At 39.9% G+C, this 144179-nt stretch overlaps 2 protein-coding genes and 1 long non-coding RNA gene across 5 annotated transcripts in view; 1 reads left to right on the plus strand and 2 right to left on the minus strand.

Moving 5' to 3' along the window:
* Positions 1-3612, minus strand: part of LOC107971093 (uncharacterized) — a 6672-nt gene extending 3060 nt beyond the window's left edge. Inside the window, exons 1-2 of the long non-coding RNA XR_001714014.1 lie at positions 3462-3612; positions 3236-3322 (exon numbers count right to left, since the gene is read on the minus strand). This is a non-coding gene — a long non-coding RNA (uncharacterized LOC107971093). The remainder of the gene's footprint in view (positions 1-3235; positions 3323-3461) is intronic.
* Positions 3613-19970: 16358 nt separating this feature from the next.
* LOC129138603 (histidine-rich glycoprotein-like) lies at positions 19971-116511 on the plus strand. Of its 3 annotated transcripts, XM_063804315.1 has the most exons (7): positions 19971-20115; positions 21628-21676; positions 25563-25679; positions 27486-27521; positions 57232-57318; positions 95308-95586; positions 106404-116511. In XM_063804315.1, the coding sequence occupies exons 2-6, from the start codon at positions 21628-21630 to the stop codon at positions 95331-95333; spliced, it is 315 nt and encodes a 104-aa protein (XP_063660385.1). In that variant the 5' UTR covers positions 19971-20115; the 3' UTR covers positions 95334-95586; positions 106404-116511. The 3 variants fall into 2 exon arrangements, with proteins under 3 accessions (XP_063660385.1, XP_063660383.1, XP_063660384.1); XM_063804313.1 differs by lacking the exons at positions 19971-20115; positions 21628-21676; positions 25563-25679; positions 27486-27521 and adding an exon at positions 32170-54394 and having other exon boundaries at positions 106404-107653.
* LOC741280 (cerebellar degeneration related 1) lies at positions 106834-107574 on the minus strand. Its single transcript, XM_009439715.3, has one exon. The coding sequence runs from the start codon at positions 107572-107574 to the stop codon at positions 106846-106848; it is 729 nt and encodes a 242-aa protein (XP_009437990.2). The 3' UTR covers positions 106834-106845.
* Positions 116512-144179: the final 27668 nt, after the last annotated feature.

Here is a 144179-nt window from a genome sequence, read left to right on the forward strand (position 1 = left end):
CATACTGACCTTTTTCAATATGATAGCTGAGAATCAGTGCTTCAGTTTACCTTTAGTTTGTATATGTCTTATGATGCCTGAGATAAGCATCTTTTCATATGATTAAGAGTCAGAGGTTATAGATGAAAATTGGATTTTCTAGGGAACCACTTCTCAATCTGATGAGGTAAAGTATTCTATTTTCTGCCTCCATGACTAGACCTACACTGGTACCCAGAGCCCAGGATCACAGAAACTTTGGAGTCAAAAGTTCTTAGAAGAGGATTAAGAAGAGTTTTTAGATTTTGTCTAGGATCTCAAGAAACAAGTTAGTGTTAGAATAAGGACCACAATCCACAACTTCTGACATGTGGCCAGGATTCAAGCTCTGTGCTCGATGCTTGGGGAGGACAAAGATTTTGAAACAGGCAAGTGATGAAACATTCATACCTGAACTTTAGAAAGATGAATAAACCCACGTGTTTTACAGTGAGCGAGAATGGATTAGGAGCAGTGGCTTGCTCATAGCGGGCATTTAGTAAACATATAAAAGAAAAAGAAAAAGGGTCCAATCTAGGAAGAGAGAAACCTTGCAAGACACAGTTGTGTCCCACTGGCCCAAAGAACTCTGAATCAAGTAGCCTTATAGGGTTCCAGGAGAGAAAGCCAAGACAGAAGAAAAAAATGCCAGAAGTGCTGCTCACAGTACTGCTGCGTATGATTGCACAATTTGCATTGCACAAAGGTACCTGGTGGGTAAGAGCAGGCAGTAAGGCCTGGAATTAAGTCTGTATTGTGTTTGCTATGCCATGAGCCCACAGAGCTACGTAAGCCCACAGAGGGTTCTCATTCCTAATACGTCCCACAAGAGAGAGTGCTTTATACTGATCTGTTAATCCAGAGAGGTGTCTTTTTCCAATCTATCTGTCGAGAGGGAGCACCTCTCTCTAATTTGCATAAATGTGCTCTATGTATGCTAGTGGTGGCCACACAGGTCCCTCTTGGAGTCATGTAGCACAATGCCCATGGCAATGGCTGTGGTTCCCCACCCATCCTCCAGGTCTTCCACCTTCTGTACTGCTCCAGGAATTGTATAAAATGGCTGGATGCAGGGATCCCAGTTAGAAGGCTGTTGAGGGAAATCAGAGAGTAGACAAAGGATAGAGATAGATTTAGGAAGATAAGGAAATAATTTGGTATTATGCAAGGATCCTATAATGTAGTTTTCAAATAGCAAAAATGCTAAATGCTAATAAACATAATGTAATGCATTACAATGTTCAGTAGAATAGTTTTGCTGCACTTGCAAAATTATGAGGGAATATTCATATTGAATGTTTATCATCAGTAATATGGAACATTAGCAATTGATTCAATTTGATTTCTGGTCTGCTCCTGTTATAGTATACATTGGGAAACATCTTCCTGGGTTGAGGACCTGGAGGGAAGCTTGTGTTTTCATCAGAAGGTCAGAAAGCCAGTGTCAGGGAGGGATCAGGAGTGTCACTAAATGATATATTGTGTAGATTTCACCTTCTTTGTAATAAGTTGAATCATTTTTGCATACCACATAACTCCAACAAAGATCTCTTTCCTGACTTTTCCAATTATCAAGTGTTGACTCCTGTCTTTTGAGATAAACAAAATACCAACTAGCATTCAAACAAAAAAGCAGCAAGCACGGTAGTGCCTGCCTATAGTCCCAGCTATTCCTTGTAGTCCCAGTTACTTGGGAGGCTGAGGCAGGACGAGCACTTGAACCCAGGAGTTTGAGTCCAGCCTAAGCAGCAGCAAGAACCTGTCTCTAAAAAAAGAGCAAAACAAAGCAAACAAACAAAAACCTAAAAATGCAAAGCAGAAGACAAATAACTTCGAAGAAACAACAGATGCTGGAGAGGCTGTGGAGAAATAGGAATGCTTTTACACTGTTGGTGGGAGTGTAAATTAGTTCAACTAATGTGGAAGGCAGTGTGGTGATTCCTCAAGGATCTAGAATCAGAAATACCACTTGACCCAGCAACCGCATTACTGGGTATTTACCCAAAGAATTGTAAGTCATTCTACTATACAGACACATGCACACGTATGTTTATTGCAACACTATTTACAATAGCAAAGACTTGGAACCAACCCTAATGCCCATCAATGATAGAATGGATAAAGAAAATGTGGTACATATACACCGTGGAATACTATGTAGCCATAAAAAAGAATGAGTTCAAGGCTGGGAGTGGTGGCTCATACCTGTAATCCCAGCACTTTGGGAGGATGAGGCAGTTGGATCAGGAGGTCAGGAGTTCAAGACCAACCTGGTCAAGATGGTGAAACCCTGTCTCTACTAAAAACGCAAAAAAATTAGCTGGGCATGGTGGTGGGCGCCTGTAATCTCAGCTACTCGGAGGCTGAGGCAGATAATTGCTTGAACCTGGGAGGCAGGGGTTGCAGTTAGCCAAGATCGCACCACTACACTCCAGCCTGGGCAACAGAGCAAGACTCAGTCTCAAAAAAAAAAAAGAAAAGAAAAGAATGAGTCATGTTCTTTGCAGGTACATGGATGAAGCTAGAAGCCATCATTCTCAGCAAACTAACACAGGAACAGAAAACCAAACACTGCATGTTCTCACCCATAAGTGGAAGTTGAACAATGAGAACACATGGGCACAGGGAGGGAAACATCACACACTGGGGCCTGTCAGGAGATGTGGGGAAAGGGGAGGGAGAGCATTAGGACAAATACCTAATGTATGTGGGGCTTAAAACCTAGATGACGGGTTGATAGGTGCAGCAAACCACCATGGCACATGTATACCTATGTAACAAACCTACACATTCTACACATGTATCCCAGAACTTAAAGTAAAATTTAAAACAAAGAAAGCTGTACACTTGCAAATTGTCTATGTCTGAACTAATATTCCCTGCCAATTAAAACACATAAAACACATACGTCAAATTACAATTAAAGTCATACAGCCATGTTCATATAATCTGCTTGTAATCAAGGATTTTTTTGGGTGTTAAGCAAAAACAAGTGAAAGAGAACAAAGCGGGAATCCCTAAAGAGAATGGTCAGTTTATAGACATGAAAGATTACAGTATTTAATACCTGAGCAAATACCCATCCAATTATTGTATTTTATGTACAGTGCTGTTAACCTATAAACAAAGACAGAATCACACAGCATACAAAAGAAGCCCTAACCTATCTTTTGAAATAACTGTAATCTCACTGAATGTGAAGAATGCATTAATTTACCTCAGTAGTTTGAAGAAAATTCATTATCTTGATGTGTTCTGTTTTTATCCTTTTGTCCGGATGGTGGTCCATTGAATTTTATGGGTGCTGCAAAATATTTTTGAGAACTTACTGTCTTGAGAATACTTAACAGTGAAATATAATTACCCCCAGGAACAACTTTTGCTTCCCCAATGCTTAATGTTATTCTTTAAGCCTGTTAGTTGTCCTGTTGACTTTCACTCACCTGAATAAGCCAAGTGTACATGAAGTTGGTATTCCACTAAAAATACAAAAATAAGAAAATAAAAGAACATTGGAATTTTGTTTATTATTTAAATTTTTTTTTTGTCCTATGGACAAAAGGAGAAGTTTAACTCTAGTCCAATTATCTGCCCTTTCTCTCTCCTTCGAATGAAAATGATCTCCTTTCAGGATTATGAAGTGAAACCACCAATATGAAGTCAGCATACGTCATCATAATGATGATAATGATCGTCATCATAATGATGATAATGATTGTCATCATAATGATGATGGCTTGGTCATAGAACCAAGCCAGCTAATGCAGTAACTAAGAGAATGAGGAGGTGGGCCTAGATGGTTGCTTAGGGATTGTAGTTGGCCTGTGGAGTTAGGGGTGAATGATACTAGGTCCCTGTCCTCAGGGAGGTTGTGGTTCAGTAACAGAAGGCAGTCACCTAATTCAGAGTGGCACACATCACCAGAAGGAAATAGAGAAGGCAGTAGAATATAAATAGGAGGGATTCTGTGGTCAAAATGCCTGGATTCTAATCCTGCTCCTTCACTTACTAGTTGTTGATTTCAAGAAAGTTACTTGCACACTGAACCTCGGCTTTCTCATCTGTGAAATGGGGATAATAAATAGTACTTCTCTCATAGGGTTACCGTGATGGTTAAATAAGACAATCAGTGTCCATATACCAGTAACTGTCACTGAACAAATTTCAGTTATTATATATGATTATATATACCAGATAATAAATATATCAAAAATTATATATCTCTATATAAAAATGCCAGATATTATTTATGATAACATCTGTATCAATTTATTCAATAAATCAACAACTGAGTACACCTCAATCCTCTAGGATAATATTCAGAGACTTAGACCCAATCGGCTATCTCCCAGTTTCCTCTGGGAGACAAATTGAATAATCCCAAAATGGGGGCTTTAGGAAGTAATTCGGCTTGAGATAACATAATTAATGCAATATTTGTGATATATTCAATAGCTCATTTCAGATAATAAAATGTTGGCATTCTTCCAGTCTAGTGACTTCCAAACCTGCCTCTACGTCCTAATCCCTGATTTTAAAATTTCTCATGGTGATTTTGAAGCATAGTTTTTGAAGTCTGGCCCCCTTGTGTGACTGATAAGGAAATTCTTGCAGTAATGTTTCAACCTCCCTGTCCAGCTTATCCATTCTGTCTTTAAGAATGTTTCTCTTATTTCTATGAAAGGGTCCTCTTTGGGGTTAATTTTCTGCCGTAAGGTTAATTATGCATCTTTCATTTCTTTACTCCCTCTAGTTGGGCTACAACCTCCTACAAACGCGATTAGCCCTACTCCAGAATCTGGGACTAGTATGGGCTCTAGAGAGAGTACTAGAGGGGCCTTTGTACCCATACTCAATACTGCTAGTCTCATTACAATCCTACTTTTGACCATAAACCCTAGCTATTTTAACTGAGCTCTTACATTGGTTCTTGTGTTATTAACAGAAACCCTTGCCTTGGTTCACTACTCTCCGGACTAGGGTTCTGCTTTATTGTTAAAAGTTCCCTTTCTTTGACTAGAGTCTTTGTTTGCTGCTTTTTTTTTTTTTTTTTTGAGATGGAGTTTTGCTCTTGTTGCCCAGGCTGGAGTGCAATGGCGCAATCTCAGCTCACCGCAACCTCCGCCTCCTGAGTTCAAGCGATTCTCCTGCCTCAGCCTCCTGAGTAGCTGGGATTACAGGCATTCGCCACCACGCCCGGCTAATTTTGCATTTTTTAATAGAGACGGGGTTTCTCCATGTTGGTCAGGCTGGTCTCGAACTCCCGACCTCAGGTGATCTGCCAGCCTCGGCCTCCCAAAGTGCTGGGATTACAGGCGTGAGCCACCACACCCGGCTATTTGCTGCTCTTTAAGTCTCTGTAGTCTGGCTTCCACCCTCTTTTTGCCACTGATACCCTTACTTCTCTTTCTATGATCCTTTCTCCTTATGTTGTATTGGAAGATAATACTGATTAATACCCATGGCTAGTTGAATTGCTGTGAGAACATTAAATAAGCATTATAGTCCAAAGTTGTTTTGATATTTACCCAGCTCTTTTAGGTTGTTGGTGCTATTTGCTGAACCATGACTGAGCCTACTGCAGTCCAGTTGCTTCTTTGAAGTCTAGTCCATTATGTAGCCTCAATAGGGAAGTCATAGACAACAAGTATGACAGAGTACACTCTATATGTATGCTTCATGGCAGCATGCAGCATGTAGAAACAAGGAGACAGCAAATTGGCCTAAGATTGAGGTTGGATGTGGAAGGGATGCATTTTGATGAAAGACATCAATTACACTGCACAAGATGGAGGAGGATATATGTTTGAATGGAAGTATGTCATGTGAAAAGTTCTAGAAATTTGAGTTAAACACAGAGCAGCAATTTAGCAGAGCTACTAAAAATAGTTTAAACAATTCTAGGCTACATTGGTTTCATTTAATCCTTACAACAAGTCATTACAACACAAGCATTAATGGGTATAGTCTCTATTTTATAGATGAAGATATTGGTGGTTAGTGAGGTCCATTAAGTTGTCCAAGATTATACATTCAACCCCATGATAATCTTAATTATTCTCATGGCTTGAATTGTCATTTATAGGCTGATGACTCCCAGTTATATCTGTCATTCAGACCTCTCCTGTGAATCTGTATCTACCCTCCTATACAACATCTCCAATAGAATATAAAATTCAATATTTCCAAAGCAAAACTCCTGTTTTATAGTTTCCTCCCACAAATCTGTTTCTCTTGTACCCCTATCAATTACCTGTTACCACCATCCACCTAGTCACTTATGTCCATAAACTAGCAATCATCCTAGGTTTCTTTTCCCCCTTATTGCAGCAATAATATCCTACTGACTGTACCTCTAAAATGTATTCTGGATTAGAACCTTTGTCACCACCTATTCTTTTACCTAAATCAATCCATCAACATCTTTTGCATGGACTACTGCAAAAAGCCTTTGTACAGCTTTCCCTGCTTCCACACTTGCCAGGTTACAATCCATTCTCAACACAGTAGCCAAAGCTATAATTTAAATATATATACATATATATACACATATATATATATATACATATATATATATATATATATATATATATATATATATATATATATATAGGCCAGGTGCAGTGGCTCACGCCTGTAATCCCAGCACTTTGGGAGTCCGAGGCGGGTGGATCACGAGGTTGGGAGTTCAAGACTAGCCTGGCCAAGATGGTGAAAGCCCGTCTCTACTAAAAATACAAAAATTAGCTGTGGGTGGTGGCGGGCGCCTGTAGCCCCAGCTACTCGGGAGGCTGAGGGAGAGAATTACTTGAACCTGGGAGGCAGAGGTTGCAGTGAGCCGAGAATATGCCACTGCCCTCCGGCCTGGGCAACAGAGCGAGACTCCGCCTCAAATATATTCTTTGCTAAAGAGCTTGCAGTAGCTTTGCATTTTCTGACCAACCCAACTTGGGCCCATCTTCCTGCCTGTCACAACAAAGCCAAACACTGACATTGGAATTTGTAGTGAAAAAAGGGAGGCATTTATTGCAGGGCCCCAAGCAAGGAAAAATAGGCAGCTTATGGTTAAGACCCAAACTCCCTGATGGCTTAAGGGTTTTTAAAGGCAGGGAGGCAGAGATCACAGACAACGTAAAAAATCGATACATGAAAGCTATACATTGGTTTGACCTCAAAAGGTGGGACACCTTAAAGCAGGGGCCCACAGGTTATAGGTGGATTCAAAGATTTTCTGATTTGCAATTGCTTAAGGAGGTAAAGCTTTGTCAAAAATTTGGCCGGGTGCGGTGGCTCACGCCTATAATCCCAGCACTTTGGGAGGCCGAGGTGGGCGGATCACGAGGTCAAGAGATCGAGACCATCCTGGCCAACTTGGTGAAACCCCGTCTCTACTAAAAATACAAAAATTAGCCGGACATGGTGGCAGGTGCCTGTAATCCCAGCTACTCAGGAGGCTGGGGCAGGAGAATTGCTTGAACTCAGGAGGTGGAAGTTGCAGTGAGCCGAGATCGTGCCACTGCATTCCAGCCTGGCGACAGAGTGAGACTCTGTCTCAAAAAAGAAAAAAAAAGCAAGACAAAAAAAAAAAAAATTGGCATCAGCAGAAAGGAATGTTGAGCTCTGGCCTGTGGGTGTGACTTCCTCCAGGCCCCACAGGAAGAAACTCAGAACACAGAATGGACATCAGAGTTCAGTCCTCAGTTCCCTTATCTGAGGTCTACCTGCCAGCAGATGGCATTTTTCCACTGGTAGGGGGTCCAGTTTTCTGAAGAACAACTCAGGGACATATGTTAAGATATTATCTTTAGGCTGGGCATGGTGGCTCATGCCTGTAATCCCAATACTTTGGGAGGCCAAGGCAGGTGGACCACCTGAGGTCGGGAGTTCGAGACCAGCCTGACCAACATAGAGAAACCCCGTCTCTACTAAAAATACAAAATTAGCCAGGTGTGGTGGCGCATGCCTGTAATCCCAGGTACTCGGGAGGCTGAGGCAGGAGAACCACTTGAACCCAGGAGGTGGAGGTTGCGGTGAGCTGAGATCTCACCATTGCACTCTGGCCTGGGCAGCAAGCACAAAATCCCGTCTCAAAAAAAAAAAAAGATATTATTTTTATTTTCTATACTGAATTAAACACATTATGACTCGAACTTCCTTGGCTACTATTGTAGGCTACTATAGGCTACTATAGTCTACTATTACCTTCTGGCTTATCAGGTTGCTCATTTACTTCTCAAGGCTAGCTAGGTGCCTGGAATTTCCCTTGAAGGAACTCAAGATTTTCCTTTATTTCCATTCTTCGGTTGGGAAGGCGCATGGCAGGCCCCTAAGAGGGGTCCCTACTCCATCTCAAATGAAATTAGATATCCAAGTTCATTTCTATTGCTAGTAAAGCCCTACACGACCTGGCCCTTGCTCACCTTTTTTGTCTTATCTCCTATCATTTTCCATCTTTTGGTCCCTGGATATGTCAAGCTCATTCAGTCTCAGGATCTTCGCATTAGTTGTTCCTTCAGCCCAGGGAGTACTTCCACATGTAAGTTTCTTGGTTTACTCTTGTCATTAGGACTCACTTCAAATGTCACTCTCTGAGTGGCCTTTCCTGACTACCTAGGCTGCATATATCACTCTGCTTTATTTTATTTGTAGTGCTCATTGTTATCTTACATTTTTGTTTGTTTGTTTGTTTTTTGAGGCACAATCTCGTTCCGCTGCCCTGGCTGGGGTGCAGTGGCGCGATCTCAGTTCACTGCAACCTCTGCCTTTTGGGTTCAAGCAATTCTCGTGCCTCAGCCACCTGAGTAGCTGGGATTACAGGTGCGTGGCACTGCACCTGACTGATTTTTGTATTTTTAGTAGAGACAAGGTTTCACCATGTTGACCAGGCTGGTCCCGAACTCCTGGCCTCAGGTGATCTGCCCATCTCTGCCTCCCAAGGTGCTGGGATTACAGGTGTGAGCCACTGCACCCAGCTTATTATCTTACATTCTTATTATTTGTTTGATTCCTTGTCAAACTCATAAGCTCTTCCAAGTCATGGACCTTGTCTGTCTTTTTTGCTGTTTTACGTCAGAATCTAATACAGTGCCAGGTTTTCCCCATTACCCCATGCTTTGCTATATAGTGTCTAAAAGTGTTCTTGATCATCGGAAGTAACAATATTAGTCTTTTCTGTGTTTTTCAGCCAAATGCTGGATTATTTTGGTGAATATTTAGCACCATTCTCTGGAGGACACACTAGACAGTCTCCAGAGGAGGATATTAAAAATGGTGAGAACTTTGAAACTTTAACATAGAAGAAACGGATCATGAATTTATATGTTTAATCTGGAGAAGGGCCAGGCACGGTGGCTCACGCCTGTAATCCAAGCACTTTGAGAGGCTGAGGAGGGCAGATCACGAGGTCAAGAGTTCGAGACCAGCCTGGCCAACATGGTGAAACCCGGTCTCTACTAAAAATACAAAAATTAGCTGGGCGTGGTGGCACATGCCTGTAATCCCAGCTACTTGGGAGGCTGAGGCAGGAGAATCCCTTGAACCTGGGAGGCGGAGGTTGCAATGAGTCGAGATCGTGCCATTGCACTCCATCCTGGGCAACAGAGCAAGACTCCATCTAAAAACAAAAACAAAAACAACAACAGCAAAACCTAATCTGGAGAAGGGCAGACTAAAGACAGCCATCTCACTTTCATCACTATTTCTCATTCTTCTCTTGCTCATTTGTGCTCTCTCAATCTTCCCGATTTTTTAGTCATTACTGCTTCCAGTTGTGTTAAGGATAAGTCTGAATTCTGGACCTTCTTTGCTCTTTGAATCCAGATGGAAATTAAAGTTTTGTCCAAATTCTCAGCAGAAAAGTTGAGCTACCTAGGTGACCTGTGATTTTACTCGTGCTGTACTGACATGGGTACAATGCTTTGCTAGAAGATATGTTCTGATAAAGGCAGATGGCTGGAACATTCAATTGACTCACCTTTAATGTAAAGTACTTAAATGCATTATATTCTTAGATTTTGTATGTATTAGGTTGAAAACACCACCATCTTCCCTTTTATCAACTGGTCTAAAATAAATTAGGTTTTTTGTTTTGTTTTGTTTTTCTAAGCAACACTAGGGATGGGCACATCAACAGATCAGGATAAAACCACAGTGGAATGTGGTTCCAATTCTGTTTTGCTGAATGAACTCTTGATTTTGTGAGTCCTTCTCTGGAGACTAGATCCTATTTTTCCAATAGAATAGGTCTTGAATATTTTACTGTGCTGTGAAAGTAGCAAGTCTGCTTTTGAATCTGTCAGTGTGCCTGCCGTGGCTTAGTGGTACTGTTCTCCTTATGCCAAATGGGGACTCAAGAATCAGCTCCAGCCTCCCAGGCATCTCACACAAACTGTACTATTGATGACCTGCCTTGACAGTCTAGAGTCCCAGACTACTATCTTTGAGGATCCTCCCCAAACAGTTCATTTAATTTCAGATATTTTATTTAAAGTGGGTTGCACTTTAATCCAGGAATAATTTAGGTCAAGCCTAGAATAGAGTCATTTCTTTGGTATAAATATTCTTTCCAGAGCTCTCCAAGAAAAATGCTTGGCTGGGCATGGTGGCTCAGGCCTGTAATCCCAACACTTTGGGAGGCTGAGGAGAGTGGATCACTTGAGGTCAGGAGTTTGAGACCAGCCTGGACAAAATGGCGAAACCCCGTCTCTACTAAAAATGCAAAAATTAGCCGTGCATGGTGGCGGGTGCCTGTAATCCCAACTACTCAGGAGGCTGAGGCAGGAGAATCACTTGAACCCAGGAGGTGGAGGTTGCAGTGAGCCGAGATCGCACCACTGCACTCCAGCCTGGGCGACAGAGCAAGACTCCATCTCAAAAAAAAAAAAAAAAGAGGAAAAAATAGAAAGAAAATAAAAATTCTTATATTTTTGTTTTAATTATTTATTTATTTTTGAGATAGAGTCTTGCTCTGTCATCCCGGCTGGAGTGCAGTGGTGCGATCTCGGCTCATTGCAACCTCCACCTCCCGGGTTCATGGGATTCTCCTGCCTCAGCCTCCCAAGTAGCTGGGATTACAGGCGCCCACCACCACACCCAGCTAATTTTTGTATTTTTAGTAGAGACCCAGTTTCACCATGTTGGCCAGGCTGGACTTGACCTCCATCTGCCTTGGCCTCTCAAAGTGCTGGGGTTCCAGGCGTGAGCCACTGCACCTGGCCCCAGAATAGAGTCTAGGAGCAGATCCTTTATACATGGAAATTCAGTATGTGATAAAGATTCCATTTAAAATAAGTGATGAAAGAACTCAGTAAATAGCAATTGGAGAATCAACATTATTTGGAAAACTTAATTAAAATCCTAACAGCATGCTACAGTGAATTCCAGATGAAGTAAAGATCTTAAAAAAAAAAACTTCATAATCGTGGGAAAGAATAAATATTCTGTCTATGTGCCAGGAGAAGTGCAGAACGAAGCGGGGAAAAGCCCCTTATAAAACCACCAGATCTCGTGAGAACTCAGTCACTATCATGAGAACAGCAGCATAGGGGTAATCGCCCCCATGATTCAATTACCTTCCACAGGATCCCTCCCACAACACGTGGGGATTATAGGAACTACAATTCAAGATGAGATTTTGGTTGGGACAGAGCCTAACCATATCATTCCACCCCTGATCCCTCCCAAATCTAATGTTCTTACATTTCAAAACACAATCATGCCTTCTCAACAGCCCCCCAAAGTCTTAACTTATTCCAGCATTAACTCAAAAGTGCAAGTCCAAAGTCTCATCTAAGACAAGACAAGTCCCTTCTGCCTGTGAGCCTGTGAAATGAAAAGAAGGTTAGTTACTTTCTAGATAGAATGGGGGTACAGGAATTGGGTAAATACACCCATGCTAAATGGGAGAAATTGGCCAAAACAAAGAGGCTACAGGCCCCATGCAAGTCTGAAATCCAATAGGGCAGTCATTAAACCTTAAAGTTCCAAAATGATCTCCTTTGACTTCACGTTTCACATCCAGGTCATGCTGATGCAAGAGGTGGGCTCCCACTACCTTGGGGAGCTCCATGCCTCTGGCTTTGCAGGGTACAGCCCTACTTCTGGTACCAATTTACTATGTTAATTCATTTTCACGCTGCTTATAAAGACATATATGAGACTGGGTAATTTATAAAGGAAAGAGGTTTAATTAACTGACACTTCAGCATGGCTGGGGAGGCCTTAGGAAGCTTACAATAAGGGCAGAAGGGGAAGCAAACATGTCCTTCTTTACATGGCAGCAGCAAGGAGATATGCTGAGCAAAAGGGGGAAAAGCCCCATACAAAACCATCAGATCTCATGAGAACTCACTCACTATCATAAGAACAACATGGGGGGTAACTGCCCCCATGATTTAATTACCTTCCACTGGGTCCCTCCCATGACATGTGAGGATTATGAGAACTACAATTCAAGATGCGATTTGGGTGGGGACACAGCCAAACCATATCAGTATGGGAGGGTGCAGAGCAAGCAGAAAGTCCTAGGCTCACCAGAACCAGGGAGGTGATTGAGAAACTGCCTCCTGACAGCCTCTTCCTAGATAGGGAAATGGGCAAGACATGGCTTTGTGACAACTCCTCACAAGACTTCCTATTTTGCTGTGCTTTTGAGAAGATCAAAGGGTATTCCACCAAGAGTTCCATCAGACTGCGGTTGAGCCTCGCTTAGGTGGCCTATGTGGAGATATATAACATTGCCAGAGTTTCCTGACACCCTTTATCAGATTAAGGAAGTTTCTTGCTATACCTAATTTTCTTTTCTTTCTTTCTTTTTTTTTTTTTTTTTTTTTTTTTTTTTTTTTTTTTTTTTTTTTTTTGAGACGGAGTTTTGCTCCTGTTGTTGTTGCCCAGGCTGGAGTACAGTGGCATGATCTTGGCTCACTGCAACCTCTGCCTCCGGGGTTCAAGCAATTCTCCTGCCTCAGCCTCCTGAGTAGCTGAGATTACAGGAGTACACAACCATGCCCAGCTAATTTTTTGTATTTTTAGTAGAGACGGGGTTTCATCATGTTGGCCAGGCTGGTCTCGAACTCCTGACCTCAGGTGATCCACCCGCCTTGGCCTCCTAAAGTGCAGGGATTACAGGCGTTAGCCACCATGCCCAGCCTGCTATACCTAATTTTTTAAGAGTTTTAACATGAATAAATATTGAATTTTATCAAATATCACTTTTTTCTTCTATTGACAGGAACATTTTTTTCTCATTGAAATTGCTGCTCTGTCTGAAATGCTCTCCTTCCTCCTCAACTTTTCTAAAATCCATTCATCTCTCAATATTCAACTTGCATTTTGCCTCTAGCCTGGAAGCCTTCTCAGATGTTTCTTCCCCACTTAGGTACCTCTTATCTGTCTCCTCCACAATCTTCACTATACCTCTATCAGAGTATTTACTACACTGTATTATTTAATTTGTTTTATTTCTCTGTCTTGTCCAGTTAACTTTGAGCTCTTCAAAGCCAGGGGCTGTGTCTTATTCTTTTCTATATCCCTAATACAAGGATTGTCTTATAAGAATCATGCAACTAATGTTTGTACAATATATTTACTGCTCATTCGTTCAACAAATAGTTATTAATCATCCTGTGTTCTAGGATTTGTGGGTGAACATGACAAAAGAGGGGATGAATAAGCCTGTAGGTGGCAGTATTAGTGACAGCCACTGAGTAGAACTGGAGAAGGAAGAGGCTGACATGAAGATGACCGCCCTAAGTCTTTTAATTTCTTCTGTTCAGCACATTCCTGTTGGGAAATGAGGGGTAGAATTTGGACAGGTAGAGCTAGTATGTGGGCGCATGGAGCCAGAATTCCAACCCAAACCTGAGCCCCAAATCCATGTTCTTTACGACTTGATTCCTCTCTTGCCCTTAGGAATGATTGCACAGTTCTGGCTCTGAAATGCCATAAAGCAGACATCTCAATGAAGGTGAAAGACACTCATCCAGATGCATACATAATAAGCAAATCATCAACCACAGGTAATAACACATAACTGCCAATTTACCTTTTGTGAAGGCTGGCACTTTTCTAAGGAATGATTTTTTAGAGATTACTTTCCTTTAGGTTACTTACCAGTTAATTGTGTGCCCCTGAGAATGTTATTTTAGTTTTGAAATGAAAGTTATTTCATTTTATTTTATTATTTTTACTTTTTTGAGATGGAGTCTCGCTCTGTTCCCCAGGCTGGAGTGCAAGGGTGCCATCTCGGCTCACTGCAACCTCCACCTCCCAGGTTCAAGTGATTTTTCTGCCTCAGCCTCCCAAGTAGCTGGGGCTACAGGTGCCCGCCACCATGCACGGCTAATTTTTGTATTTTTAGTAGAGATGAGGTTTCACTATGTTGGCCAGGCTGGTCTCGAACTCCTGACCTCAGGTGATCCACTTGCCTCGGCCTCCCACAGTGCTAGGATTACAGGTGTGAGCCACCGCGCCTGGCTGAAATGAAAGTTATTTTAAATTTGAGATGTCTATTAAAAGAAAACTTTAAAGGAACTGGAATTTGATGAAAGTTACCTCATAAAGTAATTGAAAGTTACCTCATAAAGTACCTCATAAAGTAATTGAAAGGATGAGAGAATGCATATGAAATAACTTAGCATAGTGACTGACACTAGGTAGGAACTGCAGAGATGTTTGCTTTAGTCAATTGTGCGCATTTTATTTGAGGTCCCCCTCCTGTGCGACTACACTCCGTTGCATGTCTTGTTTGATACATTATACCTAAGTATTTCATATATGAAGATGAAAGGAAGCAAGAATTAGTGGAAAGAATATGGTTTTGGAATAAAAACAGATCTCGGTTTGACTGCTGATTCTGTCATTTCTTGTGTGTCCTATGCAGGTCACTTACTTTCGCTTAGCTTCAGTTTCCCAATATGAAAAAATAGGGTGAGTAGGAATTACCTTGCATGGTTGTGATGAAGATTAAATGAGATAATGTCTATAAATTGTGATGTTTGACACATTATAGCATTATTAATATGGCACTGACATAGCAACCTTAGTTGTTATGTGCTTCAATTCTTTTTCAAATAATAAGGGGCTTCCCTTGTGTTCCTCAGTGGGCTGGAATTTAGTGTGTGGAATATATGGTCCGTGGAGAAAGCTAACTGGTAAATATAGAGATCAAATCCTTGATGGATTATCTTCGATTGCCTCAAGAGCTGGCCAACCCAGATGTATTTTTGTCCTTCAAAAAACAGTAGTGAAGGGTGCAGTAGTGTTCAAGAAACATGAATTCTCCTTCAAAAAGCAATAAGATTTCTCTGTATTAATTTAGAACATTTTTACTTTTTTTTTTGAGACAGAGTCTCACTCTGTCACCCAGGCTGGAGTGCAATGGTGCATGGTCTCGGCTCACTGCAATCTCCACCTCCCGGATTCAAGCCATTCTTCCACCTCAGCCTCCCGAGTAGCTGGGACTACAGACGCGTGCCACTACACCCAGCTAATTTTTGTGTTTTTAGTAGAAACAGGGTTTCACTATGTTGGCCAGGCTGGTCTCAAACTCCTGACCTCGTGATTCGCCCGCCTTGGCCTCCCAAAGTGCTGGGATTACAGGCCATTTTTACTTTTCAAAACTGTTCATTGTATAAGTAAAAAATAGTAATTTGCAAGTGGGCACCTAAATTTGGTGTTCAAATGATGTGATTCAGACCAATCTTGCTGAAAACAATTAAAAATGCTAGACTATAGTTAACAGCAATATATAGTTTCAAATAGCTATGGGGATATTGGACATTCCCAACAGAAAGAAATGAAAAATGTGTGAGATGATGCATATGCTAATTACCCTGATCTGATCACTATACGTTATACGTATTTAAGGACTATTATGTATCCCATGAATATGTACAATTATTATTTGTCAATTTAACAAAATTAAAAAGAAAAAAAATATTTGCGATGTGCTTTTTTTTTTTTTTTTTTTTGAGACAGAGTCTTGCTCTGTCACCCAGGCCGGAGTGCAGTGGCACGATCATAGCTCAGTGCAGTCTCGACCTCTCAGGCTCAAGCAGTTCTCTCACCTCAGCCTCCTTAGTAGCTGGGACTAGGTGCCACCTCACCTGGCTAATTTTTAAAATTTTTTTAGAGTCAGAGTTTTGCTATGTGACCCAGGATGGTCTTGAACTCCTGTGTTCCAGTGATCCTCCTACTTCGGGCTCCTAATGTGCTGGAATTACAGGCATGAGTGATTACGCCTGGCCTACCTTTCTGAAAGTATGGAAAAGTTGACTAGATAGCAAGGAGCTACAAGGCAAAATATCTAAGTGAAAGTGAGAACTTGAAAAGAAAAGGAAACACAAACTATCCTTGCACTGAGAATAGTTGTCAAACTCAGCTCCAGTTTTCATGGCCTTACAAAGCTTCAGTTTCAACTGAATTTGAGCTTCAGTTTTCATGGCCTTACAAAGTGATGGGGACAGAAGTCAAGCAAATCTCAACAATGTTTAAAGGACTGAAATAGTGTAAAGTTTTTTTTTCTGATTACAATTCAATTAATCCAGAAACCAATAACAAAAGTGGAAACATTCTATGAATTTGGAAATTAAGAATTACATTTCTAGGCTGGGTGCGGCAGCTCACACCTGTAATCCCAGCACTTTGGGAGGCCGAGGCAGGTGGATCACGAGGTCAGGAGTTCAAGACCAGCCTGGTCAAGATGGTGAAACCCTGTCTCTACTACAAATACAAAAATTAGCCAGTCGCGGTGGCAGGCGCCTGTAATCCCAGCTACTTGGGCGGCTGAGGCAGGAGAATCACTTGAACCCGGGTGGCAGAGGTTGCAGTGAGCCAAGATCGTGCCACTGCACTCCTGCCTGGGCGATAGAGTGAGACTCCATTAAAAAAAAAAAAAAGGAGCCTAAATGGATACAGACAGTTTATTACTAACACAGACGGCATAAACAAGAATATCATGGCGTCAGCTCCCCACATCCTTAGTTCCACAGGATTACAGTGAACCAGAGGCTTCAGATGACAGATGGCATGAGCAGTGGGTTACTCTGTCATGGAAGAACTATTCCTATACTATGTCAAAGTGGTTCTATAGCCTGAAGTTGCACCATAAGAGAAGCAGCAAGATAGAAAATCCCATGCCTCAGCAGAATAAGGAAGGTGGATGAGAACTGTCTTTTGGCAGCCTCCCACAAGATAGGGAGACCGAAAGAAACAGTCCTCACAAGACCACTTATCTTATCATATCCCAGGGAGAATTACAGGCCACTTCGCCAAGATTTAGGTCAGCTTCCAGTTGAGCCTTGCCTATATAGCCTATGGAAAGATGCAAAAGATTATCAGGACATCTCAGCAGTGGCATTCCCCTATAATCAAGAACAAATACTGAAAATTAAGGGAAATACCTTTGAACTCTATTTATACACAATAATACAAAAATGTTTTATTTTATTTATGACAATAACATTATAGTAATATTTAATAGGTCATTTGTCAAATTCGGTATTATTAGAAATCCTTCAGATGCGGTAAATTAGCACTTTACCACTAGATGGCACATGACAAATACAGTTGTCCTGTGTATCTGTGGAGGATTGGTTCCAGAACCTCCCACGGTTACCGAAATGTGCATATGCTCAAGTCTGATATAAAATGGCGTAGTGTCTGCCTATGTCCTACGGATTTCCTCCTGTATAATTTCAATGATCTCTAGATTACGTATTAGAGGTAAGATAATGTAAATGCCATGTAAATGGTTGTTACGTAGGCATAACTTGCTGATATCCCAGGTTCAGTTCAATATCCACACCATTGCAATAAAGCAAATATCACAGTAAAGCAAGTCACACAAATGTTTTGATTTCCCAGTGCATACAAAAGGTATGTTTACACTGTACCGTAGTCTATTAAATGTGCAATACTACTGTGCCTAAAAAAAAGTACATACCGTAACTTAAAAAATACTTTATTGATAAAAATGCTAACAATCATCTGAGCCTTTAGCAAGACATAATCATTTTGCTGGTGGAAGGCGGGTCTTGCCTGATGTTGATTGCTGATGACTGATCAGGGTGGTGGTTACTGGAGGGTGATGTGGCTGTGGCAATATCTTAAAATAAGAACAACGAGGCCAGGTGCAGTGGCTTACATCTAAAATTCCAGCACTTTGGGAGGCCAAGGTGGGCAGATCGTTTGAGTTCAGGTGTTTGAGACCAGCCCGAGCAACGTGGTAAAACCCCATCTCTACAAAAAATACAAAAAGAATTAGCCAGGCATGGTGGCATGCGCCTGTAGTCCCAGCTACTCAGGAGGCTGAGGTTGGTGGATCTCTTGAGCCTAGGAGGTGGATGTTGCAGTGAGTGGAGATCATGCCACTGCACTCCAGGCACGGAGGGAGACCCTTTCTCTGAAAAAAAAAAAAAAAAAAAAAAACACAACAAAAAAAAAACAATGAAGTTTGCCACATTTATTGGCTCCTCCTTTCACAAGAGATTTCTTTGTACAATGTGATGTTATTTGATCGCATTTTACCCACAGCAAAACTTTTTTCATGGCTCATGCCTATAATCCAGCACTTTGGGAGGCCAAGGTAGGCGGATCATGAGGTCAGGAGTTCAAGACCAGCCTGGCCAATATGGTGAAACCCTGTCTCTACTGAAAATACAAAACTTAGCCGGGTGCAGTGGCGAGTGCCTGTAATCCCAGCTACTCAGGATGCTGAGGCAGGAGAATTGCTTGAATCCGGGAGGCGGAGGTTTCAGTGAGCCAAGATTGCGCCACTGCACTCCAGCCTGGGTGACAGAGCAAGATTCCATCTCGAAAAAAACAAACAAACAAACCAAAAAAACTTCTTTCAAAATTTGAGTCAATCCTCTGAAACCATGCTGCTGCTTTATCAACTAAGTTTATGGAATATTTTAAATCCTTTGTAATAATGTCAATAATATTCACAGCATCTTCTCCAGGAGAAGATACTATCTCAAGAAACCACTTTCTTTACTCATCTGTAAGAAGCAACTCCTCATCCATTCAAGATTTATCATGAGATTGCAACAATTCAGTTACATCTTCAGGCTCTACTTCTAATTCTAGTTCTCTTGTTATTTCCACCACGTCTACAGGTAACTCCTCTACTGATGTATTGAGCCTCTCAAAGTTATTCATGAGGATTGGAATCAAGTTCTTCCAAACCCGTGTTAATATGTTGATATTCTCCTCCCATGAATCACATGAATCACAAATGTTCTCTCTTTTTTTTGAGACTGAGTCTTGCTCTATCGCCCAGGCTGGAGTGCAGTGGCACGATCTTGGCTCACTGCAACCTCCGCCTCCCGGGTTCAAGCGATTCTTGTGCTTCAGGCTCCCGAGTAGCTGGGATTACAGGCGTGCACCACCACGCCCAGCTAATTTTTGTATTTTTTAATAGAGATGGGGTTTCACCATGTTGGCGGGGCTGGTCTCAAACTCCTGACCTCAATTGATCTGCCCGCCTCGGCCTCCCAAAGTGTTGGGATTACAGGCGTGAGCCACCGTGCCCAGCCACAAATGTTCTTAATAGCATGAATCACAAATGTTGATAATGGCTTCTAGAATGGTGATTTATTTCCAGAAGGTTTTCAATTGACTTTGCTCAGATCCATCGAAGGATAACTATCTATGGCATCTATAAACTTATGAAATTTATTTCTTAAATTATGAGACTTGAAAGTCAAAGTTACTTCTTGATCCATGGGCTGCAAAATGGATATTGTGGTAGCAGGCATGAACACAACATTCATCTCCTTGGACACCTTCATCAGAGCTCTTGGGTGGATAGGTGCATTGTCATTGAGCAGCAATATTTTGAAAAGAATCTTATTTTTTCTGAGCAGTGTGTTTCAATAGTCGGCTTAAAATATTCAGTAAACCATGCTGTAAATAGACGTGATGTCATCCAGGCTTTGTTTTTCCATTTACAGAGCACAGGCAGAGTGGATGTGGCATAATTCTTCAGAGCCCTAGGGTTATCAGAATGGTAAATGAGCATTGGCTTCAACTTAAAGTCACCAGCTGCATTAATCCCTAACAAGAGATCCAGTCTGTCGTTTCAAGATTTGAAGCCAGGTATTGATTTATTCTCTCTATCTATTAAAGTCCCAGATGACATCTTCTCTTAATAGAAGGTTGTTACATCTACACTGAAAATGTGTTCTTCAGTGTAGCTACTTTCATCAATGATCTTAGCTAGATCTTCTGGATAACTTGCTGCAGCTTCTCCATCAGCACTTGCTGCTTCACCTTGCACTTTTATGCTATAGAGACTGCTTCTTTCCTTAAACTTGTGAACCAACCTTTGCTACCTTCAAATTTTCCTTCTACAGCTTCCTCACCTCTTAGGAGACGAAGGCTAGGGCCTTCACAGAATTGAAGAGAATTAGGGCCTTGCTCTGGATTAGGATTTGGCTTAAAGGAATATTGTGGCTAGTTTGATCTATCCGGACCACTCAAACTTAGTCTATATCAACAATAAGGCTGTTTCGCTTTCTTATCTTTCGTGTATTGACTGGAGTAGCACTTTTAATTTCCTTCAAGAGTGTTTCCTTTGTATTCACTATTTGGCTGTTTGGTGCCAGAGCCCTTGCTCTCAGCCTGTCTCGGCTTTTCACATGCCCTTTTCACTAATCTTATTCATTTTTAGCTTTAGATTTAGAGTGAGAGATGTGGGAGGACTCTTTCACTCGAACATTTAAAGGTCATTGTTGGATTATTAATTGGCCTAATTTCATTATTGTTTTGTCTCAGGGAATAGGAAATCTAGAAGAGAGAGAGAGAGATGGGAAAACAGCAGGGTGGTAGAGCAGTCAGAACACACACAACATTGATCAATTAAGTTCCCCCCTTTATTTGTTTTTTTTGAGATGGAGTCTCACTCTGTTGCCCAGGCTGGAGTGCAGTGGCACGATCTCAGCTCACTACAACCTCTGCCTTCCGGGTTCAGGCAATTCTCCTGCCTCAGCCTTCTGAGTAGCTGAGATTATAGGCACGCACCACCATGCCCAACTATTTTTTTTGGTTTTTTTTGTATTTTAGTAGAGACGGGATTTCACCATGTTGGCCAGTCTGGTCTTGAACTCCTGACCCCGTGATCTGTCCGCCTTGGCCTCCCAAAGTGCTGGGTCCTGACCTCATGATCCGCCCGCCTCAGCCTCCCAAAGTGCTGGGATTACAGGTGTGAGCCACCGCACCTGGCCTAAGTTCCCCTTTTATATGGGCACAGTTTATGGCGCCCCCAAATAATTACAATAGTAACATCGAAGATCACTAATCACAGATCATCATAACAGATATAATGATAATGAAAAAGTTTGAAATATAGCAAGAATTACCAAAATGTGACAGAGACACCAAGTGAGCACATGTTGGAAAAATGGCACCAATAGCCTTGCTAGATGCAGAGTTGCCACAAACATTAAATTTGTAAAAAATGCAAGATTTACAAAGTGCAATAAAGTGATGTGTAACAAAATGAGGTATGTCTATATGGTATTATTTAGGGAATAATGACACAGAAAAAAAGTCTATACATGTCCAGTGCAGATGGATTTTTAAAAAATATTTTCAATTTTGAATTCACAGATGAAGAACTCGTGGATATGGAAGACCAGTTGTGTTCATCCTCCATCTGGTCAGTATGGAAAGTTCTTTCTCTAACTTAGGAATTACAAACCTGATTATCATTAATTTCAAAATGTATATGAATTTTAACTTTAAATATAATTATTGTGCAATAATTCTTTTTCTGAAAGTATTTTCCTCTTTATTTTCTAAATTTACCTTTTAATAATTTTTTTCTTTTTCTTTCTTTTTTCTTTTTCTTTTTTGAGGTGAGGTCTCACTCTGTCGCCCAGGCTGGAGTGCAGTGGCACGATCTCGGCTCACTGCAACCTCTGCCTCTCATGTTCAGGCGATTCTCCCACTTCAGCCTCCTCAATAGCTGGGATTACAGGCACGTGCCTGCCACCATGCCCAGCTAATTTTGTTGTTCTTTTGTTTTTGAGACAGAGTCTCGCTCTGTCGCCCAGTCTGGAGTGCAGTGGCTCGATCTTGGCTCACTGCAACCTCCGCCTCCTGGGTGCAAGCAATTCTCCTGTCTCAGCCTCCCAAGTAGCTGGGACTACAGGCGCACACCACCACACCCAGCTAATTTTTGTATTTTTTAGTAGAGATGAGGTGTCACCATATCAGTCAGGCTGGTCTCGAACTCCTGACCTCAGGTCATGCACCTGCCTCAGCCTCCCAAAGTGCTGGAATTATTGGCGTAAGCCACCGTGCCTGGTCCTAATTTTTGTATTTTTAGTAGAGATGGAGTTTTACCATGTTGGCCAGACTGGTCTTGAACTCCTAACCTCAGGTGATCCGTCTGCCTCTGCCTCCCAAAGTGCTGGGATTACAGACATAAGCCACCGCGCCGGGCCATTAATTTTTTTTTTCATTTAAAATACTTCAAGCCTACAGAAAAGCTCAAAAAATAACACAGTGAACACCTGTGTATACTTGACCTAGATTTACCAATGATTAACCTATTGCTACATTGTATTTGGTAGTTGTATCTTTTTAATCTTCATTAATCTAGGATAGTTTCCCTGCCCTCCCACTTTTTAAAAATAGTTTGATGGTTCAGGCCAGCTGTCTTCTAGATTGTTCCACAATCTGGATTTAATGATTGATTCTTCAGATAAAATATTTTTGGCTAGTACTTAAATAGATGACGTGTGCTTCCCATTTCATCACATCAAAAGGCACATTTCAGTTTGTGCTATTATTGGTGACATGAAGTTTAATCAGTTAAGGCAGGGGTATTCCAAATCACTCCATTGAAAATGCACATTTTTCTCTTTTATATTTAATTAGTAGCCTATGGGCAATACTTAAAAGTCCTGTGAATATTCTCTTCCCCGGTGTTTTGCCTAATGGTTTTGGTATGCATTGACGATTCTTGCCTAAACCTGTTATTATACTGATGGTTTCTTTTCTTTTCTTTTTTTCTTTTTTCTTCGGAGACGGAGTCTCTCTCTGTCACCCAGGCTGGAGTGTAGTGGCGCGATCTCAGCTCACTGCAACCTCTGCCTCCAGAGTTCAAGCAATTCTCCTGCCTCAGCCTCCCGAGTAGCTGGGATTACAGGCACCTGCCACCATGACTAGCTAATTTTTGTATTTTTAGTGGAGACGAAGTTTCACCATGTTGGCCAGGCTGGTCTCGAACTCCTGACCTCAGGAGATCCACCTGTGTCGGCCTCCCAAAGTGCTGGGATTACAGGCAAAGTGCTGGGATTACAGGCATGAGCCACCGTGCCCGGCCTATACTGAAGGTTTCTAAATGGTCAGTTACAAATTCTGTCATTCCTTACAAATATATCTCCTTTTAGAAAAAAGCAGTTTCTGTTCTTTTCTGTTATTCTTTTAGAACAAAGCAGTTACCCTCTCCATTACCACTTTTTCTTTTTTACTATCACTGTGGACTCACGGATTTTTTTATTCTATGTTTTATAGTCAACGACCATTATTATTCCTTTTGATGATCAAATTGTACCAGAGTTAGCCAGTGAGAGCCCTTTCAAGACATCTCCTGTGTCTTTTTGATGTGTTCTCATCATTCTTCAAGTGCTTTTTGGCTTATAATACAAGATACTTCAAGTTCACTTGTATTTTTCCTGCCCCATGTATAGCGTCAGCTATTTTTCCAGTAAACCTTGGTTTCTTTTAGTAGACAACAGTATTTAGAAACTAATACCTGGGCATTAGATGTACTCATTGCTGCTGGTGTGTCATATTAATTGCTACTGGAGTGTCATTGCCTCCTTTCTGTGGACAGACCTAGTAAGATTTGTCTTAGGAAATCATGAGTTCATACTAAAAATTCCGATTCAAATCCGTCACCAAAGGTTTCTTTAGGATTCTCTTCACTTTCTCACATTCATATTTGTATCTCCTTTCTCCTATAGTGAGAACTCTGGTTCCAAAAATAACCCCAAAAAATGCATTTACTCGTTTGTTCTAACCATGCAGAATATACACACATGGTGTGTGTGTGTGTGTGTGTGTGTGTATGTGTGTGTATGTATGTATGTGTCATAGTTTTAGAATTTACTTCTCCAATAACATTACCAATAATACAGATTATATTTAAGTTTTCTGGTCAGAACCAAATGATGACATTTGTTAAAAATACAGATTTCTGGGCTTGTCCCTAGCCTGCCAAAACAGAATACTTGGGAATAGGTCCCTTTAGTCCTCATTTTAAAAAATTAACACTCCAGGTGATTTAGAAGAACTCTGATGTTTGTGATTCAGTGATGTGATGAGGAGCTTGAGCTTTAAGTAAGAAAGGTTGGTATCCTCGTTCTGTTACTTAGTCTTTTCAGGTTCATCACCTGGTACTTAGAAAAGTGCCTGACCTATAATAAATACATAATAAAGGTACTGATCTTTTTTTATTATAAGGTACTGAACTGGATTGCCACATATTTCCTATCTGGCAGAAATTAAATTAGTTTTAAAAGCAGTTTATGTAATGATGTAATGTTGAAAAGTTGTTCTGAAGTGAATACATTTGTGAAAATAGAAGTAAAAATTTTCTAAAAGCTACACTGTAAAAATAAGTGTGCATGATCAGTTGAGATATACGAATATATGTTTGTATATTTTAACATTATATATGTGTTTCTTTACTTCTTCCACCCATCGGGAGTCCAGTAGTTTGGGGCAGATTATGTAACAACTCTAATGATAACGTTACCCAAAACTGATGAAAAAAAGAATAACTTCGACAAAATACTTCTATTTTGCAGCCTGTGCATATTATTACCTTATGAACTTATAAACGGAGGATGGACTATTTTTTATTCACTTTTATAATCCCTGTCCCCACCACCATATTTTGACTGTGGTATTACAGGAATACCTCATTTTGTTGCACGACACGTATTTGTGGAGTGAATGAATCGTTCTTTCTCTCTTTTTTATTGGAGGAAAAATATGTAACAAAAAATTTCCACTTGATTTTAACTGTACAGTTTGGTAGCATTGAGCACATTCATATTAGAACAGGGTTCTACTGACAGCATTGTACCAAGTGAGGGAACCAAAAAATTTTCTGCTTTTCATTGTGGAATGTCATTTGAATCAGAAATCTTCTGGGGACTTTGTTATTTGAATTTCTATCTTTCCTTATTACTTGCCTGGGAGAAAACACATATTGAACAACAAAATGGTAATGTTCATCCTCAGAGACTAGACCTTGTCAATGTTCTCTGATGCCTAGTAGGACCACTGCAGGAAAAAAAAAAAGTTAATGAGACTGTTGCTAGGAGACGGGAGAGCCAAAAGCTCATAGTCTTGTAGGGGTTCCTCTGGAAATCAAGGCAACTTAAGTGTGTTTTGGATTAGAGGTTTAGCTATCAAAATCTGCCCTTTGAAGAGCATGCACATTTTAGCATATAATGTTTAGTATGATTTCATGTTTTTGGAGAATTTTTGAGGATAATCTCAAGGCATTTCATTTCTTTCCATAGGGATAATCCCTTTTTTTTCAGAGTACATCTCATTTCCAAGTGGCTGTTGCGCTGCTGTTTGCCCCCACTCCTTCAGTGCGACAGCCTCAGAGCTGGTAGGGAGACAGCATGCCACTGGTAAGTAGCTGAGAAATATTTTGTAAAATAGATATCCAGACTAAGATTTTTTAAGCAAGCGACATGTTTTGAGGGAATAGAATAATGCAAAATTGTGTAGGAATCTCTGATTCTAATCAGCAGCATTGGGAAATGGATTAATTAAATTCTAAATATTCCCTGGTCATTTTTCTAGTTTAAAGCTTGTTTCTTAAATGATGGAGTTGCTAGGAGGCAATATAGAAACTTTCCCCTTGTGATTCTTGTAAAATATTTCCTAAAATAAGATTTAATGAAGATGTTACTAAATTGGAGAATTGCTTTCAGAATTGTACCTCAGCTTTATGATATTTTGACGTGATGAAATGGGTTATGATTCAAGATGTTCTCAAACCTGGTTTATTTTCTCAGTGCTGGGAGAGCATAAGAAAAATATTACTTTGCAATGCAGAAAAGGATACGATGCCTCATTTTTTTAAATTAAGAAAGTCGTGTGACGGGATGTCTGTACTAGAGAGAAAATGAGGAAGAGGGCAGTTTGTAATAATGTTCAGATTGATTGCTTCATGTGAGATATGAAAGTGTATTCAATGAGAAACATTAAAATTTGACTTTAGGATGAAAAAATCATGAAAAAGTAATAATGAATATTATGATCGTGCTTTCATTGGAAAAAATTAATTTGTATTTTTGGACAGCGATTTATACAGTAAAGACAAGAGTGTTCTCGGTGCTTCTTTTTTTGAAAAGGGATGTGAGATGGATAGCAGAGATTCTTATCAACGAAGCTTTAATGTTTGTTTCTGAAACATTCCTGAAAACAGAGCTTTTGTAGCTCTGTTTCTGCAAGAAAAACGAAAAAAAAAAGTGAAGTGGTGATTTATTCCTTTGAAATTCAAACTGGCCCTTGAACGTGAGGAAAAGAAAAATGATAGATAAATAGATTTCGTTTTTGAGTTAGATGACAAAGCAGCAGCAATCAAAGAGGAAAAATAAGAATGAAAAAGCTTAAAAGAAAGTCCTCAAGATGGGCCATTTTCCCAAGTTGAACATGTCTGCTGGTAGCATGTTTTGCAGAGGGAAAGGGAGAGAACATACTGGAGGCAAAGGGAGGGGGTGTTGAACAGAGCACTGCGGCAAAGAGAGTGACTGACGCATCCAGGGACATGTGACCATTCTCTGGTGTAGCGAAGAAAATTTGCCAGGACTCCATCTTGTATAAGACATTCTATACATACTGACATGCAAATAATGCTATAATCTTTCTGTAGTACATAATGAGCTCGTTTTGCGTGATCCTCCACTGGTGTATATTGGTATTTTGTCTTTGCTTCTACGCCTTCCTCTCTGTGCTTCCAGTGCTTTTATACACTTACTAAAATATTAAAAATGATGTTTTCCCCTTTATTATAAAAATATCATAGTCATTGTAGTAAATTTTGAATAATTTAAAGATGACTATAAAAATTACCCATAATTCCGTAACTTAGAGATAATTACTATTAATCTTATTACTGTCAGTCTCTTTTCTCTGAATATATGCAAATAAATGCATAGAAATATATTATACAAAATGAAGATCACATGTACATACAATTTTTAGCCTGTTTGATCCATTAAATATATATTGGGAGCAATTCCCCATATTTTAAAATATTCCACAAGAATGTGATGTTTTGTGGATGTATAATTTTCTATCATATAGATGTCCCACTAAATGTCCGATTATTGAATGTTTATATGTGCATTATTTTTGCTGTTATAAATAACTGAAGGAATATCTTTCCATATAAATATCTGTGTGCTTTTCTGGTTTTTTCTCCCTAGGAAAAATTCGTAGACATGGAATTCCTGGATCAAATGGTATGAAACAGTTTAAGGTTTCTTCCCCCCAACACCTATCACCTAATTTATTTATTATACGTGGTATAAACATTATTTTCTAGCCATTGTTTTCCTATTAATTTTTACCATTTATGGTGGTGATTTTTTTGATATTTTACAGTTTTACATGTTAGATTTCCATATCTGACCATCTTAAGTGTTGTGATTTTTTTCTTTCCTTTGATTAGTGTATTCACCTGTATTTTTTTCTAGTTATTTAATTGCTTCATTTTTTACAATTAACTCTTTAATCCACCTAGAATTCATTTTGATATATGGTATACAGTAGGATTTAATTTTTTTCCCCCTAATAGGTCACCGATTGTTTCAGCATCACTTATTGAATAATCCAACGCAACAACTGTTCTTCCATTAGATAGGGTGTAGCTTTCCACAGGTCGGCCATTTTCTCTTTACCCAAGATGGTTACATTTTGCAATGGTACTCCTACCTTCCTGCAGCTTCTGACAGCATACTAGAGCACCATGTTTGTGCTTGTGCGTTTCAAAAATCCTAGGCACATGCAGATTAGGGCAGTATTTTAAACAGGACTTTTTTTTTCATTTTAAATATGTTAAGTTTGTCACATTCTTGTTGCAAATTAAAATTAAGGAATCCAAATATATGAAACCACGGTTTCAGGTGTGCTATTCCTCTTAGGCACACCTGATATCCCAATTGTGTGTTTAAAAAAAAAAATACCCCCGGGGTTAAAGTTCCTCCTTCAACCTCTTTTTTTTTTTTTTTTTTTTTTACTCTTCAGATACTCAAAGAGTTAAAGTTGGCTCAACTCAGTTCTTGGAATTTTCTAGAATGATATAAGAGGGAAATACAAGAAATGTATGAGGAGTAGAAGTAAATAATGTTTGCCAGCCTGTTGCTGGCCGTAGTCTCATGTAGGGATTTAAAGGAGCTAGGGTGAGTCCTAACCCATGCCACCACTGCCACTACCTCTTCTAGATACGGACACACCCCAGTGAGCCACCTCTTTTCACCGCAGGTGTAAGGCTCAAGACATAAGGCAAGGAGTTTTTTAGTAGGAGATGGGTTAAATACTGCCCAGAGAAATCTGACAATTAAAATCACTTGCTACCTATTACCAACCCTCTCCCGGGTCCCCAAAGAAGCTTTCTCTCTCTATTGACTTCTGCACCGGGCCTCTTAGCTTTACTGATTCTGGGGGGGGAAAAAAAAAGGGCGGGGGGAGGATGGCGCGTGAGTGGGAGGCTGCATTGCCTGCGGTTATTGCAAGGGGCTCCTTTGGCTCACAGCCTCAGTCCCAGTAGTTTCCTGACTTGCCGCATTAGACTGTGTTTTGTTTATGAGGAGGCTGGTTTCCCTGGCAATGGCAGCTCGCCAGTGCATGCGCATTTGCTCCACTGCAGTAGCAGAATGCGGCTGTGGGGCCAGGGGAGGGGTCCTGAGGGCCGCAGTGGCTGGAGTTATTTGGCAGACATGACGTCAGTTTTTCTGAGCTAAACTGCCATCGTTACTGTATATGGAGCTTTTTTTTTTTTTTTAAATAAAGCTTGGAAGGCTTTTAGCCACTCCTTTTCTTTCCTCCCAAATTAACTGCTCTCTATATGCTCACCAGTGACCACGAAGGCTTTCTAAGGTTTGAGGCCACCGATGCCCTCAGGGCCCCGAGGGGAATCATAATAGTATGAGAACAGGAAACAGACTGCCTGGTTTCAGACCTCGGCTGCTTGCTAGTTGCATGACTGTGGGACGGGTTACTTAAATCTCTTAGTTTCCTCAGATGTAAAATGGGGATGCTAACAGCATGTTTAGAACAGTGTCTGGCACATAGTAACCATTATGTAAGTGTTGTCTATTATTATTTGTAGATACTAAGGGGGACTTGCCTGGAAGCAGACTTGTGTCCGCAGTATACAAACTCACCCTTTAAAGCACACACTGACCAGATAACACAAACACACATTTACCCCCACAGCACCTAGACTCTTCTCACAGTACACACACTTGCCTTCCAGTACACAGACATATCCAAAGGCACATCGACAAGCACCACAGCAAAAAGATGTTCCCCAGAACACATGGACACCCCAATCCCCGTATCATTAGACTCTCCCAGAGGCACATATGTACTGCTTAATGCAGAGACTCACCTAAGGCACACTGATGCACCCCGCATGACACAGACTTGCCCCCCCCATAAGGACTCTACTATGACACACCGACAATCCCAACATCACACACTGTTCCCACATCACACGAACCCATTTTAGGAAACACACAGCATACAGACTTACCCCATAGAACACAGCTTCCCCGACAAGCACACATACTCTCAAGGCCAGTAGACTCACCCCACAGCACACAGACTTTCTCCAGAGTGTACAGCTTCTTCCCACAGCAAGCAGACTCTCCCCAGGGCACACAGACACCCCTGACATCACATACTCTCACCACAGACCATAGACTCGTCCTAGAGCACAGGGACTCTTGCCAATGAAACAGACTTTCCCGAGAATAGACTCATGAGACAGCTTGAAGACCCGCATCATGACACAAAGACTCTCCCACAACAGACAGACTCACCCCATTGTGTACAGACAAGCACCATAGGCCACAGACCATCACCTCAGGACACAGACTTGCCCAGCACTACACAGACACTCCGCAGAGCACGTAGAGTCACCCCGCAAAGCACAGACTAAACCCATACTACAGAGACTCTCCCTATAGCTTTCAGACAAGTTTACCCCACCACAGAGACATGCAACGGTACATCTTACAACATATATCACTCCTTGATGCACACAATTGTGTCACAGCACACAAACTTGTCCTACAGTGCACAAATTCATGTCACAAAAGACACACTCACCACACAATACAAATACTTGCACCAGCCGGACGCGGTGGCTCACGCCTGTTATCCCAGCACTTTGGGAGGCCTAGGCAGGCGGATCACCTGACGTTGGGAGTTCGAGACCAGTCTCACCAACATGGAGAAACCCCGTCTCCACTAAAAATACAAAATTAGCCGGGCATGGTGGTGCATGCCTGTAATCTCAGCTGCTCCGGAGGCTGAGGCAGGAGAATCGCTTGAACCCAAGAGGCGGAGGTTGCAGTGAGCCAAGATTGTGCCACTGCACTCCAGCCTGGGCAACAAGGGTGAAACTTTGCCTCAAAAAAAAAAAAAAAATTAAAAAAAAAAAAACCCAGCAACAAAAACAAACAAAAAAACAATTACTTGCTCCAGAGTTCACTCATTTGCCCTAAAATATCTAGACCTTACCCCAGAGTTACCACACAATGCATGCTGTGTCCCTGCATCACCAAAATACAACTCAAACTCCTCAGACACACTCTGATAAATAGACATACCTGACAATGTACAGCTTGGCATCATAGCAGGAAAAACTGGCTCTACAACAGATTTATTCTACAACAGACACACTCAGGCTGTAGAGACACCTAATCTTTCTTTAAGGTATTCAGACCCACCCTTTTGGGCACAGTCACAGATGTGATCCAGGATACCCTCACCCATCCCACAATACTGATGCAACCCACAGCGTACAAACACATCCCACAGCATAACACTCTAAGCCCACAGTGCTCAGAAATGTCAGGCACACATTTGTCATACAGATTTATTTCACACACAAAAAACACAGCCAGGTGGGTGGCTCATGCCTGTAATCCCAGCACTTTGGGAGTCCGAGGCGGGCGGATCACAAGGTCAGGAGTTCAAGACCAGCCTGTCCAACATGGTGAAACCTTGTCTCTACTAAAAATACAAAAAAATTAGCCGGGCATGGTGGCACATGCTTGTAGTCCCAGCTACTCGGGAGGCTGAGGCAGGAGAATCACTTGAACCCAGGAGGTGGAGGTTGCAGTGAGCCGAGATCATGCCATTGCACTCCACCTTGGGCAACAGAGTGAGACTTCGTCTAAAAAAAAAAGAAAGAAAGAAAGAAAGAAACAAGAAAACAACAACAAAAAACACTTCTTATAGTGCCTATACAATGCAAACATGTATCCCAAAATATATGAAACTATTTGCTATGTCACTCTTAGGTTTACCCCAAAGCACATAGACCGTTTTCACTGCTCAAGCTGCTGCCTACAAAACAGGAGATGCCAAGCCATGCACAGAAATTCACCAAAATGCACAGATTCACCCATCAATATACATACTTGCCTCACAACTCACACAAACACCACCGAGCACAGAGACTCACCCTAAATGTACAGACAAGCCCTTCAGGGCACAGACTTACTCTGTAACATACTAAATCACATCCCCCATACTTAGATGTGCCTTATGATTCACAGTGATGCGTGTAAACACATAGATTGCTTCCACAATGCACAGAATTGCATCATAACACAGACTTACTCTACAGTGCAAAACCGACAGTGCACATAAACATTTCCCAGTTGGGTAGACACACAACACACATATTACTCCTACAATGTAAAGATTTCCATCACGGTGGACAGACGTGCTTTTCCATGCTGTTGAGCTACAACTCTGGCCTACAACAACAGAAATACAGCTTGTGTAATAGTTACCAGCAAGGCCTCTAGACCCATACTAACTGGGTTTGAATCAAGGTCCCGTCCCTTGCTGATTGTATCACCTTGGGTAAGTATATTTCTTTGTTCTTTAGTTTGTGCAACTGTAAAACAAAGATAAGAGTAGTGCCTACTTCAAAGAGTTGTTGTGAGTAATAAATACGTTAAGATTTGTTAAGTGCTTAGTACAGTGCCTGGTACATAGTGACTATTAGAATTGTTAATGTATATTACAACCATCACTATCATTACTACCAAAACAAAAAAGGCCTACCCCAGATATCTAGAATCATCTGACAACAAGAAGACTCACCATATAATATATAGATTAGCCCTAGAACGTCTAGAAACACTCAACAGCACACAGACACCCCGCCATAGTACCCACATACCCTACAGACCAGAACCCTAACCAGATATCACTCACAACACACAGAATTGCATCACTAGTAAATTTGTGCACAGGCTTGCTCTATAACACATCCCACAATACCCAGACTGGAAGCCAGGCTGTGTGTTGTACCCAGCCTCACCTCACAAGGCACAGGCCCACAACATACACACACACACACACACACACACACACACACAGACACACACACATACACACACACATCCTAACCTCACAGATGTGCCCTACATCATACAAACACACCCTATCACACATATTTTTGTTTCACAACATGTGGATACCCCTGCTCTTCACAAACATGTTCCTAAATACATGCTCCTAAAATTGGCAGCATCACATGATAACACAGAGCCCCCATTCCACAACATTTTTTTTTTTGAGACGGTGTCTCACTCTGTTGCCCAGGCTGGAGTGCAGTGGCGCAATCTCGGCTCACTGCAGCCTCCGCCTCCCAGGTTCAAGCAATTCTCCTGCCTCAGCCTCCCGAGTAGCTGGGAATACAGGTGCGTCCATGCCTGGCTAATTTTTTTGTATTTTTAGTAGAGACAGGGTTTCATCATGTTGGCCAGGATGGTCTTGATCTCCTGACCCCGTGATCCACCTGCCTCAGGCTCCCAAAGTGCTGGGATAACAGGCGTGAGCGACCGCCCCTGGCCACAACGCATTTTACACTTACCTCATGCTTGTCCCATAAAGAACAACATGCCCCACATCGCCTAAGTTGCCCATAAATCTGACTTACCGAACACTGCCACACGTATGACCAGGCCCCATACCACACAGATTTGCTCTGTAATACCTAGATAAGTCCTAACATGCAGAGATCACCCCTAAACACAAAACCATCCCAACTGCACAGCGTCATATCACAACAGACACACACACTCATCCCATAACATGCAGACTTGCACGAAAACACCCAGACTCCCACAAAGCAAACCCACGCCCACAATGCTAATACCACACAATGCCCAGACTGGCACAAGACAAAGACTAGCCTCAACTCATCTAGTCTCAACCCACATGATATAAAACTTGCTCTACAATGGTTAAAAGCTTATATTCAGGTCTCAGACTGTCTGAGTTCCAATCCCACATGCATCACTTACTAGTTGTGTGACCTCGGAAAGGTTTCTTGAACTCTCTGTGCCCCAGTTTTCTCAGCTACTTGTTAGGAATAATAATGTAATAGGGGTACTTATCTCTTATAGCTGTTAAGAGAAATAAATGGGCTGGGCGTGGTGGGTCACACCTGTAATTCCAGCACTTTGGGAGGCCGAGACGGGTGGATTAGCTGAGGTCGGGAGTTCGAGACCAGCCTGACCAACATGGAGAAACCCCATCTTTACTAAAAATACAAAATTAGCCGGGTGTGGTGGCACACACCTGTAATCCCAGCTACTTGGGAGGCCGAGGCAGGAGAATCGCTTGAACCTGGGAGGCAGAGGTTGCGGTGAGCCAAGATCATGCCATTGCACTTCAGCCTGGGCAACAAGAGCGAAACTCCGTCTCAAAGAAAAAAAAAAGAGGAATAAATGAGTTAATGCCTATAAAGTGTTTAGAGCAATGCTTGGTAAAGAGTCAGCGTTATTGGTGTTACCTGATCAGGTTGTCATTGTTGTCATTACTCCACACGAAACTGGACCATAAAGGTAAGACTCAATCTAAAACAACTCGAATCAACCCACAACGCATAGAATATCCCTCATAAAGCACAGAATTGCATCACAGTGAATACTCTCACCACTCTTTTCCTATAACACCCATCCCATATTGACTGCACCTATTCTTTTTTTTTTTTTTTTGAGATGGAGTCTCACTCTTGTTGCCCAGGTTGGAGTGCAGTGGCGTGATCTCGGCTTATTGCAACCTCCGCATCCTGGGTTCAAGCAATTCTCCTGCCTCAGCCTCCCGACTAGCTGGGATTACAGGCCCGCCACCACAAGCGGCTAATTTTTGTACTTTTAGTAGAGATGGGGTTTCGCCATGCTGGCCAGGCTGTTCTCGAACTCCTGACCTCAGGTGATCCACCCATCTCTGTCTCCCAAAGTGCTGGGATTACAGGCATGAGCCACCGCGCCCAGCCTGACTGTACCTATTCGGTAACGCCTAGAAGCATCTATCATATAGAGTTTCTGCATAACACCTAGACTTATCACACAACAGCTAGACACGCTACAATGCACAACATACCCAACAAACAGAAACTCATTCATGAAAAGACTCATCTCAGTTTAAGCAAATGCACTCTATCATACACGTACGTGCTCTACAATACACATACTCACCCCAGAACACCACATTGGCTCCACAACACAAGGAACTCACTTCAAAATCTCTAGAAACAATCCACAAGCCATAGACTTCTCCAATATGCAGAACAGCATCACACCACATAAACTTGACTACAATTAACAGACAAGAAACCAGGACATGCGCCATAACACATACATTATCCCCGTGACATAAATACTGGTCCAGCAAAATACTGTCTTGCCTATACAACACTAAGATGTGCTTCATAAAATACAAACTTGTTTGACAACGCAAATTAAAATATTTCAAAATGCACATATATACTCCATAACACACAGACTTGCTCTACAACACACCGACACACCCCATATCACCCAGATGTGACCCAAAACACACAGCAATACCCGATAAACAGTCACTCCTTTTTTTTTTTCTTTGAGATGGAGTCTTACTCTGTTGCCCAGGCTGGAGTGCAGTGGCGTGATCTCAGATCACTGCGACCTCTGCCTCCCAGGTTCTAGCGATTCTTCTGCTGCAGCATCCCCAGTAGCTGGGACTACAGGTGTGCACCACCATGCCCAGCTAATTTTTGTATTTTTAGTAGAGACTAGGTTTCATTTTGGCCAGGCTGGTCTCGAACTCCTGACCTCAGCTGATCCACCTGCCTCGGCCTTCCAAAGTGCTGGAATTATAGGCGTGAGCCACCATGCCTGGCCTCAGTCTCTCCTTTTAACACACAGACTGGCCACACAAAATAGCTTCTTCCTGCCACAACTTCCCTCACAGCAGCACATCCCACAAAGGATGGTCCACATACAGAGAAACACAATGTGCAGATATGTTCTGCAACACACAGCCTTCCTGGACAAGACCTAGACTCGCCCAGAAACACCCAGATCCATTTTACATTTTAAAGACTCACATCCCAGGCCAGGCGTGGTGGCTCACGCCTGTAATCCCCACACTTTGGGAGGCCGAGGTAGGCGGATCACAAGGTTAGGAGTTTGAGACCAGCCTGGCCAACATGGTGAAACCGTGACTCTACTAAAAATACAAAAATTAGCCGGGCATGGTGGCGGGCACCTGTAATCCCAGTACTCAGGAGGTTGAGGCAGGAGAATCGCTTGAACCTGGGAGGCGGAGGTTGCGGTGAGCCAAGACCGCACCATTGCCCTCCAGCCTGGGTGACAGAGCAAGACTCCGTCTCAAAAAAAAAAAAAAAACTCATATCCCAGATTAGTCTGCCAACCCATGGACATGCTCCACAATGCATGGATAGAACCACAATGCATGGACATGCCTTACAACACATGGAACTACACAGGCTCTACCTTTAACACACAAACTGTCTCCATAAAACACTTCCTTGTCTCTTCAAAACTTAGTTTAAAATCAGAAGAAATGCTGAAAAATACACATAGACTCAACAAGGCCTGGACATACCCCACTTCAACTAGCCTTGTCCTGTAACACTGAGACTCATCTGAAACATAGAGATACATTATGCCACACCTAGAATGGCCCCCCAAGAACCCAGACTAGCTCCAGAACACCCAAATAGGAGCCACAGTATATGGACATAACCCTACATATACAAATCCTTCCTACAACGTAATGACTAATGCCACAAAACACTTTCTTGCTCCATAACACCAACACTTACCTCCCTGTGCATAGAATCACTGGACAATACAGACACTTCTTACAATTACAGATATGATTCACAATACTAAGACTTGCTGTAACACATGCCAACTTCTCCAAGCCACACAGAATCACAACATTGTATGTATTATCGGACATGTCCGCATATTTTGGGGACAACTGAACTTATCCCATGACACCCAGGCCTTCCCCAAAATACATGGACATGTCCCATCATACATATAATTTCCAGACAACAAAGACTGGTCCTGAAAAATAGGTTTTTTATTTCATAACACCAACACTTAGCTGAGAGCACACAGAAGTGCTGAGCAAAACATGCATAAAACCCCACGATGCACAGACATGCCCTACAACACCCAAAGTCACTTCATAACACACAATCTCACTGCAACACACCAACCCAGTGACTTACCCTGAGACACTCAGACTAACACATCACATCCAGATCTACCCCCACCTAACCCTAATTGCCCCATGTCACCAGACTTACGTTGCAATAGCCAGACTTGACCTGCAATAGTCTGATTTGTCCCATAACAACTAGACAAGACTATCCACACAATACATACAAAGACCCCCAAAATGTTTGCTTGTCTCCACAACACTGACAGTTTCTTAAGAACACACACAGATGCTGGAAAATACACAACAAAGTCCTGCAGCACTAAGATATGCGCCTGTAATACCTAGATTTGCCACACAACACCCAGAATGGCCCTGCAAAACTCCAGAATGCACCACAACAAGAATACATGCCTTGTGACACCAGAGCATGCCTTACAGCAGTCCCCAACCTGTTTGGCACCAGGGACCACTTTTGTGGAAGACAGTTTTTCCACGGACTGGGGGTGAGGTGGGAGGGGTGGTTTTGGGATGAAACTGTTCTGCCTCAGATCATCAGGCATTAGATTCTCATAAGGAGTGCACAATCCTGATCCCTCTCATGCACGGTTCACAATAGGGTTCACACTCTTGTGAGAATCTAATGCTGTAGCTGATCTGACAGGAGGCAGAGCTCAGGTGGTAATGCTTGCTCACTCACTGCTCGCCTCCTGCTGTGTGGCCTGGTTCCTAGCAGGCCATGGAGTGGTACTGGTCCGTGGCCCAGGGGTTAGGGACCCCTGCCTTACACCACATGGCGTGCTCCATAATACACAAACCATCCTAATAACATAGACTGACTCTATACTTACTTGCCTCAATAACATGAAGACACACCTTAGACCACATAGAAATGTTAGATAACATACAGAAAAAAACACATAAATAACAGACATGCCCTATAACACTTACACTCGCCTCATAGCACTCAGGTTCTCCTGTGACAGCTAGATTTACCCCCAAAATACCTAGACCTACCCCAAAGCACCCAGACATGCCCCACATAACCAGAAACATCACATATCACTCAAACACCTTCCAACAATCAGACTTGCCTGGCAACCCAGACTGTCCTACAATACACAGTAATGGCCCACAGCCAAGAGACTTCTCACAACTTACAGACTGGCCACAAAAAGCATCTTTTTGCTTTCACAACATCAAGACTTTCCACACAGCACATAGAAACAATGGACAAAGTTCAGAAAACCCCAGAGTGTAGTGGTATGCCTCATAACATCCAGAGTCACCCCATAACACAGGACCTAGACTGGCCCGATAAGATAGAATTAATACCCGCAATAAACAAACATGCCCTCTAATATATGAATTCATCACACAACACGCACACTGTCCCCACAAACACCTTTTTGGTGTCAAGAAGAAAAAGACTAGCTTCACTGAACAGAGAAATGCTGGACAGTGCACCTGCAGTTAAAAAAAAAAACAACAACCTCACAGACATAGCATTCATCACCCGAATCTGTTACAAAGTAACAGGCATCATCTTCTGACACACATATCTACCCCCCAGCACCAGAGTAGCTCCATAAAATACCTTCTTGCTTTTACAGTGCGAAGACTCGCCTCATAGCACAAGTCTGACATGCTGGAGAACACTCAGACAAAATCCTTAACATACATAAATATCACCCGGATTCACTCCACAACATGAAATCTAACCCCATGAAACCCATGATAGTCCACAAAACCAGACACGCCTTATATCACCCAGTCTAGCTTCACAACAGCCAGGCATAATGCAAACTCGCCCCCGCAACTCATGAAAATACTCCACACCCAACAAACCTTCCCCCAACACAGAAACTTGCCGGGCAAAACAAATGCAATGGCTCATGCCTGTAATCCCATCACTTTGGGAGGCTGAGGCGGGCGGATCACCTGAGGTGGGGAATTTGAAACCAGCCTGACCAACATGGAAAAGCCCCGTCTCTACTAAAAATACAAAATTAGTCGAGCGTGGTGGCACACGCCTGTAATCCCAGCTACTCGGGAGGCTGAGGCAGGAGAATCGCTTGAACCCGGGAGGCAGAGGTTGCAGTGTTGTGCCATTACACTCCAGCCTGGGCAACAGAGGGAAACTCCATCTCAATGAAAGAAAAGAAAAGAAAAGAAAAGAAAAAAACTTCCTGACACTCTCACACCAAGACTTGCTTCAGAGCACACACAAAAGATATAAAAGGATTGAAAACATACAGAACAACTTTGCAATGTGCAGATATACAGCAGTACTCACCTCAAATTACAGAAAGTCATACAACAAGATCCCTGCTGGTTCCATGATACACACATTCCATACACAGACACAGACACATTCCATACACACACACACATTCCATACACGCGCACACACACATTCCATACACACACATTCCATACACACAGACACACATTCCATACACACAGACACATATTCGATACATTCCATACACACACACATTCCATACACACACACATTCCATACACACACAAACACATTCCATACACACACATTCCATACACACACACATTCCATACATACACATTCCATACACACACACATTCCATACACATACACACACATTCCATACACGCACACACACACATTCCATACACACAAACATTCCATACACACACACACATTCCATACACATACACAGACACACATTCCATACACACACACATTCCATACACAGACACACATTCCATAAACACACACACATTCCATACACACGCACACATTCCATACACACACATTCCATACACACACACATTCCATACACACACATAGACACACATTCCATATACACACACATTCCATGTACACAGACACACATTCCATGCACATACACAGACACACATTCCATACACACACAGACACACATTCCATGCACATACACAGACACATTCCATACACACACAGACACACATTCCATACGCACACAGACATTCCATACACACAGACACATTCCATACACATACACACATTCCACACACACACACATTCGATACACACACAGAGGCATATTCCATACACACACACACACACTTCCCATACACACATTCCATACACACACAGAGACACATTCCATACACACACACACATTCCATACACAAACATTCCGTACGCACACAAATTCCGTACGCACACACATTGCTTACGCACACACAGACACATTCCATACACATACAGAAACACATTCCATACACACACACACATTCCATATACACACACACATTCCATTCACACACACACGTTCCATACACACACACATTCCATACACAGACACACATTCCATAAACACACACACATTCCATACACACACACACATTCCATACACACACATTCCATACACACACACATTCCATACAAACACATAGACACACATTCCATATACACACACATTCCATGTACACAGACACACATTCCATGCACATACACAGACACACATTCCATACACACACAGACACACATTCCATGCACATACACAGACACACATTCCATACACACAGACACACATTCCATACGCACACAGACATTCCATACACACAGACACATTCCATACACATACACACATTCCACACACACATTCGATACACACACAGAGGCATATTCCATACATACACACACACACTTCCCATACACACATTCCATACACACACAGAGACACATTCCATACACACACACACATTCCATACACAAACATTCCGTACGCACACAAATTCCGTACGCACACACATTGCTTACGCACACACAGACACATTCCATACACATACAGAAACACATTCCATACACACACACACATTCCGTACACACACACACATTCCATTCACACACACACGTTCCATACACACACACATTCCATACAGAGACACATTCCATACACACACACCCCCACACATTCCTTAAACACACATACACATTCCATATACATACAGAAACACATTCCACACACACATATTCCATACACACACATTGTATACACACACACAAAAACACATACCATACACAGAGACACATTCCATACACACACATTCCATACACACACACACATTCCGTACACATACACAGACACATTCTATACCACAGACACACATTGCATACACACACTCCATACACACACAGACACATTCCATACACACACACATTCCATACACATAAACACACATTCCATACACGCACACACACACATTCCATACACGTGCACACACACATTCCATACACACAGACACACATTCCATACACACAGACACATATTCGATACACACACACATTCCATGCACACACACACATTCCATACACACACACATTCCACACACAAACACATTCCATACACATACACAGAAACACATTCCATATACACACACACACATTCCATACACATACACAGACACACATTCCATACACACACACATTCCATACACACACACACAGACATATTCCATAATCACACACACATCCCATACACATACACAGATACATTCCATACACACACATTCCATACACACACACAGACATTCCATACACACACAGACACATTCCACACACACACAAATGCCATACACAGACACACAGATTCCATTCACACACACACATTCCATACAAACTCACACATTCCACACACACACATTCCATACACACAGAGACACATTCCATGCACAAACCCACACATTCCATACACACACCCACACATTCCATACACATACAGAAACACATTCCATACACACACACATTCCATACACACACATATTCCATACACATACACTCAAACACATACCATACACGGAGACACATTCCATACACAGACACATTCCATACACATACACACACACATTCCATACACACACACGCAGACACATTACACACACACACACATTCCATACACACAGAGACACATTCCATACACATGCACACACATTCCATACACACACACATTCCATACACACACACATATTCCATACAAACACATTCCATACACACGCACACAGACATATTCCATAATCACACAGACATTCCATACACATACACAGACACATTCCATACACACACACACGGACACATTCCATACACACACATTCCATACACACAGACACATTCCACACACAAACATTCCATACACACACACATTCCATAAACACATACACATTCCATCCACACACATTCCATACACATGCAGACACACATTCCATACACACACACACACATATTCCATACACACACACACACCCCATACCCACACACTGACACACATTCCATACACAGACACCCACATTCCATACACACACACACTCCATGTACAGACACACATTCCATACACACACACACTCCATATGCACACACACATTCCATACACACACACATTCCATACACACACAGATACATTCCATACACATACACACATCCTATACACACACACATTCCATACACACACACATATTCCATACACACACACACATTGCATACACACACACATATTCCATACACACACATTCCACACACACACATATTCCATACACACACACATTGCATACACACACATATTCCACACACACACACACATTCCATACACACACACATTCCATAAACACACGCACATTCCATACACATGCAGACACATATTCCATACACACACACACACATTCCATACCCATACACTGACACACATTCCATACGCAGACACACACATTCCATACACACACACACTGCATACACAGACACACATTCCATACACACACATTCCATATGCACACACACATTCCATACACGCACACATTCCATACACGCACACATTCCATACACACACAGACACATTCCATACATATACACACATTCTATACACACACACACATTCCATACACACACAGAGACATATTCCATACACACATACTGCATACACACACACATATTCCATACACACACACACATTCCATACACACACAGACACACATTCCATACACAGAGACATATTCCATACACACACATTCCATACACACACACAGACATATTCCATAATCACACACAGATTCCATACACACACAGAGATACATTCCATGCACACACACACATTCCATACACACAGGCATTCCATACACACACATTCCATACACAGACACACATTCCATACACAGACACACATTCCATATACACACATATTCCACACACACACACATTCCATACGCATACACACATTCCACACACACACACACTCCATACACACACAGAGGCATATTCCACACATACACACAAACACACATTCCATACACGCACACATTCCATACACACAAACATTCCATATACACACACATTCCTTACACACCACAGACACATTCCATACACACCCACATTCCACACACACACACATTCCATTCACAGACACACACACATTCCATACACACACATTCCATACAAACTCACACATTCCATACACACACATTGCATACACACACACATTCCATACACCCACACATTCCATACACACATCCACACATTCCATTCACATAAACACATTCCATACACACACATATTCCATACACACACATTCTATACACATACACACAAACACATACCATACACGAAGACACATTCCATACACACACACACACATTCCATACACACAAACACATTCCATACACACACACAGACACATTCTATACACACACACATTCCACACACACACACAGACACATTCCATACACATGCACATTCCATACACACACGCACATTCCATACACACAGACACATTCCATACACACACACATTCCACACACACACACAGACACATTCCATACACACACATTCCATACACACACACACATTCCATACAGACACATTCCATACACACACACAGACATATTCCATAATCACACAAACATTCCATACACATACACAGATACATTCCATACACACACACATTCCATACACGCACACAGACATTCCATACACACACACATTCTATACACACACATATTCCATACACACACAGAGACATGGTCCATACACACACACACATTGCATACACACACACATATTCCACACACACACATTCCGTACACACACACATTCCATACACACACACACATTGCATACACACACACATATTCCACACACACACATTCCGTACACACACACATTCCATACACACAGAGACACACATTCCATACACAGAGGCATATTCCATACACACACATTCCATACACACAGACATATTCCATAATCACACACAGATTCCATACACACACAGAGATACATTCCATGCACACACACACACATTCCATACACATGGGCATTCCATACACGCACATTCCATACACAGACACACGTTCCATACACACACACATTCCATACACACACACAGACACATTCCATACTCATACACACATTCCACACACACACACACTCCATACACACACAGAGACATATTCCATACATACACACACACATTCCGTACTCACACACATTCCATACACACACACACGCACATTCCTTAAACACACAGACACATTCCATATACATACAGAGACACATTCCACAGACACACATTCCATACACACGCACACATTCCATACACACACACACATTCCATACACATACACAGGTACATTCCATATACACACACATTCCATACACACACAGACATTCCATACACACACAGAGACACATTCCATACACACACACACATTCCATACACACACAGAGACACATTCCATACACACACACACATTCCGTACACACACACACATTCCATACACACACAGAGACACATTCCATACACACACAGACACATTCTGTACACACATTCCATACATATACACATTCCATACACACACAGAGACACATTCCATACACACACGCAGACACATTCCACAGACACACGCATTCCATACACACACAGAATCATTCCATACACACACATAGACACATTCCATACACACACAGACACATTCAATACACACACACATTCCATACACACAGATACACATTCGATACACACACATTCTATACACACACGGAGACGTATTCCATACATACACACACACACATCCCATAAACACACACACATCCCATACACACACACACATTCCATACACACACATTCCATACACACAGAGACACATTCCATACACACACGTTCGATACACAAACATTCCATACACACACATTCCATACACACACATTGCTTACACACACGTTTGATACACAAACATTCCATACACACACACATTGCTTACACACACACATTGCTTACACACACAGACACATTCCATACACATACAGAAACACATTCCATACACACACAGACACATTCCATGCACACACATTCCATACACAGACACACACACATTCCATTCACACACACACATTCCATACACACACATTCCATACACACACACATTCCATAGAGACACATTCCATACACACACACATTCCATACACACACATTCCATACACACACACATTCCATACAGAGACACATTCCATACACACACACACCCACACATTTCTTAAACAAACACACAGACACATTCCGTATACATTCAGAAACACATTCCCTACACACACACATTTGATACACACACACATTCCATACACACACACATTGTATACACATGCACAGAATCACATACCATACACGGAGACAAATTCCATACACAGACACATTCCATACACAAAAACACATTCCATGCACACACACATTACATACACATACACAGACACACTCCATACACACACACACATTCCATACACATACACGGATACATTCCATACACACACACATTCCATACACACAGATATTCCATACACACACACAGACACATTCCATACACACACACACAGACACATTCCATACACACACATTTCATACACACAGACACATTCCATACACACACAAACATTCCATACACACACACAGACACATTCCATACACACACATTCCATACACATACATACACATTCCTTACACACACATTCCATACACACACAGACACATTCCATACACATACACACATTCCCGACACACACACATTCCATACACACACAGACTTATTCCATACATACACACACACACACATTCCATACACACAGACACATATTCCATACACACACATATTCCATACACACACGCATTCCATACACACACACATTCCACACACACACATTCCATACACATACAGAGATACATTCAATACACACACACATTCCATACACACACACATTCCATACACATACAGAGATACATTCCATACACACACATACATTCCATACACACAGACATTCCATACATACATGCAGACACATTCCAAACACAGATTCCATACACACACACACACATTCCGTACACACACACTGACACATTCCATACACACACACATTCCATACACACACAGACACATTCCATACACACACACTGACACATTCCATGCACACACACACATTCCATACACACACAGACTCATTCCGTACACACACAGAGACACATTCTATACACACACGCAGACACATTCCACACACACACATTCCATACGCACACACAGACACATTCCATACACACAGACACATTCCATACACACACACAGGGACACATTCCATATACACACACACATTCCGTATACACACACAGACTCATTCCATACACAAACAGAGACACATTCCATACACACATGCAGACACATTCCACACACACACACATTCCATACACACACACAGAATCATTCCATACACACACATAGACACATTCCATACACACACAGACACATTCCATACACACAGACACACATTCCATACACACAGACACACATTCGATACACACACACATTCCATACACACATACATACACACACACATACACAGACACACATTCCATGCACACACACACACACATTCCATACACACAGACACACATTCCATGCACACACACACATTACATACACACAGACACACATTCCATACACTTACACACACACATTGCATACACATACATCCCAGACCAACACACACACATTCCATACACATACACACACATTCCATACACACACATTCCATACACATGCACAGACACACATTCCATACACACACACATTCCTTACACACAGACACACATTCGATACACACATTCCAAACACACACACACATTCCATACTCACACATATTCCATACACACAGACACACATTCCATACACACATTCCAAACACATATACATTCCATACACACACACATATTCCATACACACACACATTCCATACACACATACATACACACACACATACACAGACACACATTCCATGCACACACACACGCATTCCATACACACGCACACATTCCATACACACCCACACATTCCATACACACACCTTCCATAGCAACAGACACACGCTGCATACACACACATTGCATACACATACACACACATTCCATACACACACATTCCATACACATGCACAGTTACCCATTCCATACACACACACATTCCATACACAGACACACACCATACACACACAGACACACACTCCATACACACACACATTCTGTATGCACACACACACATTCCATACCCACACACACACATTCGATACACACATATATTCCATATACACACACACATTCCATACACAGACACATTCCATACACACACAGACACATTCCATACACATACACAGACACATTCTATACACACAGACACACATTCCATACACACACACATTCAGACACATTCCATACTCACACACACACTTTCCATACACATACACAGACATGCATTCCATACACACACACACATTCCATGCACACACACAGACACATTCCATACACATACACACATTCCACACACATACACACACAGACATTCCATACACACACAGAGGCATATTCCATACATACACACACACATTCCATACACACACACATTCCATACACAGACACACACATTCCATACACACACACTTCACACACACATTCCATACACACACACACTTCCATACACAGAGACACATTCCATACACGCACAGACACACATTCTGTACACACACACACACATATTCTGTGTACACACACTTCCATACACACACAGAGACATGTTCCATGCACACACATTCCATACACACACAGACACATTCAGTACACACACACACAGACACATTCCATACACACACACACATTCCCTACATACACACGCAGACACATTCCATACACACACCCATACTCATTCCATATACACAGAGACACATTCCATACACACACGCAGACACATTCCACACGCACACACATTCCATACACACACACAGACACATTCCACACACACACACATTCCATACACACACACAGACACATTCCATATACACATACACATTCCGTATACACACACAGACTCATTCCATACACACACAGAGACACATTCCATACACACACTCAGACACATTCCATATACACATACACATTCCGTATACACACACAGACTCATTCCATACACACACAGAGACACATTCCATACACACACTCAGACACATTCCACACACACACACATTCCATACACACACACATTCCATACACACACACAGAATCATTCCATACACACACAGACACATTCCATACACAGACACACATTCGATACACACACACATTCCATATACACACACATTCCATACACACACATTGCATACCAACACACACACATTCCATACACATACACAGACACACATTCCATACACACACACACACTCCGTACACATACACATTCCATACACACACACACATTCCATACACATACTCAGACACACATTCCATACACACACACATTCCGTACACACACACAGTCACACATTCCATACACACACACACATTCCATACACACAAACACATTCCATACACACACACATATTCCATAAACACAAACACATTCCATACACACACACAGACTAATTCCATACACAGAGACACATTCCATACACTTACGCACACATTCCACACACACACATTCCATGCACACACATAGACTCATTCCGTACACACACATAGACACATTCCATACACACACAGACACATTCCATATGCATACGCAGGTATGTCCCCAAAGAAATAGATTGTCTCCATCATATGCACATTAAGCCAACGAAATACTTTTGGAGCTCTGTAACACCCAAACTTGACTCACAACACACATAAACACTGAACCACACAAATGAAACCTACACTACCCAGACATACCCATTGTTTGAAGGCTTGCTGCAAAATACCCAGACTTACGCCATGATATACAGACTTGGCCCATTGACCTATACCTACCTTGAATCACAGGGACTGATAGAGCAACACTCAGATGTGGCCCACAACCACAGATATGCCCTACCAAACAACTTTTTGTCTTCATAACATGAAGGCTTACCTCACAGAACACAGAAAGGATGGACAACACAGACAAATCAGACAACGCAGAAACACATCCCATGACACCCAGACTTGCTGCACAGTATTCAGACTCACACTATGACACTCATACTCACTCAATAACACTGATTGTTTCACAACATACGCACATAGCCCAAAACACACAAACATCATCCACAACTAACAGACATGTCCTACAATACAGGGGCATGCCACACAATTCACAAACTTTTTCTACACTGCCAACACTTGTCTCACATAACACACACAAATAAAAAAAACCACAAAGACGTGCTCCATAGCACCCAGACTCGCTTCACTACTTTCAGACTTACCTTATGGCACCCACACGTACCTTATATCATACACATTTACCCTGCAACACTCAGCCTGGCCACAGAATATATTTACATGTCCATGCCCCACAATGCACGCACATGCCTTCCAACACATGGACACACCCAAAATACACAAACGTTTTACACGACATACACTGACCCCAAAGAATGGCATCATAATGCACAATTATAACCAACTCAGATCTACCCCACAGAACAAAGACTCACCTCCCATACTTATCACACAATTCCTAAATTTACACCAAACACTCACACTCATCCCAAAATGCATAAACCCACCCCAGAACACATGCAGCACAACACGTAGATTTGCCCTCACTTAGAATAAATTCACAGCTCACACTTGTCACCCAATGGCCAGACACACCTTACAATGTACAGACAACTCTTTCACAACGTAGACATTGCCTAAGCAATGCACAGAATTCCATAACATCACGAGCTCTTCCTACAATGGCGACTTACCTCACAGCACCCCAGATTGCATCAGAGCAGACACTCCACCCAAAATATACGGCTTCTTCCACACCTCCTGGATACACCTCACAATACAGAAACATGCCTTGTAAGATATAGACTTCTCAGAACCATGAAGTATTGCATAAGAACTTATAAGCATTTCTCAAAACATATACTCCATAATTAATGGATACACCACATCTGCTCACATTCTCAAACACAGACTTGCCTTCCTCCCCATCACCCGCTGCCAGCATAGTCTTGTGCAGCAGGTCTAAGATGTACTGCAGAAAACAGACTTGCCCCACTCTGTATGGAGTTCTACCCAACTTTCAAATTCATTCTACAATGCACGGACCTTCCCTCTTACCTATAGCATTATCCCACAATGCAGAGACTTACCCACAAAGCAAATGATTACCTCAGAATGCACAGAGCCACCAGACCTGCACCCAAACACACAGACATGTACCACAACACCAAGAAACACTCCACAACATGCATATGAGCCCACATTGGTGTCTCCATAACTTCCACACTAACCACTCAACACCTAGACCAACTTACTACATCATACATGCTCCATGACATAAGACTCCCAGCACAGCCCATGGAACCCCGTCACAATGAACAATTATTATTTTTTTTTAAGATGGATTTTCGCTCTTGTTGCCCAGGCTGGAGCGCAGTGGTGTGATCTCGGCTCACTGCAACCTCCGCCTCCTGGGTTCAAGCGATTTTCCTGTCTCAGCCTCCTGAGTAGCTGGGATTACAGGTGCCCGCCACTACGCCTGGCTAATTTTTGGTATTTTTAATAGAGACGGGGTTTCACCATGTTGGCCAGGCTGGTCTGGAACTCCTGACCTCAGGTGATCTGCCCACCTTGGCCTCCCAAAGTGCTGGGATTACAGGCGTGAGCCACCACGCCCGACCGTGAACAATTTTACCTCACAGTGCAAAAATTCACAAAATGCCAAGACTTACCCCACAGCTAATCCAATATTACCGTAACACCTAAAGTTGCCTGAAGAGTCAGTCATGTACCAGAGTACTACACATATTCCTCACAATGCCTACAGTGAACCTACAAGAAACTGACTTGCCCTGTATTGCTCATACTCATACCAGGACATGCCCTATAACCCACAGATAAGTTCCATAATGCAAAAATCTCCCTAACAATACACAGCCTCACTCTACAACAGACAATTACTCCACTATGAGAAGAAGAGATCCCAAATATCCAGCCTTACCCATGAACTCACAGTCTTGCCACACCACATTAAGACATGTCTTACAGGCCGGGCGTGGTGGCTCACGCCTGTAATCCCAGCACCTTGGGAGGCCGAGACGGGCGGATCACCTGACATTGGGAGTTCGAGATCAGCCTGACCAACATGGGGAAACCCCATCTCTACCAAAAATACAAAATTAACTGGGCATGGTGGCGCATGCCTGTAATCCCAGCTACTCGGGAGGCTGAGGCAGGAGACTCACTTAAACCTGGGAGGTGGAGGTTGCACTGAGCTGAGATCACACCATTGCACTCCAGCCTGGGCAACAAGAGTGAAACTCTGTCTTAAAAAAAAAAAAATAGAAAGAAAGAAAAAGACATGTTATCTTATAATGCACAAACTAACTCCACAGTACTTAGATACAACTTACAGCAGACACATGTACCCTATGACAGAAAGGTTTTCCTACAAACACAAAATTGCATTCTGATGCACAGATTTACCCCCAAATGCACAAAATCACTCTGCAATGCAAATGCCCCACAAAAAACCATGTGCCCCCCAACACCCAGAATTACCCCAGGACTCACAGACTTGCACCACAGGATCAAGTCCTACCCCATATTGTACGGATACGCTCCTCACCAGGCATGCCTTTTACAATGCAGCCTCACCCCACGAGGTACCCTTGACTGAAACCCTAGATACGGCCTACAGTGTACTTACCCCCACAACAACGTGGAAAACTCTCTAATGAAAGGTGCGTCCTTCAATGTACAAAATATCTTGCAAATTCATAGACATTCCCCACAGTCTCAGAATTGCCGCATCATTTTCAGACTTTCTTCCAAATGCGGACTTACTCTAAAACACTTAGAATCAAATTAGACATGCAGACTCAACCCATGTGAGATTCTCCCCACAGTGCACTAACGTGCTCCACAACACTCAGACTCTCCTAGAACACACAGAATCTCATCACAACCTCACACCACCCCACAACGCCAATATGTGACCTACAAAACATAAAAATGTACGTGACAATTCACAACAAGCATCACAATGTACAGATTTGCCGCACAACACTGAGACACACACCCTGTCATCCACAGACACATCCTATCACATGAAATCACCCCACAAAACAAGCCATCACACAACACAAAAACCCACAGTTCAAGACATGCTTAATTATAACTTGACATACACCACAACACACAAAATTGCATTATAATGCAGGCTGACCTTATAGCACACAGAGCGGTCCTATAGTATTATACAAACACAACCTTCGCCTGCACCCCAGAATTGCCTCTAACCACCCACATTCTCTTTACAACACCAAGACACACCTCATATCACATCGAGAATCAGCCTGTATCTTATAGTATTGCCCGAAAATGCACAGAATTGGACCGCAAGTTCCAGAAATGCCATACTAGGTGCAGACAGAGCCTCATTCCTGAGGGACTACCACCCTCAGAAAAAAAAACAAACCACAAACACATAGATTTCCTGTAACGCAGAGACACACTATAAAATGCAAAGATTGCCCCATCACATGGAGATTTACTATAGCTGTCCAGAATCAACCCATAAAATATATAGTCTCACTGCATGACTTCAAGACATATCCCACAATATACAGACTGTCATGTATAGACCACAACACCTGGACATGCCCTACAATGTGAGGACATGATCCACACTCTGTAGACTACCCGAGCACTGCATATAATTGAATCCAGAAAATCATAATCATAAAAGTCACAGCACCTAGAATCACTCCCACAAAGCATGCTCACCCCAAACCAGATGCCGATGACCAACTGGGTCCACGCTTTATAGAGATAGCCTATGGTAAAAAGGAATTTGAGAGGTAAAAAGGAATTTGAGGAGAAAAAAGAAAAAATATATAGAGATATACAACAATCCACAGCTTTCCCATGTGCCATTTATATATGCCTCTTCTTTTCTTTTTTCTTTTTTTTTTTTTTTTTTGAGACGGAGTCTCACTCTGTCACCAGGCTGGAGTGCAGTGGCACGATCTCAGCTGACTGCAACCTCCGCCTCCCGGGTTCAAGCGATTCTCCTGCCTCAGCCTCCCCAGTAGCTGAGACTACAGGCGCATGCCACCGTGCCCAACTAATTTTTGTATTTTTAGTAGAGACGGGGTTTTACCATGTTGGCCAAGATGGTCTCCATCTCTTGACCTAGTGATCCCCCCGCCTCGGCCTCCCAGTGCGCTGGGATTACAGGCATGAGACACTGCACCCGGCCTTTATATATGTCTTTTAATGTAGAGAACAGCCTCGCAGTGAAGACATGTATCCCACTTGGCACAGATCGGCACCACAAGAAACTCCCTCACAGGACCTACACTTCCCTATACTTTGAATAACCCACATACTTGATCATCACCCACTTTCCTATCAGAACGACTCATGCCAAAACATAAAGCTCATTATTCCAAAACACACAGAACCAACTCCCAATGCAAAGAGACTTCCCTTGTAACAAAAAGATGTTCTCTGCCACACTGAGACTTACCTCACCTCACCAGACTTGACCCACAACATCTAGCCTTGCACCACTACACAGAGACATGTCATTTCACCGAGAAACTAGCCCCAGAACACTCAGGCTTGCCTCATGGTCGTTATATACTCATACCTTAGACTCATATCATGATGCAGAAGAGGCATATACAGGGAAAATGTAATCCACAATGCACATGCTCAGTCCACAACGCATAGACTTGCCCCATATTTCACAGCTAGCTCCTATAATTCCCAGACTTGTTACACAATACTCGGAAGGCCTTACAACACCTAGAAAAAGCAGCATGATAGGTATGCTCACTCTAGAACATTCAGATTCACTTCATAAGGGACAAACTCAGTCAGTTACATTGAATACCCAACACCATATTGTTTGCTCCACAGAATATGAGGAGAGGGCCTACATGCTCACACAGAGCTTTGACAAGTGACTTCATTTCTTTCTTTCTTTCTTTTTTTTTTTTTGAGACGGAGTCTTGCTCTGCTGCCCAGGCTGGAGTGCAGTGGTGCAATCTCGGCTCACTGTAACCTCCATCTCCCGGGTTCAAGCTCTTCTTCTGCCTCAGCCTCCCAAGTAGTTGGGATTACAGGTGCGTGCCACCAGACCCAGCTAATTTTTTATATTTCTGGTAGAGACGGAGTTTCATCATATTGGCCAGGCTGGTCTCGAACTCCTGACCTGGTGATCCACCTGCCTTGGCCTCCCAAAGTGCTGGGATTACAGGCATTAGCTAGCACGCCCAGCCAACTTCATTTCTTTGAGTCTGTTTACCTATTTGTAAACATGGATGCAATATTTACTTTTAGACTATTCCAAGGATTAAATGAGATAACTTCAGGAAAGAATCAAGGTTCAGAACATAGAATTTAGAGGCAGACTTGCCTGCTTCCAATCCTGGCTCTACCACTCCCTGGGGCTATTACCTGGGCACATTAGGTATTGAAATGCTCTGTGGTAGAGCACAAGGAATATGAGTTTGGTGTCTGTCAGACCTGGTTTTGAATTCTGTCTCTGCCACTTACTGGCCATATGACCTTAGGCAAGGTACTTTAATTCACCAATCTTCAGCTCCTCACTTATAAATTGGGGATGATGGTGTTCCCTGCCTTCGAGGCTGTTGTAAGGATTAAATGATGCCTGGCATCTTAATCTAACAAGCAAGAATGTACAGGCACAGACACCGACTCACACCCAATGCGTGAGTATATGTATATTATGTACACATGGATACATAGACATGCAGAAGCTCACAGAGATGAATATTTGCAAGCAGTAAACATAAGGACAAAACATGTCCACATGGACACAGATGCCATTTTGTGTGCCTGGACTCGTGCAGAGATAAATACAGGTGAATACAGATACAGTCCCACAAACTTACATATGTACACCTAGACATGGCTACTGCCCCCAAACAAGACAGGATTTCACCCACTTAAATGATGACACACTCAAAACCCCCATTACAGGCAAGGCGTGGCAGTTCGTGCCTGTAATCCCAGCACTTTGAGAGGCTGAGGCGGGTGGATCACCCGAGGTCAGGAGTTTGAGACCAGACAGGCCAACATGGTGAAACCCCGTCTCCACTAAAAATTCAAAAATTAGCTGGGCGTGGTGGCAGGCACCTGTAATCCCAGCTACTTGGGAGGCTGAGGCAGGAGAATCGCTTGAACCCAGGAGGCAGAGGTTGCAGTGAGCCGAGATCGAGCCATTGCACTCCAGCCTGGGCGACAAGAGTGAAACTCCACCTCAAAAAACAACAACAAAAAACAAAAACAAAAAAAACCATTACAGGCCCATGCATAAAGAGCTCTATAAATGTACTTGCATATATAGACATTTAAATGCACAGGCAGATGTACACTCAGATGCCATGTATACCCACACAGAAATACCGAAGCAGACTACATCCTAAGCATGTAAGAGACATACACATATATCTATAGATAATACCTACCTAAACACACTTTAGACATGCATATGTACATATAGACATCCACTGCCACACAAATGCACAGATGTACAGACTTGCACCCTCACGTGTCAACATACACACATGTTGGCATGCACATATCCACACTGTTCTACAAATCTATGTTCGTGACATACAAGTCCTAAATGCACATTGAATATATGTATATACACGTATACATGTGCCAGTGTAGGTATATGGATGCATTTATAGACTTAATCATGCCACAAACAGAAACAGAGATTTACACACGCACAGACATTAGAGACACATGCAATTTATACATATGAAAAGCAGAGACACCTAACCATGAAGAAGCACCTTTACAAAGGTGGCTATGACTTTTTTTTTTTCTGAGACAGAGTCTTGCTCTGTCATCCAGGCTGGAGTGCAGTGGCGTGATCTCAGCTCACTGTAACCTCCACCTCCCAGGTTCAAGCAGTTCTCTGCCTCAGCCTCCTAAGTAGCTGGGATTACTGGCACCCACCATCACGCCTGGCTAATTTTTGTATTTTTAGTAGAGACGGGGTTTCACCATCTTAGCTAGGCTGGTCTCAAACTCCTGACCTCAGATGATCCACCCGTCTTGGTCTCCCGAAGTGCTGGGATTACAGGCATGAGCCACTGCGCCCAGCCGAGGCTGTGACTTTTAACGTGCCCTTGTCTTAGTCTCTTCAAGAGAGAATGAAAATTATCAAGCTCCTGCTAAATACACTGTGTAAAAGTAGATGTGGACATTACCAGAAGGATCTCTAAAAGATTTTGAGTTCACATGTGAGTATGCACACACCTCACAAACCCACGTGCACATGCGCTTTCGCGTGCACGGAATCAGAGATATAGCATCACATGGAATCACAGAAATAGAAACATGTGCATAGCCACATATAGAAAGATACATGGACAGACACACACCCCACTGAAATGTCAAACTGTAATATTTAAATGCATGTCTATTGAAGTTAAAAAAAAAAAACCTGCATTTTTATCCCAGCTCCATCACTTACTAGTTCAATGATTTGAGGTCATTTTCTTGTCTTCTCACCTGTAACATGAGAGTAATATTAGCACCTATCTTTTAGAGTTCTTTGAAGATGTAGTGAAATGAAGGGTTTAGCCCAGTGCTTAGAATGTCATAGATGTTGCTGCTATTGCTGTTATCTTTTGGTTTTGGTACAAAGTGCTTAGCTAGATAGGATTTGGTTTTTGTGGTCAAACTGCATGATTATATCATAGAGATGTATTAATCAACTTTTTTTGTAAAGGTATTAATAAAGAATAATTTATTAATGTAATATAGATTACATCCACAAACAAGGTCATTTCTGAAATTCTCAGCGATGATAAGGGATTATTACTGTCTCTGGCAAATGGAAAGACCTGAAACAAATATTTCCTGCTAGTGTGGTTTGTTGTTGTTATTACTGTCGTTAGTATTCTTTTCCTCTTTTCAGGAGGAGATGGAAGATTGAGAGCAGAGTGCAAGAATGGGAAGAGGGCTTCGTGCCCTGTGCACGTTTGCCACCTAGTGACCAAACTGAGTAAGTACCGTATTTGTGGATTGCTCAGAAACGTCCCTAAAACTTCACTCATTGCAAGGTTGTGTAACCACCCTGGTGAATAAGCACGTATGCATCAAGTTATAGCGATTTCTGCTACATATGTAGAAATTTTAAAAAAGTCATAAAATAAAAAGAAATCTTTCTCTCTAACTTTTCCCCCTGCCGTCCCAAATTTCCCCGTGGAATTCATTGAGACAGTGTTCTATAGCAGTGATCTTCGTACTTTCTAATTATTTACCACCTAACATCATTTTGGAAAATGGTCTACTCCATCACACATCTTGAAGTGAACACCTGAAATTTCTTATCATAAATTTAAGTATTTGTAACGTATTTCCAGCATATTATGAATACTCCGACTTTTAAATAAATTGGTTTCATCAAATTTTTGCATGCAATGAAATAAAAATACCATACCCATTTGATATTCATAATTGTTGATTTAAAAAAACATGAACAAGGTCTTCTTTAGCAGTCAGAAATTTTACGTAATGTTTCTATCTCCTTGAACTTGCCATTCCATTCAACTTCCCTCACATAATGTATAATAATGAATACATTTTTAATATTTAAAGGCCCCTTATTGGTCACCTTACCATACATGCCTGCAAATGTATACAAGAATTGAAAAAAAATTTCTGTGACTCTATGCCTCAAAAGATTAAAATTGTTATCATAAATTTATTAGTAGTACAAAATCAGAAGAACTTAAAATATTACACATTTGGTAAGTAATTAGTAAAATGAAAAGTAAAACTGGTTGGAAATACATCTTTTTTTTTTTTTTTTTTTTTTTGAGACAGAGTCTTGCTCTGTCACCGAGACTGGAGTGCAGTGGCGCAATTTCACCTCACTGTAACCGCCACCTTCCAGGTTCAAGCAATTCTCGTGCCTCAGCCTCCTGAGTAGCTGGGATTACAGGCACGTGCCACCACGCCTGGCTAATTTTTTTTGTATTTTTAGTAGAGACAGGGTTTCACCATGTTGGCCAGGCTGGTCTCAAACTCTCGATGTCAGGTGATCCGCTCGCCTCAGCCTCCCAAAGTGCTGGGATTACAGGCATGAGCCACCCTGTCTGGCCAAAAATACATCTCTTAAGTGAATATGATTTTATTTTCCCCAAACTAATTTTTGAATCGGAGAATGACTCTTACTTATTTCTAATGAGCCAGACTTCAGTTCCTGTCCTTCGTTTTTATAGATAAAAGAACTCAGAAAATTTTGTTCCCATAAATAATCATGTAGTGACCTGTCATCAAAAATAATTTTTAATGATTAAAAAAATTTTAACTAAATTTTTGATGTTTAACAGACAACTTGATTAGACCCATCTTTAATTCTGTAAAAGCAAAGAAACCCTCTGATTTACTAAAGGATTTGTTGTTCAGTCACTTTTTTTCAGTTTCTGGGAAGTTTACTAAAATGGCTTTCCCCAAATTTATTACATAACTATTATATCTGTTATATTTTCATTTGAGGCATTATTTAAAATTCATTATACACATAAAAGGTTGTGAAAATCAAAGTACTTAGATCAATATGTCTTTGCCAATACAATAATTTTGATAAAATGGTATTTATTTATTTATTTATTTATTTATTTATTTATTGAGACAGAGTTTCACTCTTGTGGCCCAGGCTGGAGTGCAATGGCGCAATCTCGGCTCACTGCAACCTCTGCCTTCCGGGTTCAAGCGATTCTCCTGCCTCAGCCTCCCAAGTAGCTGGGATTGCATGCATGTGCCACCACGCCCAACTAATTTTTGTATATTTAGCAGAGACGGGGTTTTCCATGTTTGTCAGGCTGGTCTTGATCTCCCAACCTCAGATGATCTGCCTGCCTCGGCCTCCCAAAGTGCTGGGATTACAGGCGTGAGTCACCACGCCCAGCCTTTAATTTATTATATTCTATAAATAAAAGAACTTGAGGCTACAGATTTGAATTAACAATTTTATAGGAAATATTCATAATATATAATTTATTTGGCAAAGGCAGTATTCATATAAAAATAATCAACAAAATCAGATTTACTTTCAGAAAAAGTGTCTGACTTCATTTTTCAAGGAAAAAATATTAATATACGTTTTGAGGTGCATTATTAAAACCATGGATAAATCAATTATGGAGCACCTTGTTAAACAGATAACTAGCAAAGTAAATATCATATTAAAATAAATATGAGGCTTTTATCCACTTCAAAATAAATTAAGAAATTAAATAATAACTTTGTTTCTGATATATAATTTTAAATTAAACAATGTAGTATGTGGTTACCATTATAAGTCATACATGAAACAAGGAATCTGAAGGTAGGCATAATTTCTCATGTAAATATGTATGTATGTGTTTTTAGAACATTGGAGTTGAATTTCTTGGAATAATTGACTAAGAATAGCATATACATTTTTTTTCAAATCCATAAACTTCATTAGACCATAGAATTAAAGTTTTCTTTTTCTTTTCTTTTCTTCTTTTTTTTTTTTGAGACAGAGACTCGTTCTGTTGCCAGCCTGGAGTGCAGTGAGGTGATCTCGGCTCACTGCAACCTCCCCCTCCCAGGTTCAAGCGATTCTCCTGCCTCAGCCTCCCGAGTAGCTGGGATTACAGGCGCCCTCCATCACGCCCAGCTAATTTTTGTATGTTTAGTAGAGACGGTGTTTCACCATGTTGGCCAGGATGGTCTCGATCTCCTGACCTCGTGATCCGCCCACCTCGGCCTCCCAAAGTGCTGGCATTATAGGCGTGAGCCACTGTACTCGGCCTAGTATCAAACTTTTTAACGATATTTTATGAAAGAGTCTAAAAAATACTTGCTAAATATAAAACTAGCATATCATTTTATTTTTGATAATAGGAGGTAGAAAGTATAAAGGTTATTTATAAAATGAAATGAAGATTGATGCTTTTTTCTTTTTCTTTTCTTTTCTTTTTTTTTTTTTTTTTGGAGTCAGAGTCTCACTCTTTTGCCCAGGCTGGAGTGCAGTGGTGCAATCTCGGCTCATTGCACCCTCTGCCTCCCGGATTCAAGTGAGTCTCGTGCCTCAGCCTCCCGAGTAGCTGTGATTATACGTGCGAGCCGCGACCCCTGGTTAATTTTTGTCTTTTTAGTGGAGGCAGGGTTTCACCATGTTGCCCAGGCTGGTCTCGAGCTCCTAGACTCAAGCAATCCATTTGCCTCGGCCTCCCAAAGTGCTGGCATTACAAGCTTTAGCCACCGCAGTCGGCTGAGGATTGATTTTAATTGGAAAAGATATTTTATGATACAGTCTGAGAAAACAGGTTCTAACAAGTTTAATACAATGATCACATAATTTCTGAAATAAATTACATAATTTCTTATTTAATTTTTAACTTTTTAAATAATTTTGATACATTTGTACATACTTATGAGGTACATGTGAAATTTTGTTACATGCCTAGAATTTGTAATGATCAAGTCAAGGTATTTAGGGTAGCTATCACCTGAGTATTTATCATTTCTCTGTGTTAGGTACATTTCAGCTCCTCTCGTCTAGCTATTCTGAAAAACACAATGCATTGTTGTTACCTATAGTCACCTTACTATGCTATCCAACACTAGAACTTATTCCTTCTATTTAACTGTGTGTTCATATCAATTAATAAGCCTCTCTTCATCCCTCCCCTCCTGCCTATACAGCCTTCCCAGTCTCTGGTGTCTATTATTCTACTCTCTACCTCCATGAGATCAACTTTTTTAGCTCCCACATATGAGTGAGAATATGTACTGTTTGTCTTTTTGTGCCTGGTTTATTTTACTTAAGATAATGACTTCCAGTTCCATCCGTGTTGCTGCAAATGATAGGATTTCATTCCTTTTTATGACCCAGTAGTATTCCATGGTTTATATGTACCACGTTTTCTTTATCCATTCATCTGTGGATGGACACTTAGGTTGATTCCATATCTTTGCTATTGTGAATAGTGCTGCAATAAACATGGGAGTGCATGTATCCCTTTGATATATTAATTTCTGTTCCTTTAGGTAAATACCCAGTAGTGGTATTGCCAATTTCTATACATAAGTTTTACCAAAGTCTAAATATTTTTTAGTACTAGAATACAGTCCAATTATGTTGAAAAGAATCAGTGTCAGCAATATATACTGCAACTAGTTAGGAGATGCTCTTTTTTTTCCCAGTTGATGACACACGTTTGTGATTAATGTTGAGAATAGATGGAAAATAATGCTTAATTTGAAGCATGTGGGAAAAAATGGTGTTCTTAGGTAGATTCATTTTAAGAGAGAATACACGTAAGAGTTGAGCACCTGAAAGTGGATTCATTGATACTGTTTCTACTCACATACTTCTTGAAAAGAATTTGTGTAACAGTAGCCTAGTGTGAAGACCACCGTTCTAGTCTGTCTCCTGCAAGATTGTTCCAGAACAATATATTGTTGTAATTGTTGGAATAACCCATTTATTGTAGTTTATGTTCACAACCATGCAATGGAAGTAGTTGTCACTTTTGAATTTCTGCCAGATGCTTCTGTGAGTGATCATGTTTGAGCAAAATGTCCTGGAAGGGATGTTGTTATTTTATTGATAAATACATATTTTGACTAAACTTGTTTTGTCCAGTTTGGGAGCCACAATCACATGTGGCTATTTAACATTTAAAATGTGACTAGTACAAACAGATATGCTGTAAGTATAAAATACATACTGGATTTCAAGGACAGGACACATAAAGTATTTCACTAATATTTTATGTTAATTACATGTTGAAATAATATTTTGATGATATAGAATTAAATAGTACATTTCACTAAAATTAATTTTACCTGATTTTTAGACTTTTAAAAAATGTTGCAACAAGAAAATTTAAAATTACTTGTGAAGCTCACATTGTATATATTATATGACAGTGCTGGTCTAAAGTTTATATTGGAAATCTCTCTAAGTTTCCCTAAAACCACTTCTATGGAAAAAATTGATTTTCCACTAATCTGGTTCAGTATATTGCTATTCTGATGTAACGTGTGCCTTTTACTAGTTTTTGGGTTTCCATATTGGGGGATTTTTAGTAGTAAGCAAGAAAAAGTTTAAAAAGTAATATTCCAGTAAGAATATTGGAAAAAACATCTATTAGTACCTAGACACTTTCCCATATGAACTTTGAAAGGCTTCTTGGTGGTTACATGTGAAGCTTTTCAGACTCTTCATAATTCCAGTGGTGGATAATACATTCTATTGAAGACATAAAGTATTTAATCACATCTGATTTCTTTTTTTTTCTTTTTGAGATGGAGTTTCGCTCTTGTTGCCCAGGCTGGAGTGCAATGGTATGATCTTGCATCACAGCAACTTCCGCCTCCCGGGTTCAAGCGATTCTCCTGCCTCAGTCTCCCTAGTAGCTGGGATTACAGGCATGCACCACCACGCCCGGCTAATTTTTTGGATTTTTAGTAGAGATGGGGTTTCTCCATGTTGGTCAGGCTAGTCTCGAATTCCCGACCTCAGGTGATCTGCCTGCCTTGGCCTCCCAAAGTGCTGGGATCACAGCCGTGAGCCGCCACCCCCATCCACATCTGAAACTTTTTTATGTAATTATTTTTATGTAACATTAAGAGAAAAATACACTTCCAGATAAACTATGATGTAATGCTTTCATATTCATAGAATTTTAATTTTATACTTACTAATGAGCTCTTTTAGACTTATTTAGATATATATTTTTATTATGTATCATGATATAACAACAGCCGTGACCAAATTTGAGCATAAACAGACAATGTCTACCCCTATTCAACCACCTTCTGGCCCACAGTGACTATAAAATTACATTGATTATAAGATCCATTCTTATTTCAGTAATATGAAGTGTGATTAAAAAAATATGCATCCTAGAATTGATTAAATACACCAAGTCATTTATCAAGAGAAAAGGATCATGGAGGGCAGAAAGTCAAACTGGAAGACATTGGCCTAATGAAAACACCTTTTCTATATATTATCGTATTTACAAAACTTAAAATGTGATTCTCTTTAAAATTTTATCAGAGTCCTCTTAAATAACATTTCATTATACATCTCATCATAATTGGTATTTCATGGTTTTCCTGGCATTCTGTTCTTTGTTTCCTGGTTTGGAAGTGGGAGGGCTAGGGAAGAATGGTGACATGTGGGGCCAGGGCTGGGACAGACCAGATCTCTCCAGACTGAAAAGGTCTAGTACCTCCATTGGGAGAACTGCTTAGCACTGTCTTGTGTGAAGCTATGACTTCAATGACTCTGTTTTTCTTCATAAGTAAGCTGACAGATGGAGTTCTCCTCGTCAAGGCTTAGTTTAGTCTTAACATAATCAGTATACCTTTTCTTGACTGAAGGGTCTAAGAAGGGAAGGAATGAAGATTGAGCAGCTTCTCTAGTTTTTGTTTTATATTATATTTGGGAGGTCAGCAGGATGCATCAAAATTTCACAGGAAGTACATTATCTCAAGAATCAATAACATAAAATCGAGATTTGTCAACCAGGAATTATGGCACATCCCTGATTCTAATGATACTCTTGATGATATGAGATTTACAAGAAGTAACAAAGTGAATGTTTTTTTTGCAACGAGAAGAATAAGAGAACCAATGACCTGTTTTCTCTCTTGTCCCTACAGTGAAACCTGACATTAAGACTTAGGTATTTCTTGAGGGTTTAGAAGCAAGGCCAACTTCATGAGCAAAAGGGGCTTTTGCACAGGGCCCCTTGCTTACAAAGGTTCCATACTTGGCTTAATGCTCTGCTGTCACTGTCTTGAAATTCTTAATAATTTTTGAAAAAGGGGCCCCACATTTTCATTTTGCACTAGGCCCCACCAATTATGTAGCTGATTCCATTCAAAAGGAGATACTTGCCAGTGAATAATTAACTGAAGATGCAAAATAAAATTAGAAGCTTTCCTAATGTGCACTGAATTCTTGCTGTCAGCTCATAACATAGGATTCATAAGCTATTATTGCTGCTATTGTGTTGTTAGGAATCACAGTTGTAGAACAGGGGTAGTTAGTACGACTCAACAGTACCTTATATTGACTCCTTATTTTTCCATGATACAACCTGGGGCATCTTCTGTGTTTCTAGTTTCTCATCTATAAAATGTCTGTGACATTACACTTGCCCTGCTTAACCCCAGATAAGGCAATTGTTAGAATCAAATTGAAATTCCAGTGAAAGTACATTGTGACCTGCAACAGTTGAAACAGTAAAGGTTGAAACAGACGTAAAAGATGATTTATTCCTCTCTAGAGCTTGGAGCCTGGGTGGCAAGCACCAGCCAGGGGCTCTAGGGATCTGAATTAGACTCAGTAGTGAGGCTGCTCTGACCCATGAATACAGAGTAAATATTCCAGTGGGTACTAGAGCCAGGAAATCATGCCTTTGAAATTTCAAGAGTCCAACCAGGGCATCCCACTGTTGTCAAAAGGGCTGGGTTGAGGCACCTGGATGCAAATTGCAGAAATGCAAATAGGCTTAGAGGGTTTGGAAGAGAGAAGAGGAAGTGCAGCTTGAAGAGATCCTCTGAGCCACTGGGGCATGGTCACAAGCACTTGTCTTGGACACCAAGATGAAGGAGGGAATGGCCAAGGGTGCCCGCCATCTCAGACTAACAGAAGTTTTCCTGTTAGCCAGAAGAGAACTGTATTCAGAGCTGCCATTACCTGAGTAAGGAAAGGACTCTTTTGTCTCTATTGTATGAGGGAATTCATTTTCTTGGTTGTAAAGGGGAATAGCTCATAATAGAGACCTTGGGGAAGTCAGGAAATACCAGATGGCTCCAAATGCAAGAATGCCTATAGATGATTGCCTTCTGTAGTACATCCTGAGGGTCTTAAACAATTACAGCATCTTGCTATGAAATGCAATGGACAGAAGTGAAAGTAGCAGTTCAGATGAGGCCACAGAAAATGCCAGTTGAAAGATGATTTGCAAATAATCTTGGCAATGCTTTTTCTCACTGATGGGAGATGGCGAACAACAGTTTGCTTTATTTCACACTGTCCCTTCGGCATTGCTGGCAAAATGGGCAGTGTGCTCCTCCCTGTCTCTCAGCTCTCATCAGTCCCAGGTAATCAACTTAATTTAACCTCACTGCATCTTTGTAGGGAACTTCTAATCTATCTTTACAGTAAATAGACTGAATATATTGGTTACATCTTACCTAAAGAAAGCTTTCCCAGGGGCACTTTGTTTTGCAAAAGTTTATTGGAAAATTTTTGTGTAAGTTGGATTATGGTTAAAATTATTGAGTGGAGCTTATTAAAAGGTTTTGTGCTGAATATCTTGAAAAACCACCAATTGCACCTGATATATATATTTTAATATGTAGGGCTCTTAGCTTGATTAGTGTAGGGTACACTCTTGGGATTTCTATGAGAGAGGAAGGTCAAAATCTTCAAGTAAGTGACTGTCCTATTGGCAAAGTGAGGATTATTAATTCACGGTTAATTTGAGCTTTGCTCTTAGATTTGTACATTGAATCCAGGGTACTCAAAAGCGGACAGAAACACTTTTATTTTTCCTGCATCCCCCCAGGTAGATCCAAGTAGACAACTTTTTAACTTTCCTTTTTCTGTACTATATTTTGCCCTACTGAAATGTGGTCTCTTTCGCAAGTACATAAAAAAAATCAAACTACTTAAATCCCCTAAAGAGAGAGTATTCATTCAGGCAGTGATTCTATATCCTGAGATTTGTTCATATTCATGTAGGCAGAAAATTCCGGCACGACAACAAGGTATCCCTCTAAAATACGTATATGGAAAGCAATTAGTGTGACTTTGAGCTGACAAAACACTCGGTGAATAGCAGAAAGAATATTTCTTGGTAAGGCCTTATGGTAGAAGGTGATAGAGAGAGAGAGAGAGAGAAAGGAAGGAAGGAAGGAAAGGAAAGGAAAGGGAAAGGGAAAGGGAAGGGAAAAGGGAAAGGGAAAGGGAAAGGGAAAAGAAAAGAAAGTGGCCAGGCGCGTATTGGCTCACACCTGTAATCCCGGCACTTTGGGAGGCCAAGGAGAGCGGATCATCAGAGATCAGGAGTTCGAGACCAGGCTAGCCAACATGGTGAAACCCCGTCTCTACTAAAAATACAAAAATTAGCTGGGCATAGTGGCGGGCACCTGTAATTCCAGCTATTCGGTAGGCTGAGGCAGGAGAATTGCTTGAACCCAGGAGACAGAGGTTGCAATGAGCCAAGATCACACCATTGCACTCCAGCCTGGGCAACAGAGCAAAACGCTGTCTCAAAAAAAAAAAAAAGAAAAAGAAAAAAGAAATAGAGATTTATATCTGGTAAAATGTCAGGTATTTGTTATTAGGTCATTTTGATTAGACAGGGACACACAGATGATAGACGGAGAAGTAACAGGAAGTTTTGACAAACTTTGACACTTGGAATCAGGGCTTAAGGATGATAGCCACAAGCTTATCAGCTTCTGCAGTAAGAGAGTTTTTTTATGTTTATTCTGCTTTAATTGCACAGTAGTGAGAAAATCCCTTTCTACCCTGAATAGTAATGCATTTCACTTGTCCAACTTTATATTACCCAATATGAGTTGCGTGTGAATTTTTACAAAAAAAAAAGGTAAAGACAGCCTTCCCAATTAATGATACAGTTATAAGACATTAAAATATTTGCACAGAGAAAGCAAGAAAATCTTTATTATGGGGCTTGCACAGAGTCTAGTTAATCTGGCAGTATTCATGTACCATATTGTGAAGATACAAGCACGTGACCCTGCGAGCAGTTACATCAATAGTCATTTTGAAGGATTTTTGCTGTTAGGTACAGGGAAGCCTTCCCCAAAAGAAAGTCGAGAGGCTTTCCCTCCACCTCCTCCTCTTGACCTTGGAGTTGCTAAAATTTTTAGGTGTTGCTACTGACTGTGTAGACCTGGGAATATCAGAAATTGCTGAAATTGTTTCTTGTACGTGCAGAAAGAAGGATAGGAATGTAGTATTTTAGGAGTGAGCATTCATGAAAAGGCTGTTTCCTGGCTAAAATGTTACAGTATATTTGGTTGCATATTTCTGTTGGGAAATGAGGAAGAGGGGTTTATTGCATTGTGTCAGAATGCAAGGGTAAGGTAGGTAGGAGTATTTGCATCATTTTGATTTTTTTGCACCTGAGTTTGTACACTAGGTTCAGGCTGCCACAAGGGCTGCAAACCTGGCAAACCAATAGCAAAGAGCCAACTTCTGATCTGTTATTGGTTCAGATCAGAGACTTCCAGCTGCTTCACAACTTGGCTTGGGGAGGATGAGTCACAATCTAGATCAGTTAGGGAGATAGGAGGTAAAGATGTGGTTGGACATCTGCATTTGTGGTAAAGAGAGCTTGAGCATTACTTCTAAACCTGTGCATTTTGAGAGGCTTTCATCACAAAGGAGCCCACAGAGGGGAGTTGATTGCTGTGCAGAGGTCTTGGTTCAAGCATAAAGCTGCTTGTATGTGAGAAGCTGGTAGTGGGAAACATTCTCTGGAGGGCTTTGTGAGCTAGATGGATGATTGTCATCTGTGCAGGTGCCTATAGGTAAATTAGGTCAAGCCCAGCTCTAGTTTGGATTAGAGTTTTTTTTGGGGGGGGGGGGAGGAGATGGAGTCTTGCTTTGTCGCCCAGGCCGGAGGGTAGTGGTGCGATCTTGGCTCACTGCAACCTCTGCCTCCCGGGTTCAAGCGATTCTTCTGCCTCAGCCTCCCTAGTAGCTGGGACTACAGATGCACACCACCATGCCCAGCTAATTTTTGTATTTTTAGTAGAGACTGGGTTTCACCATATTGGCCAGGCTGGTCTTGAACTCCAGACCTTGTGATCCATTTCCCCCCCCGCCCACCCCGGCCTCCCAAAGTGTTGGGATTACAGGCATGAGTCACCGCATCCAGCTGGACCAGAGCTTTTTTAAGCTACCTGCAGCATTGTCTAAAATCCCTGCTGTGTTCCCAGACCAACCAAGAGAGGCCACACCTGTCAGCGAAGGTAGGTTGAAAGCTAAGCAATGACCTCACTTATGATATAGGAAAAATTTCCAGTGCTTCCCCTAGACCCCAGTTGAGACCGAGGACAAGACAAGGGAAGGTGATGATATAGTCTTAAGAGTTGCAAACAACCCTTAAAGGCCATTTAGTGTAATCCCTATATCTCAGTTTTGAAATTCCCAATAAAATATCTCTCCTACCTTTGCTTGAACATCTCCAGTACTGGGGAGCTTGGTGTTTTCTAAGGTAGCCCATTCAGTCTCTGGCCATATTCATTAGATAACTCTTCCTCACATTGAACTGAAATCTGCCTCCTTTGATAGAGGTTCTGATCTCTTGGGCAAGTCACCTCCTGCTGATATATGACCCTTTTGATACTTGAAGACAGCACCTATGTTTCATTTAACTCTTTGCTTAGCTAAGTTTTTCTCAATCCTCATTTGACAATTTTGAGGCTTCTGTTATCCATGCTTTTTCCTCTCAACAGTCCATAGGCCAGGGTACCAAAGTCTGACATAGCATTCCTGGTGAGTCTGACCATTCATTCCCTAAGCTGAACATCATTTCTCTATTGACCACATGACATGGTCAGATTGCATTGTCGATTCAGCCGTAGTTTCCAGACAGTCTAAACCCAGCTGGAAGATGCCCCAATGCTGCTTCACTAAGAACTACAGGGATAACCAGTGCTTCCAACCAAAAGTATTTCACTACTGAATGTAGGTCCTGGTGACACAGAAAGTAATAAAGTGGAGGGTAGAAAGTTATCTGGTTATATTTTTTGTTGATAACTTTAGTGTCTATTTTTCTTCTATATATTATCCCTAGTTTATCCACTGGTCATTTCATATGCTGCCTGGGACCAGGCCCAAGAAAATATGGAAAAATGAAACTTACATAAGATTGAGGAATTTTATTAGTCATATACACTGCTCACAATAAATCAGGAGTGAACTTGAAACTGCCTTTCTCTCTTCACGCCTCCCTCCCCAGCCACAGTGTTAGGAATGAATGACACTGCCTGCAAATAGAGGAAAAGAGAACTTGGTCACTTAAAAATATAGCATTCTAATTTTTTCTTCCACTAGGTTAGAAAATATTTATTTGATTAACAAACTGTAGTAGTATATATTTATGGGGTACCACGTGATGTTTTGATATATGTTGACATTGTGGAATGATTAACTCAAACTGACAAATCCATTACCTCACATACTTAATCTTTTTCGTGTTGAAAACATTTAAAATCTACTCTTTTAACTACTTAACTTTTTGTGGTGAAACATTTAAAATATACAATGCATAATTATTTATTACAGTCACCATTCTGTGAAATAGATCACTAAAGCTTATTCCTCCTGTCTAACTGAAACTTTGTATCCTTTGATCAACATCTCCCCTTTCCCCGTTCCTCTAGATTTTAACTAAGTTTGTTCACTACATGGGCTAAAAAGTGTGATATATTCTTTATCTAATTAAATAAATAATAATCCCCAGTAGAATGTAAAGAAAATGTGATTTGGCAGATTTATGCTTCATATAGTTGGATGAGAGAGGGATCCAGTGTGAAGTTACATTTTGAGAATATTCACATTCCTGATGGATTTGTACAAGTAGCACACATCACAATGATCACTCACTTACAATCATGTAATCAACACTTCATACAAGGGCTAAACTAAAAATTATAAGATAGGTGACAGCTACTAATGTATTTATGGAGGCAACAGAACAAACTATTTGGTATTAGAAATGTGTTGAGTAAAAAGAGCCGTGTGCTTGCTGGGAGCAACTAATGAAGAGTTTGCTCACATTGTCCCATATTTATGATTAGGTGTTCTATCACCCTCCCACTCCACCCTTGACATTTACTATATTTACTGTTCTAACTCCCTTCCTGAGACTGGAGCTCCTGCAGTATCTACCTTACAAACTGCATTTCGTCACACACACTGACTCACTCCAAAGCCAGTTTCAAATATGGTTCCTTCTTTTGGCCCTAAGATTTGAAAGACAGGGCATGTAAGTTTCTAAAGCACAACTGAATCCATCTTAACAAGGAAAGGTAAATACATTTTCCCTGCAGTTTCAAAATTTTCCACAATAAATGCATAGGAGTTTTCTTAGTAGGAAAAATAATAAATGCAACAAAAACTTTGTTGTATTTGGAAGTGTTCTGAAAAAACATTTAGGTATGGGGTAAGATGGGCTGGAATTTGCATTTTTTTTCAAAGTTTGGAAATCTCTGAACTGATGAATAAAGAATTACATCGGGCTGGGCACGGTGGCTCATGCCTGTAATCCCAGCACTTTGGGAGGCCAAGGCGGGTGGATTTCCTGAGGTCAGGAGCTCGAGACCAGCCTGGCCAACACGGTGAAACCCTGTCTCTACTAAAAATACAAAAATTAGCCGGGCATGGTGGCTGGAGCCTGTAATCCCGGCTACTCGGGAGATTGAGGCAGGAGAATCGCTTGAACCCAGGAGAAGGAGGTTGCAGTGAGCTGAGATCGCGCCATTGCACTCCAGCCTGGGCGGGAAGAGCCAAACTCCATCCAAAAAAAAAAAAAAAAAAAGGAATTACATTGGCCTTCACTGAATTCTGGCCTGGCTTTTCATGCAGAACAGTACAGGCATTGTAAACATGTGAAGCCAGGTGTACTGGCTTTGATTTTTGTTTTCCTCCAGCTGGCAGTGGGCTAGGATGGCTGTGCCCAACTATCTTCACTAAGAGTTGCCTTGTTTTTGAAGATGTGGAATTAGCTATGGAAAGCAAAATTCCTCTGGCTGTGCCTTTGGTGCCTTGACCTATTTGGCCACATCCCATCCCTGCCCTGGACTCTTCTCTCCTCTTTGTCCAACAGTTTTTTTCTGAGACAGAGTTTCACTCTTGTCGCCCAGGCTGAAGTGCAATGGCGTGATCTCGGCTCACTGCAACCTCCGCCTCCTGGGTTCAAGCGATTCTCCTGTCTCAGCCTCCCGAGTAGCTGGGCTTACAGGCGTGCGCCACCATGCCCAGCTAATTTTTGTATTTTTAGTAGAGACGGGGTTTCGCCATGTTGGCCAGGCTGGTCTCGAGCTCCTGACCTCAGGTGATCTGCCCGCCTCAGCCTCTCAAAGTGCTGGGATTACAGGTGTGAGCCACCATGCCTGGCCTATCCAACAGTTTCTAAGGACCAGAGTAGACAGTGGATGACAACATCTTATGCAGTTAAAGGGGCATTTCATGATCCTTTACAGATAAACAAACTGGGATAGAAGAATATAAAATATTAACTTCCACCCCAAAAGAAGCCACCTCATTTTTGTTTTAATGAAAGTTTGTTAAAGTGATGAGGTTACAAATTAATATAAATGTTTGGGAAAATATGCTTCTTGTTTAGAGAAAGTGGGACCATAAACCAGCAAAAGTATTTCACTGAATTTCACTTTAATGGCTGCAGGTGAACACTTGATCTGAGAGTGGTACAGATCTCTTTGTCTTTCTATTCACCCTCTTTCTCTTCCCTCAACCTCATCAGTTAAAGGTCAGCTCTCTGACATAATTGCAATCCATTTTATTCAATGAAACATCTTATTATTGAGTGCCAGATAAGTACCCCATTGCTATCTACCATCAAACAGGAAGTCAGAAAATAAATTCAACATCTAACTCCACTATTAACTAGTTGGGTGATCTTTATCTCATTGCCAGTTTTCTCCTTTTTAAAATGGGAAGAACAACAATATTTGCTGTGGCTTCTTCACACGGTTATTGTGAGGGCAAGTGAGAAAATAGGCATAAACACATATTATAAAATAAAATATGAGATATATATTTTATATATGATATATTTTATATATGATATATATTTTATATATGATATATTTTATATATGATATATTATATATATATGATATATATGATATATATAAAATATATATATAAAATAAAATATGATATATATATATTTTATAAACTAAAATATGATATATTTATATATTGTGAAGTATTATAATTGTTAATTGTAATAATAAGTATAAATAACTTTTTAGATGTGGAAGACAATATTGCATTTAATATTAGTGGCATTTATTGGTCCAGTGAAATTATTACAACTGTAGATTTTAGTGTATACTTCTGATTCTCAGATAAAATTTGCAGACATGTTTTGATGTACTTTATAAAGATAAGAGTAATTCAGCTGAATTAGACTCTAGCTTTTTCTTACAACTGGTCACCTTTCATGAGTGTAAAAACAGGTGGTTTATCCAATTCTGAAATACCTTTTAGGTGACAACCCTATAACATTTCATATGTGAGGCGGTTGTCTAGATGTTACATTCCAGATATCCATAGTTTAAAGAATATAAAACTTTTTAACATTAGGAATTTGCCAAAAACATTCTGTAATCATCCTGAGTAACAGGGATGGGAAAGTTTTTGTGATACGTTTTATTTTCTCTAATCTTGAAGTTAAACTAATTGGTCCAATTTTTAAAATAGTGAATAACAAAGACTGGAGGAGCCAGAATAGAGGAGCAACTTGAGGCTCAGTGAACTGCCCAGATATCAAGGAAGAAGGAGGCACACAGTATGCAGATTCTCCAGGGGAGAAGACTTAGAGTCTCTACAAATTATAAGAAGTAGGGGAGGAGGAAAGACAGTGATGGAAGGAGGAAGAGAAGTAATGTTTGTGGGTAACTACTTGACAAGTATTTTAAGTTTTGCAGTTTTAATTTAGTTTAGTTTAATAGAATTTTTGAGACAGGGTCTTGCTGTGTCTCCCAAGCTGGGGTACAATGGCACAGTCAAGGCTCACTGCAGCCTTGACCTCCTGGACTCAAGTGATTTTCCCACCTTAGCTGCCTGAGTAATTGGGACCACAGGCTCCCATCACCTTGCCTGGCTAATTTTAAACATTTTTTTGAAAAGTTTTTTGTAGAGACGAGGTCTCCCTATGTTGCCCAGGCTGGTCTCAAACTCCTGGGCGCAAGTGATCCTCCTGCTTTCGCCTCCTCAAAGTGTTGGTATTACAGGTGTGAGACACCACGCCTGGCCAAGTTTGGAAGGTTTAAAAACATGTTCTACAAGTCCATCAATGAATGAATAGATAAAGAAAATCTGGTACATATACACAATAGAATACAATTCAGCCATAAAAAAGAAAATCTTGTCGTTGGGGACAACATGGATGAACCTGGAGAACATTATGTTAAATAAAATAAGCCAGACATAGAAGATAAATACTGTTTTGTCTTCATATGTGGAGTGTAAAAAAAGTTGAACTCATGGGAGCAGAGAGTAGAATGATGTTTGCCAGGGGCTGGGGTAAGGAGGAGACGTTTGTCAAAGGATCCAAAATTTCAGTTAGACAGGAGGAATAAGTTCAAGAGATCTATTGTACAACATGGTGAATGTGGTGAATAACAATATATTGTATTCTTGAAAATTGTCAAGAGTAGATTTTAAGTGTTGTCACCACAAAAATAACTATGTGAGGTAATACATATGTTAATTAGTTAACATATGTAATATGTAATACATATTAAATGTATTACATGTTAAAATGTAATATATTTCACACTGTATACATGTTTCAATAACGCATCATATACACAATAAATATATGCCATTTTTGGTCAACTAAAAATAAGTTAATTTTTAAAAACCATGTCTATCGATAGAGGACTGTTTTTTATTTCAATAGCTTTTGGGGTACAGGTGGTTTTTGGTTACATGGTAAGTTATTTGGTGGTGATTTCTGAGAGTTTGGTGCATCCGTCACCTGAGCAGTATACACTGTACCTAATATGTAGTCTTTTATTGCTCACTCTCCACACATCCTTTCCTGGTGAGTCTCCAAAGTCCATTACATCGTTCTTATGCCTTTGCATCCTCATAGCTCAGCTCCCACTTATTAGTGGGAACGTACAATATTTGGTTTTCCATTCCTGAGTTACTTCACTTAGAATAATGGCCTCCAGCTGCATCCAAGTTTCTGCAAAAGACATTATTTCATTGTTTTTATGGCTGAGTAGTATTCCATGGTGCATATATACCACATGTTCTTTATGCATTCATTGGTTGATGAAGACTTAGATTGGTTTCATATTTTTGCAATTGTGAATTGTACTGCTATTAATATAAATGTCTGTGCATGTGTCTCTTTGTATAATTGCTTATTTTGTTTTGGGTAAATGCCCAGTTGTGGGATTGTTGGATCAAATGGAAGTTCTACTTTCAGTTCTTTAAGGAATCTCAATACCGTTTTCCATAGTGGTTATACTAGTTTACATTCCCACCAGCAGTGTAAAAGTTCTCCCTTTTTATCACATCCATGCCAACATCTTTTTTTTTTGTTTTTTAATTATGGCCATTTTTGCAGAAGTAAGGTGGTATTTCATGGTGGTTTTAATTTGCATTTCCCTGATAATTGGTGATGTTGAGCATTTTTTCATATGTTTGTTGGCTGTTTGTATATCCGATAGAGGACTATTTAATCTGGGAAATAATCACCGTGAGACCAAAGCAAGATGCATATGATATAAAATAAGACTTCATAACCTAAACCGATCTGCCAGTGGGAAGAATACATTTTGAAGAGGCTTCAGTGTCTTTCCATGGCTGGATCAACAATCTGCTGAGGTAGAATTTCAGAGGAAACAAGAATAGTTTTGTAGTCAATGCAGGGTATTAAGGGCCTCCTAAAGAGATTAAATGAAAACCTTATTGTAGTCCACTACTACTTTATTAATGTGGCAGGCATATTTTGCTTTTCAAATTTTTCATTTAATCTTGTATTTGTGAATATTACTAAATGTCTTGGGATTAAGGACTTTTAAAGAGCCTTGTTTACAAAGCCCGTTATTCAGTTCCCTGCAGCAACTCAGAAAGGAGTCTATATATCTACCCTACAGGCCTCCTTATTACATAGAAGTTTAAAAAAGGAAAACGAGAGCTGGAAGTTTTAGGAGGAACTTGGCCAAAAGGAAGAGAGATGTTTGCAATCGCTCCTTCACCTTTGCCACAACCATTTTCATATCCCTCTCCCTTGATCCCTTGGTGATGATTATCTTAGGGACAGGACACAGTAGTAGCTCCCCCTAGCTCTGGCTTCTTCCAGTTCTTTAGGCTTTTCTCCCACTCTGTCTGCCACTGCCTTTGCCTGTGGTGCTGCTTTTCCTCAATTGGGCTGTTTAAAACCCATCCCATCTGTTAAAGCTCATCTCAAATGCATCCCTGTCATCCCTTCCACCACGAGCAAGAAACAAATTTTTCAGCAATCTCTGCTATTTCCACGTCTGAATAGTCAGTAGCGACATCACAAAATCCTATCAACTCCAAGGTCTAGAGGAGGAGGCAGAGGGAACAAAGCCCCTAGATGTTTTGTGAGGAAGGGCCTGTCTGTCTCTAACATCAACAATACTTCACTTGTCTATTGGGTCCAACCACCAGGCATAGTCATTTGCTTATATCTTCACAATGTGGTACATGAATATGGCCAGGTTAACTGGGCTCTGTGCAAGCCCCATAGTAAAGATTCCCTGGCTTTCTCTGTGTGAATAGCTTGTAAAAGTATCATTGATTATGAGGCTGTTTTTCACTTTTTTTGTAAAAAACTCATGCCCAAATCATATCAGGTAATGTAAAGTTGGACAAGCAAGAATGCATTACTTTTCTAGGGGAATGGAAATTTTCTCACCACTGTGCAATTAAAGCAGAATAAAGAGAAAACACTCTTGCTTCAGAAACTGGTAAGACCTTAGCTTTCATTCTTAGTCCTGATTTCAAGTATTTGAGTTTGTCAAAACTGCCTGTCACTTGTCCTTCCCTCATCTGTGTGTCCTTTTCTCACATACATCTACTCAAAATGATATAATGACTACATTCAACTGGGAGCCTCCTGAGTTAATTCGGCCCTTTAGCCATCTCATGCTTAGTGGGCTGAAATTGATGGTTGAGGAGGCATCAAATAAGCTATCTACATCAAATAAGCCTGCTACAACCAGAAAAAAATCCCAACAAAGTAAGAATTAGTTATTTTAATTATTTAACATAAAATGTAAAGTTTCTGATATATTTGGCTAGATGATATGATTAAATTGCTGATAACATAATTTTGTTTGTTACATACATAAATAGAAAAGGAAGATCAGTTTCTTTGTTGTTTCCAGGATTAAATACTTTTTCGAAAATTAAGAAAAGGGAAAATTAGGACAGATGCCACCTTGTCAACTACCAGTCTCTTTCAGGATAGTGAAAGCAGACTAAGATTCCAGAGTCTGTACTAATTAGTCTATGCTACTTATTATCAGTATAATTTGGGATAAGCCTTCCACTCTTGGGCCTCAATTACCTTGTTAGTAGATCAAGACATTGGACCAAATATCTATGGGCACTTTCAGCTTTGAGTGTTTGTAACTTCGTGAAACATCTTCGCCTTTATTTTTTTATACAGGGCCATGTTGGAGTGATAACCAATAGGGAAGTAAGAGCCATATACTTTTGGGGGGTATGTCTTTGAGCATAATCTCATGGTGGAAGAGTGCCTTAGCTTCTAGAGCTGTGTTGTCTAGTACCGAGGATGTGCTATATATGTAAAATACGTACCACATTTCCAAGACTTCTTCTGAAAATTTTATAAAATATCCTGTTATTTTTTATCTTTATTATATGTGGAAATGATAACATTTTGGATATGTTTCGTTATATGAAATACGTTATAAAAATAATTTACCTGTTACTTTTCACTTTTTAAAATATGCTATTCCAAATATTGAAAATGATACCCATGGTGCCTATATTTCTTTTCTTTTCTTTCTTTCTTTCTTTTTTTTTTTTTTTTTTTTTTTTTTTGAGGTGGAGTCTTGCTCTGTCGCCCAGGCTGAAGTGCAGTGGCATGATCTCGGCTCACTGCAACCTCTGCCTCCCAGGTTCAAGCAGTTCTCCTGCCTCAGCCTGCCGAGTAGTTGGGATTACAGGTGCCTGCCACCACGCCCGGCTAATTTTTGTATTTTTAGTAGAGATGGGGTTTCACCATGTTGGCCAAGATGGTCTCGATCTCTTGATCTTGTGATCTGCCCACCTTGGCCTCCCAAAGTGCTGGGATTACAAGCGCAGGCCACCGCGTCCGGCTAGCTCCTATATTTCTATTGGACAATCCAGGTCTAGACAGTTATTCCTGTTATATTTGACCTGAGTTCCAGTTCAAAAACCTCCCAAGGTTGAAACCATCCAAACTAGTGGCACTTAGTCTTGGATGCACACTGGAATCACATTGGCATATTATGAAAAATAATGATCCCTTCCTCCCTATGGTTCTAATTAAACTGACTCATAGTGACCTTTCTTATGTGCTCTGAATTTTTTCCATAAGGCCATGGGTGGTGTAATCATAAAAAAAAAGACTTTGTTATATGAATGCCAGAAACTTGTGTACATCCAAATTGGACAGCTACTGGATTAAGGGGGCATGAATCACTGAAGCAGGCTTAGCCCTGACTCTTAACCAGTCTCAAGGGCAAAACTGTTTCTCTCTTCAGTACTCAAAAATCTAGCAAACAGACAGGAAATCGTACCTTGAATTAATTCTGTCTTAGCTGCTGCTTCTTGTTTGAGTTTCTGAAAATCAGCTTATTATACTGCATCTTGTCTCCCAGGGAGATACTTGACATTGCTTGGTCTGTTTTCAGAGGGGAAAATGGAGCTCAAGGAGTGTGGCTATCTCCTAGGTAAAGAAAATTTCTTCCAGCAGATTTTTTTTCTCTACTGGGGGATTTTTTTGGACTCCTAATATATTGAAGGAAGTAAAAGTAGACAACGTGGCTTGATAGAAATTGGACGGACCTCTAACATGGAGCAAGCAGCCATCGATTTCATGTTGATTTCTGATAGCATAGGCTGGTTTTTTTTAGCCTCACCCTCAAATTTTGGGGTTCACCCTCACTGAAGTCTGCCATCCCTATATGCTCATAAGATCTATAGTTACTTGTGGTTGGGTCCTAGATATGGGCCTTAGGTAAGAAGGGAAGCTGCTCCTTTCCTTTCCTAGTTGTCCTCTTGATTCTCAGAGCCGTAGGTACTTGCCCAACTTCTATGGTTGACTAAAATCGGAGTCCCGGTAATGAATTTAGAACAGATTTTCAAAATAACTAAAAACCTAGGCTTTTAAATCAGACTCTATTGAATTGTATCTTCTGATCCTGGTAAGTCACAGAACTTCCTGACACTACAGGTGCTTGAAAAAGAGGTGCTGAGCTACTGTGATCATGAATGTCCATATTTGGTGCCATCTTTAGTGGTGGTAATATCTTGGCAAGGTAGTAGAGAGTTGATAAAAGCTCCAGTAAATAATCCTGTGTGTCCACAGTGCCTTAAAACTCTACCAATCCTCTGCCCAAGGTTTTTGATCAAATACTACTTCCCTGAGTGAAAGATTAAGTTAAAGGTGTATTCGTTGTTTGAGTTGTTTTGGAGTGGCTCTGCCACTTACTAGCTATATGGCCTTGGGTAAGTAACTTAACTTCTCTGAGCTCCACTTGTAAAATAGGAATCATAATATCCACTGCATAGTTTTGTGAAGCTTTCATGAGTTGCTCTACCTATTTTCCACACCTTGCACGGTGATGCCTCCAGAACAGAAGCTAAAGAAATGTTTGTAGAATGAATAGATTAATTTATGAATATTAATCTTGTGAAAGTATATGCTTACAGAATTGCCCTCTGTTTGGGTCAGTCTAAAGGTACCAGAGTTTAATTTGGTAGCTAATTGTCAAAGCCTAATTAGTTTCTCTATCAAATACTTAGACTCAGCATATCTCCATTCCCCTGGCATTTTCATAAAATAGAGGCTAGACATTGATGGGAAGCTGGGAAAAGCACCTTCTACCACAGTACACATTTTGCAGAGATAGAGATATTTTAGGGGGTCAGATTGTCCCTAAATATGAAAGATAAATGAGGGTAAGTTCTAGTCAAATATAAATAAATTTTACTAAATAAGGAGTCATTAAAATGGACAAGTACATATTGGATCAGTATTTAAATATTATTGAGACATGTACATGTAAGTGCTTGAAAAAAAAGTAGAATTCTCTGAACTACTTATATAAACCCCTGCCCAAAATAGAACAGTAAGTAACTAGAACAGCTGTAAGAGGATAGTACTATTAAGTCATCAAAGAGACATTACATGGAGCCATGGATTTAGATTATTTTTTGTGTCAGGTAAAGTTTGAAAAGATAAAATCACTGTTTGTTTTTTAGGACAGATTTTCTGCAAGTCCATTGTCATACTACACTCATAACCTAAATCACATTTGAATGAAACTTTGAAATGAATGAAACTGGAAACCTCTTGTACTTAGGTAGTTGTGGCTACAGTTAATAAAAATGACATGCTTTGCAGTTATGTAAAGTGTAGAAAGACTCAAGATCGAATGCCAATTAATAAAGCCAAGTCACCTGCACAGCTTCATTTTATTATTTTTTAATCTCATAAATTATTTTCTCTTGGCATCTCCATCCTAGAAGCTCTACGGAATAGGGGAAGGGAGCAGGAACTTGCAAGTGTATCGGGACGGAGTGAGAAAGAGAAAAGTAGATGCAACCAGAGTAAGGAGGCTGGATGTACAGCCAGTCCAGAAGGTGCTATGGTGAGCTGGTTCACAGAGTCATTTGGGGCTTTACCCTAGCCCACATGCATAGGCAAACATAAAAACATATGCATTCACAATGTCATTATTTTCAATTTAGTTAACAGCTTTTCAAATCAACATGGTGTTTCATAGCAATTAACTGTAATTACAAATCCAAGAAACATTTTTTTTTTCTGGGTAATTACTTTCCTGATTCTTGTTCCATCATTTTCATTTAATTCTGAAAAAAATTTAACTGCCATTTTGACAAGTGTTTAGTGTTTTTAAACTGATTGTGTATACCCTATTACATAAGTACTTTATGCATACATTTCTACACACTTTTCCCCAATCCAAAAATGTCTATAAATGTTTGCAGCGACTCCCTATCTGGAGGCTGGTTGCACACTTACTCTCATGCCTATGATTGCTTGGAAGGGACTGTCACCACTGCCAAGGAAGAACGTTTTTGGCAATAGAACTGCCAATTAATCAGTGGCAGACGAGAGAAGAATTGGCTCCATATTTTCTGATGGCGACTGGCCACTTGGCAGCCAGCCACCAAGTGAGTTATTGATCCATTGGAACTCAGCCTACTTGGATTGCCATGATGGGGTTTCTGTCAGCAGGTTATTACAACCGTGCGCCTTGAGGAGATGAAAAAAATTTAAAAAGACAAACTTAACAGGTTTAAACTATCTAAAGTGAACTATATGATAGGCATTGGCAAGCTGAATGGCAGAAATGCTGACCACTTGGATTTAGATGTATTGAATGAGTCTCTGAAATTCAATTAACTGGCCCAGATAGCAACTGAAATGCTGTTTGTGGTGAGGAGGGAGAAGATTAAACAGTACTGATACTTGCAATGAGTTCTTAATTAGAAGGGCAGAATAAACGGAGGGACACCAAAGAGATAGGATCAAGCTCCAGTTCAGATGCTTATGAGCTGTGTGACTTCTGTTTGTATAATTCTTTTTGTTTTGATTTTTGAGACAGAGTCTCCCTCTGTCACCCAGGCTGTAGTGCAGAGGCGCAATCTCGGCTCACTGCAACCTCCGCCTCCTGGGTTCAAGCGATTCTCCTGTCTCAGCCTCCCAAGTAGCTGGGATTACAGACAAGCACCAGCACGTCCAGCTAATTTTTGTATTTTTAGTAGAGACAGGGTTTCACCATATGGGCCAGGCTAGTCTTGAACTCCTGACCTCAAGAGATCCACCCATCTCGGCCTCCCAAAGTGCTGGGATTACAGGCGTGAGACACCACATCCAGCCTCTTTGTATATGTTTTTTAGCGGGATAAATTATATCGTGTGTCAAAGCATCTAGGACTGTACTTGACACTGAGTTGGTTCTCTGAAATGTCATTTCTCTTTTTTCCTATAAATCTTAGGGTTGTGTTATTTTATAAAGAACCGAGTTTTGAGGATCATTTCATTCTCAGAAAATTTATTTTTATTTATTCATGATGGCATAGGAATGACTAATTATTAACCTGTAGACCTACGTCTTTTTTATGAACTTTTAAAACCTTTCTACCATTGTGCTATAATATAAGCATTTTAACCTATTATTTATCTTACCAGGTGCTAAGATAATGACCAGGTGCTGTAATTATTTTATTTTAAAATTATCAATTATTTTATTTTCAATGATTTAAAATTGTGATGTGAAAGGAATACTAGAATTGGAATACAATTGCACTGGCCAATAAATGCAGATTTTTCTAGAATATGTTCAGCTATTGTGTAAAAATGATGTATGAAAGCTACATTTTCCTTTTTTTTTTTTTTTTGACAGAGTTTTGCTCTTGTCTCCCAGGCTAGAGTGCAATAGCGTGATCTCAGCTCACTGCAGCCTCCGCCTCCCAGGTTCAAGTGATTCTCCTGCCCCAGCCTCCCGAGTAGCAGGGATTACAGGTGCCCGCCACCATGCCTGGCTAATTTTTGTTTTTATTTTTAGTAGAGACAGGGTTTCGCCGTGTTGGCCAGGCTGGTCTCGAACTCCTGACCTCAGGTGATCCACCCGCCTTGGCCTCCCAAAGTGCTGGGATTACAGGCGTGAGCCACTGTGCCTGGCCGAAAATTATATTTTCCTTATAGGTTTTTATCCCTTTGTTCTATTCTCTCGGAAGACGTTGATATTTGCTCTCCTAATTTCTACCGTGGCAAGGCAAAGAACAATGAATTACCTCTAATGGTGCTACTGACAGTGACAACTGATGGCTGCTTGTCTGTATTGGTGTGAATGATAAGCCTGGTAGCTCACAGCCATTCTATCACACACAACTCACCTCAGCCTAGATGGCTGATTTCTCCATGGCTCAGCTTCTTTCATTTATTTTATTTTATTTTTCTTTTCTTTTCTTTTTTTTTTTTGAGATAGAGTTTTGCTGTTGTTGCCCAGGCTGGAGTGCAATGGCATGATCTCGGCTCACTGCAACCTCCACCTCCCGGGTTCAAGCTATTCTCCTGCCTCAGCCTCCCGAATAGCTGGGATTACAGGCATGTGCCACCATGCCCAGTTAATTTTTTTTTTTTTTTTTTTTTTAAGTAGAGATGGGGTTTCTCCATGTTGGTCAGGCTGGTCTCGAACTCCCGACCTCAGGTGATCTGCCCACCTCGGCCTCCCAGAATGCTGGGATTACAGGCATGAGCCATCACCCCAGGCCTCTTTTCTTTCTTTCTTTCTTTCTTTTTTTTAAGAGATGGACTCTCACTCTGTTGCCCAGGCTGGTGTGCAGTGGCTCAATCATAGCTCACTGCAGCTGCCAACTCCTGGGTGTAAGTCATTCTCCCGCCTCAGCCTCCAGAGAAGCTGGGACTACAGGCACGCAGCACCATGCCTAGCAAATTAAATTTTTTTTTGTTTGTTTACAGGTTGGGTTTCACTATGTTGCCCAGGCTGGTCTCAAACTCCTGGACTCAAGTGATCTTCCTGCCTCCCTCCCAAGTCACTGGGATTGCAGTTGCAAGTCATCATGTTTGGCTTGTGTATTCTTTGGGAACACCTATGAGCCCAGCATTAAGGGGCTACACTCATTGTGACAAATAATTCATTCAGAAAGTATTTATTGAGTCTATTTACTGGACCAGAGACTCTGCTAGGTGACAGGACCATGGAGATAACCCTAAGACATAGCTCCAACCATAGGGTGCTTATAGTCTAACAAGGGAGCTAAGACCTGTCTGTAGATAACTCTAAAACAAAATAACCCAAGTGTCACAAGGAAGAAAAAAATTGCTCTTGGAGTTGAGAGAAGGAAGGAAGTTGGGGAAATTCAGGAAAGGCTTGACTCTTTTTTTCATTCATTCAACATACACAGGAGAATGAGACTATACTAGGCTGGTAATACAAAGACAAAACACTATTTGATCTCAAGGAGTTTATCCTCTAGGGAAGGCAGATACTCAGACTAGTAACAGCATCCTGGGATAAGGTTAAGTGTTATGGACAACTGAGGTAAGAACAAAGTGATGTGGGAGCCTGGGGATTGCTCTCTTTAAGGAAAACAAGGAAGGAGTCATGGTCTAAGCACTCATTGAACTGGGTTTTCTTCAGTGAGCATATAGTCTAGTGAATGTGACTGCCACGCCCATGAATAATTCCAATACCAGGTAGAAAATGCCGAGTGCCCTACAAGAAACTCAGACATAGGGCTATAAAGTAGGTTCAGAGGTGAGTGTGTTTACTTCTAGCTGGGGTCTCAGATAAGGATTTACCAAATAGATCAGATTGGAGGTGAGCTTTAAAAGCTAAGCAGAAGTTCAACAGGGAAAGGAGTGAGGGATGTGGTAAAACAGAAGAAATAGCTTGAATAGGCCGGGCGCGGTGGCTCACGCTTGTAATCCCAGCACTTTGGGAGGCCGAGGCGGGTGGATCACCTGAGGACAGGAGTTCAAGACCAGCCTTACCAACATGGAGGAACCCTGTCTCTACTAAAAATACAATGATTAGCTGGGCATGGTGGCATGCGCCTGTAATCCCAGCTACTTGGAAGGCTGAGGCAGGAGAATCACTTGAACCCGGGAGGCAGAGGTTGCAGTGAGCAACCTATATATAATATATATATATGTATCTGGTCCTCAACAGCTAAAAATGGCCTAGCCAGAATGTTGGCAGCCAAGGCAAGTTGGGCAACCAATACAATGTCATGTCCGAGCTAGAGAGTTTCAAAGAGCTCCTCCATGTATGATATAAATCACATCAGGAGAGCTTGCACACAGTAAGGTTCACCAGTGGTTAAACTTAAGGCTGTTCATAAAGTCTAGCAATAAAACTATTTCTTTCCCATGTACCAGGTGTCTTAGTTTTCACACTCCCACCACAACTTGAAATGTTTAATATGAAAGTGTGACTCTCTGCAAGTAACACTAAAATATTGTCCCAGGAGGCTTGTTCACAAGAAATAGGCACAGCCTGGGAACAATGATCTGCAAAGCTCTGGAACCTGCTTTTGTGTGCATTTACCCTCCTTGTAGTTTTGGACACACTCAAGTACAGCTGCATTTAGCAGCTGGTCCATGATTTGGTCTATTCTCACTGTGTCCCAAACTGCAGACTCTGCAGATGAATGTCAGTGTAAACATGACTCTTTCTGATGGGTTGCCCTAACCTTTGGTTCATTTAATCTGGTACTTGGTCATCACTAAGCACAAAGGCTGCTGTTACAAGACAGAGACATCTTAGTGAGTACTGGAAACACCCACAAATCTTCCCTCTCAAATGAGCTTTAGCACGTGAGCTCTGAGGTCCCTTTGCAGATTCACAAGCAGCTGGAAGTTTCTGAGACACTGAACAATTAAAATGGACCTCTTCTTGAGAACTCTGTGGCTTACACTGTCAAAGCTCTAAGCAAACGTTGTTTTGTAGGTTCAAAAGTTGGAACTCATACTGAATTGGAAAAATTATTTTATGTCTTAATCAGAAAAGGATTTAGGGTAGCTAGTTGCAGGCATTCTGCCAGGAGTCTCACAGCCCTCCAAGGTTTAAGCCTTAAGTATCTTCTTCCCAATTTATGTGTCGTGCATCATAAAATGGGTCTAAGATAACAACATGTTTAGATAAACATTAATTAAACCTTTAGCTAAAAAAATTGTTTGCCTCCTTAGAATATTTGTTGGAGAGGGGATGTTTTGGATGGGTCCTGTTTGTTTGAAAAGACTACCCAAGGGAGTTTCCCAAAATAAATGTCCTTGTGGCAGAGACTCAAAATCATTCATAGAATAGAACTGGAAATGTAGAAATGAGAGAGCCCAAATTCAGAGGTGTTAGGTTCAGCAAACAGAGCATGACGTTTGGTTCGAGCCCACCTGTAGGACCTTGAGTAAGCCAATGTTTACACTCAGTTTCTGCATCTGAAAAAATATGGCAAAGAAGATGTGCTTACATCACAGAATTGTGGTGAGGGAGGATTAACTAAAATACTATACTTTGGGAAATAGTTTGTAAATTTCAAAGTGCCATTAAAATGTAATGAATTACTATTATAATCATCACTGTCTGAGGTCCTACAGCTTATAGCGACCTCGTCAGTTTTTCGAAAAGAAATAGAGAGAGAGAGAGAGAGCACTCTTATCTTTCCCCACTAGATGGCAGGCGAGCCACTTGGTAAAGTACTGATTGCCTTAGGACTCTAGAAACCACAGCAGTATTTTGGTTTGTGAAGCAGCGTAGCAATGGACAAAGGGTGAATTAGAAGTCATGAAAAGCAGAGACAGCCTGTATCCCATCGGTTTGCAGTTTACCAGCATTTTGTGTGTATGAAAACATGGTCTTTTTCTTTTGACTGTGAGAAAAATGATAGCTAAACAAATAATTTATCTAAGAAGGAAAATGTTGAGCCCACTCAATTACAGCTAACAGACTTAACGATTATTTGTAACACCACTTTATAGGTAATGTCTTCATCTATATCAGGGATTGACAAACTGCTTCTGTAACAGTAAATATTTCTGGCTGTGAGGGTTATATGGTTTATGTTGAAACTATTCAGCTTTGCCACTGTAGCAGAAAAGCAGCTTGAGACAATATGAAAATAAGTGGGCATGAATAGGTTACTATAAACTTTTATTTATGGACACCGAATTTTGAAATTCACATAACTTACACTTGTCACAAAATATTCTTCTTTTGATTTTTTTTTTTGAGCACTAAAAAATGTAAACATTATTTTTAGGTGAAAGATCGTACAAAAAATGACCATAGGCGTGATTTGACTGGCAAGCAGTAGTTTGCAGATCCCTGGGCTAATGTTAAAGACTTCTTAGCTATCAGATTGGCAGTCTCCTTAATCTATATATTTATAACTCTCATAACACATATTTCAATGTGGTTAGTATATTTTTTGCATGTATAAATTACTAAAAATCCATGTGATATTTTTGCCTACATCTGTTATTGTCTTGTTTGTTAAAGACTATAGACAAAAAAATTCAAGTAGTAGGCCGGGCGCGGTGGCTCACGCCTGTAATCCCAGCATTTTGGGAGGCCAAGGCGGGCAGATCACCTGAGGTCAGGAGTTCAAAACCAGCCTGGCCAACATGGTGAAACCCCGTCTCTATTAAAACACAAAAATACAAATATTAGCCAGGCATAGTGGCGGGTGCCTGTAATCTCAGCTACTTAGGAGGCTGAGGCAGGAGAATCGCTTGAACCCAGGAGGCAGAGGTTGCAGTGAGCCGAGATTGTGCCACTGCACTCCAGCCTGGGTGACAGAGGGAGACTCTGTCTCAAAAAAAAAAAAAAAAAAAAAAAAAAAAAAAAAAAAAATTGTAGTAGTTGGTGCATTGTTCTTGGGTTTGTCAGAAAGAAAGCACACGGTTAAATGTGAATTTCAGTTAAAAAACTAAAAACAAAAGGGATTCACTGCTTTCTCTGAGATTCAATTTTAACTGGGTGAACTAAATTGCTAAGTCTGATATTTGTTCTTGTACTGACCGATCCTCATTTATTAAGGCCTTAATAAATGAAGTTGAAGATCTGAAGACAAGACTTCTCCAGTAAAATATGTCTTTGGGGAATTGGGAGAAATATGGATCTTCACTGGCTTGGTTGTTTTCCGTGCACTTTAACGCATTAAAACAACTGTATGGCATTAACAGCTGTTTTTCACATCCATTTTCTAGAAGAACAAATTCTGAGCTGCCAGTCTCAGTTGAACAAGCCATTTAAAATGCTTTGTAAGAATCTCAGAATAACCTGTGGACAAGCACTTGCCATTTTATGTTGCGAAGGGCTTCAGAGAAATTTGAGGTCTTATAAAGGAATTGAGTAGGAACAGCAAATAAAATCCTCCCAGGCCGGTGGTCTGTGAAACTGAGCTTCCTTCAGGCCGTTTCACAACAGAAACTCCGTCCTCCTCTGAAAGCTTTTTTATACCCCTTGATGGAGGTGTCAAGCGTGCACAGGCAGCAATTCGTAGGGCCTGCTTTAGAGAGGTTTCTTTTTGTGTGTATCTGGTAGGATTCACTACTGGTATTAAATATTAACCCACATTTAATTTGCTTGGTGACTTTTCACGACAGATATTGAATGTTAAATACTCTCCAAATCGGATGTTTTTTCCAGTTTTAAGATTTGACGCCCTTATGATCGAATCCATCCACGACTTTTACAGTTATTGAATAACCAACAGACCCTTGGAGGGTCTCTTACCGCTCTGGACTTGAGTTGGTTAATTCCGCTGCAGAGACGGAGTGGGGCGGGGGCGGGGGTGGGGGCGGGGGTGGGGGTGGGGGTGAGTGGTGTAACTGAGGAAGAGTCCCTGGCATACTGCAACTAGGTCAGAAGTGACAGCATTCAGCCCTCCCCTCCTTAGGGAGTGGGGTAAGGGGGCGACCCCGCCCAGTGCAGAGGGTGGCGAGTCAGGAGCCGACGAATGCTGGAGAGGCCATCCGCAGGGGCAGGTCTCTCCAGAGAGCAGCCGGGTGACAACGTGGCACGGAACGGCACTGCATCGGAGTAGGCACACTGCAAAGACGAGACGAATCCTCCCCAGAGAGGGGAGGCGGTTAAGGAGAGGAGATTGCGTGGCCCGGAGCAGCCAGACCCGGTAAGCCGACTCCTTCCCGTATTCAGCTTTAACCAAGCTGGTTTCCCTGGCGGCCCCACAAATTCCCTGAGCGGAGCGTCTTCGCTGGCTCACAGCCAGCCAGCCAGAGCCCACCTCTGCGACCTCCTCCTCCTTCCCATCCTGAGGGCTCCTGCCTCGGCTCCCGGCTTCCTCCTCCGGGCTATCTTTTGCCCCTTCGGTAGCTGGAAAATCGCCCTCACTCAATCACCACGGTGGTAAATAGGGCAAAACGAGCAAGGCACTCGCCTCGGGTGCAAAATTTAAGGCGGCACCAAGATACTCAGTAATCAAGATAAAACTGTTCATGCAATCTCTTTAAAATTCAAAGTTATAGCCAAAATTCCGCAAGAAGCTAGATAAGAAATATTAAATAAGGGCAAGCTCAGACCTTGCACTTGAACGACTTAGCCTCACTTGCCTCACCCTAATCCCCGGCGCAGCTAATCAACTCTGAAGTGATTCCCTCCTCTCCGTGGTGCCACGTGGTAGACCTCCGGTTTTCGTTGTGTATACGCCTTCCTGGTTGTGTGGGAAGGGGCAGGGACTGAGCCTCAAGTAGCGCAGCCCAGTGCTTTGTTCACCGAGGCCCTGGGGTCAACGTGGATTTTGGAGTAGCCCAAAGCTGAGAGCTTATGCAGCCGCCCCAAGTTGCAAAGCTTTGCATTGGAACCGCCCGATCCCCACAGAAGCAAAGTTCGAGGGGAAACTGCACTCCCTTAATTAGTATTTAGGAACCCCTTCAATAATTGAATTGAGTATAAAATCTTTAAAGTAACTACAAATAGCAGGGAACGGCTTTTGGAATTATTTTTCTAGAAGAGGGATGCCTCTATGCTTAGAGATTCCTTGTTCCTCTCTAGCTTCCCATGTGTATTTGGTGGTATGGCAGTTCAGTCTGAAGTTGCAATGATACAAGCACCTTTAATGAGGATCACACTCAATAACTTAGGAAGCACCATTTACCTCTCCTAGTAAGTGACTAGACACTGTTAGGTGCTGGCTAAAAGGGGTTTTCGGTTTTCAATTCTTACCATCCCCTAGAGCCATTTAATGCTGATCTTGAATTGTTTGCTGCTATTACGGTTAAGGGAGGCGACAAGGGGGGCAAGTAGCTCCGGAGTAGGGGATGGACTGGTTTTATTTATAAATGCTTTTTTTTGTCTTATGCGGGCCAGTGAAAAATGAGGTAAGAGGAAGATCTGTAAAAGATCTGGAGAAGATCAGGAAACTATTGTTCAAATCCGTGTGTCTTTTCTTAAAATCTTTTGAGGTTTTGGGCTTGACTAGCTCTTCAAAAGGAAGAAAAGGGCACATGTGATCCCTGGCCTGCTAAACAGAGTTTGCTTCCCTTGAGGAGGTATCAAGCCAAATTCTACTTAACCTGGAATGGGGAAAAGGTGGGCAGAACGGTCCTTGTCGGCATCGCCAAACGGGGGTCACGGCAGATCCCCTTAGCTGTTGGATTTCTTATAGGCCTGGTTTAGCTGTTCCACGCTGTAGCCAGCAGAGGGCACTGTTGCTACATAGAATCTTTTTTGACTGTTTTTGGTGGTGAATTTTCAGAGCTATTTAAAAAAACTTCCATCCAGTAAGAAGTATGAACGATTTTCCATGAAATTTTAATGTGAAAAATAGATTATTATTAAAAACTGATGGATGTCTATTTGGTTGTTAACCCATTGAACCATAGAAAGAGAGTGAAGATGTTCCATAACAATCAAAGATTAAAATAGCAAGAACAAAAAATAAATGTGATAATAAATATCAGCATCATATCCCTCAATTGTTTCGAACATAAGTAGTTAGGGCTTTTGCTCATAGGGATGATATTTAAATTTTCAAATGAAGAAAGTTGATTTGTGAATGTATATTACTCATTTGGAAGAATGAAAACTGGGATATGCATGGTCATGTGATCTTACAATGTACAATTCAGTTTTCTACATAGAAGTCTCCAGTAAAATATGCTTCTACGTGCAGTGGGAATTTAAAAATTAACAATGTAAAAGATGTATAATTAATTATCATAAATGAAATAACAAAGAAAGAATGTGTATGATTCTGAGTAGGATTAGAATTGAAATCTGTTCGTTATGTTTAGGTAATATTTGTAGAAATTTAATGGAAGAGTTGTATCGATACTAATTTATTTCTTACAGTTTTGATAGGAATATGTGGAACAAAAAGAAAATTCATATTGTAGAAACTTAGACTCACATTTTGTGTTAGAACCTATGAGCTACTCTGGGTGTTTTATTTTAAGATGGTTTTTGCTCATTGTTATGCTACAGGTATTATCATACATCTTTTCTAAAGGTGGAGGCCTTCTTTTTTATTTAGCCAGAAGTTTCTTGTGTTAGGATGATTTTGAGCAGTTAAGAATTGCAAGAAAAAATCTTAACATCATTAGTTTCAAGTGCATTGTAATGGATGAGTGTCGTCTAGAGCAAGATTGCATAGCTGTACATTTTGGGCTTTCCTGCTTAATAAATGTGTGACCTCAGACAGATTATGTAACTTGTCTGAGCTTCAATTTCCTTATCTATAAAATAATAATAATAATGCCTAACACATAGGGTTGTATTAAATATTAAGTGAGTTAATATATGTAAAGCAACTAGAACAGTGCCTGGCCCAGAAAAATTCACATTATTAGTGTTATTTACCTATTATTTTTTTCCATTTTTGTTAATAATATTTGAACATGATGCATTAATTTCCCCTTAGTTTATTGTTTAGCTCTAGAGCTGCTTAGATTCATTTGCATATAATATTGCTTATTTAATTTTAAAGAAGTGGTTCTATGTACATTTAGTAAATTACACCTCTTAAACATTGGCTATGCAAGAGAATTCTTGAATAATTTCATGAAGCAGTCTTTGTCTCTTACTCAGAGTAGAATATTTTGAAGACATCTTTTCTCTGAAGTTTTTAGACAAGCTATAAACTAGTTTGTATTAGTCAGAGTTCTCCAGTGAGACAAAACCAATGGGATAGCTAGATAGATAGATAGATAGAGGAGAGGGGATTTATTAGAGAAATTTGTTCATGTGGTTATGGAGGATGAGAAGGCCAAGACTGAGGGACTGACAATTGGCAAGGGCTTTCTTGCTGTGTCATCCCATGGCAAAGGAGAGAGAGGCCAAACTTGCCCTTTTGTAAGGAATCCATTCCCATGAAAATGGCATTAATCTATTCATGACGGTGGAGCCTAACCACCTCTTAAAGATCTCACCTCTTAATACTGTTACAGTGGCAATTACATTTCAACATGAGTTTTGGAGGAGACAGACATTCAAACCATAACGCAGTTCCATGACAGAATTTTCACATGCTCCAGAATGTGAATGACAGCTACTCATTTTAAGGGAAAACAGCTTAGTTTAGTGTAAAAAACATGGATATTGGAGTCTGGAGCTTGGACGCTAGCTGTGTGACTTTGGACATGCCACATGTCATCTTTGAGCTTCTGCTTTTTCAAATACAAGGATGTTGTAAGGCCAAAATATGATCAGGTTGTAAAGGGTTTGCCACATACTGAGTGCTCACATCAAAACATATTAGTTCCATTTCCTTGACTTTACTCCCTTTCTCCTTTGATAATGCTTCATTCAAGGGTAGATCGAAGACCTCAGGACCAAGGAGGAAATGAAATGTTAAGAAGATTTGACTGTAACAAAAGGGTTAGTGTTAACACATCCATTCTGTACCTATACAATAGAAGTGCAATAGTAATCTTAGAAGCTGTGAAAGAGCACTGCTGCTTCCTCTCTCTGGGCCTCTGAATTAATCAATGATGTAATATATATAACACATATAATATATATACTATATTATATATTATATATACTATATTATATATTTATTATATATAAATATATATTTATTACATAATAAATATATATACTATATAATATATTTATTATATATAATAAATATATATTTAATTAAATATATAATAATTAAATATATAACATATTTATTATATATAATAAAATATATTATATATATTTGTATATGTATAGATTAGTGTATATATTAGTATATATATTTGTACTAATATACATACACAAATACATATTAGTATAGGACCTAGTTACTGCCTCTAAGGCTTCATGTCTTTCTGACGGTCATATAATGGAATAAATGGGACTTGAGTTGGATGATGAGATTCCATAGATAGAAAGGAAAGAGGGAGCATTCCAACTAGAAGGAATGGTGTGAGGAGAGGTACAAATGTGATTTTGGTCAGGAGCCAATAAGTAAACTAGTCTTTCCAGAGAACCTTTCTTGGGGAAGGTGCCTTGTAGTGCCCACAAATGCAGGAAGCAAGAATTAGGACAAGGTCACCGATGGTCAGTTCAGAAGGCTTATTGAGTAAGCACAACACAGCAGAGGTACTGTTTGGGGAATAAAAAGCTGGTGGCTATGAGGGTGGACTTGGTTATGGCAAAGTTAGTCAGGAAACTATTTTAACAGTCTGGGGCCAGATCATGGAGGGCCTCATAGGCCCCAATTGCTCCTTCATCTACATTTGCTTCAGCTTTTACATCTTTCTAGACCAGTCCTGTTGTTTTACAGCTGTCTTCCATTTCAGTCTTAGATTCTGTCTTCTATTTGCAAGTGGCAATTCTAAAATCCCATTTGATTTCCATAGCATCTAATAAAATTCGGTTTTTTCTCCACCCCCCCCCCACCCCATGAAAGCAAATTTTCCATACATTTTGTATGCCAAAACCTAGTAACAAGGAAGAATAGGTCAGATTAATCCTAAATATCTGCTGTTTTATTCATTGCAAACATAAACCCTTTCGTTAATATCAAGACAGCTAAACAACTCCACCTCATCTAAGAAATCTGGCATCTGAAGCCCTTTAAGATTTGCCTCAACAAATCTTTTACAGTTTTATTTTTACTGCCCACTTCAGCCGTCCTTTGTTTCAGCTTCATCCCTCATCTAATTCCACGTGTACCCAGCAATTTCGTGCCTCCGCCTTTGTCCCTTCCACCTGCTTGCCTTCTCCTCCACACCCTAAAAATTCTACCCATTCTTCAAGGTCCCATTCAAATGCTACTCCTTTTGAGAGCATTGCATGCTGGTCTTACTTTCTGTACTATAAACATTTATGCTATAAAATGAGGACCTATTCTATTCCAGTTACCGTCAAGGCATTCCCAAATGATTAAAACACAGGGAAGCAGATGGCACTATAGTGAAATATCCTAAGTGCTGTAATCAGAGTAGGCATTGGAGGAAGGCTCTGAGAGTTTCCATCATCAATTCAAAGCCAGCAGGAGGGATCAGGGAAAGCTTCCTGGAAGAGGTGGCATCAGAGGCGTTTGAACCAGAGTGACTCCATCTTGAGTAGGGGCTGGGTAAAATAAGGCTGAGACCTACTGGGCTGCATTCCCAGGAGGTTAAGGCATTCTTAATCACAGGATGAGATAGGAGGTCAGCACAAGATACAGGTCACAAAGACCTTGCTGATAAAACAGCATGTGGTAAAGAAGCCGGCCAGAACCCACCAAAACCAATATGGCGATGAAAGTGACCTCTGGTCGTCCTCACTGCTCATTGTATGCTAATTATAATGCCCACCAAGCACCTGGATTTAAAAATTGGTAACTATTTAGCCAGGTGTGGTGGCTCACGCCTATCATCACAGCTACTTCAGAGGCTGAGGCAGTTGCAGTGAGCCAAGATCACGCCACTGCACTCCAGCCTGGGCGACAGAGTGAGACTCCATCTCAAAACAACAACATAAAAATTGTTAACATTTTTCCATAAAATAAGTTACTGATAACATTGTATATCTATTTGCTTCAGTTCCTCCCTCGACAAAACATATATTTATTTATGTTACCACAGTTCCATTACTGCACCCAGTAGAATCAACAGCAGTGGCCAAATGTCATCTAACAGCCTACTCATGCTCTGATTCCCTCAGTTCTTCCAAAACTATGAGTGACTATTTATTTATTAATTATTAGTGAAGCGTTATCAGAAGATCTGAGATCCGAGAACTTGGTACTGTTGTTCAGTTGATATGAGTTGTAGTATGGATTGGTAGACGAACAAAACTTAAGACAACCAAATAGATAGTAATTATTTATTTGAAAACATTTTCCTCTCAAAGCTACACTAACCCAAAGAAACTGAGGGATCAACTAAGATCAGCTTGAGGACTCAACCTGGTTACCCAGGAGTTATGGCACTACCAGAAACTCTCAGGCTCTAGAGAGAAAAAAGAGCACTGGGAGAGAACTCCAGACACTTGTGGATGGATAGTCAGATGTTTATTCCAACACCATTTTTTGAGTAGCCCATCCTTTCCTTAATGTTCTGAAATACTACCAGACAACTGTAAAAATATTAAAAATGAATAAGTGAACATATTTGTATTATCTTATGGGGGAAAGACTTTTCAAAGCAAGGCAGAAACAGTTGACTACATAAATACTTGAAGCAACTTTATGGCAAAAGACAAAAGCAATAAAATTCGAAAGTAAATGACATGCTTGGAAAAAATATTTGCAATATAGAGAGGATTAAAAATAAGTTCTCTAAAATGTTAACAGTACCTATAAATCAGTAAGAAAAAAATATAATGTGGAAAAAGGATAAGAACAAGTATTTAAAGAGGAAAGGTGATGAAAGAAATCAAAACAAAAATTAGATACCTTGTTATTTACCTTCTAATTGATACAAGTCACAAATGTTGATTATGTGTCATGTTGGTAAGTACATGAGAGGAAAGAACTCTCATTTGCTTTTAGCATACAAATTGGTACAACCTTTGTAAGGGCAATTTGGCATATATATACACACACACACACACACACACACACACATATATATATGTGTGTATATATATATATATATATATATATTTTTTTTTTTTTTTTTTTTGAGACGGAATCTTACTCTGTCACCCAGGCTGGAGTGCAGTGGTGTGTGATCTCGGCTCACTGCAACCTCTGCCCCCTGGGTTCAAGTGATTCTCCTGCCTCAGCCTCCCAAGTAGCTGGGATTATAGGCATGTGCCACCATGCCCAGCTAATTTTTTGCATTTTTAGTAGAGACGGGGTTTCACCACATTGGCCAGGCTGGTCTCAAACTCCTGACCTCGTGATCCCCCTGCCTCAGCCACCGAAAGTGCCGGGATTACAGGCGTGAGCCACCATGCCCGGCCCTGGCATATATTTTTATTACTCCAAACTTATAAGCTACTCATTTAGATTGCCTCTGTTCCTGACCTCATTTCCTATTTTTATGTTTGCTTTTACCTAGATGGTGTGCTTCTCACCTCAGCCTGATAGCCTGACCTTGACTCCTGAGTTCCACGATCGCTTCACAACTGCAAGTCACCATCATACAAAATTTGAGTTTCCCTAAGTCCGCGCCTTTGAGAGCTTTGGAACGATATGCAAGTTCAAGTCACCATCCTGTTTCTTGCTACCTCCTGTGAGAAGACCAACATTTGGGTTACTTGTTTCTACTCTTGTTCTTCTGCTTGTTATTGTTGCCTCTGCAGCCATTGATCACACACGTGTTGTCATACAAAAACTGGTTAGCCTTTTTATTTGTCTTGTGAATTTTATCATTTGGTTCTTAAGTATTACAAATTAATATTGTGTACTCTCATTGATATACAACTTTCAGTCATTGTAAATATGCGTGAGTTAGGGGTGAGAATGGCATGCAAGCAAAAGAACAAGGAGAGGGATGATAGAGATGCAAGAAGAGTAAAGAGGGCAAGAAAGTTTATGTTAATAGCGAACACAATGAAAGTTCTTTAAATGCTTGATAATGGTGAAAGCAACACTTCCTAGGGCATATTTTTGGTGTTAATGAACCTACACATCATACAATAAAGAAAATTGAGAAAGCAGTTGGGGCCAGTGAATCGGGGGCACACAAGAATCATTGAGAAAATCATACACAACTCAAAATGCCACAATAGGGAAAATATAAAGAGATTTGCACTTGTGGCTTCTAAAACAGAGAAGGTTGAATAGGTCTCTTTCTGTGTGTAAAATCTGCCAGTGAGCATCACAAAAATGCAAATTTAAATTTCAATCTGGATGGAAAGTTATAAAATTCATTGCAAGTAATGGGTGGTTGGGTAGGTTTAAGAAATGCCAGGTGGGTGGATCACTTGAGGTCTGGAGTTTGCAACTAGCCTGGCCAACATGGTGAAACCTTGTCTCTACTAAAAATACAAAAATTAGCCAGGCATGGTGGCGGGTACCTGTAATCTCAGCTACTCAGGAGGCTGAGGCAGGAGAATCGCTTGAACCTAGGAGGCAGAGGTTGCAGTGAGCTGAGATCGTGCCATCGCACTCCAGCCTGGGTGACGAGAGCAAAGCTCTGTTTCAAAAAAAGAAAAGAAGAGAAAAGAGAAGAGAAGAAAGAAGAGAAGAGAAGCGAAGCGAAGCGAAGAGAAGCGAAGCGAAGAGAAGCGAAGCGAAGCGAAGCTGTGGCCTGTAATGAAAAGAAGTGGAGAAGTGACTGTCAGAGGAAGCAGATTAAGGAGCTGCCGGAGAGTATCCTGAATACCTGAAGAAGACGATTGAGGACAATGGCAATTTGCCTGAGCAGGTTGTCAGTGCTGCTGAAACTCTGGAAGCAAACGCCTACTTGCACATCTATTGCAAAGCATGAGAAAAGGACCAGAGGCTTGAAGCCTGGAAAAGACAAACTCAAAGTTCTGCTTTGTTCCAGTGTGTTCTGATTAAACCCATGTTGCTTTACAGATTCCAAAATTGTTACCTTCTTTAAAGAGAAAGCCAGAAACACTTTTCTGTGTACATGAAGGGAAACCATGAAATATGGATCACTGAGAAACTCTTTTTGAACTGGTCTTTGAAGTGTTTTGTTCTGAGGTTAAATAACATTTAAATGAAAAAAAAATCTTGACTTCACAGTGTTGTGATTCTGGACACTGCTCCTACAGACAAAAATGCAGTCATAAATGCTGCTCCTTGTGTTCAAGTCATCTCCATTACACCCAGTACGACTCCACTCCTTCAACTCTTGCATCTGAGAGTGCTAGTGATGTACTATGCTCTGCATATATTTTGACTACCTGAAGATCTTATCAGAGACACCAGAACTTTACCATGAAAGTGGCTTGGCAACATTTCTCCGTTTGTAATGCTTTAACAGTTGTAGAAGAATCAGTGAGACAAATAAAACAATCAACACTTAATGAAGTCTGGCAGAAATTTTGGAATGAGGTTGTGACTGATTCGGAAGGTTTCCTTCCAGTGGTAGAAGAAATTGAAAATATTGTAACATCTGCAAACCATTTGAATAGTGAAGGCCTTGAAGACATTGAGTTAAGTGACATTACTGAATTGTTAGACTCTCACCTTCAAAAGATAGTTGAGAAATATTTTGGAGATGTGATCACATCAAAAGGCAATAAAAGAAGCCAGCATAGGTTAACATCCAGAACTCTAAGAATGTTCAAGTATCTACTCCACAAATGAAATTGTCACAATGATTCAAAAGAAAGAGATCCTTTGGTGGGCTACATATTGACTTTCAGGTAAGGCTTAGATGATTACTTACAATCCTATAAAGCAGTAGTAATAAACCTCCAAACAAACACCGATAAGTATTTTCTCTCTGCTTACTTGACAGGGGAGAAGAGGTTGACATTAAGCCATGTCATTCAAACCCGTTCTGCAAACAGGAAAACAGGAAGTAGAAACGCCGCACACAGATAGTTAAACCTTGGGATTCAGACTCTGATGGCTCTGATGATATGGTGATTTGTGTGCTGGGGATGAAAGAGGAGCAGAAGACTGAGCTTACATCTCTTCAGACGAAATGCAATTTTCTCTATTCTTTCCCTGTTACTATTGTTACGACCAAGCATTTTCATTGATCCATTATCATCTTCATCTTGAGATCACAAAGGAAGTTAATTGCCTGATATCCACTCTTGTTAATATAAAATATCAATGATATTTATTTTATTGTTTTAGTTTGGTGAACAAACTAATTGTCTAGGCTTTCATAATACTCATGTCCCTGCCTCATTTTTTCCTAAAAGGTCTTAAATTCCTCCAACATGGGTACTCTGAGAGTTTCGGGAACTCAACTATAGCATTTAAGGAGTGGGCTGCTACTGTACTTGGCTGGATAATTTGATTTTGTACTCCTGAAATTTGTTTTAATGCTGATTAAGCCTAACTTGTGATCTCACCAGAAAGGATTAGTTTGGTATAAGTTAAATTAATTTCTTTTCCAGCAATTGTATATGTTAGCTATTGGCTGATCCTGAAAAGCAGTATATTTATGTTAAATTTCCAGATTTCCTTTGGTAGCTAATCAAGGAGGAACAGCTGCTAGAGTTCATTTTCATAGATTCTTTCTGTTCTCATATCTGGCCGCCTCAGTGATTTGAAGAATTGAATATCCTCCAAAAAAATGGATATTATTACCTCCTGTTCTCTGATGGTGATGGAGACTTCATTCTCAGATTGTTTTCAAATTCCTTTCATAATTCCATATATTTACTTCATTCGATTCAATTGTGTTACAAAAGTTATTGTCATGGTTGTTTTAATTTTGGATGTTTGGAATTTTCCAGGCAGATTTAACAGAGGAAAAAAAACCCACAAAGCCAGAGATATGACGCTGTTATCTTGTTCTAAGAATTTTGGGCAAAGGCATAGGCTGAACCTGCCTGTTCTTTTGGCTGCTTTACACATTCCCAACTGATGTCCATTTTGAACTCAGTTGGACAGTTATTCTGGGGAATAGAGAGGAAGTCCAAATAACATCGCTGTTGTTTCTGTCTTAATTGCTGTTTGTGCCGGATTCACGGCACTGGCCTCATCATTATATCTGATAATGATGCACAGAAAACCTGAATAGAGAAAAGAAGAAAGATAATTCATTGGCATGTGCTTGCCAAAAAGAGACTTTATATAACTTGAGAAAGCATAAAGACAACCTGGAATGAGGAAATGTATGTACAGTAATGAAAAAAAATGCTTTAAACAGCTGTGTCAAAAACTGACATCAGAGAGTAAATTGAATTTGGTTTTGTAGGAAGCAGGAAACAAGCCCACTCAAACGTGAAATTTGGCATGAGGGAGTCCAGTAACTTTCTCCTCAGACTGTGAACTATATGTGAGTTTGATATTTTGAAGGAAAAGGAAAAAAAAAAAGTTTAAAAGGGCTTCCGCACAGCAAATGAAACTAGCATCAGAATGAACAGGCAACCTAAAGAATGGGAGAAAAATTTTGCAATCTACCCATCTGACAAAGGTCTAATATCCAGAATCTGCAAGGAACTTCAACAAATTTACAAGAAAAAACAACCCCATCAAAAAGTGGGCAAATGATATGAACAGACACTTCTCAAAAGAAGACACTTACGCAGCCAACAAACATGAAAAAAAGCTCATCATCACTGATCATTAGAGAAATGCCAATCAAAACCACAATGAGAGCCAGACTGGGATCCGGTGCGGAGAGCCCCTCATCCTGGAAAATTGGCCTCGGCCAGAAAGGCAGCCACCCCCTCGCCCATCATGCATGACACGTTCGTGAAGAACCTGGCGCTAAACCATTCCTAGGCAACCTGTTTCTGGGTCAGGGTTTCGTGAGTAGCAGAGCAGATTCCTCGTTGCCATCTATTGAAAGTGAGCCCTCCACACAAGGGTTTGTCTGCCTGCGTGCTCAGGGGGCCGTTGGACCCGCGCGTCCGGTGCTGTCCCTCTTCCTTCCTTCCTCCCGCCACCCGCCGGGGTCCTCGTTACCCCAGCCCGCGCGTGACCACCCACTCCGGGAGTGTCGCGCGCTGGCCTGTCCGCATCCGCCGCGCGTTAGGCCAGTCAGGATGGCGATTATTAAAAAGTCAGGAAAGGATAGATGCTGGAGAGGATGTGGAGAATAGGAACGTTTTTACACTGTTGGTGGGAGTGTAAATTAGTTTAACCACTGTGGAAGACAGTGTGGCCATTCCTCAAGGATCTAGAACCAGAAATACCATTTGACCCAGCCATCCCATTACTAGGTATATACCCAAAAGATTATAGATTATTCTATTATAAAGACATGCACACGTATGTTTGTTGCAGCACTATTTACAATAGCAAAGACTTGGAACCAACCCGAATGCCCATCAATGATAGACTGGATAAAGAAAATGTGGCACATATACAACATGGAATATACTGCAGCCATAAAAAAGAATTGAGATCACGCCCTTTGTGGGTACATGGATGAAGCTGGAAGCCATCATTCTCAGCAAACTAACACAGGAACAGAGAACCAAACACCACATGTTCTTCTTACTCATAAGTGGGAGTTGAACAATGAGAACACATGGACACTGGGAGGGGAACAACACACACAGGGGCCTGTTGGGGGGTGGGGGGCAAGGGGAGGGAGAGCATTAGGACAAATACCTAATGCATACGGGGCTTAAAACCTAGATGAAGGGTTGATGGGTGCAGCGAACCACCATGGCACATGTATACCTATGTAACAAACCTGCACGTTCTGCACATGTATCTTGGAACTTAATCATAATTTTAAAAAGGGCTTGCTTGCATGGTTATGGTTGAGACTACAGATATTCTTCAACATGCTCAAATGAGGAAGATGAGGGTTGAAAACCCATTGTAGGATGCTGTGGATCTAGGATTCGCCACAGTTCCAGGAGAGCTTACGCTCTTGATCTAAACCACAGTTGTTCTCAACACTGACTGTGTATCAGAGTAATGATAGAAAGCGTTGAAAAATATAGATTTCCAGGAACTGCACAAAGACCTGCTGAATCAGGGATAGGGCCAGAATCTGTATATTTCAAAATTTCCTTCAGCGTTTCTTTATATAGCCATGGTTTTCAAACTGCCGCTCTAAAGCTAGGGAAAATTATGATAGAAAATATAAATGGTAGTGGGCCCAGGAACTAGGAAACCTTGATTCAAAGTGTTTGTTCTGCCACTAGTTCAATGAATGGTCTTATTCAAGTCACTCCTGCCTTTGTCTTTCAAATGAGAGAATAAGACCACTTGGTGTCTAAAGTCTTTCTATCTCTGACATTACCTTGAGAGAAAGGTGCATCAACCACAATGGTTGATTTTGAGAATATCTAAACTTTTTCATAGAGACCAAAGTAAATAGGATTATTATTGCATTGTGTAATTGTGCCCATGGTTCAAGTTTTACCATGTTTTAGTCCCTCCCAGAAAAGGAAGTAGGGCATAATGCCATAGAAACAAGGCAAATATAAACACCAACTCTCTGAAAGGAAAGAGAGGCAGTACCTACTGGGAGTTTCTTTTTCTATGATAATTGTTTTTATTTCCCCTCTGGGTTATAGGTTTTGGGAAAAATAATGCACAGATATTGTGTGTAAAATGCTAATATTTTGTATCTATTGTTTCCATAAACCAAAACAGAGAACTCTGTATGGTGAATGCTTTAAGTTTTCATAGGTCATTTGCTTCTTCTTAGTCACATCTACAGGTAAATATTTTTAAATCAATGATCTTTTCCTCAGTATAATCAGTGGTTCTATATGACTTTAAAGAATGAGCTGTTTTGGCTGGGCGTGGTGGCTCACGCCTGTAATCCCAGCACTTTGGGAGGCCGAGGCTGGCAGATCACGAGGTCAAGAGATCGAGACCATCCTGGCCAACATGGTGAAACCCCATCTCTACTAAAAATATAAAAATTAGCTGGGCGTGGTGGTGCATGCCTGTAACTCCAGCTACTCGTAAGTCTGAGGCAGGAGAATCACTTGAACCTGGGAGGCGGAGGTTGCAGTGAGCCAAGATCGCACCACTGCACTCCAGCCTGGCAACAGGATGAGACTCTGTCTAAACAAACAAACAAAGAAAAAAAAAAAAAAAGAACTGTTTTGATAATTTTACCATTTACTGAGATTACTACCTTGGCCATTTTTTTATTTATTTTGACCAGAATTAGAGAAATAAAATAAATTGAATTGCATCAACTAGGAACTCTTAATATAAATAATAAAATGAGAAATTGACTATTATATGATCTTAGTTGTCATAGAAATACTTTGACTTTGGCTTGATGTATGGAAACATTTATCTAGGGCCCAGGTCATTTGAAATAAAATATTGAGATAAATCTAATTATTGTTTAAGACAATATCCAGTTAAAACAACCTAAGAAGTATCACTGATGAGAGTCAAAGAACATTTTACTGTGGTTGAGTTGAACAAGTCAGCAAAACTTGTAGGAGGATGAGAAAGTTTGCTATACGCTAAAGGTAGAAATAGAAGTTAATGACAACACTGCCATGTAAATGGGTGTTTTTTTCTTCTTTAAGAAAAGTCCCCCAAATATCAAAGCTGAGGTTTCTTTTAGTATGTTTTAGGCACAGTTTGAGTGGAGAGAATCTGTTGTCAAATGGCTTGGGTAAATTCTTGAGCTCAGTATTACAAAGTGCATGGAAATTTCGTTCTTTATAGACATGTTTAACCACTGTGGCAAAAAGAAAAAAAAGGAGGGGTGGGGAGAAAGGGCAGCCCAGGCTGATGAGATGTGAAGAATATGTTAGGAAACTTGTATTACATTTAAAAAGAACTTTTTGTTTAAAATCTTTCAAGTTCAAAATGCAGAGAAAGCTCTTTAAATTACACATTTGGATTACATAGCTTCTACCACCCAAATGCTAATAAAGGGTTTTGACAGTATATATAGTCTAAAAGCTTGCGTGAACAAGGTTTATGATGTGAAATGCATTGATTACTGAACTTTACATAGTATTATTACCTTTTAATGGCCTTTGATGTCAGTGTGTTATGGTTGCTTAAGAATTCAGAAATATGATGTACTATGAACAGAGTGTATATATTACTGGGAACTATAAAATCAAATAGAAAATAGATGAAAGAATTAGTATCATTAGCATAAATAACAAATATTGAGAAATTAAGTATGAATCTATTGTGTTTGAGACACTGCATTTCATCTTTCTTGCATTGCTACGTAAAGCCAAAGATATAATTAACTCATCTTTGCAAACACCTAGAATTGGTTCTTGACTACTTGGCAGTGGTATGGTGAGTGTCACAATGATAAGAAAATGGGACTTAAAGTGAGAGCTTTGCCACTGACTTCTTGTCTGCTCTGGGCTGGGGGCACCCTCTTTTTGGGTGAGTGGTGCTTAGTCCTGGCAGTACAACCCCTGGGTTATTGGGTTGTGGAGAATCAGCACGGAGGCAAGGTTTTGTAATCACACGGATCTGCTTTCAAATCCTGCCTCTACCAATTACCAGCTGTGTGACTGTGGGCATATTTCTTAACCATTCCAGACTTCAGTTTCTGATCTGTAAAATGCAGTCAAAATACCTGCATTATAGGATTGCTATAAGATTATATGAAATGCTTAGTACAGTGCCTGGCACATAGTAAGTGCTCAATAAATTGTTATGATTATTATTATTATTATAACATGAATAAGCATTATGCAACCAGAATATGAGAGTTTGCGCCTATCTTTGCAAAATTTTCACACTTTGATACTTAATTTCCCTCAAATTAAGGTATGCATGATGGTTTTAAGATGAGAGAAGGAAGTTTAAAAATGAGTTTTAGTATTTCTTTTTGTTTGCTGATGAGGGATACATGAAACAATAATTTCCTTGTCTGTAAGTTACTCCCTGATCTGCAGTGATTCTTTATGCTATAATGTGGTTATCATTACTGACATTTATTTGTGTAGTGACTAGAGGTAATCTCAGTTTTGGACATGGATGAGTTCTTATTCTCTAGAAAATAATCCATCCACTTGTTTCCACTTTAAAGAAAATTAGGTAACTGTGATATAGGGGTAAAGATAAAGCTAAATAGGACCTGCTTTGCTTGACCACCAAAATATTAGCTCAGCTGCCTTTTGAGAGAATTTGTGTAAGTCTACGTAATCTTACTAGGCAAGGAAAATTCCTCACAGCTGGCTTCTGAACTTCTTTGAATTTCATGTATTCTATGATGGCATTCAAGAAGTTTAAAATAGTGTTATTCAGAATCCTAAGTATTCATCATAACTGATGCTGTGTCTGCTGAGTGACAGAAACATCACTGCCTTAATTCTAGCCCCCACTACCACTTACCTGCATAACTGTATTAGCCTCACATCCCAACCCTTTAAGTGTTTTAGCTTGGGGTATTAGGTGTTCTACTGTATGTATCTAGTAGTCTTTGCTATTCAGCACCTTGCTGCTCAACTGGCTTTCCTTATGTACGGTTCTGATTCCAATACCTCCTCGTTCATAGACGTTTAATAACCACCCATTGTCTATATATTCCACTACTTGATCTTTAAATCATGCATGGCCTAGTTCCAGTGTACTTTCCCAGTTTTGTATGCCAGTGTTCTCTTTCATGTAATATATGTGATAGTTCCTGACTTCCTCAGCCTTATCTAAGTACTAAGGGCCTTCAGCGCATAGCTCAAGTCTAATCCCTGAAGCTTGTCACTTAAGGTCTTTGTCACTTAAGAAATTACATGTATTACCTGAAGCCAGGGTGCCTGAGAAGAGCCTACCAAGCTATAATCTTTTTCCTGTTCCCCTCCATATATGTCCAGTCTGTAGGGGTGGGTTTCTTCTCTAATTTACTTAAGCTTCCAGCCTATTTAATTAAATTAGGACATCCTCATTGATCCTCAGCCCTGTTGGTTGGGTCCCTGAATGCAACCCATTTAATTTTGGCTCTGAATACAAGGCTCCCTGTTTGGGCAATTGTCCAAACAATTGCCCAGAGATCTAAATTCTTAGGTTCTTGCCAGTTTCATCTCCTATCATTACAGCACATGATATTGTTATTTACCATTCGGCTTCAATTTTCTCTGCTTGTTCTCATATGTGAATGCTAGCCTGGAATGTACTTAACTTTACCATATCCTTGATTTGGCGTTAGAGCAGGGCATAGCAAACTAAGGCCCTTGGGCCAAATGCAGCCCAACCATTTTTTTTAAGTAAAGTTTTAATGCAGCACAGCCATCCCCATTCATTTACTTAACTGTCTGTGACTGCACTACAATGGCAGAGTTGAGTAGTTGCAACAGAGACAATGTAACCTGTAAAGCCTTAAATATTTACTTCTGAACCTTTACAGCAAATGTTTGTTGATCCCTGATCTAAAGCCAAGCAGTTCTCTCGACCTAGATACTGCTTATTCTTTGATAATTTCCCATTCCCATCTTGTTAACCAATAAGGCCAGTTCATTGAGACTATGAAGATAGCTTCCAACCCATTCAAACTATTTGCTTTTTCTTGAATTTCCCTGCCTTCTCTTTCTCACCTTCCTAGAATGCTATTTCCTTGTGTTTTGCTTTTTAGCAGAAGAGATGAAATAGTATTAAAGACTATAAGGGTAGTCTCATGATGTCTTTTAATTTAATATCTAGGCCCTAATACACAACTCTTTGAATATTGCTACTATCTTTCAGCATGACTTTCCAATACCATTAAGATTAAGCCTTTCTGTTCTTCAGTTTCTCTAACTCAAGTCTTCTAAGCTCCACAGCTTCCAACATCTTTAATTACCAGATCTTCCCAATATTATAACATCCGTGTGTTCCAGTCCCTGTCCTGCAGCATCTCCAATGCCCTTGTTTTCTAAACTTCCCAGTATTCAAGTCATTAAAAATTTAGGTCTTCTAATATCTCCAACAACCCATCTTCAAAGTCCAGGTCTTGTCTTTCAGAATCCAGAGTTCTAAATTACAAGTCTTCCATGGTCCTAATCCTCCAATGTCTCCTATATACAGGTCTTCTAGAGGCTATGTATTTCATAGTGTTTAAGTCTAGATTCTTCAATGTTTTCCAGCACTTACACCATTCAGTTTTTACATTTTTAAATGTCTCCTACATTCTAGTTTTACAGTGTATTTTTATCGCCAATTCCTCCAATGCCCAAGTCTTTAAATACCTGCAAGAACTTTCAGGTACATCAATATCCTCAACGTCTGAATGAATAGACCTCTTAATAAATATCCTGGTCTCATATTGTCCAGGCTGCCAGTATTCTTGACATCCAGCATCTTTAAAATTTAATTCTTCCAAACTGTCTTTTGACATAAATATGTCAATATCCATGCTTACCAATGTCTCCCAATATCCAGGGCTTCTCATTTTAGGATTTATAAATGTCTACATCTGCTGTTGTTTATATCTGCCAGTATTTAGGAGTTCCAAGGTACAGGACTTACAATATCTCTAATTTCCAGAGATTTCAGTGTCTATGACTTCCAATATTCAATATCCCAATGTCCAGGGCCTCCAGAAATATCAATGTCCAGAGTAACCAATGTCTTCAAAATCCAAGGCTTGCAATGTCTCCAATATCCTGTGCTTACAATGTTTCCAATGTCCAGGGTTTCCGATGGCGCCAGTGTCAAGGTCTTCCAACAACTCCGGGTCTTCCAGCGACTTCAAGTCTTCCAATAATCTCAAGGTCTTCCGGATAATCCTGAGCTTCCAGAAAATCCACATCTTCCAGACAATCCATGTCTTCCGGACAATCCATGTCTTCCAAGAAGCTCCAAGTCTTCCAGCAAATCCAGTCTTCCAGCAATTATAGGTCTTCCACCAAATCCAGATCTTCCAGGAAAATCCACGTCTTCCAGGAAATCCATGTCTTCCAATAATTTCAAGGTCTTCCATCAAATACAGATCTTCCAGCTAATCCATGTCTTCCAGAAAAATCTGTGTCTTCCACCAAATCCAAGTCTTCCAGTAAATCTAGTTCTTCCAGAAAAATCTAGATCTTCCAGTCAATCAGTGTCTTCCAGAAAGAAATCCAGGTCTTCCAGTCAATCAGTGTCTTCCAGAAAGAAATCCAGGTCTTCCAGTCAGTGTCTTCCAGAAAAATCTATGTCTTCCACCAAATCCAGGTCTTCCAGTCAATCCACATCTTCCGGAAAAAATCCAGGTCTTCCAGCCAATATATGTCTTCCTGAAGATCCATGTCTTCCAGAAAATCCATGTCTTCCAGAAAATCCACGTCTTCCAGTAACCTCCCAGTCTTCCAGAAAATCCACGTCTTCCCAACAATCCAGGTCTTCCGGATAATTTGGGTCTTCCTGAAAATCTACGTCTTCCAAAAAAGCCATGTCTTCCAGAAAATCCACATCTTCCAATGGCCTCCAGGTCTTCCAGACTATCCATGTCTTCCAGAAAATCCTTGTCTTCCCTCAAATCTATAGCTTCCAAAAAATCCGGGTCTTCCAGGAAATCCGTGTCTTCCAGCAAGTCCACGTCTTCCAACAAAGCCATGTCTTCCAGACTATCCACGTCTTCCAGAAAATCCTTGTCTTCCCTCAAATCCATAGCTTCCGAAAAATCCAGGTCTTCCAGGAAATCCGTGTCTTCCAGCAAATCCACGTCTTCCAACAAAGCCATGTCTTCCATCAAATTAATGTCTTCCAGCCTACTTGTGTCTTCCAACAAAGGTGTGTCTTCCAACAAAGGTACGTCTTCCAACAAAGGTACGTCTTCCAACAAAGGTACGTCTTCCAGAAAATCCATGTCTTCCAACCAAGCCATGTCTTCCAGAAAATCCACGTCTTCCAGAAAATATATGTCTTCCAACTAAGCTACGTCTTCCAACAAATCCATGTCTTCCTATATCTCCAGGTCTTCCAGCATCTCCAGGGCTTCCAGCATCTGCTCGTCTTCCAACATCTCCACGTCTTCCAGCATCTCTACGTCTTCCAGCATCTTCATGTCTTCCAACAACTACCCAGTCTTCCATCAACTGGCTCAATATCCATGTCTTCCAACGTCTCCAGTGTGCTGATCTTCTGACATTCAGGTCTTCCAGTGTCTGCAATATCCAGGTATTCTAACATGTTCTATAGTCCAGATCTTCCAACCTTTCCCCAGGTCCAGGCCTTTTCAAATCTAGGCTTCCCCTGTCTGAGCCTTCCCATGTTAAAATCACTCTACAGAAAAATCTTCCAACTCAACTATTTCTGCTTCTAGTTGAATTAGCTTCAAAAACATTTAATGGGACATTCCTCCTTATACACCAGATCTTATGAACCAATAGTACTGCAGTTTGTGTTTTTTACTATTAGGAAATGTGTGTTTAATCTCTACAACTTTTAAAAATAATGTCCATAATAAAACTTCTGCAGAATAAACAGATAGGACTGCTGCAATAAATTTTACTACTTCACTAGTGCTTACGGTTTTTATACAGTTGACTATGTTTAGGTCTAAGTGAAATTTTTATTTAATGAGAAAAATTCCTGTTTAAGACTGGTATTTTAGGTAAAGTTAACATTATTTGTCCATTTTAAATGATATTAATTTTTATCATTGGTCTTACATGACCGAATAATAATATAATAATAATAATAATAATAATAATAACAACAACAACACTTAACATAGCATTTGCTACATCCAGGCACTGTTCTCAGATCCTTACATGCATTAACTCATTTAATCTATTTAATCTTCACAACAACCCATTGAAGCTAGGTACCATCATTATCCCTATTTTACAGATGAGGAAACTGGCACACAGAGGTGAAGTGAATTTTGTCCACAGGACACAACTACTAAATAATGGAGCCAGATTTAAACCCGGCTAGCCTGTTGTGACAGTCCATGATTGTAACCACTATGCTATAATATCTGCTGTTTAAAATCATGATAGAATGATGTGATCCAAAGGTTGATTGCTTCCACATTTTGTGTACAATATTATACAATCCCGTATACAAATGGTCTCGCTTGATCCTGTCACTGCCAGAGTCTGTTTGTATGCACAGCTTTTATTCCCCAACCAGCTACTGCCATTCCCTTGGACCTGTATATGGAAGTAGGTGCAAACACTTTCTGATACCATTTTCAGTTTTGGCAGGAAGAATATAAGGAAGCACTGAGTTCAATTACCCTTTGCTTCAGAATCATATTCATAGCTCCATGCTTTGAGTACTGGTGCTTGGAATTTAACTCTTCTATCTATTTGAATCCCCTTTTACTGACTTTTGTCCAGTTTGCACCTTACTATGTGGAGCACTTACCATTAGTTTGTTTCTAACCTCCAGCATCTACCTGCTTCAAATATCGCAACCTCCTGGGTTCCTGGCCACTGCCTTGTATCCGACTAATGGTAGCTGCAACTCCTTAAATCCCAGCATGCTGATCTGGAGAACCAAGTAGTTGGTTCTCTAAGTCTCAGCTCCCACCAGGTGCCTTCAGCAATGTTGCTACCCATGCTTCTGGCTGGCATGAAAAGCATGAAAACCACATAATTAAATTTTTACAGTTAGGCAGGGACTCTCTAAAGATTTAAAATCCTCTATATGATAACAAAAAGGAACAATGATAATGCCAATTAAAATAGAAATACCTTCTGAATGTCTAATGATTTATACTTTACAAAGTGCTGTCACCTCATTCATTCATTCATTCATTCAACAAATATTTATTGAGCGCTAACTGTATGCCAGGCATGTTTTGATAAAGCTTAAAATCATCTGTGGGAAACAACATACAGATGATAATTGGAAAATTATTTATCAATTGTTAAGGCCATGAAGAAAAAGTAACTGAGAGTCTGGAAAATCAAGGAAAGCATTCCTAAAGAAGTAATATTTATTGTGACTCTGAAGAATCTATATTCTCATTTGGTTCTCACAATATAGCCTTGTGACTTAAATAAAACAGATTTTTTGTGTATCAGTTTTACTAATCTGAGTGCTAACAATAGCCATGGGACCCAGCTGTTTTGACCTCTTTATTTTCCCTGCTACTCATTTTGCCTTAAAATATATATGAAGTACTATTTGAAAATTTATATCAAGGGATATAAAAATGTACTTTTTGGTTTAGTATATTCCACTTCAAGGAATCTGTCCAAGGAAATTATCTAAAATGTGGATAACTCACACACAAAGATACTCCTCACATAGTTATTTGGTATAGTGAAAAACAGAAAAACCTTAGTCTAACATTCAGGGAATGATTAAGTAAATGTGCCATGTACCTATGATGGAATATTCTTCCATTAAAATGCTATGGCATATTCATTTTATAAGTTAAGTGAAAAATCAGCATACAAGGTTACATAAAGTGTGATGGCAACTATTTTAAAATATATAATCAGTGACAAATGACTAGAAGTAAATGTATTGGGGACTGTAAACTAATTATTACTGGATGGGTTGGATTATGTATGATTTTATTTTCTTCTATATATTCTTTTATTTTTAAGTTCTTACAATGTACAGGTATTTTCTATTCAGGAAAAATATTTAAACAATTGTGCACAAAACTATTCATCTTTTTTCTTGTACATGGAATCAAGTTTTACTGTTGGAAACACTTCAAAATATATGTTAGCAAAGTGAAAAAAACAAATTCTCAAATAATTTCAGTATCTAGAGATAATCACTGTAAGGATTTTCGTGTATGCTCTTGTAGACACTTTTACTAGCATATTTTCTTGTACAAAATGTAATCATACTGCAATTTAACCTATTTCTTTCTTACACTTAATAAATTGTGAACAACTTTCTATGTCAGTAACTGTGCAGCTATGTAATAATTTTAATATATAATTTACTTACTCCATCTCCTATTGGTGAGCATTAAGTTCCTTCCAATTTTCTTGTATTATAAAAACTTCTGTGATCAGCACATACTTTATGTAAGGTGTGAAGAACACAAACTGTGTCATTCTACCTGGTGTTCCTGTACATATTTGTGTGCAGATGTGTTTGGGTATTACTTAGGATAAATTTCTAAAAGGAGAGTTGCTGAGCCAAACAAGACCATGTGCATCATAATGTTTATCACAGCAAAAAAATTACAAGCAATCATGTGTCTAACAGTTGGGGTGGTTAGAAAATTATATTGTAACTATCTAATGGAATACTGTGCGGTCATTTAAATTTATACCATGGAAGAATATTTACCAAAATGGGAATATGTTCATAAGGTATCATCAGTGAGAGAAATAGGTCACAAAAAATATGTATAATGTTCATGTTTCATAGAAGGAAAACTAAATACTTTCAGGAAAATAACTAGAAGATATACACTAAAATGTTAGTAGTAAAAGTCCCAAAAAGAAAATGGATAAATCATGGTATATTTCATGTAAAATATTATATAGTCATTATATGAATGTTCTACAGCTACACATAACAATATGGGTAGATTTTACTTCTAGAATATTAAGATATCAAGTCTCAAAAGACTACATATAGTAGGATATCCTTTTTATATTATTCAAAAACAGGTAAAACTAAGCACTATATTATTTAGGGCTACATACACATACCATACAAATAATTAATTAAAAAGCAAAAAAAATTTAAAATTGAAGATGATGGTCACTGGGGTTGAGGAAAGAGGGTCAGAATATGGGAGGACAATGTACATGAATTCATATTATGGTTAACATTCTAGTACTCGTGTGTTGGGTAGTGGTTGGTGTCATTATGTAATTGAAATCCCATTATTGATTATTTAATACTTTTATGATTATTATTAACATTAAATAAAAAGGCAAGTTAATGAGTAAAAATAAAAGAGGGCCTTGCATGAATCAATGAGACACTGTGCACAATCTAAGGATTATTAATCCCTTTCTGTACATTTGTCTTTCATTATTTTTTAAAGTAATTTATCTGTGGGTAGTAAGACTACATGGGATTTTTATTCTCTTTTGGTTCTTTGTTCTCGAAATGTTCTATTTTGAACATGTGTTATTTTCAAAATTAAAATATATTTAAACTTTATGTTAATGTGTTTTTATTGATATAGGAAAATACAATATTATATTTATTGAAAAACAAGCTCAAAATTACATAGCGCATGATCCAAAATATGTTGAAAATACATAACAGGGAGTGAAAAGAAAAGTGTTGATATGTTAACAATAGTTGCTTCTGTGTAGTCAGATTTCAAATCACTTTTTTTCTGTTTCCATATATACACATATATATGTATATACGTATATTCCATATATACACATATGTATCTATATTCCATATATACACATATATGTATCTATATTCCATATATACACATATATGTATCTATATTCCATATATACATATATATGTATATATGTATATTCCATATATGCATATTCCATATATATACACATATATATGGAATATATATACATATATATACACATATATGTGTATATATATATATGTGTGTGTGTGTGTTTAATAGGGTGGGCTTATTTTTTGTTATAAAAGTAATATATGTTTGTACTAAAAAGTAAAAAAAAGCAGTAGTGTATAAAGTAAAAAGTGAAAATATCCTTCTCCTAATCCTATCTATCTCCCAGAGATAGCCATGACTCTTTGTTTTGTTACCTTCCTCATACTTTTTTTATTTACTTGAATGTATTCTCATGTGTTTTAGAAAATGAAAATACGTAACGGAGTGAGAAGAAAAGTGTTGATATATCATTATTAACATTAAATGTTATAATAATAGAATAATAATATTATTATTAACATTAAATTAACATCCTATACATATATTCTACAACTTGCTTTTCTCCTGAGCTGTAGAAAGTCATTTTATAAAACAGCTACAGGAAATTTCAGAGTAGGGTGTACTATATTATTTATTCAATTCTTTCCACATTAGATCTTTAGGTTGTTAACAGTTTGTAGCTATTATAGATAATGCTATATAAAGCATCTTTACAATCTATTATTTATTTAATTCTTTCCACATGATAGATCTTTTGGTTGTTAACAGTTTGTTGCTAATATAGATAATGATATATAAAGCATCTTTACAATTTTTTGCACTTTTACAAGGATTTTAAAGAGCTAGTACCTGAGAAATAAAATTTCTGGATCAACATGTTTGAGCTAAATTGCCCTCCTGCCATGCTGAATGCTATTATTTTTGACTTTTGTCAATATTTTGGATGGAAAATCTAATCTCATTCCTTTAAATTATTTTTCTCTTATAATTTGTAAAGTTAAGCAACTTTTCATACATTTACTAGCTATTTTTATTTCTTCTGTAAGAAATTGCTTGTTTGTGTCCTTTACCTATTCTTTTGTTGTGTCATTTGTCTTTTTTTATTATTAATTTGTAGATCTCTGGATATTGGAGCTGATATCCTTTTGTCTGGTGTATATTGCAAATGTTTATCATTTGTCTTTTAAATTTATTTATGGTGCTATTTACCATAAAGAAGATTTAATTATGTAAATAGACAAACATTTTAATCTTTTATAATTTCTTGTTTTTGTTTCATATTTAGATAGGCTTCTGCACTCCCAAGATTATAAAAGTATTCTCCTATATATTCTTCTAATCACAAAATATACTTTTTGAGATATGGTCTTTCTGTGTTGTCCACACTGGTCTTGAACTCTTGGGCCAAAGAGATCTTCTTGCCTCAGCCTCCCGAGTAGCTGGGACTACAGGTGTGGGCCAGTGTGCCTGGTTCTTCCAATATTTTGTACGTTCTTATTGCTTAGTACTCTATGTAGAATTGGCTTTTCTTTTATAAGTGTTTCCATGGTACAGAGTAGGAATCTAAGCTTATTTTTTTCAGAAGAGAGAGTCCGTTTTTTCAACTTACTTATTCAATTGAATTATTTCCATACTGATTTGAAATTCTCTTTTTATCATGAACTATATGGGTTTTTTTATGTTTCTTTTCTGTTCAACTGATAATATTTCTCTAGTACTGAGCTAGTACCTCACTGCTTTAATTACTGTAGCATTATGTTTTGACATATGATGGGACTGCTTCCCCTATATTATTATTTATTTTTTTCAGAATTTTTCGCTATTCTTGTGCATCCCATTTTTCCAGATTAATTTTAAAATTAACTCATGAATGCCCATAAAAAATTAATCCCTTGGAAATGCTTCAGACCTTTTGAGTAACATGTCAAGAACTGCCATCTTTATGATAGTGGGTTTTGCATCTAGTAACGAGGGATCTGTCTCAATTTATTTAAATTTATTGTACTCTCCATTTAGATATTAAAATAATTGTTAGGCTTATTTGTTTATAGTTTTAATTCCTCTTACGTGAATGATATTGCATTTTAAAAATTCATTATCATTAGTGCATAGAAAAGCTATTTAATATTTATCTTGTATCCAGGTATCATATTGAACTCTATTCCTAGCTCTAACAGTAGTTTTTATTTTCATTTGATTATCTTGATTTCTTAGATACACAATCATGCCATTTGCAAATAATAAAACTTTTGTCTTTTCCTTGCTAATGTTTCTATCTATTTTTTTTTTAGCACATTGGTAAAGACTTTATAACTTCCAGGACAATGCAGATTGATGTTGGTTAATAAAGAGCAGGCAACCTTCTGTTTTTGGCTCTAATAGAAATGCCTCATTGTTTAAATATTATAATTGCCATTGTTTCTGATAAATGCCCCTTTTCAAGTTATGGAAATGCCCTTCTGTTCTTGATTGACTTATAATTTTATCAGGGATGGATACAGAATGTTATCAATCAAGATGCCTTTTCTGGCATCTGACAAGCTGACATCAAGGTGATGATATGGTTATTCTCTTTAATCCATTAATGTAGTTAATTACATAATGTTGAGCTATTCTTAGATTCCTGGAATAAAACTGATTTGGTAGTGGTGTTTTGGTATGTCATTATTTTATTTAGGATATAAAACTCTATATGAACAAATGCCTATAGAAGTGCCCTATTACCTCTTTCACATCATGGCACCCTGGGGTAAATAGACAAGATTGCTCAGGGCAAAGGCAACTTGGCTTCACAGGATCTGCCTGGTTGACCCAACGTCTTAGGACATAAAGATTACAGTACACATACAACCCATTCGCAGGACACCAGTGTGCTGAGGTACACTTGTTGGGAAACTCTTATTTATTGTTTTCCTTTCTGCGATACCCATTTCCTGATTTGATATTAGGATTATGATATTTTTGTGAATAAAGATTTTTCTTTTTCCACAATGTAAATAACTTAGACACAAGCTGTTCCTTAAACAATTGGTAACACTCACCAATATAACTGTTTTGTCCTAGTACATGCTTGGGGCCTAGAAATTTAAATCTTTCCATTTCTTGTATGATTATTTTATCCAAGATTTTCTCCTCTTCTGGAGTCAATTTTGTCAAAACTGTCCATTTCATCTGGATTTTCAAATGTATTGATTGGAAATTACACATAATATTTCCCAATGTGCCTTAATTTGCATATATGTGGCTATATGCTTTTTTATTTTCTCTGGTAGGACTTTCCTTAGATTTGTATATTTTATTTTCAGTTATCTATTTTTTTAAAATACCAAGTGTTTTCAAATATCACTTTCTGCTTTTGTAAATTCCTTCTTTTTACATTCTTTAGTTCTGTTTGATCTCTTTCTAGATTCTCTAGGTAATGTTTAGTTTACTTTTAATTCTTTCTTTTCTGTTTAGTGCATTTAAGTTAGAAAATTTCCTCTAAATACATGTTTGATTGTATCCCATAGTTTTCAGCATTTTCATGTTTGTTTGTTTGTTTTTTTGTCACCTCATATTTAAAGCTTTGTTTTCCTGTTTCATCCAAGAGTTATTTAGAAGTGTATATATTTCAGTGTGGTTAGGTTTTAGTTGATGTTTTGCTTCCTATCCCTTTTTCCCTTAATTACTACTTATACTATCTCATGGATGGAGAATGTTTCTTGCATGAGTTATACCTCTTGGAATATTTTCTTTGTATTCTATATGAAATTTTTATAAATATTCCATGAACAATTGGAGAAAATACATATTTTTTGTTGGGGTAAATATTATATCATGCTTCTACAAATTAAGTCAAATTAGTTCATTGTTATTCAAATTTTCTATTTTTGTCTGATTTATCTAAATTTTCTAATAAAAAAATATAAAATGTCTCACTTCATGGTTTTATTACAGTCTCCTATTTCTAACTTTTTTGGCTTGACATATTTGAAATTGCTTTTCAGGGTTTTTTTTATGATTATCTTATTGGATTGTATTAGTTCACAATGTATATTAATTCAAAAAGATACCTTCCTTGATTCATTTAATGATTTTTGTTTTGACTCTTCTATGCTACCTCTACTTTATTTTTGTTACCATTTGCCTACTATATTCATACCAGTATTTTCAGCTTTTCTCTGTTGTTTTGGTTTGGGTATATCTTTTCAAGACTGCATGTGATGAGTTTTTTTACTCGATCTCGCAATGTCTACCTTAATATTTCACAATTAAACCTTTCATATTTATTATAATTTGGTAATATTCATTAATTTTTCTGTCTTTTTAAAGTCTTGATAGATTTGTCAAAGTATATGTACTTCTTCCTATGCTGGTTTAGAAGTTCGAAATATCACTTCTAATAGTGATTATGCTCAAATAGGTACATATATACATACATATTTATTTTTTACTTTATATACTTTTGTGCAATTGGAACTTTTGAAGTATGTAATATTTTTGTAATAAAAAAAGAGGAAAGAAACATCTGCTTTTTAATGTGTCTAGTATTTGTTCCTTTGTCACCAATCTCATTCCCCTTGCTTGGGCTATCGTCATCCAAATTTTAGGTCCTTCCACAAATTTCTCAGTTTCTCACTACTGCCCATCCTGTTTATTGCTACCAGATTAATCTCTTTAAATATCATTTTTTCATATCACTCAAAAACATACAATTCAAGTTTCATCATTAAATCTAAACATCCACATGTGCCCTCCAAGTGCCCATGACCTTCCCTACATAATCATCTTTGTTCTCTACTTGCCCATGGGTTATCTACTCTAGTCAGACTGGTTTTCTCACTACCACATGCATCAGTATCTGTTCCCTCCTTTACTTTCATTTATGTTGCTCTCTAAACTTTTTCTGTTTTCTCAGAGTCCTACCCAACCATACCTCTCTCAGAAGATTTGTTATTCTGTTCCAGTAGTTTTCCATCAGGGAACGCCTACATCTTCAGGAAGGAGAAATAGTCTGGTTACAAAACTGTGGGAACAAACTTTATTTTTGAACCTGAAACCTTCAAACATTTTATTTTGATTGAAAAGAGACATTTTGACCATATATTAAAATTATTTATTAGGTTGGTGCAAAAGTAATTTAATTGTGGTTTTTGCTATTAAAAGAAATGGCAAAAATCACAATTACTTTTTCACCAAACTAATAACTTTGAGATTGATATTAACCCCTCACCCCAAACCAGAATTTCCCTTACGCTTCTACCTTAGTAACAGTGTTGGTCACCACCACCTCAATTTAAATATTTTCCCCAGTTTATGCACTTTTTGAATCCCCCCTACCAGAGGAAAGTCAATCTTTCACTTCTTTGAGAGCTGGTTTGACCATGCTAGCATTTATTTCATGATCTTGAGCTCCTCTGGAAGTTTCTATCAGTTTCTCCAGGACTGAGATTCCAACAGGGCCTTTGCTTTCATTTCAGTCAGTGTGGCCCTTCCTGTCCTGGAATGAAACTAGGAATGGGGCCCAAGAACTGTGGGCACTGAAAAAATGTACATTTTCTTATGGTATCACGAACTAATCAGCTTTCTATGATGCTTCTACCCAACAAGATGAAGTCTTTAGCATACTTTGTATTTTCAGTACTTTCACTTCTTCCCCTAACACCTCCTTCAGATGACTCTGCCTGCAAAGTTCCTAATAGAGAGAACAGCTGCAAGCAATACTATCCTCACGAGGTGGAGCTCTTTTGGAACAAAAAAGCTGAATTCTTGCTGAATCACTGACCTTTTTCTAGGTTTTAAAATAATTTTGTTGTTTACACTATGCATTTTTATTTTAGGACCTTTACTTAATTTTCTTAGTTTTAAAAATTTACTTAGTTTTCTTAATTTCATAGCCACATTAACAGTAATTATTGAGACAATATGTTTTCCTTGTGACCACTAAGTCGTCTCCCTTATTGCATGTATTAGTTCGTTTTAACACTGCTGATAAAAGACATACCCGAGACTGGGTAATTTATAAAGAAAGAAAGGTTTAATGGTCTCACAGTTCCATGTAGCTGGGGAGGCCTCACAATCATGGTGGAAGGCGAAAGGCACTTCTTATGTGGTGGCGGCAAGAGAGAATGAGAACCAAGCGAAAGGGGTTTCCCCTTATAAAACCATCAGATCTCATGAGACTTGTTCACTATCACAAGAAAAGTATGGGGGAACCACCCTCATGATTCAATTATCTCCCAAAGGGTCCTTCCCACAACACATGGGAATTAAGGGAGCTACAATTCAACATGATATCTGGGTGGGGAAGCCAAACCATATCATTCTGCCCCTGCCCTCCACCCAAATCTCATGTCTACACATTTCAAAACAAATCATGCCTTCCCAACAGTCCCCCATAGTCTTAAATCATTTTGGCATTAACTCAAAAGTCCACAGTTCAAAGTCTCATCCCATACAAGTCAAGTCCCTTCTGCCGATAAGCCTGTAAAATCAGAAGCAGGTTAGTTACTTCCTAGATACAATGGGGGTACAGGCATTGGATAAATACACCCATTCCTAATGGGAGAAATGAGCCAAGACGAAGGGGCTAAAGGCCCCATGCAAGTCTGAAATCAAGTAGGGCAGTCAAATCTTAAAGCTCCAGAATGATCTCCTTTGACTCTATGTCTCACAACCAGGTCACACTGATGTAAGAGGTGGGTTTTCATGGTCGACAGCTCTACTCCTGTGGCTTTGCCTGGTACAGCCTCCCTCCTGGCTGCTTTCACAGGCTGGTGTTGAGTGTCTGCAGCTTTTCCAGGCACACAGTGAAAGCTGTTGGTGGATCTACCATTCTGGAGTCTGGAGGACAGTGGCCCTCTTCTCACAGCTTCACTAGGCAGTGCCCCACCGGGGACTCAGTGCGGGCTTGAACCCCACATTTTCCTTCCCCATTGCCCTAGCAGAAGGTTTCTGTGAGGGCCTTGCCCCTGCAGCAAACTTCTGCCTGGACATCCAGGAGTTTCCATATATCCTCGGAAATCTAGACGGAGGTTCCCAGACCTCAATTCTTGACTTCTGGGCACCTGAAGGCTTAACGCCATGTGGAAGCTGCCAAGGCTTTGGGCTGGCACCCTCTGAAGCCACAGCCCGAGCTGTACCTTGGCCTTTTTTAGTCACAGCTAAAGCAGCTGGGTCACCAGGCATCAATGCCCTAGGCTGCACACAGCAAGGGGGCCCTGGACCCAGCCCACGAAACCACTTTTTCCTCCTAAGACTCTGGGCCTGTGATGGGACTGGTTACTGCAAAGGTCTCTCACATACCCTGGAGACATTTTCCCCATTGTCTTGGTGATTAACATTTGGCTCCTTGTTACTTATGCAAATTTCTGCAGCCAGCTTGAATTTCTCCCCAGAAAATGGGTTTTTCTTTTCTATTGCATCATCAGGCTGCAAATTTTCTGAATTTTTATGCTCTGTTTCCATTTTAAAACTGAATGCCCTTAACAGCACACAAGTCACATCCTGAATGCTTTGCTGCTTAGAAATTTATTCTGCCAGACACCCTAAATCATCTCCTGCAAGTTCAAAATTCCACAATCTCTAGGGCAGGGGCAAAATGCTGCCAGTCTCTTTGCTAAAACATAGCAAGAGTCACCTTTGCTACAGTTTCCAACAAGTTCCTCATCTCTATCTGAGACCACCTCAGTCTGGATTTCATTGTATATATCATTATCAGCATTTTGGTCAAAGCCATTCATCAAGTCTCTAGGAAGTTCCAAACTTTCCCACATTTTCCTGTCTTCTTCTGAGCCCTGGAAAATGTTCCAACTTCTGCGTGTTACCCAGTTCCAAATTTGCTTCCACATTTTTGGGTATCTTTACCGCAGCACCTCACTCTACTAGTATGAGTTTGCTGTATTAGTCTGTTTTCATGCTACTGATAAAAATATACTCGAGACTGGGTAATTTGTAAAGAAAAGGAGGTTTAATGAACTCACAGTTCCACGTGGCTGAGGAGGCCTCACAGTCATAGTGGAAGGTAAAAGGCACTTCTTACATGGAAGTATGAGAACCAAGCAAAAGGGGTTTCCCCTGATAAATCCATCAGATCTTGTGAGACTTATTCACTATCACGAGAACAGTATGTGGGAAACCAGCCCCATGATTCAATTATCTCCTGCCGGGTCCCTCCCACAACATGTGGGAATTATGGGAGCTACAATTAAAGGTTAGATTTGGGTGGGCACAAAGCCAAACTATATCATTGCATACATTTCTAGTTTTTGGTGACTGAAGCATATACTTTTTTCCTGAATGGTGGTATAAAGTCTGAGTTTTTCATTGCTCAACAAACCTTCTCTTCAGTACCTAGGATTCCTGGGGAAGTGTAGCTGCAAATGTCCACACAGGATGGGATTCTGACACATTTAAACTCACTGTTGTACCATCACCTCTTTATATGTGGTATTATGTCATTCAGAAAGAACTCGCACAATATATATGGTTTTATTTTGACTCATTCTCACCATCAAAAAGGTTCTGCCCTCATTAACAATGTGAATACCCAAGTGCCCATGCAATATCTGCCCCCATGTTCCCAGTAGCCGAGAAAGTACACAGATCTGAGTTAATATCTAGACTCAGGTGGACCTGATAAAAATTTGTCTGAGGATCGTAATCGTACATGCATTTTCCACAGCACAGCCCTGACCCTTGGTAGATTTTGATATCTAGCTACAATGGTTTGTACTGGTGCCCCAATCTAACGACATATTATATAAAACTTGTTTCTTGCTTACTTCATGTTGTCCTCTTAAGCATTACCATGGACTTTTGGCCTTTCGTAGACCACTGATTCCAGGTGATCATAATCACCTTTTTAAAGTTCAAATTTTCACAGACTAGTGGGCACAATTTTAAGCTGGCTCCTATGTCACAACTTCCAGACATCTTTGAAAGTCATCTTGCTTCCTCACAAGAACAGGAGGCTTCCAGCCCATTTTAAAGTATGCAACTTTCTAAGGATTCCAGTTTTGTTTTAGAAAAAAAAAAGACCAAATTCAGTATGCTGGGAGTTGAAATTATTTCACATGAGTGCTTAAGGTGGAACAGGGTAAAATGGAGGCTACTATCCACTTTCACAGTGGATCAAAAGTATTATTTTTTTCAAAAACACATCACAATTTCACATTGTTGCTGTTAAGTCATTGTTTCTTTTTTACCTGGTTTAATGTGAGTTTATTAATTCAATCTTTCATTTGCATTTTTGTGCTACCAGTTTTTCTCCTTTTCCATTGCCTTTATTTTACCATGTTATGTGTTATAAAACCACACCATGTATACAAATTACAGTGTTGTTCTCCTCACTCACATTTAGCAACCTATATTTTTTTCTCATTTTTTTTCTCTAATAGTTTATGTTTCTTAAAAGTGGTCACAATTTGGATAGCTTTAGACCATCTCCGTTATGATCACTCAGACTCCAGCTATAGCCAAAGAAAAATCCGTATCTTCCTCTAGGGAATACAAAAACATAAATAGGTGAAAAAATCATACTTTATCTAAAAGTTCCCTTTGTTGATTTAGTTTGAAGTTAACTCACATTTTTTTAATTGCATGCAGGCCGCTTTAATGTTGAACGCCAATTTCTTTTAAATGTCTTTAGATAAATGCAGCTATTTATTATCTCATTGAGGTACCAGCTTATCTTTGCAAATGGCAATTTAAAATACTAGAAATATAGCCACATTCATGTCACAAATTGTCAGACATTAAAATTTTTATCCAAAAATTTCCAGTGGGATTATTTGTGTCCATGAGTATAATTCACAGTATTATTTATCATAAGCACCAACTCACAAAACCAGAAATTTAAGACAAGGAACTTCAATTTCAATTTTATGTTCATGTCACATTCATTACTGTCTTGGTCCATTCAGACTGCTACAGCAAAATACCATATACTCGGTGGCTTATAAACAACAGAAACTTATTTCTCATGGTTCTGGAGACTGGGGAGTACAAGATTAAGGCAGTTTCAGTGCCTGGTGAGGGCCCACTTTCTGGTTCATAGATGGCACCTTCTGGCTGTTTCCTCACATGGTATAAAAGTTAAGGCAGCTCTCTGAGGCCCCTTTTAGGAGAGCACTAATCCCACTCATTAGGGCTCTGTCCTGATATTCTAATCACCTTTCAAGAGGCCCTATCTCTGAATATCATCACAGTGGTGATTATGTTTCAACATATAAATTTTGTGGGGGACATAAACATTCAGAACATAGTACTTACCCTCCTTTTATAATCCTTCCCCTCCTCTCACCAATCTGGGTATTGGTATATTTTACAGGGTTTCTTATAAAAGCAAGGACAAAACAACCATTTAAAATTTTCGTGTAAAGATAAACTGTTTTTCATGGCTTAAGTTATTTCATCTCTATAAACCCTATTTTGAGTTTCTGGGTAACTTAATGGTCACTGCAGAAAAGAAATACTGTGCACTTTCTTCCAGATTACTTGGTTGCTAGAACCTGTATTACCTCCCTATTTCAGTATAACAAACCACTTCAAATTTCATGGCTTAAATTAATCACCCTGGAGGGAGGAGCCAAGATGGCCGAATAGGAACAGCTCCAGTCTACAGCTCCCAGCGGGAGCAACGCAGAAGACGGGTGATTTCTGCATTTCCATCTGAGGTACCGGGTTCATCTCACTAGCGAGTGCCAGACAGTGGGCGCAGGTCAGTGGGTGCGCGCACCGTGCACGAGCCGAAGCAGGGCGAGGCATTGCCTCACTTGGGAAGCGCAAGGAGTCAGGGAGTTCCCTTTCCGAGTCAAAGAAAGGGGTGACGGATGGCACCTGGAAAATCGGGTCACTCCCACCCGAATACTGCGCTTTTCCGATGGGCTTCAAAAACAGCACACCACGAGAGTATATCCCGCACCTGGCTCGGAGGGTCCTACGCCCATGGAGTCTCGCTGATTGCTAGCACAGCAGTCTGAGATCAAACTGCAAGGTGGCAGCGAGGCTGGGGGAGGGGCGCCCGCCATTGCCCAGGCTTGCTTAGGTAAACAAAGCAGCCGGGAAGCTCGAACTGGTGGAGCCCACCACAGCTCAAGGAGGCCTGCCTGCCTCTGTAGGCTCCACCTCTGGGGGCAGGGCACAGACAAACAAAAAGACAGCAGTAACCTCTGCAGACTTAAATGTCCCTGTCTGACAGCTTTGAAGAGAGCAGTGGTTCTCCCAGCACGCAGCTGGAGATCTGAGAACGGGCAGACTGCCTCCTCAAGTGGGTCCCTGACCCCTGACCCCCGGGCAGCCTAACTGGGAGGCACCCCCCAGCAGGGGCACACTGACACCTCACATGGCAGGGTATTCCAACAGACCTGCAGCTGAGGGTCCTCTCTGTTAGAAGGAAAACTAACAAACAGAAAGGACATCCACACCAAAAACCCATCTGTACATCACCATCATCAAAGGCCAAAAGTAGATAAAACCACAAAGATGGGGGAAAAACAGAACAGAAAAACTGGAAACTCTAAAAAGCAGAGCACCTCTCCTCCTCCAAAGGAACGCAGTTCCTCACCAGCAACGGAACAAAGCTGGATGGAGAATGACTTTGACGAGCTGAGAGAAGAAGGCTTCAGACGATCAAATTACTCTGAGCTACAGGAGGACATTCAAACCAAAGGCAAAGAAGTTGAAAACTTTGAAAAAAATTTAGAAGAATGTATAACTAGAATAACCAATACAGAGAAGTGCTTAAAGGAGCTGATGGAGCTGAAAACCAAGGCTCGAGAACTACATGAACAATGCAGAAACCTCAGGAGCCGATGCGATCAACTGGAAGAAAGGGTATCAGCAATGGAAGATGAAATGAATGAAATGAAGCGAGAAGGGAAGTTTAGAGAAAAAAGAATAAAAAGAAATGAGCAAAGCCTCCAAGAAATATCGGACTATGTGAAAAGACCAAATCTACGTCTGATTGGTGTACCAATCAGACCAAATCTACGTCTGAAAGTGATGGGGAGAATGGAACCAAGTTGGAAAACACTCTGCAGGATATTATCCAGGAAAACTTCCCCAATCTAGCAAGGCAGGCCAACGTTCAGATTCAGGAAATACAGAGAATGCCACAAAGATACTCCTCGAGAAGAGCAACTCCAAGACACATAATTGTCAGATTCACCAAAGTTGAAATGAAGGAAAAAATGTTAAGGGAAGCCAGAGAGAAAGGTCGGGTTACCCTCAAAGGGAAGCCCATCAGACTAACAGCGGATCTCTCGGCAGAAACCCTACAAGCCAGAAGAGAGTGGGGGCCAATATTCAACATTCTTAAAGAAAAGAATTTTCAACCCAGAATTTCATATCCAGCCACACTAAGCTTCATAAGTGAAGGAGAAATAAAGTCCTTTACAGACAAGCAAATGCTGAGAGATTTTGTCACAACCAGGCCTGCCTTACAAGAGCTCCTGAAGGAAGCACTAAACATGGAAAGGAACAACCGGTACCAGCCGCTGCAAAATCATGCCAAAATGTAAAGACCATCGAGACTAGGAAGAAACTGCATCAACTAACGAGCAAAATCACCAGCTAACATCATAATGACAGGATCAAATTCACACATAACAATATTAACTTTAAATGTAAATGGACTAAATGCTCCAATTAAAAGACACAGACTGGACAATTCGATAAAGAGTCAAGACCCATCAGTGTGCTGTATTCAGGAAACCCATCTCACGTGCAGAGACACATATAGGCTCAAAATAAAAGGATGGAGGAAGATCTACAAAGCCAATGGAAAACAAAAAAAGGCAGGGGTTGCAATCATAGTCTCTGATACAACAGATTTTAAACCAACAAAGATTAAAAGAGACAAAGCAGGCCATTACATAATGGTAAAGGGATCAATTCAACAAGAAGAGCTAACTATCCTAAATATATATGCACCCAATACAGGAGTACCAAGATTCATAAAGCAAGTCCTGAGTGACCTACAAAGAGACTTAGACTCCCACACATTAATAATGGGAGACTTTAACACCCCACTGTCAACATTAGACAGATCAACGAGACAGAAAGTCAACAAGGATACCCAGGAATTGAACTCAGCTCTGCACCAAGTGGACCTAATAGACATCTAGAGAACTCTCCACCCCAAATCAACAGAATATACATTTTTTTCAGCACCACACCACACCTATTCCAAAATTGACCACATACTGGGAAGTAAAGCTCTCCTCAGCAAACGTAAAAGAACAGAAATTATAACAAACTATCTCTTAGACCACAGTGCATTCAAACTAGAACTCAGGATTAAGAATCTCACTCAAAACCGCTCAACTACATGGAAACTGAACAACCTGCTCCTGAATGACTACTGGGTACATAACGAAATGAAGGCAGAAATAAAGATGTTCTTTAAACCAATGAGAACAAAGACACAACATACCAGAATCTCTGGGATGCATTCAAAGCAGTGTGTAGAGGAAAATTTATAGCACTAAATGCCCACAAGAGAAAGCAGGAAAGATCCAAAATTGACACCCTAACATCACAATTAAAAGAACTAGAAAAGCAAGAGCAAACACATTCAAAAGCTAGCAGAAGGCAAGAAATAACTAAAATCAGAGCAGAACTGAAGGAAATAGAGACACAAAAAACCCTTCAAAAAATTAATGAATCCAGAGGCTGGTTTTTTGAAAGGATCAACAAAATTGATAGACCGCTAGCAAGACTAATAAAGAAAAAAAGAGAGAAGAATCAAATAGACGCAAGAAAAAATGATAAAGGGGATATCACCACCAATCCCACAGAAATACAAACTACCATCAGAGAATACTACAAACACCTCTACGCAAATAAACTAGAAAATCTAGAAGAAATGGATAAATTCCTCGACACATACACTCTCCCAAGACTAAACCAGGAAGAAGTTGAATCTCTGAATAGACCAATAACAGGAGCAGAAATTGTGGCAATAATCAATAGCTTACCAACCAAAAAGAGTCCAGGACCAGATGGATTCACAGGTGAATTCTACCAGAGGTACAAGGAGGAACTGGTACCATTTCTTCTGAAACTATTCCAATCAATAGAAAAAGAGGGAATCCTCCCTAACTCATTTTATGAGGCCAGCATCATTCTGATACCAAAGCCAGGCAGAGACACAACAAAAAAAGAGAATTTTAGACCAATATCCTTGATGAACATTGATGCAAAAATCCTCAATGAAATACTGGCAAAACGAATCCAGCAGCACATCAAAAAGCTTATCCACCATGATCGAGTGGGCTTCATCCCTGGGATGCAAGGCTGGTTCAATATATGCAAATCAATAAATGTAATCCAGCATATAAACAGAGCCAAAGACAAAAACCACATGATTATCTCAATAGATGCAGAAAAAGCCTTTGACAAAATTCAACAACCCTTCATGCTAAAAACTCTCAATAAATTAGGTATTGATGGGACGTATTTCAAAATAATAAGAGCTATCTATGACAAACCCACAGCCAATATCATACTGAATGGGCAAAAACCGGAAGCATTCCCTTTGAAAACTGGCACAAGACAGGGATGCCCTCTCTCACCACTCCTATTCAACCAGGGCAATTAGGCAGGAGAAGGAAATAAAGGGTATTCAATTAGGAAAAGAGGAAGTCAAATTGTCCCTGTTTGCAGATGACATGATTGTATATCTAGAAAACCCCATTGTCTCAGCCCAAAATCTCCTTAAGCTGATAAGCAACTGCAGCAAAGTCTCAGGATACAAAATCAATGTACAAAAATCACAAGCATTCTTATACACCAACAACAGACAAACAGAGAGCCAAATCATGAGTGAACTCCCATTCACAATTGCTTCAAAGAGAATAAAATACCGAGGAATCCAACTTACAAGGGATGTGAAGGACCTCTTCAAGGAGAACTACAAACCACTGCTCAACGAAATAAAAGAGGATACAAACAAATGGAAGAACATTCCATGCTCATGGGTAGAAGAATCAATATCGTGAAAATGGCCATACTGCCCAAGGTAATTTACAGATTCAATGCCATCCCCATCAAGCTACCAATGACTTTCTTCACAGAATTGGAAAAACTACTTTAAAGTTCATATGGAACCAAAAAAGAGCCTGCATCACCAAGTCAATCCTAAGCCAAAAGAACAAAGCTGGAGGCATCACACTACCTGACTTCAAACTATACTACAAGGCTACAGTAACCAAAACAGCATGGTACTGATACCAAAACAGAGATATAGATCAATGGAACAGAACGGAGCCCTCAGAATTAACGCCGCATATCTACAACTATCTGATCTTTGACAAACCTGACAAAAACAAGCAATGGGGAAAGGATTCCCTATTTAATAAATGATGCCATCAGATTCATCTTTAGCACAAAGAGCTAGCTGAATTAAACAAGAGCAAAAGAAAAGAAAGTTCTAAAGTAATGCTTTAGTAATACTAATGCTTTAGTAATACTAAAGTAATACCATTGTTGAACTGGCCAAGCCATACATAAAGAAAAACTTAGAGTACACAGACCTAAAGTTATATTATTGTTCAAATGCTGGCTTCGACAGTGATTTCCAAGTCACTTTCCTGTGATGGTTGCTTAACCTAATCAAATACCTTTAACAGGCCATTTGTCCATCTACCATCTTCAGAAATACATGAAAATTCTTAATTCCCCTCTGTTCCCCATCCTTTGTGAAACATTCTCCTATAGCTAAGAAGCCTCATTAAAGACCTCTGTGCATTTCATAAAAGCAATACATTTGATAACTTAAAACACAATCCAACGTGTATTTTGATTGGTGTCAATATACTGGCTAGGATGCTGTGATAATGTAATCACACATAAAAATTGGAACAAATAGGTGAGAGTAGGATCTTAAATCTATCCAAATTCATAACTATCATATAACTTTTATTCATTAATGTTTTCTTCATTTCTGTCATGTTCATATGTAGAACATGATAGTATTCATGTATGCTTAAGATAGCCAATGCTGTTCTTAATAAGCTACGGCCAAAAACCTGTCTATTTACTTCTCAAAATTCTCAGCTTAATTCTGACTGAAACAAAAAAGATTGAAGCACATAAGTAAACTCCACTTCAACAGACAGACACCTTTAGGCGAGGCATGAACAAAATTAGTTCTGACTATATTGATCCAAACAGAAAAAGGAAGAGTGGAATTGGTCACACACAAAATTCTTCATTGCTCCATAGACCAGGGCTCATCAAACTAAGTTCTCTGGGCTAAATTCAGGCCACAATCTGTTTTGTAAGTAGAGTTTTACTCTAATGTAATCATGCCAATTAATTTACATATTATCTACAGCTGTCTTTGTTCTGTACAGATAGAGTTGAGTAGTTTTGACAGAGACATTATGGTCTGCAAAGCCTAAAATATTTACTATCTGGCCCTTTGTAGAAGATAGTTGCCAATTCCCGGCATAGAATATCAAAGGGAAGGGTTTGCAGAAATAATCCAATCCTCTCATTTTAAGAAGGCGGCAGAAATGGGAGCACATAGCTTGTCTAAAGTCACGCATCTTATCAACAACAAAGTAGTTACTAGATGCCAGGTTTCCTGATGTCCTTTGGGAGAAATGGATATTGCCTCCCAGCATTACAGCTAAGGTTCACAGTTATTCAGAGTTCATATTTCAGCCTCTTCTATTATTATAATTCACAAAAGTTTTTGGTTTTTTAGATAGAAGAGTGAAAAGACAAGTCTGTGCACTAATGGTTCTTTGCTTTTTTCTGGAGATTAGATGAGACAATGTACATACGTCTGTAGCCCAGCTCCCAACCCAAGTTAATTTCCTTTCTACATTCATTTTTCCAGATGAGGAAACAGGTTTGACAGGTGGAGTGACTTGTAATGAGGACATATATGCAATAAGAGTTAAAGGTAGAATTCACCTTCCATGTTTAAGATTCCAAGTTCAGTCTTCATTCTATAATGCTAAATAAACAATTTGAATACAGATTATTAGGATTTAGGAATAAGTTGGATTAATGGTTTTTCTTTTTGCTGCTTATGAATGGTTTCTTAACTAGGAATGTCAAAAGTCCTCTCTGTTGCATTGTCACGTCCCGTGATGAGAACAGGAAGCAGAGAAGCACCCACATAACTCTAAGTTGTGGTGAGCATCTACATTCCTGTGCTTTGCACTTGTAGTTTCTAAAAGTAAAGTATCCTGTCTGTAAGCAATAGCAAGAGTAAGTTAATGCATAATGAATGATCTAAATAAAACAAATCTCACATGGAAACAGGGGGTAAAAAACCAACTTCCTTCACGCTGGTGGCTCTCGCTAAAGCACCTCTCTTCTACTTCTACATACTCCCCTGTGTCATTGCATGCATTTTAGAATGATGGATCACTTTGCACAAATGTGGACCAAGGCATAAGTGTAGAAGGCAAGAAAACTAGCAAAGATAATACCACAAATATTCAGTGGAGAGAAAATGAGGTACTGAATTAAACGAAAATAAAGCTAGAAAAGATGAACTTTTTTAAAGATATTAACCCAGTAAGAACATTAAATCCTTTCTAAGACAACATGGTGGTGAGGGAGTGATAAGCCAACAAAAATTAAAGATAAAACCCACACAAATTTTCATTATGACTATGATAGAAATGGTGGAGAGGTACAAAGAAAAGTTAACGATGACTATCAGTTTCCTAGTGTTGCTGTAACAAATTACCACAAACTTAGTGGCTTAAAATAGCAAAAACGTATTATCATACAATTCTGGGAGTCAGAAGTATTAATGGATCCCATTGGACAAAAATCAAAGTACACAGAGCTATATTCCTTTTGAAGACTGTAGGGGAAAATCTGGATTATTTGCCTTTTCCAACTTCCAGAGGCCACCCACATTTCCTGGCTCATGGCCCCATTTTCCATCTTCAAGCCAGCAATGTCAGACCATGGCCTCTCACAGTGCCATCTCTTTAATTATCTTTTATTCTGCAAGCTCATTTCACTTTTAAGAACCCTTCTGATTACTTTGGCCATACCCAGATAATTTTTCTATCTGTTGATTAGCAACATTAATTCCATCTGTAACCCTAATTCCTCTTTGCCATGTAATGTAACAGATTTATAGATTACAGGGATTAGGACATAGATATCTGCAGGCAGGGTCCACTTTTCTGCCTACCAGAGTGACTTCTCAAATACTTACTTGGGCAACTGAGATATCATTGTAGTATAAAATATACATTTCATGCTGAGTAAAATCTAGAGTTCTGATAATGTTCTATATGGCTCTCTATGTAGTTAAGGACTATGACCGTGAATATACACTGAATTTGAGTAATGTTACTGCCACTTAATAGTTTGGTAAATATATATATATATATATGTATATATATACACACACATATATGTGTGTGTGTGTGTGTGTGTATATATATATATATATATATCTCACAGCTTCGGTTTCCTCATCTGTAAAATGTGAAAACCAGCTATCTCTAACAAATAAGAGTTATGGTGAAGATCAAATAAGATAATGATACAGTGCTTAGCCTAGTGTCCTACTCAAAGAATTTTAGATACTAATGAGCACTGAATAGTAATGCAGGTGAAGGAAAGTTGGGATTTAATTTTTAGTATATAGATTTCAGTTATGTGAAAGACATCCAATCCCATCTCCTGTATTATTCCATTCGCACACTGCTATGAATAAGTACCTGAGACAGGGTAATTTATAAAGAAAAGAGATGTAATTGACTCACAGTTCCGCATGGCTGGGGAGGCCTCAGGAAACTTATAATCATGGTGGAAGGCACCTCTTCACAGGGAGGCAGGACAGAGAATGAGTACAAATAGGGGAAATGCCAGACACTGATAAAACCATCAGATCCTGTGAGACTCACTCACTATCATGAGAACAGTACGAGGGAAACCTCCCCCATGATCCTGTTACTTCCACCTGGTCCTGCCCTTGATACATGTGGATTATGGAGATTACAATTCAAGATGAGATTTTGGGTGGGGACACAGCCAAACCATATCATCTCCCTAGAACATACTTTTCCATCACCTAGAGGGCCATATTATACTTTCTTTTCTCTTTTCCATTTTTTAAAAGCTCTTTGCCCATGCTCATCCTCTGCAAAAGATAGAAACAGCCAAAATTTTCCAAAGCTCTTACTTCTTCATCTAGACACCCACCTGTGACTATGGCCATGTATTCTACCTTCTTTCTTGTTGCTATGTGTAATTGTCCATGATCCTGACTAACTACAGAGCTCACTGCCATTTACACGCTAGATTCGGTCCCTTATTGCCTATTCAAGCAATATCCCCTTTCTCGTCTGCATCATCAAATTCTTCCCTGCTATCATTTGAATGTGTTCCCAAAGTTCATACGTGGAAAACTTGGTTCCCAGTGCAATGGTGTTGGGCGGTGGGGTGTAATAAGAGGTGATTGAGTCACGAGGGCTCTGCTTTTATGAATAAATTAATGTCATTATTACTGGAGTCAGTTAGTTATCATGAGAGTGGCTTAACCTCACCTTATCTTGCCTTTCGGCCTTTCACCAGGAGATGACACAGCATGAAGCTCCCTGCCTAGATGCCAGGGCCATGGTCTTGGTCTTCCTAGCTTGCAGAACTGTAACACAAATAAATTTTTATTACACATTTTCCAATCTATGGAAATTTATTATGGTAACATAAAACAGACCAAAAACAACACCTCTCTGCTAGATCATTGCCTTTAGCATACAGACATTTCAATATTGCTCTCACTGTGTTCACAAAAAAGCTCCAACTGTACCTCATTTTAACCTGCAACAAATGCCCCATTTTCTTTTCCTCTTGACAGAAAAACTCCTTGAAACAGCTGTCTGTATTCCTTGCCAAAATTGTATCTCTTCTTGTTTTCTGTTGAACTATCCAAATAAGCTTTTTACCACACCACTCCACTGAAACTGCTCTTATCCCAGGTTGCCAAATAGTATTTCTATTGCTAGATGCAGTGATTATTTCTGTCTTCGTCTTATTTGAGCCGTCAGCAGGATATGACACAGTTGATGACTCCTGATTTCTTAAAATACTCTTCTCACCTGGCTTCTAAGACATCACACTCATTTTGTTTTCCCTGCGTTTTTGACCAGTCTTGCATGTCTCTTTTCCTAGTTCTTCTTCATACTCTGCCCCCTACACATTAGAATATTTCAGTTCCAGTACTGGAATTATTTTGCTTTCCTGTCTAGTTTTACTCACAAGCTGATTGTATTCAGTCACATGACTTTAGACATTTATCTGTTGATGACTTCCAGATTTATGTCTATAGTCTAAACTGAAATGCACATTCTTATATCCAACTGTCTAATCAACACCACCACTTAAAGGTTTAACAAGCACCTTAAAACATCCAAAAATGAGTTTTTGACAATCTCCTCTAATCTGAGGATTAATGTAATACAAGTATCAATCAAAATTTAGTCTGTTAGTCTTCCCTATCTACTCTTAGTCTTTTCTACAGTGGATGGTAATTCCAAATTTCCTGTTGCTTAGGCCGAAAACCTTGGACTATTTTTTTTCTTGAAATGGAGTCTCACTCTGTTGCCCAAGCTGGAGTGCAGTGGCGTGATCTCGGCTCACCACAACCTCCGCCTCCCAGGTTCAAGCGATTCTCCTGCCTCAGCCTCCCGAGTAGCTGGGACTACAGGTGTGCACCACCATGCCTGGCTACTTTTTTGTATTTTTAGTAGGGACGGGGTTTCACTATGTTGATCAGGCTGGTCTTGAACTCCTGACCTCATGATCCACCAACATCGGCCTCCCAAAGTGCTGGGATTACAGACTTGAGTCACAGTGCCCAGCCTGGACTAATTTTTAATTCCGCTTTTCTTTTCAAAATGTACATTTAATCCATCAACAATCCTGTGGATTCTAACTTCAAAATATATGCAAGAGCTGACAACTTCTCGCTATCCCTACTCATACTATCCTGGTTTCAGCCACCATAGTCTATGACCTGGAATATTGCCAGTAGCCTCCTAGGTTTTCCTATGTCTACAACTGTGCTCTCAGTCTGTCCTTAACATGCAAGCTATAGTGATCCTGTTACATCCTGTTAAATCATAAGTTAAATTATGTTATTTCCTCTCCTAAAAACCCCCTCCATGCCTTCCTATCTCACAATAATTAAAATCCAGAATGTCACATAGGTTCTATGTCAATAGTGCACCAGCAATTCCTTAACACCCAGTTTTATATTAAAACAAAAATACTGCATATGGGTGTGAGTGGTGTGATACCCACCAGTATACATATGCACACATATTTATATTTAAAGTTTATTGTTTTAAAGAAGTACTAGCATATAATTTACAAATATTACTCAAATATACAACACTTTTTTGAAAATATTGAAGAACCTATTGATTCTTACAAAATGCTTTTATTGAATTTTGCCAAACTCTTGTTTCCATAACCAAACTATGGCTGCAGCTGATGAATGTGTTTAGTTTCTTTTCTTTTTCTTTTTTTTTTATTTTTGGAGATGGAATCTCCTCACTCTGTCGCCCAGGCTGGAGTGCGGTGGCGGGATCTTCGCTCTCTGCAACCTGTGCCTCCCGGGTTCAAGCGATTCTTCTGCCTCAGCCTCCCGATAAGCTGGGATTGGATTACAGGCATGCACCACCAAGCCCAGCTAACTTTTGTATTTTCCGTAGAGATGGGGTTTCACCATGTTGACCAGGCTGGTCTCGAACTCCTGGCCTCAAATGATCCGCCCGCTTCGGCCTCCCAAAGTGCTGGGATTACAGACGTGAGCCACCACGCCCAGCCATGTGTTTAGTTTCCACATAAATGTTGGTTGATATTTGTATGTGTTTTAATGAGTAAGATAAAAGTGAAACAAGAAAGATATATGTTGGAACATCACTGGTTCATCAATGACAGGAATAGCTTCTTCATTGAATCAGATAGTAGTTTTCAAATAGTGGAAGGATATTTTCTCAGTTTTTTACGATTCACAATGCAATGCCTACAGCCATGACACCCTTTTAGGTTAACAATCTGCATTGTTAACATTTTCTCCATCATATTTTTAAGTGTAGATGATCAGAAAAACAATAAACTAGCCCTTATTTGAAGCATTTTTAAATTTCCCTAGTGTAAATATTTCCACCATGGTTGATTTCAATGTGATGTCACTAAATGCAGAAATATTACTAGATTTTTAAAATGCTGCACTGCCATCGCACGTACAATAAATCTATACAAGCTGGAGTCGTGGTTACCTGTTATAGGACACGTGTTCAAGGTCATTCTTCTGTAGAGGAGTTGAACTGCTCCCTGAAAAATGGTAGCTGGATAACAGTAAGAGATTACAGATATAATTGCAAGGTGTCAGAATCAACCTAAGAACTTCCTGTGACTTTGATTGAAAGGTTTGAGGCTTAGGGGTATTAGAATATCTATAACTACAACACAATTTTACATATCTGAAATTTGAAACTTTTATGTTTTCTCCAAGCCTTTGTTAAAGTCTGGTTAAATTGTTTCAACACAGCCTCATCTTACGCTGTAGAGAACTGAAGAAAAGGCCTTTTTCTATACTTGTGGAAAAACAGTAAAGGGAAGAATGGCAGCTGAGCAATGGAAGCAAGTTAGGAGCTGGCAGTAAGGAGATAACAAGCTGGAATCAGACAACTGGTTGAGATGAAAAATGAGAACAAGCTGGATGCGTGAAACATGGACAGATTCCGTTGGGATTTCTAGAGTTACATAAGGAAAGGAACTTGGTAGAAGACAGAGCTAGTAAAATGTTGATAAATATTAACTATCATCTTGTGATGATAATGGTGCAGAGAAACTGGTACCTTTGAATACTGCTGGTAAATGTTCACAGGATTTTTTGAGAGGAAAATGATAATATTTATTAAAAGCTTAAGGAATTTATACCTCTGGACTCAGTAATTTCACTTATAAGAATTTATTTTAAGGAAATGTTCAGAGAGACAGACTTATGTACAATATTGTTGATAATAGCATTATTTATGAGCAAAAAACCATGAAAACAGCCAGGTGCGGTGGCTCACGACTATAATCCCAGCACTTTGGCATGCCAAGGCGGACGGATCACTTGAGGTCAGGAGTTTGAGACCAGCCTGGCCAACATGGTGAAACCCTGTCTCTACTAAAAATACAAAAAATAGTCGGGCATGGTGGTGCACATTTGTAATCCCGGCTACTTGAGAGGCTGAGGTGGGAGAATCGCTTGAACCGAGGAGGTGGAGGTAGCAATGAGCCGAGACGGTGCCACTGCACTCCAGCCTGGGCGACAGAGCCAGACTCCATCTGAAAAAAAAAAAAACACAAAACCAAGAAAACAACTTAAATTCTATGCAGATGAGACTAGTAAAATAAGATATGGCATATCCATATAATGCAATACTACTTCGGTATTATAAATCATATTTTCAAAACATATTTCATGACATTCAGAATTTACGAAAAATAATATATAGTATCAAAAGTAGGATACAATCCACATGTACCATGACTCTAGTTTTGTTTAAAAAGAGTAATAATAGCAGAATAATAAAATAAAATGTCAGCACTGGCTATAATGTGGAGATAGAATTTTGGGTAATTTTTAGTTCTCTTTCTTTTTTCAACTATTCTAAAAAATATGTAATTATAAATATAATGTTTTTGCCATGATCCTGTATTTAAAAGTTTGTATTTAATATAGTACATATACAGAGAATCAAACACATTAGGAGGATTTATCTTGCTGAATTTTCACAAATTGAATGAACCCCATGTAACTTGCACCATGATTAAGAATAAGATATCACCATCACTGGTCCTCTTCATGCACCCCAGAGGTTTTCACTCACTAACCCTCCCAATACATACACGAACATGCACACACACACACACACACGCACACATACACAGCCTTTTCCACCTAGGGTCACAATTATTCTGACTCTAACAGATTATATTAGCTTTACCTGTTTATACAGTTTACACAAATACAATTATATAGCATGTAGTCTTCTTTTTCCCAACAATTTAAGTTGCATTTCTCTATCTATGTTTCAATACCTGCTATGATTTGAGTATGTCCCTTCCAAAATTTTGGTGTTGCCAGTGTGATGGTTTTAAGAGGTGGAGCCTTTAAGATATAATTAGGCCTTGAGGGCTCCTCTCTCACGAATGGACCTAATCAGGTGCCCTTTTAAAGGGGCTTGACAGAGGAAGTTCTTCCTCTCTTGCCCTTCTGCCTTCCACTATTGAGGACACAGCAAGAAGGTCCCCATCAGATGTCGGTGCCTTCATCTTGAATTTCCCAGCCTCCAGACCTGTGAGAAATAAATTTCTGTTCTTTATACATTACCCCGTCTCAGGTATTCTGTTATAGTAGCCCAGACAAAGACAATGAACTAAAAGGAAAACATGAGGCTGGAAATAACAATGAACACTTCTTGTCTCCTGCAATGTCCTTTGTGAATGAGTAGCTCACAACACAGCTACTCTTTCTGAAATGTCAGGATTGTTTAGTTTCTGGACAATTCTCCAAATCATCATAAACTGATCAATTAAAATACTACTGTGGCACTATTCACAATAGCAAAGACTTGGAACCAACCCAAATGTCCATCAGTGATAGACTGGATTAAGAAAATGTGGCACATATACACCATGGAATACTATACAGCCATAAAAAAGGACGAGTTCATGTCCTTTGTAGGGACATGGATGAAGCTGGACACCATCATTCTCAGCAGACTATCACAAGGACAAAAAACCAAACACCGCATGTTCTCACTCATAGGTGGAAACTGAACAATGAGAACACTTGGACACAGGAAGGGGAACATCACACACTGGGGCCTGTTGCGGGGTGAGGGGAGAGGGGAGGGATAGCATTAGGAGATATACCTAATGTAAATGATGAGTTAATGGGTGCAGCACACCAACATGGCACATGGATACATATATAACAAACCTGCACGTTGTGCACATGTACCCTAGAACTTCAGGTATAATAAAAATAAATAAATTTTAAAAATAAAAAAGAAATAATAATTGTGATAGTAAAAATAATAAAACATAAATTCTCAAGAGGAAAAGACAATCTGTGGGAATTTATTTTAAATTTATACATTAGATTCTACATGAAGATAAATTAGTTGAGAATAAGGCAAATCAATAAATTTTATATAGTAGCTACTATTTGCATGTACCTGTTATATGCTAGGCATTTTACATATATTGTCTCATTGTTTAACCTTTACAATAAACTAAAGGATTAGAAGATAATATTCCTATACTACAAATAAGTAAGTCTCTGAGAGGTTTTCTGCTCAAGATTGCTAAAATGCAGAGAACAGTATTATAATCCAGGTTTCTCTGATTTTAGAGCCTGGACTGTTTCTGCTGTGATGCTTACTGGTAGTTATTTCAGGAAATTGTGTTTTTAGTTCACTTCCTTTTGAGTTCACATAGTAGCATCTGATTTTGATTCAGAGTGTGATTAACGCAGGGAACTTTGAGCGGTAAAAAAGTGCTCATTGTCAGGAAGGCCTGTTTATACCTTACCTGTTTTACTTTAATCAGCAATACACTTATAAATTATGCATCAATTTATACTGATAATAAAATTTGCATTTTTTAAACATCCTGGATTCCATAGAAACTGAATGCATTGTTGCTTTTCAGTTAGATGTGGCAAAAAAAATGCTCAGAATTATTGAAATGACTATTTCATCAGAAACCACCTTTCAATGTTCAATGAATAACACACCATTTCAGCTTTGTCATGCTCCCGGCATGCTGTGCAGGTCTGCTTGTTTCCTGAGGGCGTGGGGTAGCCATGCAGTTTTGGATGTCAAGGTCTCGGTCATTCAGTCTGGCCTAGGCTCTGGGCAGCTGGGGTCGTGATGCTGCAGGCAACCATACGCACCTGGTGGCACGACGGTGGGACCTCAGAGATGAAGAGAGTCCGTTGCTACTGGTCCCCAGAGCAGGATGCACTGTATTAGTGGGTCCATTTCAAGATGGTGCTGAGTCACAGCAGTTTAGGTCGCTGGTGCGCAGGGTGCTCATGTTGAGCTCCTACTCTGAGGCAATGCAGCTACACAAACTCCCAGCTACTCTCCAAACTGGATTCAGAGACTGTGAGGACTGGGGGACTCTCTTGTAGCAAGGATTGTTAATGTTTGTGGCATAAATGAGGACTACTGTGGATCTCCAGCTTACCTTTTAACTGTAAGATTAATTTCCTCCTGACTCTGAGCTGATCCCCATGGGGGAAACGGTGTTGCAAAGGCAGGCTTCCTCATTCCCCTTGCTATGGTGCTGTCCTGGATTTCATTGCTCTGTGGGGTTTTCACCACTCCCCTGGTGCTCTCCAGAGTGCTTCCTCGGTCACTGTACACAAAATATAGTTGTTCATTTGTTTTTTGTCCCTTTTTGTGGAGAAAATGGGCACCACTTAACTCTTGTTAGCCATCTTGGTGACGTCACTCTGTACCCTGGTCTTTTAAGTGGCCATAGTTTGCCCATTTCTATTATGGAGGGATAGAAATAACCCCAACTGTGTAACATTATTTATTCACATAATTATTTTGCTTTTTTTCCCTAGATTAGCCAACTGTCTTTATGGCCACTGCTTGTTCTGCCACCTGGGTCAGGCTGGCAGAACAAGCAGGAACATTTCTCAGCAGACTGCCTGCCTTCTGACTTCCTCATTCAACAGAAGCCAGGAGACTCGCTTGTCCTACAATTTCACTTTGCTTCCCTAATAACCATCTCATTGAATCCTTTAGACATCTAAGTCATAGGACCACTAGTTATCTTTCCTTGTCACCAGCAGTCTTAAATCAACACTGTTGAAACCTACCTTTAGTGACAAATAGCAAATTCAATGTGCTTTCCAGAGGTGAGCTGATAAAACCACTCATGTAGGTATATAAATGACGGGCAGAGTTTAATTTATAAGCTTTCATAAGGGTTTACTCCCCCAAAATGTGTATGTGGTGTGTGTGTGTGTGTGCGCGCGCGCGCGCGTTTGAGTGTTATTTTGGAGAATCATTTCATAGATGACTAACCCTGTCTCTGTTAGGTAATCATCCATTTTTAATACATTTTTTATATCGTGGAAGACTCGGACCTCTTCACCAATAGATATTCATTGTGTGAAATTAAGCTTTTAACATTATTTTTCTCATGAGGCCAAATGAGTGTGGTTTTAGAGTTAGGTTTACTGCACCTCCTGGGACAGATCAGGCACCTATGCACGGACTTCCCAGCGGACTGCATTTTAGCTTCCTGGTTAATCAGAAATCTGCAGCTTGTTCTGTCCTGCCACCGCGCTTTCCCACCACGAGAACATGACTGATGCCTTGATCTCAACAGATGTAAGACTGTATAAGTGATGAGACACTTTCATATTCACTTAACATTGAAACTATAACATAGATAGCACCAACTTGATTTTAGTAGAGAAGGAAGGGAAAAGGGACAAGTTAAAAAAATCCTGTTTCTCAGAGAGAAAGAAGTAAAAGAAAAAGAAACTTTAAGGCAGGTGCCATTAATTGCCTCTTTCCCGGAGGGAAGTGTTTAGAGAGCTTGAAGCTAACAGGAGAGAAGATAGCTAGATAATGGCTACACATCTGTGGCTTCTGATTTAGAAAAATAATTGTTACGATATGTTGTAATCATTTTCTCACCAGCAACATTTTCTCATTGGCTACTATTGCACCAGGTGACTATTCCTTCACGTTTTGGCATCCTCTCTTTCCCTAGCAATAATGGAAAAGACAAGGGAAATGGATTCTGCTGAGTTCTTCTTCAGCCAATCACCTTCTGACTGTCCCGGCCTTTAACATCTTTCCAATAGCCCCAGCTATTCCCATTCAGATTTCTGTGTGTCCTATAAGCTCTGAGGTAATCTGTCCTACCCCAATAGCCCAACCTAAACTAAGACAAGGAAGGCTTCATCCTACACCAGAGTTTTCATCGTCAGCACTATTGTTTTAAGCCTGATAATTCTTTGCACAGAGACTCTCCTGTGCATTGCAGGATATTCAGAAGCATCTCTGGCCTTCACCCACTGTTAGGAGCACTCACCTCCCACCAGTTATAGCAACCAAAAATGTCTCCAGACATTGAAGAATGTTCCCAGAAACAAGGAGGTGGAAATCACTCCCAGTTTGATAATGACACTGATGGGAAAACATAATTGCAGGAGAGCTTGGTGTGAGACAGTGGGTCTTTTGTCCTCCCCTTACATGGCACCAGGACATGCTCTGTGTCCAGGTGTGAGTCTACACTATGGATACAGCATGCCCAGAGCACTCAGCAATGGCTGGAGCTCCTATGAGCTTCTGAGAAGACGCTAAGCCAAGGCCTGAGCTTTCTTGAGTGGTTGGCCCTACAGAACACAGATAAAACATAAAGGAGTAGCTGCTGATAAACACACACAGGTTGACTGACCTCCTCTGATCACTCCATGTCTCTCAATTAATATCTGCTCACTCATCAAAACTATGAAATAATTCCCCAATGTGGCATTCCAGCAAACAACAAAATTTCCACATTAATTTCATTTTGGTTGACAAATTGTGTTACACCCTTTTAGGCAAAATAAGCACATGCCTATGTATGGATGAAATGGAAAGCCTATTTTTTTAAAAATACGGCCAATTAAGAAATTGTCCATTGACTATCTCTCTGTAGAACACTACTGGAGTTTGGGGGGGCTTCTAACATCCTGCACAGGGAAAAGAGTCAATGTTTGGGGTAGCAGGTATCTCCCTGGGCCTCTTAGCACCACTCCTGCTCTTGGCTGCTGAGCTCACAAAAACACTGGCCTCCTTTATTCTCATGGATCCCAGACCCTGGCCCTAACATTCCTTCAAAGCATCCATCCATCATGCAGTACTTAAAATCATGAACTCTGTAGCTGCACTGTCTCGGTTTGAATCTTGGATCCACTATTTACTAGCTGCATGGCATGGGCTAAGCTAGTCATCCTCTCTGTGCCTCAATTAGTAAATATTGAGTACTCATATGTTCCAGGAATTATTTCTTCATTGTTTCTAAAAACTAAATTAGCTAATACTTATTTAAAAATTTAATAGTGTTGAATATGTATTAAGTGCAAATGCATTAGCTATTATTATTATGCCCAACTCCTCTCCTTTTTTTACCCCAAATCCAATTCATCAGCAAATCCTCTATGCTCTTTTAAAATACTTTTCAAACTGGCCCACTTCTCACCATCTCTAACATTACAACTCTCAACCAAATCATCATTATCCCTCATCTGGATTACTGGAATAGACTCCTACTTGGTATTTCTGCGCCATCCTTATCAATCTGTAGTTCATTCTGCACACAGCTTCTAGAATGATCTTTTAAAAATTTATCACATCACTCCTTCACTCAAAACTGGCAATGGCTTTCCAGCTCGCTCAAAGCAAAAAAAAAAACAAAACACACTTTATGTCATTTGGAACCTGCTACCTCTGTGACTTTAGCCTCCATTATTGTGCCTGTTTCTTATTCTTCTTAGGTCGATATGACCTCCCCATGATTCTCTATATATGCCAAGCACATTTCTGCTTCAAGAATTCAGCCTTTGTTCTGAATGAAAAACAGTTCATTATTGTTTTGAACTGCTTTTCCTCAAATATCTACATTACTGGCTCCCTCATTTTCTCGCGGTTTTTTCTCAAATATCACCTTTTCAGTGAGGTTTTACTTGAACTCCCTATTTAAAACAACATCCCCTCAGCATTCCCTGAACTCCCATGTTCTACATTATTTCCCCCATTTCAATGTATACTATCTCAAATAGTATATATTTAGCATATTTATTTTCGCTTATTGCCTGCCCCCTCTCCCCAGAATATAAGCCACGTGAAGGAAAAAAAAATAAATGTTTGTTCACTGCTATATCTCTAATATCTAGAGCAGTGCTTGATTCAAAATATGTGCTCAATCAATTAAAGTATGCATTGAACATAATAAATAATTATAAGCTAATTGATTGGTTTTCTTTCTGAGATGGAGTCTCACTCTGTTGCCCAGGCTGGAATGCAGTGGCATGATCTCAGTTCACTGCAACCTCCACCTCCTGGGTTCAAGCGATTCTCCTGCCTCAGCCTCCCAAGTAGCTGGGATTACAAGCATGCACCACCATGCCCCAGCTAATTTTTGTATTTTTAGTAGAGACGGGGTTTCACCATGTTGGTCAGGCTGGTCTTGAACTCCTGACCTTGTGATCTGCCCGCCTTGGCCTCCCAAAGTGCTGGCATTACAGGCATGAGCCACCGTGCCCGGCCAGCTAATAGAATTATTGGTAACAGTGATGTTAATGTAGCTGGAGCATGTGATACAGGGCTAAGTAAATATAAAGATTTTATATGAGATGTGATCTTTGGAAATGCTAACGAATGTTTATTGAAAGCTTACCTATTATCTCATTTAATCCTTGAAGCAACCATATAAAATTGATAATCTAATTATTATTTCACAGATGCAGAAAATAAGGCCAAGGTGGTTAGGGTCACACAGTAAGTGGCTTAGAGAGGATTTTAACTCCAGGTGTTTGGCTTCAGAGCCCTTGTGCGTAACAACTAAGTGTTTTATTGTCCCTAAAATGCAGTTTGGGTAATAGTTTGAAAGATGAATATTTAATCAGAGAGCAAGAGAGTAGAGAAACTGGCTTTGAGACTACACTTCATTGAGGAATTATGTACTCATTCTTTTGAACAGCTAATATTGATCAAGCTCTGTACTAATCGTGATTAATGTACAGAAGAAATAGCATATTTGCAGTCTTTCTAACCCACAGTTAAATGAGGAAACAAACACATAAATAATTTGTGAAAAAACATAAGATAAGCACTGTTCTACACATACATATGAGGATTTACAGAAATTTAGAGAAAGAATCAGTCAACCAGTCTCCAGGTAAGTGAAGGTGAGTTTACTAGAGGAGATGATATTTAAGTTATCTTTATAGTATAATTGAGAGTTCACATTGACCAAGACGGAAAGAATATTCCAAGCAAAGGAACCAATAGCATGTGGAAGTATTAGAAATCACAAAGATCATAGCCCACTCAAAAACTCAGAGAAATTCAAATTTGCAATTAAGGTTTTCTGAGGGGAAAACGTAGCAGGTGAAGACATGAAGGAGAATGGGGTGCAAATCCTAAATAATTTATATATTTTTAAAAGCTTCAGAATTTTTGTGCAGATCATAAAAACTCTTGTTCCCCTTCTCCTCTATCCTCTCAGGCATTTTTCCCAATAAATCTTTTGCACTTCTAATTATGCCTCGACATCTGCTTCCCAGACGTCCAGAAATGACACATAATGTAGTAAAGGGTGCTCTTTCACAAAATATTTTTAACTGTAATCCAATCAAGCCTTCAGATTGAACTACCAGTTTATAGAAAATACAATAGCTATCAAAAGTAAATTACACCATGAGTAAATAAGCACACAATTTCAGAATCCTGGGATCAAGATATCGGCCCATCTTGGTATTGCAAATGTTGAGATTACGGGCATGAGCCACTGTGCCTGGCCTTAGAAGATATTACTTTTGTTTGCTATCTTAATAGTATTGCAGTTTATTTTTTAATGTTGCTTTTTAGAGATACATACTAATATGGTTTGGCTGTGTTCCCACCCAAATCTCACCTTGAATTGTAGTTCCCATAATCCCCATGTGTCATGGGAAAAATAGGTGAAGATAATTGAATTATGGGGACAGATTCCCCTATATTGTTCTCATGATAGTGAGTTAGTTCTCACAAGATCTGGTGGTTTTATAAGAGGCTTCCCCCTTTGCAGGACACTGATATGGTTTGGCTGTGTCCCCACCCAAATCTCATCTTAAATTCCCACATGCTGTGGGAGGTACCCTGTGAGAGGTAATTAAATCATGAGGGCAGGTTTTTCCCATGCTGTTGTCTTAATAGTGAATAAGTCTCACGAGATCTGATGGCTTTATAAGGCAGAGTTTCCCTGCACAAGCTCTCTTTTTGCCTGCCACCATTCATGTAAGATATCACGAACTCTCCCTTGCCTTCCGCCATGACTGTGAGGCCTCCCCAGCCACTTGGAACTGTAAGTCCAATAGGCCTCTTTCCTCTGTAAAATTGCCCAGATTCAGGTATCTCTTTATC

Source organism: Pan troglodytes, chromosome X (assembly GCF_028858775.2).
Source record: "Pan troglodytes isolate AG18354 chromosome X, NHGRI_mPanTro3-v2.0_pri, whole genome shotgun sequence".
In the NCBI taxonomy this organism is placed as follows: domain Eukaryota; kingdom Metazoa; phylum Chordata; class Mammalia; order Primates; family Hominidae; genus Pan; species Pan troglodytes.

Coding starts and splice junctions, on each gene's coding strand:
- LOC129138603 (XM_063804313.1), top strand. CDS start 46,672: ATGCACACACACACACACATTCCATACACACAGACACACATTCCATGC.
- LOC741280 (XM_009439715.3), bottom strand. CDS start 107,574: ATGGCTTGGTTGGAAGACATGGATTTTCTGGAAGACGTACCTTTGTTG.